The sequence below is a fragment of the Ictidomys tridecemlineatus genome, chromosome 4 (assembly GCF_052094955.1).
Source record: "Ictidomys tridecemlineatus isolate mIctTri1 chromosome 4, mIctTri1.hap1, whole genome shotgun sequence".
In the NCBI taxonomy this organism is placed as follows: Eukaryota; Metazoa; Chordata; class Mammalia; order Rodentia; family Sciuridae; genus Ictidomys; species Ictidomys tridecemlineatus.
The window spans coordinates 117,646,505-117,790,683 of NC_135480.1; the positions used below are offsets into that span (position 1 = coordinate 117,646,505).

General features: G+C 42.0%; 2 protein-coding genes across 13 annotated transcripts; one reads left to right on the forward strand and one right to left on the reverse strand.

The window, feature by feature from the left end:
* The first annotated feature begins 38,663 nt into the window (after positions 1–38,663).
* LOC101976490 (beta-galactosidase-1-like protein 2) lies at positions 38,664–77,168 on the forward strand. Of its 4 annotated transcripts, XM_078047368.1 has the most exons (19): positions 38,664–38,912; positions 50,251–50,448; positions 52,194–52,262; positions 52,907–53,002; positions 55,008–55,116; positions 58,252–58,344; positions 61,605–61,686; positions 65,259–65,329; positions 68,379–68,463; positions 69,724–69,861; positions 70,465–70,545; positions 70,972–71,078; positions 71,704–71,844; positions 72,115–72,186; positions 72,456–72,534; positions 74,499–74,586; positions 74,926–75,037; positions 75,663–75,779; positions 76,026–77,168. In XM_078047368.1, exons 1-19 carry the CDS (start codon positions 38,827–38,829, stop codon positions 76,110–76,112), a joined length of 1,911 nt encoding a protein of 636 aa, XP_077903494.1. In that variant the 5' UTR covers positions 38,664–38,826; the 3' UTR covers positions 76,113–77,168. The 4 variants fall into 4 exon arrangements, 3 of the variants coding, with proteins under 3 accessions (XP_077903494.1, XP_077903492.1, XP_077903493.1); XR_013438005.1 differs by having other exon boundaries at positions 74,926–75,779; positions 76,026–76,057; XM_078047366.1 differs by having other exon boundaries at positions 75,663–77,168.
* Positions 77,169–79,463: 2,295 nt separating this feature from the next.
* B3gat1 (beta-1,3-glucuronyltransferase 1) lies at positions 79,464–108,731 on the reverse strand. 9 transcript variants are annotated; one of them, XM_078047370.1, is made up of 9 exons: positions 108,265–108,728; positions 101,035–101,106; positions 96,699–96,786; positions 89,321–89,433; positions 89,042–89,188; positions 84,529–85,037; positions 83,530–83,826; positions 82,847–82,947; positions 79,464–81,110 (listed from the first exon to the last, which is right to left on the reverse strand). In XM_078047370.1, the coding sequence occupies exons 2-8, from the start codon at positions 101,093–101,095 to the stop codon at positions 82,861–82,863; spliced, it is 1,302 nt and encodes a 433-aa protein (XP_077903496.1). In that variant the 5' UTR covers positions 101,096–101,106; positions 108,265–108,728; the 3' UTR covers positions 79,464–81,110; positions 82,847–82,860. The 9 variants fall into 9 exon arrangements, with proteins under 9 accessions (XP_077903496.1, XP_077903499.1, XP_077903495.1 ...); XM_078047373.1 differs by lacking the exon at positions 101,035–101,106 and adding an exon at positions 95,954–96,078 and having other exon boundaries at positions 79,464–81,687; positions 108,265–108,727; XM_078047369.1 differs by having other exon boundaries at positions 79,464–81,687; positions 108,265–108,727.
* Between the last annotated feature and the right edge of the window lie 35,448 nt (positions 108,732–144,179).

Here is a 144,179-nt window from a genome sequence, read left to right on the forward strand (position 1 = left end):
TTACCCCAAGGACACGTATAGCCCAAATGCCCAGCCTAGTTAAATGGGGGGTATATTTAAACAGATTCTAGAGGTAGTGCTATATGTATCTGAGGAAGCACCAGACAATGCTGATACACGTAAATCAATAGAGCTATCACCATTTAAGGAAGAAGTGGCCCTAGCAAGTGACAGTGCGTGATACACTGATGAGTGCAGTAGAAGGCCTTTGGCCCATTGGACTGCTGTTGCTATACAGCCTTCTACTGACACCTTGTGGTATGATGTGGGAATAGGAGAGAGCAGCCAGTGAGCTGAGATTATGGATGGTATCCTGAATGAACCAGGGCCCTTGATTTTCCAAACAAATAGCTGGGCTGTTTTTAAGGGATTAACTTTGTGAATTACTACATGGAAATTAGAAAATTAGATGGTAGGGCATTGGCCTTGTGGGGTCAAGCCATTTAGTAGGAGTTTTGGGCCACAGACCATGAAAAAGAGATAACTGTAGTGCATGTTATCAGCCATGCCCCCATGATTAGCCCAGGGAATGATGACTCAGATGCTTTGATAGGGTAGAGAGGCTAAAACAGGTGTATTCCACCAACTTGGTGGCTTGACTGCATCGCTGCCTATTGCATTTAGCTGTGAAAATTATGTGGATTGTAGTCAAACAGTGGGGCCTACCTTTAATATGGAATGGCCTGGTAGAGGCCTGTTTGGTTTGTACTCAGGAGTATCCACACCCCCAGAACCTTGGAGCCACAGATGGCCAGGTAATTTAGGGATGCATCCCTTTGACATGATGGCAGGTTGGCTACATGGGGTCTTTACTGAAGTCAGAAGGGGCCATGTTTGCCTTGATGGCAGTTGATATTGCTATAGGCTTGTTGTTTGGCCCAGTGGTCAAATGAATCAGTGTACTACAATACGCACCCTGACAGTATTGACAGCCTTGTGTGGCTGGCCCATCACAATAAAAAGTGACCAAGGTACTCATTTTACAGGTCAGGATACGCAGCAAAAAGCAACTCAGTTACAGATTCAATGGAAGCTTCATGTGCCATATCATCTACAGGCTGTGGGCATGATAGAGAGATATAATGGCCTGCTTAAGCAAGGAATTAGGACTGCAGCCAACCTACCTTCCATTAAGGGAAACTGTGCAGTGGACATGGCCCTGGACAATAAAGCCCCCACTTCATTGGGCAGACTACCTGATGACTAGCCCAGGGAATGATTGCTTCTCTGAAACTCCCAGTTCCTGCAACTAGGTGTTTTTCTGCTCCTGTGTTCAATGAAAGGAGCTCATCCAGGAGAAAAGAAAACTTTCAGCTGACTCTGGGGAAAAAGTTTGGAGCATGATCTCCTTGTGATTCCCTGGGTAACTAGTGAATAGTCCTCTCATACATGTGACTTGGCCAGGTCCCCCAGATGGGACACAGATTTTAAAAGACCAAAAATTTCCCTTTGGCCAATTATGAGCTCCTGGTGCTGGTGCCCATGGAGCCTGCTGAAGTTCAGGATCAAGCTCTTTGAGTGTGGTACCCCCCAGGGAAGCCACCACAGGCAGCCATTGGGTTTTCCTGGGACTCAAAGCTGGAATGAATTCTCCCAGATGGACGTGATTTGCCCGTGTTAGTGCCTATAACTTCTTTGTCCTTTCATCTAAAGGTGGGTCCTCATTAATGCCACTGTGGACCGGGCACACACGAACACCAGAGTAGCAGATATTTCTGCCTGCTTGGTATGCCCTGAAATGCTTATGAGTTCTGTTACTGGACTGCCCTGGCAAATTCAGACTATATCCCTGGACAATTGGAAATGGCTGGGAAAGATTTTTGCTGCCACTCCAATGAGAAAGGAAGGCAACCATTGTGATGGTTGTGGTACTCCATTTGAGACAGAACGGTCTGGGTCTCAGCTGAAACTGTAGAGCTAAGAGGCCAGTATCCCAATCTTTGGAGAAAATGGAAGGTATAGAATCTGTGGGTTGGGTCCCTAGAAGTTTTTGTCAGACTATTCAACCAGATGTCAATAGAACAGGTATAATTATTGTTCTAGTGCCCCATGGTAGCTTGTGAGTTTGTGACACTCGTGGATGGCCATACCTCCCATGGAACTGGACAGGGCATTGCATCCATACCTCCTGATGACCATATACCAAACACTGCCTCGGAGGCCTGTTAACTAGGAGACTGTATGAGCCCATTACAGAATGCACTGGATGTCTGGTGGTATTCTCCTCTGGCTTTGTTCCTCCCACAAGGGGCATCCTCAGTGACTGAAATGCAGATAACTATTTTGCCTGAGCACACAGTCCAAAGCAGGCTCTATTCCTGGTAAATGAAGAAATGTCTCAAATACGTAAAATTGTGCTGCAAAATCATATGGCACTTGATTTGTTGAGAGCAGCACAGGGAAGGGTATGTGCCATGCTTGGCACTGAATGTCATATATACATTCCAGATCACTGCAAGAAATTAGTCTGGCTTTTAGCACATATGACTTCTGAAGTAGCAGTCACACAGCAGCTGATTGTTTGTAGGAGGGGTGACCTGGTTTAAGTACCACCTGGAGGTGCTCCTGGTAATACTAGATGGTAGTCCCTATTTCCTAGTTGTAAATTGTTCCAGTTTATATTGCTGTGACCTATGGATGCAGGTCTCTGCCCTCCTCACTAAGGGATCATTGTGGAAGACTTCAGATGTATAGATTTTATGGCAAGGAATCCTACAGGAGTGAATTGTCGGGGCAGGCCTCAAATGGCTATAGTTAGATTCCCTTTCCAAGACTTCTGGAGGGCTAGGTTATGTTTTATGTTATGTTATTTAGTGTGTAGCCAGGGCTGGGGACCAGTTATGTTATGGTTAGTGTGTAATCAAGGACAGAACCACTGATTCAGCATACATACTCAAGGTCATAAACATTAACTTGTGAACATGAGCTGCCTGTGTAATCTGTGGGCAGTGTGCCTTCTTTGAATTGTACATAGAAAGGCAACATGCCCATGAAAATGACTCAGGGGCTGGCTAAGGGCTATGGCTGCCTCAAAATAAAGGATGACTAATATTTCCACCATGCCTCATATCATCTTTTATCTGTCAGTTCCCCAAACCTTGATTCCTGCACCTGAGCCTTGCTGTCTGCCTGACATCAGTCTCCTTGTTGAGAGAAGAAGGTGAGGGGAGAAGAAATCTCTGATACCTTGTCATCTGTATGGACTCCCTCTATGAGCAGCATCTGCTCTGGATTTTCACTAGAGGGACTGACTCCGTTTGCCTCCATAGGACCTTTGTGTTTATGCTACTGATATTGGGCTGTGGATGATTCTGCATCCAGTCCCATTTAACTGCTCTGAAATTGACCCTGAGGTCTTGTCCAAATGAGTGAAGCCACCAGTCCAGATCTGTAGCTTAGTTGAGTGCTTTGATTCACAAAAAGTAACATTTCAATCTGATAGTAATGAAATTCACCTTCATGGACTGAGCATGTGTTTTTCTTGCACTGTTTTGTATACTTCATGTCCTCTCCTGTGAAGCCTGCAGTGTCATGTGGAGGTGTGAATCCTGCTGTTATTCCATTTCACAGACAAGGTCTCCAGACTTGAGTCCATGTGGCATGTGGCCACAAGATTGATCGGGAGCAGAAGCAGAGACAAGCACCTCCTATGCACCTTGCACACAAAAGAGGACCTGAGGCTACCTGTGACCTCTGATGGGGCCAGAGGCTTTATAGCACCCAAACTCTGAGAACTCCTGGGCTTGTTCTGATCAGAGAAAGGCTTGAATCTCTCTTTATTTATTGAAGGCAGTCCACACTCTATCCATGAATAACTCAGCTCCCCTCCCTCCTTCATCTTCTCCATTTTCCTGCTTTGTTCCCTCATCCTGATGCTGGCCCTCAACTGAGACCACTCAGAGGGAGAATCCAGGGATCCTCTTCTTTTATCCCTCCCAGCTGACAGGTCCCCATCCCATCCAGACTGGGCTTCTGGTCAAGAACAATTACTCCCCAGAGTCAGCTGAAAGCTTTCTTTTCTCCTGGATGAGCTCCTGTCATTGAACACAGGAGCAGAAAAACACCTAGTTGCAGGAACTGGGAGTTTCAGAGAAGCAATCATTCTCTGGGCTAGTCATCAGGTAGTCTGCCTCTCACCACCATCACCAGTCACCTACAGTGGGTTGTTGTGGCCTATGGCTTCCTTTCCTGCTCTTGAAGTTTCTGGTGTTAGAGGATCTGTGACCCTATGCCTGAGGAATAGATGTGGTGCTCAGACAGTGTTCTCAGTGAACTGAAATAGAATGGAGGAGGGGTACTGAAGAGAAGCTCATCAGGATGGGAGTGTGGAAGCCTGGCTAGGCATGGTCTCTCAGTCTGACCAAAGGGGGCAGAAAGCACTAGCAAGGACTTGAGAAAGGGATGGCATGTTTCCTTCTCATCCTCACGAGTCCATGAGAATGATATAAAAAGCTCACAGGATCTCTTGAGGACTCTGAGTGCTCCAGAACCAAGGGCATTAGGTAGATGGGGAGAGGTCCAGCAGCACTATGAGAAGCTCTGAGCAGGGAATGGCTGTGGTGCTCAGTTGACCAGACCCATCCTTCCTCCCACCTTCCTATTTTACCTGACCTGCCCCCTTTCATCCTGGCTCACCTCTGCAAGACCCCAACTTGATACTGAGAACAATGCACAAGGGCTTTGTTGAAGCAAGTGATAGATGTTTTTTATCATCTGATTCCCAGAATGACTCCTCTCCAGATAAAGCCTCCTGATGGTTTTATTCTGATACTCAAGTTGGGGAGTTTTTTTTTTTCTTTTCTGGTTCAGTTACCAACCAAATGTAGTCTTTGTGATGAATGCAAACTCTTTTCATGTAACTTTAACTTAAACTGGACACTATGTCAAGCATAGAAGCTTTGGCATGTCCTGTCCTTGTAGAATTGCTCCAGGGCTTCTAGTCACAGATTGACACAAGACAGGGGCTATACAAAGGGCTGAAATGGTTGTATGTGTAGACTTTATAGCCCATAAGCTCACATATCTGGGTTCTGCCTGTTTCTATTCTTAATTTTTCTCTCTTAAATAGTCAGTACAAGCATTTGGTTAAAAAAATTCTTCCCTCCCACCCTGTCACAAAGCTATTTAGTTCTCTCTTTAGGAGACAATCAATTTTACCACACTTTTTTTTATATCTTCTTGGAGTTTTTTGATATATGTAGAAGCCAATTTTTCACAAACACACACATACAAATACATACACATTTTTGTATTAATACTCATTTTCACATAAAAATATACAATTACCTCTTGGCATTTTTTTTTGTCACTCAAAAATATATCTCTAACTCAATCTTGTTTTTTTTAAATGGCTACCTTGTCTTGATAGATTGGATATATAATAATTCATTTAAATAGTACCCTATTCATGGACATTTGAATTCCTCAAGTTTATGCTGTAATAACATTGTTCAAATCACTTTTTTATTTGTATAAGTATAGCTGCTATTCCCTCTATTCCAGTTTGATTTAATCCTAACAATGAGAAGAACATAGATGTCATATGCCATAAGCCATATGTTTTTCTTCTCCATGGGGGACCCAGACCTGACATAATACATGTCTTTATTTTCGTCATGACAATCTATAGCTCACATATGGTCCCATGACAGAAAAATATATTATTTCCCTCAGTACTAAAGAGCTTTCCCTTGGCTGTTAGGTTATTCTTTAATTTGTAAGTAAAATGTAACTGCCTTTTCCAAGCAATTACATTCACATAGGATTTAGTTAAGTAACAATTGGTATTAGTTTAAGAACATATCTTTTGGTGTAGCCTAAAATGAGATAAACACCCAGGATTGTTAAATAGTAAATTAAAGTTATTTAGATTTATCTGCTTTGAGGAATTTATGACAGAGATACACATCCAGCCCTTTATAATGAATTCTGAATCATGAATTGGTGAGTTATTATTAAGATATTTAAAGAGAGAAGAACCCAGGTACTAGGAAGGAAAGGAGTATGAATGATTCACTGCAGATGAGGTTTCTGCAGTACAGATTTAAAAGAACTGAAGGGAAGAAACCCCATCTTCAGTGTTGAACCTGAGTCTGTTTGGAGTAGTAAAGATGTATTTTTTGTGTGTGTCAAGAATAGAAACCACATGTTTCTCGTTGTGTTTCTGCAATCCAGAGGGCACTTGTTAGGGTTTAGATATTAGGTGTTCCCCAAAAGATCATGTGTGAGACAATACAAGACTTAGAGGTGAAATGATTGGGTTATGAGAACCTCAGCTTGAGTAGTGTATTAATTCCTTGCCATGAATTAACTGAGTGGTAACTGTAGGATGGTAGGGTGCTGATGAAGGGGAATGCCTTTAGGGTTTACATTTGGTGTGCTGAGCTCATTCTCTCTCTGCTACCTAATCAGGTGAGCAGCTTCCCTCTGCCACACTCTTCCACCATGATGTTCTGGAAATCATAAGTGCCAGATAAACTTTTCTTCCTCTATACTTGTTTTTGTCAGGTCATTTAGTAAAGGGAGTGAAAAAAAAAAAAAGCTGAGTAAAAGCTCTCAATTGGTTGGAGTAGAAATCTCTGGACCTTAAAACTAGAAAGATAGGTCATTAGGATAAAAATTCAAGGACAAGTACCAATGCCACTTAGTATATACACCAAGTAAAAAAAATAATATGAATATTGCATTGAAGTTATGAGAGTAGAAAACCTAGGAAATTTTTAACAAGCAAGGAATTATAAATGAAGTCTACAGTCACTTTATTGCTAAATTATTAGTATTTTGAGGGCTTTTGTTTAGTTGTTTTCATTATTGTATGATACTCTTTAGAGTGCATTTACTATCTTGCATAAGAATTTTCTTCTACTACTCCCGTTTATTTAGAAGGTTAATTATGAAATCTCCTGCAATGAAACTTGCAGAAATCTCACCTTCCTGGTTGGGGAGAGAAGATAGCAATCAGTAATGAAATCAATGTTGTATCTCAGAGTATTTATGTCCATTTACCTGTTATTTTTGTTTTTGCAGTATTCAGGATTAAACTCAGGGCTTTCCACTTGCCAGGCAAGTGATGTACCCCTTAACTATACCTTCAGATCAATAATGATTATTGAGCATCAGGCAATTTGTGATTATTTTTCTAGGGTGCCAGACTCTGTTCAGTAGCTAAACTTCCAGTTGTTATAAGGACAGACATAGTCCTTTCCTTATGGAGCTTCTAATCCAACATGGAGACAAACAGACACTATCATAAGGACATTCAAGGCTACAATGGAGGCGGCACAAGGTCCTCTAACAAGCAAGGGGAGGGTACATTCATTAGCCAGGCAAGTACCCTACAGTGGTGAAGCCACAAATATCAGGGATTGAATGAAGTTGCACTGAGTGTTGGTCTTTAAAGGAACCCATTATATGGGTTCATTTACCTCTGATTCCATTGGACGCATCATCCCCTGACCAAAAGGGAGAATCAACTCTATGTAGGTATTTCCTGTGTAGGCAGTGGGGAATGAAAAAAGCAGCCATTTTCTCTCAATGCTCATTCTGCTTTCAGCATTGACAGAATGGAAGAAAAAGCAAATTCACTAGAGTGTGAAAAGACACTGAAAAATTAAACCCTAAAAAGAGCTTTAGTGTAGCACAGTTAATTCTGTGTTTATGGCTTAGGACTGGAAGCTTTACCAAGGTGGTTTGAGGACTGAGATACAAAACAGAATGAATAAAGTTTTTTGTTTTTTTTTTAACAAGGATGAACACTACATGTCTTATGTCACAGAGGTAAGATACTTGATTATTTCTACATTAAAATTTCTCCTTATTCAATCTGACTCTCTCCAGCATGTGTGTCTATCTGATTCCATGCAGTATGGATCATTGCTAGGCTTTGTGCATTATGAGCACGTGTAAGTCCAGGTTCAAATTCTCTATATAACTTCAATATTCTCATATCAATAAAGATGTACTTAAATAACTATGTTAAAACCAAACATGACGTTAAAAAGATAGTCCTTTCTGTTGGTTATCCCTGTGCCTGTCGAAGGTTGAAGGTTAGTGAGCCTATATTCATAGTAAATAAAATTTCATAAACTTGGGGTGATGGCTATCGGCTTGCCACTTTCTGGCCTATGGTATTAATATCCCTTCTGTTCTTTTTGCTTCTTCATTGAGGGATATCTCAGGCCAAAGATGAACTGCAGTTCTGCCTGGTGTCTTTTCTTTCTTCCTCTCTGTTCCTAGTTTTTCATATCTAAAAAATGATTAGGCTCACTCTGAACTAAATCATATCCTCAGGGTACCAAACAGGATGCAGGGTCCCATGATCTGACCTGACCCTTCTGGACTCAGTCCTGCTTGGTAGTTCTATCCGCACAGAGACATTAGTTGAACATACTGGAAAGAATGGGAAGGGGTGGCCAATTGGATAAGGAGAGGCAAGAAGATGGGCACTGGTCTCTGTGGCTGGGGCTGGCTTTTGCCCGGAAGCTGTAGCTGCTGGAGTTGGACAGAGTCTGTAATTCCCTTCCTGACTTGTCTCAGGGGATGATGTGACCCCTCCTCTGAATCATTCTCCTTCAGCTACAATTATTTTTTCTTAATTTTAAAGTTTTATCACTTAACTCCACCCCAGGTTTAAATATAGATCAATGAAACTAATAGATGCACAGGGAGTACTCTCTGGCTCTCTGGCCACCCTTCTGCTTCCCATGCTCTATTGTATAAATACAATTTTAAGAATAGATCTCCCCATTCCCAGTTTTGGCAGGCTTCCTTTTTCCCTTTGAGAATATCTGGGTAGGACCTAAGGTTTGTGAAGCTGATCTTTGCTTTCTCAGGAACTCACAGCCTCAGCCTCTCTTTTCCAGCGTATAGTGATGCGAGTGTGTGTGTGTGTGTGTGTGTGTGTGTGTGTGTTTCCTTGACTTTCACTCTCCCTTATGTCTTTTGATAAACTCAGTCTTCCTTTAGCTTTGAAGCTTTTACCATGGCTGTTAAGGCAAACCTCAACAAACACACCAGCCTGAGACTGAGGTGATGATTCCCTCTGTTTCCTAAGTTGAAGATGGTCGGACTCTGAATTCCAACCTTTCTGTAGTTTATAACCTACCCAGAGAAACTCAGCTGTATTTATTTATTAATTTCCTCCAATCTTCTTCTTTCAGTGGGAATCAGGAAAGTTGGCTCACTTTATTCAATTTTCTCAAAAGGCCCTAGTCACGAGAGGGATTGTGGAACTGCTTGTGACCTCAGCTAATGAGGAAGATGTGGCAATTGGATCCATCAAAGGAGGTACTAATTTAGAATTATTTCAAGGGAGAACTGAGGCTCTTAGCCAGTCAATGTAAATCTTGAACTAGCTTTGGAGCAAGCCATGTGTATCTCTAATGACTCTCTTCCCATTCCATTGAAATAAATCCTAGAGTTTTGATATTATAAAATTTGAGGACTCCAAGTCAAAGCTCAGAGCTTTATCATGTTTTCTTTCTTCTATCCTCTTTAATTCAGACCAGTAAAGGAACTTCTTATCCTCAGTGCACATTTGTGACTTTGATAATTTTTCTGTAGTTAGGATTATTGATGCTGGGCCTGGCTAGGCATCCAGATCATTCCCACTGACATGTGTCCTAGAAGGAAATTCTCCTTCAAAGATTAGCCTGACAGCCCCCTGGGAGACATCCTGCCTGGGAGGCATCCTGCAGCTACCTATCTCCCTGGAACATCCTGCGGTTATCAGGATCATCAAACATCTTGCAGCTGGCAGTTTTACCACCCATATCCAGCAATTGCTGATTAGAGAGCTTCCCCATCCCCAGCATATAAATACCCCTGTGTGAACAATAAAAGTTTGCAGCTTGATCAGAACTTTTGTCTTGCTGTCACCTTTCGTGTCCCTTTATTCCTCCCCATCTAGGTTCGCTGCCCACGTTGATGTGTCCTGCTGGACGGGACAGACATGAAGAACCAGATGGTGAACCATGAAGTAGATGTGTAAGGTCAGACACAATCCCAGTCCTAGGATCCTACAGCGTGAAGTTTAGTCTGGTACTTAGACTCTAGAAAATGAAGTAGCAGGATAATTTAGGAGAGAATTACAAGGTAATGGTAATGAGGGTAATGGCAGAGGTATGACAAGACCGATGGGTCCAGGAAGCATCTGTAGGTGATCTTCAGGGCTGACAAGCAGCTGCTGTGAACTCCTGTCCTTTGCTTTCTTATTGGCTTGTCCCACATTAACATTTTGCCTGGAAAGTGTGCTGAGCCTGTGACCAGTATACCTACATTCAATTCCTAGGTCTAATCAAGTTTTATTGCCTTAGCATGGTTTATAACTCTGGGAAGAAGGTGGTTGTTTTATTGTTAGAACAACAATAAAGATAAGTACAAGTATCAATATTGTAGCAATTGCTATGACAGCCCTTTGTACTTAGCAAAATGGGCTACAAACAGTATCTTGGTTATCCTTACACCACTTCTGTGTGCAGAGTGGACCTCCATTCCTTTCCTTAGGACTCTTGTCACAATACTTCAGTGGTTTCTCCCTTCTCCTATAGTATTGGCCACTGTCAATCTGAGAACACTTAAGAAAGATTTCTTTAAATAGCTTCTTCAAGTGCAGATAAGATAGCCTAGAGATGAAGAGCTTTTTCATTCTCCACTACACCACAAACTCCCTAGCCCATGCAATACTATTCAAAGAACACAGAAGTTTTGACAAAAACATTGCCCACCTTTACCCTGGACTTTTATGATTACAAGTCATGTTAAGAGCATGTTTGCCTTCTGTAGAGAAGAATGAAGAGGAAACCCTCCTTGCATTACCTGCTCATGGATCAAGGAGATGAATGTAGGGAGGATAAGGGGCTCATGTCTGGTAAAACCTAAGAAAAAAATCAGTGTGAGGACAGAGGTTGGAAATGGGCTTTTGTATTATTTATGGGAGTCATACTTCCCTTGGTGAGCTCAGGCTTTTCCAACCAGGCTGGATCCCAAGAGGGATCAATGGTGCTACTCTAGCCTGAGACTGAAGGCTTCTGGAAACTCCCTAGAGAAGCACTGGCAGAATCCACTTTGGGAGAGTGAAGAGGTGAGAGTCTGATATCCTCAGGTGATCACAGAGGTAATCAAGAACCTGTTCAAGAAAAATCAAGCTTGCATCTGCTGCTGCTTCTTTGTTCTTCCAATTTTATTCTGTTTCACCACAATCCTATTGGATAGTGCTGCCCATGCTTAGGGAGGGTCTCCAGTTCACTATCCCACATGCCCATCATTTCTAGACACACCTTCATTGACACACCCAGAAGCCTCTTAATCTAATAAAGTTGACAATTCAAATTAACCATTACAATGGATAATGTAAAAATTTACTCCCTTATTTTTATATCTCCCCACCCATTTCTAATACTTTCATGTTCTTATGTTACTGCTGTTTACCTTGATGAGTCCTTGCTTCCTCAAAGGCTGAAGTATAACACCAGAGAAGCACACGAAGGCAAGTGTAGAGTGGAAAGTGGAAGGCTTTATTAAAGGATAGCAGAAAAGACTTCGCCTGCCCACCCTAGGAAGAAGGGGACTCAAAAGGCAGAATCGGTGGAAAGGGGCGTCTTCCCTCTTTTATGTATAAGGTATTCTTTTGTCCTCCCACATTCCTGTCCTTTATTTCCCTGTATCCTGCATGTGATGGGGGATGCAGGTGGGAAGGCCAAAAGGTGGGAAACAGGTGGACCAATGATCTGGGCAGGAAGGGCCTAGGGTGGTTTGATTAGCATCTCTTGGTTTTGCTGGGAGCTATTTCATTTACAGTTCTGTAGGACAAGGGGTGGGGGTTGGGAACATTAACATTTCAATTCCCCACATGTTGTTCTGGTTTTGGGGGGGGGCAGATGGAACTCCATTTTCTTTAAAGACTCCATTTTTGATATGGTTTCCATTTTTTTATTGGACATGATTTAGACCCGATTTACCTATCTACACTAACTATTTTTAAATGTGGCTTCACTTACATGTATATTTTCTGCTTATCAGCTTTCAAATTTGATTTGAAAACTGATCAGTTTTCATCTGCCTTAAAAACTAACTCCATCATGTCACATTTTAGCTCCTTACATTTTCTTTTTTTTTAAAAAAATATATATATTTATTTTTTAGGTGTAGATGGACACAACACCTTTATTTTTATGTGGTGCTGAGGATCAAACCCATCAGCCCATGCTAGGTGAGTGCTCTACTGCTGAGCCACAATCCCAGCCCTCCTTACATTTTCTTATTATGTCTTCCTTGTTTTGTGCTCTCCACTTACAGAAGTGAAATTGATTCATTAAAATTTTGCCTTTACAACAATATTTTTGAGTAAAAAATAATTTATATTGTAAAGGTAAAAATTCTAAGCTGATTCCAAACTGCAAGAGCTTGAGTTAAAGTGTAAGAGACTAGGGCATTGTAAAGCTTCTAGATTACAAGGCCTGGGCTAAAAAGTAAAAGACAATTGTTACAATCATACAAGTCTATTGTTACAATTCCTCTGCTATCCCCAGAACTTGTAATCCCTGTAAAGTTGTTAGAACAATGAGGGAACTGCCTAGTAAATGTCTCCATTGATTCCCTGGTTGTTTAATAGCTAAGGGCTCTAGGTAGCATGGCACGTACGCATCTAGGCCCCAGAACCAATCAGTTTAAATGTGTACCCCACTTAGAAATGACCAATCATCTCTGCCTAAATTGTTCCCGCCAATGTATGTACTAATCATGTTTCAGAATTGTTGTTCAATTTTCCCGCGCCTCATGATGATTTGTTCTGATGTATGCAAAGCCCCCCACCCTCTCCAAAAAGTGTACTTAAGCTCCACCTGACCTCCGCTCTGGGCTCTGGGCCACTCTCCCTTCTTGAGTGAGCACAGAGTCCCAGCGCGCTGGAACAGGATCCTCAATAAACTTCCCCCCTGCGGTTGCATGAAGTGAGTTTCTTGTGTGGTTTCTCCCCTCCGACGCTCTGCTGCACCCCAACAATATGTGCCATGGATAGTTTTTGTTGCTTGCACTCTATTTTTTTTCCTGTTAAAAGAAAAGGACAAAATTATGTTTTGTCATAATTTTAATAGATTTTATTCTTGTTTTTCTTATTATTGTAAAGGTAAAATTTCCAAGCTGATTCTAAGCCGCAGAGCCTGAGTTAAAGTGTAAAAGACCAGGCATCCTAAAGTTTCCAAAGTGCAGGGATTGGGTTAAAAAGTAAAAGACTAGGTATTGTTAGAGTCCCTCTGCTACCCCCAAAACCTGTAATCCCTGTAGCTGTTAGGACAATACTGGAACTGCCCAGTAAATATTTCCACTGACTTTCTGGTTGTTTAATAGCTAAGGGTTCCGAGTTGCTTGGCACATAGGCATTGCAGGACCTAAACCAATCAGTTTGAATGTGTACCCCACTTAGGAGCACCAATCACCCCTGTCCATTCTGTTCCCGCCAATGAATGTGCTAATCCGGTCTCAGAGATGTTGTTCAATTTTCCCGCACCTCATAATGATTTGTTCTTGTAAGGGTCTGGCGGACCATCGGAGGGAGAGACCACACAAGAGACCAGCTTCATGCAATTGCAGGGGGAAGTTTTATTGAACCAGCATGCTGGGGCTCAAGGCTCACTCAGGAAGGGAGAGCAGCCCAGAGCCTAGAGCAGAGGTCAAGCAGAGCTTAAGTACACTTTTTGGAGAGGGTGGGGGGCTTTGCATACATCAGAACAAATCATCTTGAGGCACGGGAAAATTGAACAACAACCCTGAGCCATGATTAGTACATCTATTGGCGGGAACAGTCTGGGCAGAGGTGATTGGTCACCCCTGAGTGGGGTACACATTTAAACTGATTGGTTTTGTGGCCTGGATGCTTACGTCTGAGCTATTTGGAGCCCTTAGCTAATAAACAACCAGGGAATCAATGGAAATATTTACTGGGCAGTTCAGGTATTGTTCTAACAGCTACAGAGATTACAGGTTCTGGGGGTAGCAGAGGAAACAATACCTGGCCTATTATTATTATTTTTAGCCCAAGCCTTTCAATTTAGAAACCTTACAATCCCCAGTCTTTTACACTTTAACTCAGACTCTTGCAGCTTAGAGTCAGCTTAGAAATTTTACCTTTACATTCTGATGTATACAAAGCCCCCCCACCCTCTCCAAAAAGTGTACTTAAGCTCTGCTTGACCTCTGCTCTGGGCTCTGGGCTGCTCTCCCTTCTTGAGTGAGCACGGAGCCCCAACATGCTGGAATGGATCCCCAATAAACTCCCTTTTGCCAATTGCATGAAGTCAGTCTCTTGTGGGTGGTCTCTTTCTCCGACGCTCCGCCGGACCCTAACAGGCCAACGTTAGGACCTGTGTAGGTGGGGTAGCAGCAGGAAGTATGGTGCTCTCCTCCATGGTCACTCTGTTAGAGCCTGTTTGGGAATAGGAACTTCACCATAGCTGAACAAAATTTCACTTGATCCTGTCCCACCCCCCACCATCTGTGCACACTTGTAGGTTTAGTCAAAGTCACAATCACGGCATTCATTACTCAAGACCCCCTCAGCACATCCTTATGGTAGGGCTTCAACAGAAACTCCAATGTTCCTTCCCTGTCCTGTCAGCAAAGTTGGAAGGGGTAGCTAGAACCAGTAGTTTGCCTTTTTTTCAGTCTTAGTATTGGCATGAGTCCATATATTGGGGTGGGGGGGGTGGTGCTAGATCTCACAGGGCCAGCTTCCTGGCCTACTGGCTCCACTTGTCTTCCACAGCACCCAGCAGACTTACTGGATAAAATTGGATTCATAAAACAGCTACCTATCAAGCCAGTGCTGTGGAATATCTGTGGGCTACTATACATGGGACTATGCAGGGGTTTTAGAGCTCTACAATAGTCTACATTCTGACAATAGCTCCCTTCTTCAGAAGAACCCTGACTGTAGCATTCTGAGGGTTCACTGGGAGATGATGGGAGATCCTTTTCAAAAGAAGCCTTCCATGCAGATTGCAGTTTGCTAAAGTAAGTGGGCTGCAAGTCTGTGAGGGTTATGAAACTTTTCAGTACCTAGGACTGCCAACATCTGCATTGATATTTTTGGGGGGGACTTTATCTTTATTCCTTACCTCTGCAAAGGGAAGATTCTCCTCAGGTATAGAGCTGAGGTGGCAGATGTGGGGTATTTTGTTTCTTTTACTATGCTGTTGTCTCTTGGCTCTGATTAGTATAATGTCTCTCTCTTGCTGATCTTCAGTGCTCTCTCATGGTCACTTACCTCAAAATGAAGATATATACCTGTTACTTTGGTTCTTCTTTTGCAGGGGGGAAGTGAGTGCTGGGTGCTTCTTTCTAGTAATCTTGCCCTTCCTCTTTCTCCACATTTTAAAAGTCCTGATAAAACTTCAATATTATGGCATTCCTCTATTTGTACTTTCATAATTCTGATGTCTCTTATATTCCTGGAAGATATTTTTTGTGTTTCTGTTCCTGTTCCTTGTTCTGAGTTCCAAGAGGAAAATTTCAAGACCACCAAACAGCACATCATTTTAACATCAGAAAACATGAACAGAGAGCCTATAAAATGGGAGAAGATCTTTACCACCTGCACTTCAGATACAGCATTAATCTGTAGGATATACAAAGAACTCAAAAAATGTAACACCAAAAAAATCCAAATAACACAATCAATTAATAAGCGAATGAACAACATAGGCACTTCACAGAATAAATAAGAATGGTCAAAAATATATGAAAATATGCCCAACATCTCTAGCATTGGAGATATGCAAATTGTAATTACACTGAGATTCCATCTTACCCCAGTCTGAATGATAATTATCAAGAATACAAGTAACAATAAATGTTGGTTTGCATGTGGAGGAAAAGGTTCACTGATAGATTGCTGTTGGGACTACAAATTGGTGCAAACACTCTGGAAAGCAGTATGGTTATTCCTTAGAAAACTTGGAATGGAACCACATTTTGACCCAGTAATCCCATTCCTTGGCATATACCCAAAGGACTTCAAATCAGCATACTACAGTGACACAGACACATAAATGTTTATAGACGCTCAATTCACAATAGCCAAGCTATGCAATCAATCTGGGTACCCTATAATAGATGAATGAATAAAGAGAATGTGGTACATATACACAATGAAATATTACTCAGCTATAAAGGAGAATGAAAGTATGACATTTGCCAGTAAATGGATGGAATTGGTGAATATTATGCTAAGAGAAATAAGCCAATCTCAAGAAAACAAAGTTTGAATAATTTCTCTGATATGTGGATGCTAACCCATAACAAGGGAGGGAAGAGAGGGGAGATATACAAGTTCATTGGATTAGATAAAAGGGGATGAAGGGAAGGGAGGAAGGCTGGGAATAGGAAAGACAGCAGAATGAATTGAATGTATCTTTCCTTTGCTCATATATGAATACACGACCAGTGTAAATTCACACCATTTTCAGCCACAGAATGGGATCAAAATTGTAAAGGGTTGCACCCTATGTGTGTATAATTTGTCAAAATATACCCTACTGTCATGTATATCTAAAAACAACGAATTAAAAAAAAAAACAGAAAACAACACTCCCTCATAAATTTAAATGGTAAATCAAGATCTACTTGAGGGGTTAAAGATGAAAGAGAAAGTTACTTTCCAAAATGTTTCATGGTGCAGGACCAGGAAAAAGAAAAAACAGCTGCTTTCTGAGATCAGTTAAAAAAAAAAAAAATCCTACTGGGATTTACTACTAGACACTCAGAGAACTTCCTCCTGACATAAGCTGCGTAAAATATCTGATGTGAATCCACATGGGCAGGTCAGAGACAGCAATTAAGAGAGCCCACATTTCAGGTGGCACCAAGGCGTGTCCTGAAGCAGAGAGGATGTTGATGGGAAACATTGTTGAGCTGATCAGTCGGTGAGCTGCACTTTATTTTATGTGAGAGGGACACTGTGCATCTCCCAGTAACCTGGGGTGAGTAGAGTTAGTCACTGTCTTTTTCTGTTTTGCTATGGTAGCCAGCAGGTGTGGGTTCAAACCCAGGTGCCCAGACCTGTGTAATTCCAGCTGGGTCCAAAAACCTGACCTGGTGGAGAGGTCCGCCATGTGCCCTAGAGTGTGATTTAAAAACCAGGTCAAATTCAGACATGGAAAATGTTGCACCCAGGGATTTCAAGACACTCAAACTGGAGAGATCCTGGTGTCTCTGTCTTTGAATTTCGTAATTGGCAGGACCAGCTGGGAACACTGAAGAACTGATCAGGTGCAGGTCGGGGCGGGGGATGGGTGTGGGTGTATGTAATGTGAGCTTTGGGACTGAGCCCAGGTGACAGAGATATGAGAGCACAGGGAGGCAGGGGCAGGTGGAGGGGCTGGCTTATCTGCCACTCAAGTGGAACCCAGGGGAGATGCCCAGGGCAGATCAAAAGCAGCCAGGCTCTGGAAGTGTGCTAATTTAAAAGCTTCATCAAATAGCATTCCACAAAGACCAGGGTCCAGCTAGACCCAAACCCCACCTCTAGGAGCTCCGCCTCTGGGAACCCCTTTCCCAGAACTTTCAGAATCATCTCTGTGAGTGGAGTAGACAACACCCTCCCACTGGCCCCACTGCATACTGCTGAGAAGGAAAGGTGAGAACAAACAACAATAATGAGTTGGGGGGGGAGGAACTGACAGCCCCTAACTACTACTCTGTGGGTAATACACACCTCAAGAAAAAAAGACAGAAATTGAAGACGGCGTTAGAAGATGGAAAGATCTCCCATGCTCTTGGATAGGCAGGAACTTGGCCATACTACCAAAAGTGGTATACAGATTTAATCAAATTCTTATTAAAATTCCAACGAAGTGAGCAGTTGTGGAGGCTGAGGTAGGAGGATCCTGGGTTCAAAGCTAGCCTCAGTAACTTAGTGGGAACCTGTCTCTAAATAAAAGTAAAAAAAAGGGCTAGGGATATGGTTCGGTGTTTGAGAGTCCCTGGGTTCAATTTCCAGTACCAAAAAAAAAAAAAAAAAAAAAAAAGAAATCCAATGACACTCTTCAAAGAAATAGAAAAAACAAGCAAACATAAAAAACAAAACAAACAAACAAACAAACAAAAAACCCCATGAAATTTATTTGGAAAAATAAGAGGCCCAGAATAGCTAAAGCAATCCTTAGTAAGGAAAGTAAAGCAGGAGGCATCACAATACCAGACTTTAAATAGTACTACAGAGCTATAGTAACAAAAACGGCAGGGTATTGACACAAAAAAAGATCTGAAGTCCAGTGAAATAGAATAGAAGACACAGAAACAAATCCCAGTTATCTCACACTGAACAAAGGGCAATAAACATACATTGGAGAAAAGAAAGACTCTTTAACAAGAGGTGCTGGAAACCCATATGTAGCAAAATGAAATTTAATCCCTGTCTCTCACCCTACATGAAATTCAACTCAAAATAGATGCAAGACCTACCCATTAGACCAGAAACCCTACATCAACTAGAATAAAATATAGGCCCAACACTCCATCATGTTGGCTTAGGAACTCACTTCCTCAAAAATACTCCTAAAGTATAAGAAGTAAAATGGAGAATCAATAAATGGGATGGTGTCAAACTAAAAAGTTTCTTCAATGCAAAGGAAACCATCAAGAGTGCAAAGAAAGAGCCTTCAGAATGAGAGAAAATCGTTGTTGCCTGCATCTTAGATAGAGCATTAATCTCCAGAATATATAAAGAACTCAAAAAACTTAATGCCAAAAAAATCAAATAACCAAATTAATAAATGGGCAAAGGAACTGAACACACACTTCACATATACAAATGATCAAAATACAATAACACAAATGATGAAAAAATATATGAAAAAATCTCCAAAATCTCTAGTAATTAGATAAATGCAAATTAAAACTACACTGAGATTCCATCTCACTCTAGTTAGAATGGCAACAATCAAGAAATACAAGTAACAATAAATGTTGGTGAAGGTGTAGGGAAAAGGGTATACTCATACATTGCTGGTTGGACTGCAAATTAGTGTGTTCACTCTGGAAAGCAGGATGGAGATGCCTCAGAAAACTTGGAATGGAACCACCATTTGACCCAGTTATTCCACTCCTCAGCTTATACCCCCAAACACTTAAAATCAGCTTACTACAGTGATGCAGGCACATCAATGTTTATAGCAGCTCAATTCACAATAGGTAAGCTAAGCTATTGAACCAGTCTGGGTATCCTACAACAGATGAATGGATAAAGAAAATGTTGTATATATACACAATGAAATACTTCTCAGCCATAAAAAAAGAACGACTTTATAACACTTGCAGGGAAATGGATGGATCTGGATCCTATTATGCTAAGCAAAATAAGCAATCCCAAAGGCTGAATTTTTCTCTCCTATATTGGATACTAACACATGGGAGTTGGGGGGCATGTGAGAAGAAAATTTCAATAGACTAGAAAAAGGGGGAATGAAGGGAAGGGAGGGGAAAAGGAATAGAAAAGACAGTGGAATGATTCTGACCTAACTTTGCTATATACATATATGAATATAATGCAGTGAATTTCCACATCATGTATAACCACAAGACTGGGATCCTAATTAGAATAAGGTGTACTCCATATTTGCATAATATATCAAATTATACTCTATTGTCATACACAACTAAAAAGAACAAAAATGAAAATAAAAGCAAATAAAAAAGGTCTGTACTTAATAAAATTTCCTAAGGAGAAATGATCTATAAACAAAGAAAATGCAGACTAATAAATAAACAGAACATGATATCTAAAAGGCTGGTTAATATGCATGGAAATATAAATAAAATCATTTATGTATAAGAATGAAATATTAAGAAAAATAGATAATGACAGAATAAAAAAACCCTGAAATAAATCTAATATTTGAAATTTAAAAATTAGGTATGAGAGTTTGAAGTTTAAGATAACATATGTAGAAACAAGAGAAAGGTCTTGTATTATCACTGTGGGAAGTCCAACATCTTACTTATAGTAGTTGCAAAAGCAACAGACAAACATAGGAAGGAAAAGAAATTACAAATTTCCACATAAGAATTTTCTGTAACTGAAGGATACATACTTCTAAATCGAAGTTGCCCATCAAATGGTCAGCACAGTGAATAATAAAGATTGACCCTGTGAAATTAACTCTTTATCAAGAGATATAACCAGAGAGTTTCACACCAATCAACAAAAAAATAAAATGGTATAAGATTGTAAAACATCAACTTTGGATAATAGGAAGCAATGGGTGTAACTTCAAATTTTGAGATTAAATGAATTCTAATGTAGGATTTTAAAATGAGTTAACCAACTGAAAATCAAGAAATTTTCAGCCATCACTGATGGTTTAAAAATGTGATACATACACAAATGGAGTGCTAGTTGCCATAAAAATAATGAAATTTGTCATTTGTGACAATGTGGATAGAAGTGGAGATTATAAGGTTAAGTGAAAAATAAATCAGGCACAGAAAGACAAATGTCATGTGATCTAACTCATGTGGAATATAAAAGACTTGTATAATAAAAGTTAAGAATAGAACAAGAAGCTCTGGTATTCAATTATACAGTAGGGTGACTACAGATAACAATAATGCACAGTATATTTCAGAACACTGCAAGTAATTATTTTGAATGTTTTCATGATCAAAAAAATGATTAACCTTTAAGGAGATACATATTTTCAATTTGATTTAAATATTATACCATGCATATAGGTATAGAAACATCATGTATTACCCCATAAATATGTACAGTTTTTTTTAGCTTTAGGTATTAAAAACAAATTAAACTTTAAAATAAAAAGGCTTGATAAAGATATTTTCAGACATTTAAGGACATAGCATTTTTTAAAATTTTCTGTTTACTGTTCTGTAGAAGTGTTTGGAGGAAAGGGATTCCAAAAAATTCTATTTCCAACCCCCAAATCAGCTCCTACGTGACAGCTTTTCAGGCTCAGAGTGACTATTGTAGATCACCACAGGATGCAATTGGGAATGCATGCTATTTATTACTCAGAGGAGCTCAGCTAGAATTTTCCAATTTAATACACATGACACAACAATAGCTATCCTGCTGTGGAGACCTTGACATCATCTTTTTAAAAAGAAACTTCACAGTTCAATAGCCTTGAGAATGTCAGGCTAGAGGTGGAGTGCAAGGAGCAAGCAAGAAAGCATCTGGCATCTAACAGGGTACGCACTAATAAAATGAGATTTAAAAGAACTGCTGTTATTTATAGGCAGGAATGAGTTTAAAAGTTTCGAGAAATGTACTGGTTTGGTATTTTTTTCTTCTAGTATTAGATAATAAGTCATTTGAAATCCAGAGACATCATAGTGTAAGGATTAAGAGAATAGATTCTGGAGCTATGTTGGCAAGTTCAAATCCAAACTTTAGTACAGCCTAGCTGAGTGAAGTTGGACAGGTAATGAACCTCAATATCTTCATTTGTAAAATGGGGACTCCATTCTGGGGTTGTTACACAGAATTAATTAAGTAAAGTAGGTGAATTAGTGGTCTGTATGTTGTAAAAGTTCAATAATTATTATTTCATTTTAATAGGATAAAAATTGTTTTATTAAAATAAAAAGCATAATCCATAGGATGTGATGCATTTTATGTATTTTTATTCACCAAATTGTTTATTAATAAAAGTGTACAAAATAAGAACTGTGAGAAACAGAAGAAATGAATAGAAACACAATTACAATGGACACTTCCACATAGAAGAGGTAGAACTAAGAGAAATAAAAACTTCTTTCAATCCTGAGATTTGAACCCAGCTCCTTGTACATGCTTGGTAAGTGCTCTACCACTAATCTATCTTCCCAGCCTATCTTCCTATCTTATGTATTTATTTTCTGTTTCTTTAATTTCTTCCATTGTTTTATTATTTTGTTTGTTCTACTTTTTGTTTTAGGAATAATTTACTATATTACAATTTTTGAGATAGATGCTTAAGTAACTGTTTTTAGTTTTTGTTCTTTTTTAATATATGAATTTAGGCTCTGAATTATTAATGAAGCATGGATTTGATTGAACCTCTTCCTTCTTCTTTCTTTCTCTCATCTTTCCTTCGTTTCTTTATACTTCCTTCCTTCCTATCTGTCTTTCTTCTCTCTCTTTCTTTTCATCTACAAAAGTCTCATGCCTAACTTACTTTTGAAGAACTATTTTGTTGGTATTTGTAAAATTCTTAATTGGCATTTTTCTCTTTTAGTATTTTGAACATAATGTAAAGGTAAAATTTCTAAGCTGACTCTAAGCTGCAAGAGTCTGAGTTAAAGTGTAAAAGACTGGGGATTGTAAGGTTTCTAAATTGAAAGGCTTGGGCTAAAAATAATAATAATAGGCCAGGTATTGTTAAAATTCCTCTGCTACCCCCAGAACCTGTAATCTCTGTAGCTGTTAGAACAATACCTGAACTGCCCAGTAAATATTTCCATTGATTCCCTGGTTGTTTATTAGCTAAGGGCTCCAAATAGCTCAGATGTAAGCATCCAGGCCACAAAACCAATCAGTTTAAATGTGTACCCCGCTCAGGGGTGACCAATCATCTCTACCCAGACTGTTCCCGCCAATAGATGTACTAATCATGGCTCAGGGTTGTTGTTCAATTTTCCAGTGCCTCAAGATGATTTGTTCTGATGTATGCAAAGCCCCATATCCTCTCCAAAAAGTGTACTTAAGCTCTGCTTGACCTCTGTTCTGGGCTCTGGGCTGCTCTCCCTTCCTGAGTGGGCCTTGAGCCCCAGCATGCTGGTTCAATAAAACTTCCCCTTGCAATTGCATGAAGCTGGTCTCTTGTGTGGTCTCTCCCTCCGACGCTCCGCCGGACCCTTACAATAATAGCTCACTTCCTTCTGGTATGAAAGTTTTCTGCCAAGAAATCTGTTGATATTCTTAAATACCATAAAATTTTATATATCTCATTTTCATCATCAATAAAATGAAATATTTTCTAACTTCCTTGTGACTTTTTCTTTGACCTATGGGTAATTTAGGTGTATTTCTTTATTTTCATGTTTTTGGATATTTTGCAGCTTTTTTTCTATCATCAATTTCTTGTTTACTTGCCCATAAACACTTCCTTAAATCAACATGGGTTTCATTTGTACATATTATGAGATATACTTGAAATAATATATGTGTTTTCTATACATGTTAGATCAATGCCCCATAGGTTAGTCATCTTTTTTCAAGTATTTTATATCATTATTGATTTTTATTTGCTTTGTCCATCAACTATTAAAAATTTGTATGTAATGTCACTTGAGTTGTGAATTTGCTTATTATTCTTTCAATTTTATTTATGCATCTATACTTCCAGCTTACCTATTTATGACATATAAATTCACGGTAAATTTAGAATGTTAGTATCTTCAGATGTCCGTCTTATTTTTAACAATGCTTCTTGCCTCAAACTCTCATTTTTTTTTCTGAAATTAACAGAGGTATAGCAACTTCCTTTGGATTAGGATTTACATGTTATAGCTTTGACCATTTTTTTCTTCTATTTTTTTGTCCAGCATTTTTTAAACTGGAGAGTATTTCAGAGACTTCAGTTTTTTATGTAAGGCTATTTTTCTGTAGTCTTCTTGTCTCTTCCTCCATTCTTTTTTAAAAAATATTTTTAGTTGAGGATGAATGCAATACCTTTATTTATTTATCTTTATGTGGTGCTGAGCATCAAACCCAGTACCTCACACGTGCTTGGTGAATGCTGCACCACTAAGTCATAACCCCAGTCACTCTCTTCCTGCATTCTATTTTCTCTGAGCTTAATTTTGGAAAATTTCTTCTCATCGTTTTTTTTAGTCAGCTAATTCTTTCTTTAATTATGTCCAATCTGCTGTTCAAAGCATCAGTTAACTTCTTAATTATAATGATGACTCTTTTGCATTCTATAATTTTTATTTTAGAACTAAAGTTATAGTTTTTGTTTACAGGTTTACTTCTCTTTCAAATTTCTCAATCTTGTTCTTTCTTTCTTTGAATATATTAATGTATTAGGCATCATTATTTTAAAGCCTGTGTTTCACAAGTCTATTATCTTGATCATCTATACATCAACTTCTATTGTCTACTGTTAATCTTGTTTTTGATTATGTTGTCCTTTGTTTTTTTCCCATCCTCTCAAATACTTGTTGACTGAATGACAGACATTATATAAGGAAAATACTTTATAAATATTTCCATGCCTATTTGATGTCATCTGCTTCCAGAGAATATTAACATCCACCTCCAGATGTGACTAGGGACATTAGCAATCACCTAACTCTGGTTGCAACGATTGAAATTATTTGAAGTCAGGCTTTCAATAACTGGGCTATTCTTTTCCCAGGGATTTCAAAGAAGAGAACATTATTTAATTAGACTCAATCATGTCCAATTTTTGTCTCCCTAAACTTGTGTGGGTAGGAAAGCTACCACTCAGCTTCTCGGAATTTTTTTCTGAATGGGCAGATGCCACCTGCAGAAAAAAAACTGCCTGGATGCCCTTGTTTTCTTCTCCCAAATCTTTGTTTTGCAATTTTTCATTGTATGGCAAACAGACTGAAAAGGTTTTGTGACTTTAGTAGCTGTTGTCAGTGGTGGTGGTTTTTTTTTTTTTTTTTTTTTTTTTTTTTTTTTTTAACCTCATAGTTAGTTTTGGAAGCAAAGAACCTGGGCAGGAACAACAGTATCATAAAGGTAAAGGGTTGGTTCCATTTCTGTTTTCCTCTCTTATCCCTAGACATCAGAGTAGAAACTCTAGGACAGATTCCATTCTATACCCACTTTCACTTTCAGTTCCATAGACATTATTGTCTTGCTCTCACTCTCCAAATGCCCTAGGTATCACTTGCTTGTGTACCTCTTCAAAATATCAAGACCCTATCCTTACAGAGTTGAAATTATGGATTCGTGTTCAACAATGGATGCAACCTTGGATGGTATTGAAATGTTGGGCCTGAGGAAATACTTTACTGTTATGATTTCTGGCTTCATGCAGAGGACAATGAGATGAGTTCACCCAAGCCCTGATTTGAAGTGTCATGAACTTTCAGATTGTTATTCATCCTCAAGATACAAAAGGCAGTTTTTAATCTTTCTTACCATCAATTTTCCTTTCACCTCAGATAATCCTCTTTGAAATGATGATGAGTGGATCCTGCATCCAATCTTCAGATAAGCCCAAGTTGTGACACTGTATTAACACATTTCTTGGATTGTTGGAGTTTGTCTCTAAGTATTTTATCCAGGAAATTCATTACTTTACGGCTAATGATACCACAGTACTGCCTGCAATAGGAAAAATGTTAAGATAACTTTAAAAAGTCAAAGGGAAATTGTTATGTTACTTCATAGTATAGTCACATGATGCCTATTTTAAGGCTACAGTTTTCAAAAATTTTAATGACGATTTATCAAGAACAATGCTTAATCCTTAGCAGGTTCTTATTCTTTGATCAAATATGCCAATAGGCAGATATGATTAAAACAAAAACATATTTAATTTTTTTTCCTTATACTCGTTTAGGAGGAAGAAAATTTCTTTAGCCTAGAGGAGAGTGAGGATGATGCTTTTTTCCACATCCGAGAGTATTGCTTTTGTTGATGGGCAAATGCTAGTCTCCATGTGTGCCACATGTATATGTTTAGGAGGAAATGAATAGGGGAGAGGGCAATGATCAATACTACCTTGAAGCTGTCAGTCTCCAGGGTAATCTGTTGAGTCACATCGAACTGGAGATGGAACACAAATTTGGTTCAGACACTTGTGATAGCAAAGTTCAACATAAAGTCCTCTGTTTGGTTCAAACACTTGTGATAGCAAAGTTCAACACAAAGTCCACTTGGGATAGCAAAGTTCAACACAAAGTAACTTAACCAAATATCAATGGTACTGTTGGAAACCAATCACATTCTTAAACTCAAAACATAGCATTTGGCCTAAATTCAAACCAGTTTTCTATTTAAAAAATTCTCACCATATTAAACATAATCAAATGTTTGTTTATTTGTTTTTAATACGAAATGACACTATAGAACTGCAATACTGGTTCTACAGTGTTGTTTTTCTTTTTTTTTTAAAGAAAAAAAACTATGTGAGTAAAAAGAAAGAAAGAAAGAAAGAAAGCACTGTTAGCCATTGATTAATACAAGATACTAACTCCTTAGTCCCAAAATTACTTGTAAACAAATATCATTGGTGAGGCATTTTGGGGAAGAAGGATAGAAACAATTCATAACTGTAATTCCATGAATGAGAATTCTAAATCTTATGGGGCTATTTTTTTTAAATATTCTTTATGGCCAGTTTTTTTCCCCTCAAATACTGTATTTTTTCTTTGGCCTTTTTTCCCCCAAAGTATAGTAGTATAAAATATAAACAAGCTCTTATAAGTACATAATTCAAATATTATATAGTTCTCTACATACTGATAAATCATCAAATCCTGAATAATTTGATAATATACAAAGTATCAAAAGAACTAAAAACTAACTTCTATCAAAAAAAACTAAAACTAACTTCTTTAAACATAAGATTCAAATATTCAATGTAAAGAACAGCATTTGATCATACTGACTCCTCTACATCTGCCTGTTTATATACTTATGACACTATTGCCAGAAATTCATGTTTTTGTCTATTTCAAGCCAGATTTAAAACTTCAAAAAAAGTAATTTAGACAAAATAGATAGTCAAAAGGTTATTTCTTCCCTGCCTCTCTAATCCTAATGACTATGAAGACGATTTATGATATGACTTCAAACACTGGATTTTGACAACAAATGCTAAGTTCAATTTCTATAGTTTCTTTTAGTGTGGCAGAATCTAACATCAATACTCTAAACTACTATGTAAATTCTTACCAAATCAGCAAGAGTAACCATTTTCATATCAGGCAATAGGCTTAAAAGACAAAAGGTATTAATAGGTATAGAGGTGTCATAGTTCATTTTCTGTCACTTGGGATCCTCCTTTCTGTCACTTGGGCTCCTGTGCTGCTGGAATTATAGGTGTGTGCCACTGTGCCCAGCTACATTAATTCCTTCTAAAGCCAACACCTGCAGAAACCTAGTAACCTCTTACTAGGCCCCACCTCTTAAAGGTTCTACCACCTCAACTTTACCACACCAAGGACCAAGCTTTCAGCGCATGAGCCTTTACAGCACAGTGCAACCCATATCCAAACTATAGGAAAAGGATTGCTAATAATGATGGAAACTAGTGAGAAAAATACAAGAGTTTTAGACTTGTATGTTCCTAAAAATTTATGCTTAAGATATATAATGCAAATATTTGCATACTATATGTATAAATAGACAAATAGAAACACTTTGTGCTTGAGAAAAGCTTGTTCTATTTTCAAATATGGAGATATGACTTATATACCATAAAATATATGAATACATTTACATTTGTGAATTGTAAACTCTATTAAATTTAATATTGTGAATTTAATTGTGAATTTAACTCTATTAAAGCTTATTATTTGGTAATTTTTAGTACAACATGTTCACAAAGTTTTACAACCATCATTACTATCTCATTCCAGAATATTTTTATCACTCCAAAAGAAACCCATAATTCTCTAGCAGTCACTTTTTATCCCTTTTTTTCCCCTCAGCCCTGGTAACCACTAGTCTACATTTATCTCTATGGAGTTGCTATTCTAAACTTTTTGTGTACACAAAACTATGTAAGATATGGCTCTTTGGATCTGGCTTCTTGCATGTAGAATAATGTTTTCAAGGTTTATCAGTGTTGTAGCATGCATCAGCACTTCATCCCTTTTTTTAGCTGAATAATATTCCATTGTATGGATATATATTTTGTTTATGCACTCATTGGTTATGGATATTTCAGTTGTTTTACTTTTTGGCTATTATGAATGATGCTACCATGAACATTAATGCACAAGTTTTTGTGTGGACATGTTTTCAATTTTTAAAAAACAATTTCTAATTAATCTATTTAAATTTATTAACATTGCAAAATATGATGTAAGACAAATTGGAACACAAGTTAATGTATTCCTAACAGGACAAAGGAAAATAAAATGTTACATCTCCTTAGAAAATCAAGACCAACTCATATATTTCTTATAGAGACCACATTAATATCTTATACATATGGACATCAGAGTTGAATTTCTCATGTTTTCTATTCTCTTGAGCATATACCTAGAAGAAGAATTGCTGGGTCATATGGCAACTCTATGTTTAACTTTCTGAGGGACGAATCACACTATTTCCAATGTGGCTACACCACTTTCTCTTCCCACCAACAAGGCATGAGTGTTCCAATCCTACATTCTCATTTTTAATCTCTCTATCTCTGTTTTTTATTATAACCATTTCAGTGAATGTGAAATGCTATCTCTATGTGGTTTTTGATTTTTATTCTCCTGAAAAATGTGTTCTCTTGAACACTAAATCTAAAAATATAGTGATGGAGTAATGTAATTGGATTTTAGGATACCAAAAATCATCCTAAGATTTCATGTGCATGTCAGCTTTCATTTCCACAAAAGAATGGAAGTGAAGGATAGTTTTTCATCTCAAGGCATATAAATGTATTTTTTTCTCCAGACGGTTCAAGCAAATAAACCATTAGTAGCTTCTCAGTCCTTCATGTTGTTATTATTATCTGAAAAGTATGGTATTAGACTTTCTTTTTCTGAAGCTTTTTAAAAATATGTATTAGTTTTCCTTCAATATTTAAGAACATCTTAGAAAAATTTGAAGGGACAGGAGAATTTAAAAATATCTTATATGTCATAGAATTTTTTTAAGTGAAAGTGTAATGCTGGGATGAAACTGCTTTCAAATACAAAATGAAAAGTACCAAGTATAGCATTCTATACTTGTAATTAGTATACCATTTTATGGCTTTAGCCATTGTTATTCTTCACCAATGCAAATTGTTTTAAATTAAATTGTTTGATTATTCTAATTTGTTATATATGAAAGCAGAATGCATTTCAATTCATATTACACATTTAGAGCATGATTTTTCAAGTCTCTGGTTGTACACAAAGTAGTTTCACACTATTCGTGTCTTCATGTACTTAGGGTAATGATGTCGATCTCATTCTACCATCTTTCCTACCCGCATACCCCCTCCCTTTCCCTCTCTCCCTTTTGCCTGTCTAAAATTTCTCCATACCGTCCATGCTCCCCCACCATCCCCATTTTGAGTCAGCATCCTCGTATCAAAGAAAACATTTGGCCTTTGTTTTTTGGGATTGGCTAACTTCACTTAGCATAACATTCTCCAACTCCATCCATTTATCTGCAAATGCCATGATTTTATTCTCTTTTAATGCTGAGTAATATTCCATTGTGTATATATGCCACATATTTTTATCCATTCATTCACTGAAGGGCATCTAGTTTGGTTCCATAGATAAGCTATTGTGAATTGTGCTGCTATAAACATTGATGTGGCTGTGTCCCTGTAGTATGCTGTTTTTAAGTCCTTTGGATATAGACCAACAAGTGGGATAGGTGGGTCAAATGGTGGTTTCATTTCAAGTTTCCAAGGAATCTCATACTGCTTTCCATATTGGCTGTACCAATTTGAAGTCCCACCAGAAATGTATGAGTGTGACTTTCCTCCTGCCTCCTCTCCAACACTCATTGTTGTTTATATTATTAATAGCTGCCATTCTGACTGGAGTGAGATGAAATCTTTTTATTAATTTTTTAATTGATTTTATTTTTTAAATACATGACAGTGGAATGCATTAAAATTCTTATTACACATATAAAGCACAATTTTTCATATCTCTGTTTATATATAAAGTATGTTCACACCAATTTATGTCTTCATACATGTACTTTGGATAATGATGTTGATCACATTCCACCATTATTGCTAACCCCTTGCCCCATCTCTTCCCCTTCCACCCCTATGCCCTATCAAGAATTCGTCTATTCTTCCCATGATCCTCTTCCCTATCCCACGATGAGTCAGTCACCTTATATTAAAGAAAACATTCAGCATTTGTCTTTTTGAGATTGGCTAATTCACTTAACATTATCTTCTCCAACTTCATCTATTTACCTGCAAATGCCATGATTTTATTCTCTTTTATTGCTGAGTTATTACCATTGTGTGTGTATATATATATGTCACATTTTTACCATTGTTTATATATGCCACATTTTTTTTATCCATTCGTCCACTGAAGGGCATCTAGTTTGTTTCCACAGTTTAGCTATTGTGAATTGTGCTGCTATAAACATTGATGTGGCTGTGTCCCTGTAGTATGCTGTTTTTAAGTCCTTTGGGTATAGAACGAGGAGAGGGATAGCTGGGTCCAATGGTGGTTCTATTCCCAGTTTTCCAAGGAATCTCCATACTGCTTTCCATATTGGCTGCACCAATTTGCAGTCCCACCAGCAATGTATGAGTGTTCCTTTTTCCCCACATCTTCTCCAACACTTGTTGTTGTTTGTCTTCATAATAACTGCCATTCTGAATGGAGTGAGATAAAATCTTAGAGTAGTTTTGATTTGCATTTCTCTGATTGCTAAAGATGTTGAACATTTTTTTATATATTTGTTGATTGGTTATATATCTTCTTCTGAGAAGTGTCTGTTTAGTTCCTTGGCCCATTTATTGATTGGGCTATTTGTTTTTTTGGTGATGAGACTTTTGAGTGCTTTATATGTGCTCTAATCTGATGTGCTTGTGGTAAAGATTTGTTTCCATTCTGTTAGCTCTCTATTCATCTCACAGATTGTTTCTATTGCTGAGGAGAAGCTTTTTAGTTTAAATCCATCCCATTTATTGATTGTTGGTTTTAATTCTTGAGCTATAGGAGTCTTATTAATGAAGTTGGGGCCTAATCCAATATGATGGAGATTTGGGCCTACTTTTTTTTCATTAGGTGCAGGATCTCTGGTTTAAATCCTAGGTCCTTGATCCACTTTGAGTTGAGTTTTGTGTATGGTGAGAGATAGAAGTTTAATTTCATTTTGTTACATATGGATTTCCAGTTTTCCCAGGATTATTATCATCTTTTCTCCAATATATGTTTTTGGTGTCTTTGTCTAATATGAGATAACTGTAATTATGTGGGTTAGTTTCTGTGTCCTCTATTATGTACCATTGGTCTACAGGTCTATTTTGATGCCAATACCATGCCATTTTTGTTATTATTGCTCTGTAGTATAGTTTAAGGTCTGGTATAATGATGCTACTTGCTTCACTCTTCTTGTTAAGGATTGCTTTGGCTATTCTGTGTCTCTTGTTTTCCAGATGAATTTCATGATTGCTTTTTTTAAATGTCTATGAGGAATATCCTTGGGATTTTGACTGGGATTGCATTGAATCTATATAGTGCTTTTGGGAGTATGTTCATTTTGACAGTATTAATTCTGCTTATCAAAGAACAAAGGAGATATTTCCATCTTCTAAGATTTTCTTTAATTTCTTTCTTTAGCATTCTGTAGTTTTCATTATAGAGGTCTTTCACCTTTTTTGTTGACTCCCAAGTATTTTATTTATTTATTTTTTGAGGCTATTTGTAAATGGGGTGTTTTTCTAGTTTCTCTTTACCAATGCAAATTTGATGGCATCTTTATTTCCTAAGTTGTTGTTTTATAAATGTTCCTAAATTTTCTGTATTCAACCAAAAAATCATGGCAACAAAGTAGTGGAAAAGCAGCATAGTTAAATTCATCACTAACCCGCCATTTGCCATACCAACAATCTTTAAGCTAACTTTTGTTTCCTTCTGCATGTTCATACATCTGATATATATATATATATATATATATATATATATATATATATATATAAGATAGGTAGATAGATAGATAGATATTGACCCACTGATAAGCCCAAAAGAAAAACAATTTTAGTGATGTGTCTTATAGAAGAAACTTTGCACTGGAATACATAACTTTGGAAGATTTTAAAAATCCTTTCAACTGCCACCACCCCCCCTGCAAAAAAAACAAAAAACAAAAAAACACACAACTACCATAAATGGGATATAGTGATTATGATTACTTGGTTAAACTTTTTAGTTAGTTTTCACAGACTCAATGTTATATTGTCTTCTCAAAGTGTTGTTATGTCTGCTCTTTAACATTTAATTTGTGAGAATACAGTGTGTTTAATTTCTGTCTATCCTTTATTCTATCTGGATAGATAATAAATAACATAAAGATATTGTGTCCAATTACAACTAAAAAATAAATATTAAAAAATTACATTCAGTTTATAAAAATATGCTGTTTACTATTATGAATGGTATGAGACAGTTTTCCGTCACCACAGTGAAATATTTGAGGTAACTAACTTCATGAAGAGAATGGTTTATTTGGTTCACAGAATTTTAAAGATTCAAAGTCCAAATAGCCTAGCATATGCTCAGCAGCCCCCCTTGGCTGCCTCATCTCATACCACAGATGCCATGGTGAGAATGTGTGTTGGGAGCAAACAAGTGATTACATCTCAGAGCTAAGCAGAGAGAGCTGGGCAGGGCCAAACTTGGATGTATAACAACCCTCTTTTGAGAACTACCTTCTGAGGACATACCCCCACAGACTAAAGCCCCCGCCATGGAGCCCCAGGGATTGAACTTGGGGGCACTCAATCACTGAGCCACATCCTCAGCCATTTTTTTGTATTTTTAAATGTAGAGACAGGTCTCTCACTGAGTTGTTTAGTGCCTTGCCGTTGCTAAGGCTGACATTTTTAACTGGCAATCCTCCTGCCTCACCCTCCGGAGACTCTGGTATTACAGGCCTGGGCCATCACACCTGGCCAACTTCTTAAAGTTCCAATAGCATCTCTTAACAGTTCCACTCTGGGGAGCAAGTCTTAAACATATGGACTTTAGGGGCATTAGCTATATTCAAACCATAGCAAATGGTATACATCAAATAATTCTAAAATAATAAAAAAGTGACATAACACAATTTTTATTGAGATACTTTAATTAGCGTTTACATTTTAAAATGTATGGATCATACAATGTATAACTTCTACATATTTTTATACTTTTATGTGTGTTTGTGTGTGTGTGTGTGGGGGGGTACTGGGGATTGAACCCAGGGCCTTGCACGTGGTAGGCAGTTGCTCTACCCTCGAGCTACATTCCCAGCCCTTTTCATTTTTTACCTTGAGACAAAGTCTTACCAACTTGTCCAGGCTGACCTCCAATCTGACTGCCTTAGTCAGAAGAGAAGCTAGGATTATAGGCATATTCTACCATACTCAGCCTATAGTATACATTTTATATTTTAAAAATTACATATTTTCTATCCATTGGTTTGTTCAAAGAGGATATAGTAGTCTTCCTAAAGCTATAAAACTATTGTACTCTCCTATTTATCATATAAACTGTCTTGTTTAAGCATTTGGAAATTTTTAGTAATTGTTTTTGGAAATTACATTGACAGTTTTCATAATCATCATAGTCTAACAATAAAATCAGCATATTTTGCTGGGTGTGGTGGTGCATGCCTGTAATCCCAGCAGCTTTGGAGGCTGAGGCAGGAGGATGGTAAGTTCAAAGCCAGTCTCAGAAAGGGCAAGGTGCTAAGCAACTCAGTGAGACCAGGTCTCTAAATAAAATACAAAATAGGGCTGGGGATATGGCTCAGTAGTTGAGTGCCCCTGAGTTCAACTCCCCATACCAGAAAAAAATTAGCATATTACTTATAATCACATCCCAAATTCATGTCTGTTTGAAAGTGAACATACAGGTAATAAAAACAAATTCCAATGACATGTGTACTTTTCATTTCTGAATTACTCTATCACTTAGAATGCAGGAAGGCCCTAAATGATCCCATGTGCTTTCCCTAGAGCCCATTGCTTTGCTTATCACCAGATTGCCTCCATTTCTTCTTAATAGTGTCTGGAAGTTCTCCACCATCTCTCCTACCTTACTCATTTTCACTCCCAGCATGCAAGCATGGCATAACTCCTCCCCTATAAACAAAAATGAAAATAGAACACTGTTCTTGACTCAGTTTCCTCTTCCACCTCCACCTACCATCCTACTTTTTTGTTTTCCTTTCTGGAATACATCCTTGATGAATAATCTATATTTGTCATTTTAGTTTCCTCTTCATCCTTTGTTTCTAACCCATTCCACTCTCTGCTTTCCTAACTCCGTGAACCCAATTTCATAAAAATTGCCAATGTCCAATTCACCAGCATCTGCTCCATGTTACATCCATTGGTCCATTCTCATTCTTCTTTTAACTTGGCCTTCCAGTGGCGTTAACAGTGGAATGCTGTTTCTTCCTTCCTGTAACTTTTCTCTCTTGATGTTCAGGTTATCCCAATTTCTGAATGTTCTTCTCTCACTTGCTGTCCCATCCAGCCCATTCACTGGTCCCTCCTCTTTTCTCACTAGGTGTGCCAGGGCTTATGCTTGGTGCTCACTCTCTATCACACTGAGTTCATGAGTAATCTCATTCAGGGTATTGCCTTATATATCAAGTCTCTGTCAAATCCTGAATTGATATCTCCATCCCAGACTCTTTTCTGATCATCAGGCTTATATATGGGATAGCCTACATGATAGCTCCACTTGAATGTCCCATGCACATTTGAATTTCAGCAAATCCATAAACCCAGTCCTGATACTTCCATACAAACCCTTTCCGCTCACAGCCTTCCCACTTCAATTAATGACAACTCCAGTTCTTTTGTTTTTTTTTTTAAGTCCAATATTATACATTCACTTTTGAGACCTCTTTATTTCTTTTACCCCACAAACAATGTATGAATTGTAACAATCCTCTTGTCTCTGCTTTTCAAATACTTCTAGGAATGTAACAGTTCACACTACCTCACCATCTCCTCTTTGTCTTAGTCAGCATCATTTCTCACATGGTTATATCAGCTGTATATTATTGTCCCCCAAGGGTCCATGTGTTTAAAGGCTTGGTCCTTAGGATGGTTCTATTGGGAGGTGGTGTAACTTCCCAATATTGTGTCCTAGTAGAATGCCTTCAAGTCACAGGAAGCATGTCTTCAAAGTGGGTTGGGGGATCCTGGCCCTTCCTCATTCTTTGTTTTACTTTGGGGTCATGAGATGAGTGGTTTTGCCCTGCCACACACTCCATATAATGAATGTTTCTTCTTCATATACTTAAAAGAAACTATCATGGTCTGCTACCTCCAAAACTGTGAACCAAAATACTTTTTTTTTGTCTTATAAGTTGATTATTGTATTTGGTCATAGTATCAGGCAACTGGATTACCACAATTGTTTCCTAAGTGGTCTTTTTTCCACTCTCACCCACTCCTGGGAAAACACAGCAGTTGGAGTGATCCTTCAAAGTCATACTAATGTTATAATCAAAGCCTGCAGTGATTCCCATTTCATTCTGAATCAAAGCCCTACTCTTAAAGATCCCACATGACTAGGCCCCTATATTTCTCTGATCTCATCTCCTCCCTCTGGCCATCATTCTTCTGTTCCCACACTGACCTCTTTCCCTTTTCTGGAACACCTGTTCCTATTCCTCTCTGAGCACCTTTGTACTAGCTGTTCTTTCTGCTTGGGCAGCCTGTCTTCCAAGTGACAGCATGTGTAGCTAAATGCCACCACTTTCAGATTTTTGCTGAGTTGGTATTTTTCCCTGGGAGAACTCTCTGTGTCCCTTCTGCCACACCCCCAATCTTCCTTCCCTTATCTACTTTTCATTTTTGCTATGGAGTTTATTATCATTGAATATATTCTACAGTTTACTTATTCATTATTTTAATTTTGGTTGTTTTTCTTCCCCAGCTAGAATAACTTTCAAAGGGTAGAGATATTTGCCGGTTTTGTTTACCAATATATCTCAACACCTAAGACAGTGTTTGGCACATTATACAAGGTCATTTCTTAATGAATAAGATGGTGTTGAATTGGATCTTTGATTATATGGCCATACAAAGGCTGAGGCTACCAAGTGTTACTTTTGGAGTACCCAAAGTATTTCAGACTATCTCTACAGAATGTATGCTGGCCCTTCCAATCCCACAAAGACATCCTTTGAACATTGAAGCCTTGTCTACCTGTCTTAACTTAAATCTGTCCTCCCTTTTCTCTTTCCAAGGTCAAAATCTGGATCCTGGAATTTTCTATTTCCTTTTTGAAATGGTCTTCACTTATTCACAGAAATTCCCCAGTGTTCTTAATTTCTTTACTCAAGACCCTCACAACTTAATCTCATAACTGGACTTTGTTCCCCTGTGCAATGGAGCTAACAGGAAGGGTGGGAAGGATTGAACAGAGGTATCTGTTTACAGGACAAGGGTGTTTTATCTTGGTCAAGGATCCAAGTGACCATGCATACAAGCCATATTTTGCATCTTACCTTTATACCTGTAAGAGAGACCTTGTCAAGGGTTTTCCTTAAGTTTAGATATACTATATTTAAAGCATTATTGAAGTATTCTGAAAAAGTAGTTATGTGAATGGCTGGATAACTGATACATACACTTTGTTACTTACTAAATATCTAAAATGAAACAGTAAATGAAATAGTTTGATGTTTCTTTCTCTTGTGTGACCCCATGGTTCTATCCTGTGTTATCATAGTTTTTATTCTCCTATGTGCTGCTCTATGTACATTTTTTCCCATGGACTATGTGGGACATGGTGATTCTCAATAACAGGGCTGTGCTCCTTGGGTCTGAGATCTGTTGAAGCAATGACTTAGAAAAGTGAACTGAGGATACCAATAAGCCTTCATTTTTAAAAAGTATTTCTTATATTTTCTCAATACTGGACACCAGAAGGATGGCCTGGAAGATTGTGATTTCTGTGTATTGAGGATTCATTACAACCCAAGCACCTTACCGACCTCTTGTTTATATCACTTTCATGCCAATTCATTGTTAATGTACACTTTATTTCTAGAGATTTAAATTTAACTATTTTCATTGTCAGCTTTGAGCTAAGATCATTAGACATTTTGGAAAGGGGAAACTAAAGCAGTTACCTTATTAATATTTTATAAAATAAAGGTCTTGTCCTCTCAGCAAAACACTTCTTAGGTTAGTGCTATTTTTGTAGCATTCTGTGTTATAATTAAATATAGGTAAAATTGTTCTTAAATTGTATGGAGGGTATGTCTATAGTCCTGAACTTGGGACTTCCCATAAGGTTAAGGGGTGATATTGTTTAACAATGAGTTATGCACTTTTTTTTTCCTTACACAAATAAAAACCAGACAAACAGGTGTAGGCTGGGAAATTGAGGTTTTTTTTTTTTTTTCATTGCTGGGATCAAACCCAGGGCCTTGCACAAGTGCTCTACCATTGAGCTATACCCCTAGCCTGAGTTTGAGGTTTCTGTAGCTCATGGTAACAATATTTTACTAATATCTGAAAAAAATAGAGACGATGGTATTGTTTAAACAATTTGAGAATATCCCAATGTTTAATAGGTTCTGCCACTGCTCAGTAACATGAGAGAATGAATGTGGGGTGGGCATCTTTGGGAAGGTTTTCTGTAGTTAAAAGGGGCTAATCTTGGACATTTTCTCCATGTACTATTATCCCAGTTAAACCAAAATTTTTCATTATAGTCTTAACAACCATCAAGAATTGTATTTCTTAAAAATGGAGAAAATGGACTGATTAAGGAGTGTTTTAGGGAATCTCCTGTCCATCTTGCATGCTTGTAGGGACATTCCTGGTCCTGTTGTCATAACTGTAGTATTCAAAGCTCAATCTACTCTAATTCTGGCAGCTCCCCCACCTTTTTTATTGGTTTGTTTTTGCCTTTCCTCTGTTTAACTTTTGTTACTAGACTAAAATATTTTCCTAATGCTTGAAAACAATTTCACTCCAAACTGTATGTTTTTGTAATAAGAACTGAAATTTCATTTAATTCCTATTATCTTTACAAGTTACAATATGTGATATGTACAGGAAATGGATTTAAAACAACCAACAGGGGAAGACATTCTATAATACTTGATCCAGTGAAAAATCATTTGCCTTCCTGGAATTTTGTACAATAAAATCTGAATTTTGTTTCTGGGAAGTGTTGGTTTATGATTGTCAAAGCAAAAATTTCACCCAAATATTACATAATATGCTTTGGAACATGATTTTGTGCCATGATAATTATATTGTTCTTTCTTAAAATGTGAGGATTTTATCTGTAAAATTTAAAAAATTTAAAATTTAAATTTTTTTTAAAAATTGGAGGGCTGGAAGTTAGGTCCAGAATAAACCTGTGGAAACCAATGCTAGAATAATTTTCTCTCTCTGGCCACCTCACAGCTATTCCAACATGAAACACACTAAACCATAAAATATGTACTAAAAACATTCTACAATGTTCTAGCTTTTCACATGAATGGAATTATTACTTTTTTTTTTCTTCGAAGTTTGAATTGTTGGTTGCTCCTGCTTGACAGGCGCCTTTAATACCTGCTTTGTAGTGTAGGCTGTGGATACAAAGGTATTCAAGAACCCGACAACACTTGCCCAATATTTCGGCTCCTGCATTTCAAGTGCAGGCAAAGACCTTTTGAAACTTGAACTGCTTTTCGGTAACAGTGAGAGACCAGAGCTTGTCACCTGAATCTCTGGGGAATAGGGGATAACCCGGGCCCCGCCCCCGCCCCACCGGAGCCCCGCCGGAGCCCCGCCTCTACTTACGAGCTTCCCGGCCGCACGGGGGCGGGGCCGCGGACCGCAGCCAACAGGCAGCAATGGGCCTGGCGGGTCGCGGCTGGGTTGCCCAGGCTACCAGCGCGCGGCTCCGCCCTCACTTCCAAGGCTCTTGCTTGCCACCGAGGGCTGGCTGGAGTGGGACCTGGTCTTTGCGCGCAGCAAGAGAGCAATGACCACGTGGAGCCTCCGGCGGAGGCCAGGCCGCACACTCGGACTCCTGCTGCTGGTCATCTTGAGCTTCCTGGTGATCCGCAGGTGAGAGAGAGTCCCGCCCAGCACCTGCGGGACTGCGTTCACCCCAGCCCTCCACACCTCAGGTTCTCGCCTCCTGCAGTCCACGAATCTCGACTTCCCACGGAAGCGTGCCTAGACTCCTCTTTCTTGGAGCTCAGCACCCCAGAGTCCCTCTGCTTCTCCAAGTACTCTGATTCAGGAGTCTGGGCGACACCAGGCACTACCCTCCTAGTCGCCTGTGCATTGGAACTTCTCACTCCCTATCCCTATTTTCGAGGTTCTGCTCCGCGTTCTCAGCACTCTGGGAATGTCAGCAGAACTAACCTTCACATATTCCACCTAACCCCCTTCAGCTGTTCTCCCAGGCCCTCAAGCCTTTCCTTCCAAGCCTTCTGGGACTCTCCTCTTCCCAGAGGTCAGCGCCTCAATGCCTACAGCTATGGCGGATTTAGCCCACTCAGCAAGGTCATAAGGACGTTGTCCATTGCCTTCCTGGATCTTCAGATCTGATGTATTTGCATGATGCTAGTATTGATAAGTGGCTCTCTCCACTTTCCCTCATTCACCAGCTGACTCCTCCATCCCTGCCCATCTGCCCATTTAGAAAATGTTTTTTTTTTTTTTTTTTTTACCCAGTACCTTTGTAAAAATTTTCTGGGTTCTCTACCCTAGAATTTTTCTGAACTGTATTTGTTTTTGGGCTTGGTCATCTTTCAGGTCATGCCTGGCACTTTTCATATTCAAAACCATCCGTGTTGCTGGGGAAGCCAGCAGTAGCATGCAATGATTTGGCACTGGAGGTTGGTGAGAAGCTGAAGGGGAGGAGCCACTGGAACTGGTAGCAGGGATATCACCTCTCAGCTTTGTCATTGGCATCTTCTCTATCCCTTTACTTCATTTCTCTGAACTTCCCATGTGAGATAGGGATGATTTTGAAGGAGATAAAGATCTAAATGTTTTTGCTGTCAGAAGAACAATTGGAAACTTTATATTTACCATTTACACCTTCTTTGTTTTTTGTTTCTAAGATGAGGGGATGTCATAACGATGTTTGAAATAAGAAAATGGCTCTACTCTGGGGTGCAGAACACTTACAAGGCATTTCATTTCAACATTTGTTCTCAAGACTTTTCCCATCTTGGCCATGATCACTCAGTCATCCTCTTTGAAGACTGGCCCTGGCTTTTGTAGGGCGTTGAGCTTTCCTACAGGTGCTGAGGCTGATGCAACTCCCAGAAGAATTGCTCAGAGCAGTGGCAGCAGGAGTGTCTTATATACAGCATGATGTCAAGGATCCTGGGCTCCAGAGAGAATGGGTTAGCTGTGTGCATATAGCCTGTTGTTGATCAGGAATACAGTAGTTTTGCATCAGACCCAAACTGAGGGCCAGCACTAAAGGGCTTGAGATAGCATACTAATAGCCCCAGGAAAGTGTATGAGAAGGAGAGTGGGTGTTTGTTGTTGTTGGGCTAAATAGAGAGGAGGTGTCAGGCAGCTGAATGGGCTGTGAGTAGGTCTGACCTTCTCACAGGTGAGCTAATCATGTTCCTGCCCATGTGGGATAGCAAAAGAAGAAGTCAGGCTGGGCCTACGGAGTTGCCTGGGAATGGCATTAGAGAATAAATACCTGTGACTCAAGCCTGGGAATAGTTTGAAATGCTTAGGAAAGATGTTGTTTCTTCTACCCCTCTTACTTAGCAGGTAAGACAGACACCAGAGATGCTCTGAACCAGGTTCAAGAACATCTCTTAGGATCCTTTAGAATACACTTCTTGTTTATATTTTTGATTGTCTCACCCTCCTAGCCACTTTCTGCCCAATTCCTTCTGTTCCACTTGGGCTGGATATCAGTGATTGTGAATTACTCTAGTAGCCTGGAGGCTGGAGGAGAATAGATTCTTTGTCTTTCTCTCTTCTTGCCTTACCCCAGCTTTGATTGGGTCATTAACTAAGTGGGAGGTGGGGGCCTCTCCCAGCTGTTAGTGGGGAATGTTGGCGTGGCCCATGGAATATAGGTCACATGGAAACTGGCTTCTCAGTTCACAGCATTGTGAAGCCCAGTTGTCAGGATTCTCCCTTCTTCTGTACCCCAGAAGGCAGGTATGTGGATGGCAGAGGTGGTGATGGTAGCAGAAATAATTTAATAGTAATATTTCTTTCTTTTATTTCCCTCGAAGACTTTTCCTTGGTTTGGTTCTTGGATAAACATAGTTTTATTGATTACATGATATCTAAGAAATAGGAGGACTGGATTGACTTGAGGAGGATTTGAACCTTAAGTTTTTTTTTAGCTTGAACAATGGTCTTTCTTAAAAACTATCTTTTTTGAAGTATAATTTTCATGAAACAAGATGGACATAGTTAACATATAAAGTTTGATAAACTTTGATATGTATATATGTATATCTCCATTTTTCTCTGTGTGTGTGTGTATGTATGTATGTATATATGTATGTATGTATGTATATATATATATATATATATATATATATATATAGAGAGAGAGAGAGAGAGAGAGAGAGAGAGAGAGAGAGAGGGAGGAGAGAGAGGTATGTATGTTCACTCATCTGGGAAAATACCATAACAATTAAGAAAGTGAAAATATCCTTCAGCCACCCCAAATATCCTTGTACCCTTTTGTCATCCTTCCTTCCCACAGTTTCCTTCTCCCCAGCCCCAAGCACTGTATATTAGTTTGTATTTTCTAGAGTTTTATAGAAATGTAATGTAAAATGAATACCCCCCTCTTTTTTTTTGCTTAGTTCCTTTTACTTAGCTTATTATCTTGAGATCTATGATGCCTGTATCAGTGTGAGTCAGACCATTGAGCCAATTGCCTTCCTCTTTCTTCCACTCAATCTGTAAACAAAGAATGCCTGCTGGGGATGTAGCTAAGTTGGTAGAGTGCTTGCCTCACATGCTCGGTTCAATCTTTAGCACCACCAAAAAAAAAAAAGAATGCCTCCTTGATATGATCAAGGCAGTATGATTGTATTTTCCTTAATATAAATGCATCACTGCACAATAATTCAATCAGCTCTGCATCTCTTACAACTGAAATTTTAGCTAGCAAATACTGAGAGAAAGGAAAGCCTCCAGTAGGCAGCCAGCATTAGGCTCCTGAAAGATATGTTGATTTCTCCTTTCATCCCTGTCATTCTCTGTTCCTGCACTGCCATTATCTGGATTCTGGACACCAAGCACTTCCTGTAAAAAAGAAAAGGGGTAGGGGAATTCCATTAACTCTTTCCCCTTGTTAAAGGTGGATAATAGCTACACTGGTCACTTTATCACTTTATTTGATCCAAATCGTAGTCTGTCTTCCAAAGGTATGTGAATGGATGGTGTTTCTTCCTGTGAGGTCATTGATTTTATGAGCTTTGCCTAGATGGACTCAACTCTGCTTGGAGGCCTGAGTCACAGTCCTTGGAATGTTCAAACCCTTTGAATTCTGTCCTTTCATCCTCTAGAGGTGAACCTTTCAGCATTTGGGAAGTGCCTCTCAGCAGGTAATCACCTGTTTGACATCAGAGGTGAAGCAAAGCTCCCTGTGCAGTGCCTTGTCATGCAGGAAAGGTGGGATGTTTGATTCACTTTGTGCTGGTAAGATAGCACCTGGACTCTTGCAGGACCATGCTAGCCAATAACTGAAGGAGACCAGAGTTTTCTTGGAGAATTGACATTATCCATGAGTTTACAATTTAGGAGTTGGGAATACCCAGAAAGGTGGGGGCAAGGAGCTGCACAGACTAGGCAGCAGAAATATCAAAATACCAAAAGGTTCTTCCCATTTTAGATCAAGGAAGTAGCAAATGAAATAAAAGCACTTAGTCTTTGAAGCAATGATACATCGTGTCACCTCAAATGGTTCTCTGGAAAAGAATTCTGGAGATTCTGGAATGTGAAGACAAAAGCTTTGAGAACATCTTGTATCTGGGAAGGACTCTGGAGCCCTCCCACCCTTCTAACCTGCCACCTCCAGCAGAGGCAGTATTCTTTTGTATGGGGCTATTTGCTTCTTTGTCTCCACTCAGTTTTTTTCTTTTTCTTTTTTATTTATATATGACAGCAGAATGCATTATAATTCTTATTACATATATAGAACACAATTTTTCATATCTCTGGTTGTATACATAGTATATGTGCACCAATTCATGTCTTCATACATGTAGTTTGGATAGTAATGATCATTACATTCCACCATCATTAATTAACCCATGCCCCCCCCCTTTTCCCCTTTAACCTATCTGCCCTATCTAGAGTTCGTCTATTCCTCCCATGCTGTCTTTCCCTATCTCAGTATGAATCAGCCTCCTTATATCAAAGAAAACATTGAAATTTGATTTTTTGGGATTGGCTAACTCCATCCACTTACTTGCAAATGCCATGATTTTATTCTCTTTTATTTCTGATTAATATTCCATGGTGTATATACGCCACATATTTTTTTAATCCATTCATCTATTGAAGGGTGTCTAGGTTATTTCCACAGTTTAGCTATTGTGAATTGTGCTGCTATAACCATTGATGTGGCTATGTCCCTGTTGTATGCTATTTTTAAGTCCTGTTGGTATAGGCTGAGAAGAGGGATATGGAGATTTCTTGGAAAATTGGGAATGGAACCACCATTTGACCTAGTTATCCACTCAGTTTTAACTTTTCTTAAATCAATTGCTCTGGATATTAAAGATCATTTTAAAAAACTGCTCCTTGTTAGGAACTTCTGGGATAAAAGAGAAGGGATTGTTTTTAGAGACTTACGGTAAGGAAGCAGATATTTTTTGACTGATGTCTGTTCATTGGACTCTTGGTGGATACTCATTCTTCTGTACTCTGACACTCAATAGAACAGTGGGGTTGCTCTTTCTAATAACAGATTGTGTTTATCTGAAAATTTCAATTCATAGGTAGGTAATAAATAAATATGATGACTATTCGAGGATGAAGGGGCATCTAATTAAGTGAAACTCCCACTCTTGTCTCCTAGGGACCTTCTCTCTTCCCTCCCACCAGAGACTATTTATGAAAATGTTTTCTCTTAGAGGTATTGTATGCATCCACTTGTTCATTGGACAACAGTTCTCTATTGATGGGTATTGATTTTTAAAATATTTTGGCTACTAAAGTAAACCAAGTGAAATGAATATCTGTTAGATATATTTCTATAAGTAGAACTGCTGACCAAAACATTCATTTTAAATCTTCATAGTCATTTTCAAAATAGTACATGTCATTTCTGTTGGATTAGTATAAAGGAGATTTTAAGCTCAACTCCACAGCCTAACAGGAAGAAATCCTGTTTAATATGTGTGGAAGACAATGTGGATTCCTTGGGTCTTACAAGAACTAACCCATCTTTTATGTACCCTTTTCAGTAAGTCCCATGTGATAGATTTTAAAATATATGTAACACATTTATGTTGTTTTTTATTTCATGAGGTCATTGCATTCGGATTTTTAGTACATCTCTAAGATCAGTCTTATTAACTGTAGAGTCCTTTTGAGTTATCTAATAGGATTTTCACTTCTCTCTAGACTGAGATAATTGTTCTATTTTAGTTTACCTATTTTATCTATGAGGCTATTAATGAAAAATTTCACATAGTGAATGTACAGTGACTAATAGTGGGACACCTTGTTGCTGTTGTATGTGGTAGGTTACTGATGAAAGTTTTTGTTATTTTGCATCTTAAGGTGTTGGCCTAGCACACTCTTCTTTTAGAAAGTCTTGCTCTCTAAACCACAGTATTATTTCTGGTCAGGTCAGTCACCTGGTCTGATTTGCAGGAGCCTGGGTATCAGCCAATTCTGGCTTCCTGAACCTCATCAGGCAGAAGAACAGAGGTAATGGGATGCATTCATGCCTTAGACCTTGTGTCTCTGCAAAATGCATATACTTGCTTTGGGCTTGACATCATCCAAGTCTTATGGAGTATTTGATTCTTCTAGCAAAAGAACCCAAAGTATTGAGCTCAGATTAAGAGGCACATCTAAGCTGGGCCAGGTACCCGGAGTGAATACTATTTCCCTATGGCTACCATTCTTCACATCTCAAGGATTGATCCAAGAGGCAATATTTTGAAGTATAGGTGTTAAGAGAATGGCCTGGGCCAAGTACTTCCTTTCTTACACCCTTAAGTTTCACTGCTAAGGGCAGAGAGAACAGAATTGACAGTTGTTGGGGGCAAATGGACATACCATCTAAAATCATGGTCTCCAGTTTGAGTGAATGAAAAAGTGTTTTCTTGGTTAGTATGTTAATATGATGCCTGAATTCAGTTTCAGTTGAATTTGTTTCTGGAAGCCCAATTAGGAGCACTGTGTACCTGGAAATTGAACTTATAAGCTGTTATCTCGGGTAACCAAGTGTATAATTTGTATAAAGTACTTGGGATCAGCAAGGACTTGTGTTTTGGGACTTGAAGGACTGTAATTGCAGACACCTGCTGCAGGTGTCTAGCTTAGCCATGCCCTTGGCCAACCTCATACTGCATGAATGTCTCCTGATCTCTGCCTTAGGCTGTCCAATTCCAGCTTCTCATGACTCTGTCTCTGTTGTGTCCAATTGTATGGATCCTGGCTCATTCATGTGAGATCAGACTCTGCATGCTGAACAAATGCCTAAAGGAGTTGACCATGATCCAAGTGACGCCTCCCAACCCCATCACTAGCCAGGGTTCTGATCAGATTTTGCAGGATTTATTGGTGACTTGGGAATGTGCAGTGCACATTCAAGATTGTCCTCATTAGCATGCCTTATTCAAAGAGATTTTTCAAGGAGGTGACTGGATCTGATGTCCTACAGCCATCCTGTAAGACCTGCTTTGAAACTTGAGAATCCATTCATGGTTCCATTCAGAGTGAAAGATGTGGAAACCTGTCACCTGTTTCTTTGTCCTCTTCCATTCAAACACATCCACCCAGAACTTCTCATGCCCAGGAACACCTTGCCTGCTAGAATCTGCACTGTACCTTTTGTCCTCATGACTCACTTCAATGATTAAGAATGGAGTATCAGAAGACTACACCCTCTACTCTACTTTCTCATCAGGAACAGTCTGATGAGCATTCTGTTCCCTAGGTTGTGGTAGAGCTCAGTCTACTTTATGTGCTGCTCTTCACATCTCGTGGCCCCATCAAGAATCCTGACACATTATGCCTTCTTCCAGGCACCTGGCCTTAGACTATGAACATGGCCACCTCATTTCCTAGGTGGAGAAACAGAATGTACTGAGCAGTGAAAATCCAAGGACAGATTGTCGGGTGGCAGCTAAAGCCTACTATGTGATGTCTGGTTCCCTACAATGACTAAAACGTGGCTTCTCTAAAATGAAGCCAAATACTAAAGCAATAGAAATTCCAGAAGAAAGTGTTACTATAAGCTCTAGCTGCAAAGAATGCAAGTTGCCCTTGGTTTTGTTACTGGCGGCCAAGCCAGGGAGCCTGCCTGGATCCCAGCTGGCCCAATTCAGCTGCCTACTCACATAAGCAAATGATGTAAAAAGAAACATGAAGGTAATGCAATTTGATTGAACTCGGGAGAAGCAGCTAGATTGTTTCTCTGTAGGTCTTACAGAGGCGTTATAATTTATAGAAACAAAAGCCAGGTAATATATACACCTATATCTAGGTAAGCTGTGTTAGCCAGAGAACATGTCAGTTTCAGCTTCATTGGTGCCAGCCTAGCCAGATGATAGTTGTTTAGTTTCCAATATCAGCACAAGGATGTTCTCTGTTTCAGTTTCAGCCAAGACATTTTTATCATGAGTGAACAACTCACTAGGAAAAGCAATAGAAACAGGGCTTCCTCAGGATTTGGTTAGCTCCTGGGTAATAAGCCTAAATTTAAAGTCTCTCTGACCTTTAAACCAGCCAGACATAACCACACAGTTGATATTTCCTTTATTTTATTATCATTGAGTTAATTGCTCAGGAAATTATGGGGCTATTCTTAATATGATAATCATTAGTATTAATGATCATGATTAGTGTTAATAACCATTTTCATGGTGCTTTCTCATTTGATACATGAAGCTGTGAATTGCATCATTTCATTTTCTCATAGTGAATTCCTTTGAGAAACCCAACATTTATCATTCTCATTTTCTCACTGAATATATCTTTTTTAGCAAGGCTTTGAGGACATGCTATTAACCTACCAGAAAATTTCCAGAAAAGAAATAGTTGAATTCTCTGGAATTTGGAATTTGATAACAGCTAACATATTTTTGTATGTGACGTTTATTTCCTGCCTTTTAATAAGACTGAGAAGAAATATTTTTTAATAAAATCTAGAAAATGGCAGAACATAAATACAGTAGCAAGGAGAAATTCTAACTAGAGAGAAACTATATGTATATGTGTATGTGTGTATATATGTATGTGTGTATATATGTGTGTGTGTATATATGTGTGTATATATATGTGTGTGTATATATGTGTGTATATATATGTGTGTGTATATATATTGTGTGTATATATAAATATATATATATGTAAATATATATCTATATATATATAATATATATGGTTGCTTCTCAAGCTTTAACTGTAGGATTAGGTTAAAATGCAGGTTTTGATTCAGCAGGTTTAAATTAAGCACAGTTTTGGGCTTTTCTAACAAGCTGTAGATGAAGATACTCTGCTGTCTACAACCACACATGGAGAAGTCAGCTGATTGGTCATCCACAAAGGAATAGATTTGGGATATTTGGTAGTGGCAGGGACTATGTTAGCATAAAGTTCAAAAAGAGCCCATCTCCATCCTTATTGACTTCTCTGCACTTAGTAGGGTGGGGAAACAATCATTAGAATCAGTGATGTGATGTGTACTAAGTCAAGAATTGGAGATTGTGGTTTCTAAGTTCTGGCCAGGGAATAAATTTTGCTCCCTGCTGGAGTGATTGTTGAATTGTGTCATCTTTATCTTTGAAAACAATGAGATTGCATGTGTAAAGCCATTTTCTTTATCAGACTATCAAAATGCCTCTGTTTTGAAGAATCTGTCCATCCATTTTTTGCTCCAATTAGCTTGGGGTGGGTCCAGCAGGTGCCTGGGGAAGGGGCCTGATGAATACTTCAAGCAGGGAGGGCTGAACAGAAAGAAAAGTGTGTTCTTTGGAGTAGGTATGGTCAAAATCAAGGGAAATTGTCTGGGGTGTGGGAGGCTTGAGATAGCCAATATGGTCATGAGCTTATAGCCAGCTGAGAACAAGGGGTTGTAAAGGAGGATCTAGATGGGGCCCTGGGGAAACACTGAGGCCTCTGTTGAGTAATCTAGTGCTTTATCTGCTAGGATAGAGGTCAGTAGGATTTTTTGAAAAGGGCCAGATATGAAATTTTTTCAGCTTTGCAGCTTTATAGACATATTTCTATAAAAACTGTTTATCTGTTCCCCAGAGCAGCCATATGTAGATGGTAGATGTGGCAGTTTACCAATACAACAATTTATGAATGCTGAAATATGAATTTCATGTAATTTTTTATGTGTCCCAATATATTATTATTATGATTTTTTTCTCAGCTGCTTAAAAATGTAAAACTATTCTCAGCTTACAAGCCTTACAAAGACAGGTGGCAAGTAGGATTTGTCCTCTGGCTAGAATTGGTTAACCCCTGTCAAAGGGGTTGGATTGGTCTGATAGAATTTCAGGATACAGATCCATTATAAAATTTTAGAAATTATTACACAACTTGGCACAAAGTCTAATACATAAAATATTATACACTAAAATGGGAGGGGGAAGGATTATATCATATTAGCAACATAAAACCAACTGAGGCTAGTCTTTGCAATATGATTGTGAAAGCAAATGCTAACATAAATTTCTTTTGTATAGTGATAATACTTCTTCATTGCACATTATAGGGTATTTAATTTCTACCTGATCCTCATAGTAGCCTTTCTGAAAAGTTGGAATGGGCATTAGCCGTATTTTAGAGGATCAAACTCATGTCCACAGTGTCATTAATCAGAGGTGACGGTACTACTCAAGGATTCATGACCAGATCATCCACTTCCAAATATTCTGTCTTTATTCCCCCATTTAGTTGGTCCTTTGGAAAAAGTAAGTCCTAAAATATCATTTGCAAGTCACTTGTTGGAACAAGAAACTTTTCCCTTTAGAGAAAAAAAAATGGTGATTAGGTCTTAGGTGACAGAGAACATAGCCTATATGTAGTCCTGTAACTTCAGTGTAAGTTTCAAAGCTGTGGGCTTGCAAAGCAGGAAGAGGTAGGTTAAAAAATATATATATATATGTATTATATATATATATAATATATATATATATATATTTTTTTCCATATTCCATGAGTGGCCCAGAAAACAAAAGGTCAGTAATGACCATTGTTGCATCCTGTTCCCTTGTCTGTGGCCATCAGCCTCCTCAAACTTGGGCCTCTTCCTCCTGTAAACTCAAGGAACTATTTTTTGCAGAGGAGCATAAAATATGCCCAGCAATATGCCCTCTGGTGTCAAGAACTGTACTGAGAAGAGAAAAGGCACCAGTTAAAATTTGCTTTTGCCTCAAACTTACTTTTCATTTTTTCTTGTCTTCAACTTTTCTAAAATTTACGGCCATACATTTCCAGTTTCCCAGGTATTCTGGCCAGCTTTCTCTCCTGGTCTTTAGGAGCCTAGGTGGAGAAGAGGGGGAATCCTAGGAACTCTGGGGTCATTGGGAACAATTAAAAGAAGTCCTTTTTGCCAACCCCAGAGATACTTTTTCATGGATTATAACTGTCAAACAGTCTTCCAGTCTGAGTTATGCTGGATTATCTCTTGATTGGTGCTTGATCTTCAAAAAATAACTTAATACCTGAAGTATGACCAATGAATAGATGCTGTTTAACATGGATGCCTCTTTCCAGGTATCTGTAACTCAAGTCAGGTGAGAAGGCTCAGAAGTACTATTCCTAGTAGCTGCCGCTTTAATGTTTAGCCAGGTGGCCTAGAACACCTGGCCATATTAGGAGCCTGTGAACTATAGCTGCTCTCCAGACCCTAATGCTAGAGAGCAGCCCCTTCCCATGTAGCATGACCCTGCTTCATCCTCTTTCCTTCTAGCACATACACATCTTCATGTTGAACATTGTGTTTGTCTTGTTCCTGACTGCAGCGTCACCTTGCTCTCCTCCTGCAGTGGGGCCCAGCCCTGTGAGTGTTGCTGAAGAAAGATACCTTCCAAGGTTTGACCAAGTTGGAGGGTGGGAGCTGGGCCTGACTGCCTGGGAGCAAGACCTTTTCAGAGATGCTGAGGGCCTGTGAAGAAGGCAAGGGAGCCAGTTGCCTCTCTGCTCCCCTGCTCGCTGCTGCCAGTGAGCTCCAAGGCTCCATCAGGGCATTTTCTCTTTCTAGGTTGGAGTGGAGTACTCTGATCCCTGCATGGCTCCGACATCGGCAGTTAGGGTTGCACACGAAAGGCCAACACTTTATGCTAGAGGATTCCATCTTCTGGATCTTTGGGGGCTCCATACACTATTTCCGTGTGCCCCGGGAATACTGGAGGGATCGCTTGCTCAAGATGAGAGCCTGTGGCTTGAATACCCTTACCACGTGAGTGCTGTGCCCCATCCCCTGCCACCAAACCCCTGTTACCAAATAGGGGTTCCTGGTGTCTGCAGGAGGAAAAATATAAGAGGAGGATACAGCCTAAGCTTTCTGCTTAGGTCTATGGGGTAAGAGTCTCCCTTCTTCCTAATCTCTACAGAACTCCCTATTAATAAGCACAAAAAGTTGTGAAATGACTACAGAGTCTAGAATGACCAGGTAACAATGTTGAACAAAAGAATAGAGTGAGAAAGGTAGGTAAGTGTACATGTAGGAGGGTTTTTCTTTTTTTCGTTTTTATTTTTCTTATGTATGTTGTGGGGCAGCTGGTGGGGGTGGGGCAGGGAGAGGGGACAGTTGAACAACTGAATTTTGTTTTCTCACAATTTTGGATGCTAGAAGTCCAAGATCAAGTTGTGAACATGTTTGGCCTATCCTGTGGCCTTCTGCTTGGCTTATAGAGAGCTATCCTCTTCCTATGTCCTTGCATGTCCTTTCCTCTCTGGATCCATAGTCTGGGTATCTCTTCCTCTTCTTATAATGACCCAATAAATAAATTTTTAACAAGCAACCTGCCCAACCTCAGTTTGTACAGCAAATGAACAGAGTCTTCTTCAGGGAACAATCTGAGAAGCAATGTCCCACATTCCTTTTTTGTCATGATCCTGATTGCTGTGGTTACCATTTCAGTACCTAGTGTGATTTTGGCACATGATGGGTATGCAATACGATGTTGAATATGCAAATCATTTTTAAAATAGATTCCTTTGTGAATAATATTGATCTTTTTTTTTTAATATTGGTCTTTTCATGGATTTTTTCCCCCAATTTCCAACAGATACTTGGATGTATGTCTATAAAATAAAGTGGGTTATCAGGCTGGATTGTTCCATTTTTGAGAAAAAATACATTATTATAAATCAAAAAGATGGATTTTCTTTGCTGGTTTATGAACTGGCTTTGAGGAGTTATAGGAGTGTTCTGAGATGTGACTGCATTTTGAAAGAAATGTGGATAGCATCTCAGAACTCCTGAAGATTATGGGAATACTGCAGGATAAACATTTTGCTTTGGTAACAAAGCAGAACAATCTACATTTGCTGAAACATGAAACTCTTGAGAATGAATTAGAAGCCATAAAGTCTCCCTTCATCTGTGAATATTCTTTGCAGTTGGAGAAGGTTCTGTTAGGCCCATGATGTGGTGGTCAGGGAGGAGAGCAACTTTCTTAACTATTATAGTGTTATCTCCCATCTCTTGAGTTGGCCTCCTTTAACAGCTTACTGAGTGCCATTATCTTTCCATTAGAAGCCCCATTCTATTGCAAGTTTTGGAAATATGGATGCTTTAGTAAAATAGGATTAATAACTGAAGTTTCTTTCTGCCCTACTTTTATCTCTTTTTCCAACATACTTACTTCTTTCTCACTGACAAGGGGTAGGGATGGCAAGCTGACCTGTGCTCATTGGGCCTGATTTTTTACTCTGCATATCTCATGCTTTACCTAAATCTTGTTGAGCTTCTTCTTCTCCTAAGGAGATGCGATGTTAGTCCCCTGGGGGTTGCCTTGCATTCTCTTCTGTCCCAGATCTGTTCAGTTAGTTCTTGGTTCTGGTCCTGAACCCATTAAGAAGCATATCTTCAGCCATCATAAAAGAAACATATCTTCTTTTAGGGACAAGAAAGGTAATCTAGGAGGTGAAGTGGAATAATTGACAAAGTCTTGCCTATAATTGTATTTTCTATTACAGCTATGTCCCATGGAACCTCCATGAGCCAGAAAGAGGCAAATTCAACTTCTCTGGGAATCTGGACTTAGAGTATGTGGTACTGCTGCTTCTGTGACCAGGCCCAGAGTGGGTGACAGACACATGGCCGCTTAGTTTAGACTAAGAACCCTAGTGGTATCTGGGCTGTGGTTTGAGAACCAGACAGGAACCAAGATCTGGAGCCTTGTTCTGAGGATGCTCTGAGTGGCTCTGTACCCAGAACTCAGTTGTTCTCCAGCAATGATGTGTTACCCAGGGGTGCTGGGCTGCAGCCTTTGACCCAGCCTCTCTATTGCAGCCTAGAGGGGCCAAGATCCTTGGTGCTACTTGACTCTAAGTGGGATCCAGCCACTTGGCTGGGGTCAGAGATATTCTGTGAGCTCTCACGGGTATTGCTGGGTAAGAGGCTCTGCACCCTGATGCCTTTATTCCTTATGCTGCCAGTAGGGCTGAGCTGATCCTGATTCTGGGAGCCAGTACAAATGCAGCTCCCAGGGCCACTGGCCTCTGACCAGAAGGATTCCCTTTTCTGGTAGGCTGGGCTGACCCCCCCCCCCCCCAAGTCTTCCTGGTTAAGAGAAGAAAGGGAATGAGAAGCTAGGTAACTCTGACACACTGTCAGGTATGAGGCTCCCTCTTCATGCCACCTCCCTGTGGACTCTCATGAGAGGGCCTGACTTTGTTTATCTCCCCAGGGCCTTTGTCCTGATGGCTGCAGAAATTGGGCTGTGGGTGATTCTGCGTCCAGGCCCTTACATCTGCAGTGAGATTGACCTTGGAGGCTTACCCAGGTAAGCCTGGCTGAGAGAGGCCAGTGTGGCTTAAGGGATCTCTGTGCTAATACAAAATATTCAAAGAATATTGATTTAGTTTGGTTTTCAAGGTATAGTTTCTATTCTGTGCTAAATTTCCTTTTCAGAATAAGTAGCATCCAAAAGGGGTAATTTTGAATGATGTTGCAGTTATTGGCCTTGTAAAATTCCATTGGATTGTGTTAAGTGGCAAACAGCAGCAAGAGGATTGGACATTCTGGAGCTTTTTATTCTTCTGGGCCCAACTGTGAAGTTGAAACTCAGACAGATCATTTGTCTGCCCTTGGCTTAACTTTCCCTCACTACAAATGGAAAAATCAAACCTGCCCTATTTTTTAAGGATATTACCAATCATTTTTTTTTTTAAAGTTCAGTATTTTGGTAAAGTATAAGAGAAGCTTTTGTTTCTGTTTTGTCTTCAATTTTTCTAATGTCTGATCTTTCTAAATGTAATTTGTTGAACTACAAATCTGGGCAAGGATCAGCCGGGATCCCATTCATTTCCTTATCCTAGTCATTACTACCGTTATTTTCCAGTAAAAAAAAAAAAAAAAGATTTTCTTTGTTATAATAGGTATAATCTTTCCTAGCCTCATACTGTACCAGATGGTTAGACCCAGGCTCCCCACCCTATGCTGCCCCAAGAGAAAAGACTGATTTCGTTCTCCCGGGGAACTTTCTTCCCACAGCACAAGCTCCAAGGTCCTGCTTTGTTTTCTCTCTCAGTTTCCAGCTCTATCAGCCCTTCCCTCAGGGGCTCAGCCTCTCTCTGAGTTGGCATTGTGTTTGGAACAAGGCTGTGAACACAGCCAGAGTAGATTCCCAAGTCCCTATGGATTACAGGGCCAGTGATTTCCTGGAGCTCAGCTAGAGGAAGATAGGATTTAACAATCTTAGAAGCAGCAAGAAGCTCTGGACCTCAGATCTTCTGCCAGGCTCTATGTGGCACCTTTGCATTTACTAGGGTGTCCCTTGAGGCACAGCAGGGGAGGGTGAAGCCACAGTGCAAGTGATAAACTATACCTTTGATGTGACGGGGAATGTGGAGGTTAAGCACTAAGAAGCCCAGGTCTCCTCCATTTAAAAAAAAATTATTCTACTTTGTTATATATCATAGCAGAATGCATTACAGTTCATATTACACATATAGAGTACAATTTTTCATATCTCTGGTTGTATACAAAGTACAGTCATACCATTCATGTCTTCTCTGACCTTGTTCAGGGCTTTGGAATCAGGACAAGGGATGCCCCAGAGCCTTTTGTTAGAAAATATGTTTTTTTTTTTTAGAATTTCAAGTGGGAAGGAAGTACTTGGACTCCTGTTTTAGAACCAAGCCATAGTGCTGTGTTTCTTTGGGGGAAATTGTCATCACAGCAGTCAGGGTAGAGAAAGAAATTGAATCTACTGCTGCCGCCACTGGCCAAGCTCTGCAGGGCTGATGTGGCTCATGCAAAGAAGTATGTGGTCAGCAGGGACACAGCTAGACTGCAGTCACCTTTCACGGGCTGTGCTGGCTCATTTTTCTGGATGACCCTGGAAGATTGTGACTGTGTCCTTCTCCATCCCCAGTGATGATTCCTAACCCTTTGGCTTCACCATTTTGTTGGGGAATAGTGATGGAAATGCTTGCAACCTTGGTCTTGGGTCCCATGAGAAGCTTTTCTTACTGTGTGGCAGTGATAGGTAGAGTTCTATAGCTGGAAAGCTGGAAATGACCTTCCCCCAGAGTTGTGCTAGTGGGTAGGGAAGCAGTGGAGAGTGCAGGCTGACTCTGTTGCTTGCCCTTGAATCTGTCTGTACTTCACCCAACATCCTGGTTGAGTGGAGGTAGTGAGATAGGAATGACTCTCAGCTCATCCTGGTCTCCAGAGTCATCCCTGAGTTCTCTGGAACTACTACCTTCTCGGCACCGTGAGCCTGCCCCAGGAAAACCCACAGATCCTGATTCTAATGATCCTGTCCTCTCCCTTTTCTTTCTAAGCTGGCTACTCCAGGACTCTGGCATGAAACTGAGAACAACTTACAAGGGCTTCACTGAGGCAGTGGACCTTTACTTTGATCACCTAATGTCCAGGGTGGTGCCCCTCCAGGTAAAAGCAAACGGACTCTTTGATATTTTACTTATCTTTCTTCTGGGTAGTAGGTAATCCAAATAAGTTCTCAGACCAAGGGGTCCACAGTTCTTTTCAACACAGGAACACACTCTTCCTGACTGCCTGAGTTTTAGAATCAGAGGGACTCGTGATAGTGATCTTTTCAAAGAGCTGTGTATTTCATTGTGGTATCAGCCAAAGTTAAATGGACAGACAGGTGTCAGGACTCACATTTCTCTGTATAGTTCCAGATTCATGACTCATGATGGGTAAGTAGGGATGTCTTAATAACTGAAAACACCATGTGTCAATGTCCCAATAGCACCGTGGCTCAGTTCTGCAGAGAGAACATGGTTAGGCCTTATGTACTAAACAGATGATTTTTTTAAAATTAAATTTTAAGTACTTTTCAAGGTACTTCCCTCTGCTAACCAAAAAGGTACTGTTTGGTATGCATTTGCTATTTAAACAAATATGTTAAAATGAGTCTTGGAGGGAGTATTTAATATTTTATGTAATAATTAGAAGCAATAAAAAAGGAGAATGGGAATAATTAAAGTTGCTTAAGGAAACCATGAAGAATGGCATTGAGGAATTAGTACATCAAAATTAATGTATCAATAAAAAATTGCTCTTGAGTTAATTCTTTGGAATGTTCATAGCATACATAAATCAAAGAGAACAGCCAGCTAAAGAACAGATGTCAATTAAATATGAATTTCAGGTAAGCAAGGAATTTTTTCTTAGTGAAATATTGCCCAAATAGCATGTAAGTTTTTACATTTAGAAAACTTATTCATTGTTAATATAAAAATGTCTTCATTATAAAATGCAAATGTAACTGGGCATCTTATATTTTTATTTACTAAATTTGGCAGACCTAATCATGAAAGAAGCAAGAAGCTTGGAAGTTATTGGCCTAGATCTTTGTACGGAAAATGGAGTTACTGAGGAGATTCAGCAGGTGGTGCTGATAGGTTGGGTGGTGGAAGAGAGGTGGGAGCACTATCAAGGCCATTATGGGAACAGAGTTCAGAGGCATTCTTGGGCATGGAAGTGGCATAACCAAGGGTTTTTTTCCTAGTTATAATTATTTTATTCATTTCTTAAGGATTATATATAATATCCTAAATTTATGATATCTGATCTTAAAATGATAACAACTTAACTTTGATTACATAAAAAACTACTTCTTTATATTTCTATTTCCCTACTTAATTGATATAACAAATTATATATTTTTATATGTTGTACTCAATAATCTTTATTCTGGTTTTTATGTTTTAAATCTTGTAGAAAATAAAGTGTCATTGTACATTAAAATTACAATAATATTGCTTTACATTTTTTTCACATTTTTAGTTTTACTGGAGAACATTATATTTTTATACAACTTCAAGTTACAGTCTAGTATTCTTTTATTTCAATTTGTTGCATTTATCACAGAGAAAGTTCAGGGGTAATGATCTCCCTCAACTTTTCTTTGTCTGGAAATGTCTTAATTTCTCTCTCATTTTTGAAAAAGTTATCTCAAATACAAAATTTTTAGTTGAGACATTTTTTCCTTACAATGTTGAATATGTCATTCCAGATACTTTCTGGCCTTCAAGATTTCTGCTGAGATATACCTGATAGTATTACTGAGGATCCCTTCTATGTGACAAGTCATTTTTCTCTTTCTGCATTTTAAGAATCTTTGTCTTTATATTTCAACAATTTTGTTTGTTATATAAAATGTCTCTGTGTAGGTTTCTGGGTTATCCTGTTTGGAATTTTTTGGCTTCCTGAATGTACATATTCATGTCTCTTCCCAGATTTGAGAAATTTTCAGCCATTATTTCTTCCAAATGATCTGTTTTCAAGCTCACTTATTATTTCTATTTCCTGTGTGAATCTGCTGTTGAACTTCTCTAGTGGATTTTTTTTTGTTTATATACTGAATTCTTTCAGCACCAGAATTTCTGTTTTGTTTCTTTTTAAAAATTTCCATGTCTTCATTTATATTCTTATTTGTTCATATGTCATTTTGTTGATTTCCTTTAATTTTTGTCTTATTTTTTCTTTTGCTCTTTAAATGTATTTTTGACAGTTATAACATCTTTGTCTAATATGTCTGGTTATGTGTATGTGTGTATGTTTTTAGAGACTATTCTGGATTTATTTTGTTCTTTTGAACAAACTATGTTTCTCTGTTATTCTTTTTATAAGCCTTGTGGTTTTTTTTTTTTTTTTTTTTTTTTGTGAATCTTTGGGCATTTGGGGGGAAAAAACTTATCTCACCCTGTCTTTTATGCAGACCACTTAGGAAGATCTTTCTCAATTAATGGGCTTCTGAACCTAGAGATCAGGCCAGAGTAAAGACACAAGATTACAGATATTTTCTGAGAATATCTTCTGTTTGCACCTGTCTATACACTTTTTTCACACCCTAACTGTTTGCTTTTACATATCTTCATTTCACAAAGACTCTTATCAGAGTTTTTGGGTGTTCTGTCATATTCTTCTGCTCATAATTTCTTGCCCACAGCCATCCACAAGTCTGTAGTCTTCTGCAGTTCCACATGCTATAATATCTCTCACTGAATTCTGAAGCTTCCAAACTTGATGTTTCCTGTTGATGTTTCAAGTCAGATGAGACAGAAACAAGTTCTCTGGGCAGCTCACAGTCAAACTAGAGAATTGCAAACAAGTGCCCTTCTGCCCCTTCCATCCTGGTGGAGGGAACTGGAAATTTGGAACACTTTATCCCAACCACACCATGTTACACTGAGGAGAGATGGGAGGGGTAGGGATGTGTAGCAAGATTTTAGTAAAAACATAAAGAAATTTCCTATTCTCTTGCATGTGATTATATTGATTGTGTAGTCATTTTCTTGCTTTGATATTTGACTGGTTTCCAGAGCCCCTATAAGCTTATTTAGTCAGTTTGTAGTTATTTGGTGTTTCCATGGAGAACAAAGGCCTGATGCTTCCTATTCCACCATCTTGATTATAGTATTCTCAATTACATTCCAAACCTTTTGAGACTTGTTTTTGGATACATTGATAGTAATTAGAGATAAGTATGATGAATTTAGATAATATGGCTCTTACTACAAACTCAGCTTCTGATTATTTATCTCTTTTCCCCAGTATAAGCATGGAGGGCCCATCATTGCTGTGCAAGTAGAGAATGAATATGGTTCCTATGACAGAGATCCTGCTTACATGCCTTACATCAGGAAGGTAAGAGTCAGCTTGGTTCATTTCTTCATATTCATTCCTCTAGAATGTCTTAAAAGTTGTGATGTATGGATCTAATATTTTCCTCATATTAATACCATGTCTCCCAACTTCATTTATCAATTAATGAATTTGTCTCCAAATTTTATTTTAACAGGGTTTTCACTTATTTTCCCTTTATTGAGTGGGATTAATTTGGGGATTGCAGTACATATGTGTGTTGCAGGAGCTAAGAATATGGAATTGATTTAATTGTGTGGCAGTGATTAGGGAAGGTTTCCTCAAGAGTCTGCCTTCATTACAGTGCCTAAAGCCATGGCTCCGATCTTTAGCTACAGGTTGGCTTTCCCTTGAGAGTTTTTAAAAATTTGAATGCCCCAGTCATATATATAAGAATCTCTGGGGTGGTTCTCAGACGTCCAATCCCATTGTATGGGGGATGTTGAGAACTACTGATTTAATATACAGCAAATCATGGAGGGAAAGGACTAAGGTAACATATAAAAGAATAGGCTAATATTAAAATCTGGTTTCTGTCAAATTGTAGCTGAAACCTTGAACAAATGCCTTCATTTTTCTAAACCTCTTATTTTTCTTCTATACAATAGGATTACAAAGAGTCTCTGCCTCTTAACTGTATTATGTGAGATCATACAGATCAACGCTATTCTAGACAAATAGTAAATTTTTCAGTAAATAAGACTTTGATGGAATCTTTGGCATTTGTTTCAGAGTACTTTGAAGGGTCAGCCGTGGTGTGACTTGAAATGATAAATGGCCTCTGTGAATGCATCTAATTGGAATCTGGATGGCTTTGGATTTTGATGGCCTATGCAGTATCTCTTCTGCTGTCACACACAGATTCATTTTTTTATCTGGGTCCTCTGTAGAGTGAGGACCAAGGCTCAAGCACTTCAGCTTGTAGATTCTTATAGACTTTCACTTCTTGTGTGCAGAAAACTGTCTTAGTAGAGTCTAAGCCTGTGTTCAGGAATGATGACATTCCTTAAGCTGGAAAGGGGCAAGTTCAGACCTGATAGTCAAGGCCAACCACAGCCTGAAATAGAGTCACATCTAGCTTCCTTGTCACCTTTGAATTACCTAGAATAATCCTACTGCAAACACAGGACTTGAGAGCTTCGTCTTCTATATCTTATTCCCTCAGACTATCTCTTATAACCTGTGGCTTCTCCAGTAATTTTTTACTTGATTCAGCTGCAGAGAAGGAATGTTTCATGAGCTGCAAGAGATGAGAATATAGCTTTCTCAGAAACCTCTCCTGTTCATTCATGCTTTACTGGTGCATGGCACCCAGCCTCTTGTCATCCTAAAGCTCTTGGGAAAATCCCCTTATGAATTGCCATGCAACTTTCCCTGGGGGGGCAGTGTGGGAGGCAGTAGCTGAGTTGTGGACATTGCCAGCATTGCTTGACGGTGGGCAAGACCCCTTTCTCCTTTCTGAGTCTTAGTTTCATCATGTGCAAAATGGAGACATGAATGGCTGTTGTGCGGGGGCTCTGACCCAGGAAACAGACTTGGGCTTCGGCAGGTGGAAGATCCAAGACATAGTTAGGATAGTAGACATGCTTTATCAAGTGGTGGCCACAGCCATTAGCCAGCCCCCAGCCTCAGCTTCAGCCCCCAGCCAGTTCCATTTTAGCTCCTTCCTTCTTAGTCATATATACTTAAGTTATATATACTTATATATAGTTAAGATATTAATTCTGAAGGATCTTTTGATATGCAGGCCAAACAAAGAAGGCACAATGCCAACAAATTATATAAAGGGAGGGCACATGCTCATACTTAATATTTATGACCTTGAATCTATATGCTGAATCACAGTGTTTCTGGCCTTGACTAATCATAATGTAGCCAGGTGCCAGCCCTGGCTACATACTAAAAACATAACATAGCCCGCCAGAAGTCTCGCTGAGGGAGTTTAACTATAGTCATTTTGGGGCCTGGCTTTTTCTAAGGCTGAGTCGTTTCTCTAAGAATATGAGATAAGACACAAAGCACTTAACTGTTCATGGCCTGTGACTGGTGTCAGGAAATTGATGATCATCTTTTACCGGGTAGAGTCAATGAATTAATGACCATGAAAATTTAAGCATGTGCATATTGTAGGACTTTAAGTAAATGTTTGTTATATATAGTGAATGACTGGGTGGATAGTTCAAGGGGGTTGATCCAGGGTTGCTGATAAAGATCTTATCTGGCTTCATGGATTGAACTCTTCAGCGTCTGTCATCCCTGGGAACTATAACCCCATTCTGCTCTTTTCTTATCAACCTATGGGATTTGTTCTTGGAGGTCAGATCCACTTTATTCACTGACTAGATAATCTCTCTGCCTCCCCTATTTCCAAAAAAAAATTCAGTTGAAATATGCAGTCTTATTTTCATAATATCTGCAGTGAAAATGATAGGAAGATCACCTTTGCAGTGGTTTCTGTTCCCAGTGAACCCAGAGTCCCAGAAGAGAACCTTTGAAAGTGGGTAGATTCTGGGTTTAGCACATACTCTCTCATCATACTTTATTCAGCCTTACTGAAGCTCTTGGTCTCTACTGTTAAGATATTAATTCTGAAGATGCAGTGGGACAGTCTACAAAGTGCTTAACAGAAGGCCTGGTGTGATAGTAAATACTGTATAAATGTTAGCTATTATCTGAGTAGTAACAATCCTTATTGCCCCTCAACTATAGCTTCTTCCTTTTACTTATTCATTCTCTGGTTTACAAACTCCAGGAGTGCTTTCTGCTCTGCTCAGTCTGGGTAGTGCACCATAGTCACATCACTGAGGCACTGCTGGGCATCATGCTCTTGCTTTTGATCACACTCACACTGGCTCAATGTGGGGAAAAAGACAGTGAGCTTGTTCATGGTGTGGGTGAAGTGAAAGATGTGGTGCTGTCCTGGAGGTCTGATCTACTTGCTGGAGCCCAGCAGACTCCTGAGCCATAGCTGGCCACTGAGAGGTCCATCTGAGAACAACAAACTGACCAGACCTTCAGAAACATCCATGGGCTGCCAAAGATCAACAGCCCTGTCCTCTACTACAACTAGAAATCAAGTTTATTGGAGCTTTGCTGAATCTGACAGGTGCAGACAAAATGGGCTTTCCTCTGTTTTCTGTAGATATATGTTTCCTTTTAATTTTTTCCTCTTGCTCTTCAGGCTACCTCATTCTCAGCAGTATTACACTGCAGAAGCTTTGGAGAATGGGGATAGACTTTGACTTTTCCTTTATTCCCAACAGGCCTTAGAGGACCGTGGTATCATAGAACTGCTCTTGACTTCAGACAACAAGGATGGCCTAAAGAAGGGAATGGTCCATGGAGGTACTTGCAAGGAGCCTGTGTGAGGGGCCCTACTATTCATATTCTTCCAGGCAGGACTGAGGCACAAGCAGGAGTCTTTCTGATTTGTTCCGCATGGCACCAGCCTGGGAGTTCTGAGCTGCAGTGGGTGGCAGGCCCATATCAGAGATAGATATACTATGACCAGCTCTATGTCTGGTCTACCATTCCTGCTGTACTCTCTGGTCAGTAAAAGCTTTTGGTACATGCTTCCCCACATGAAGGCTTCCTTTAAGTAGAAAATTGCAGCTCCATTTTCCCTCTATTGCACATGCCCCAAACCTTGTCCTCATTCTTAGCTTCTCTTCTGTATGCCTGATACACAAGCCATGGGCACATTCTTTTTATTTTTAGCTTTATCTTCAAAATACCTAAAGAATCCAAACATGTTTTACTCTCTCAGCTGTCACCATCATTTCTTATGTGCATTACTGCAGTAGCATTTTGACTGACCTCCCTTTTTCCCCGCCTTACTTCTCCAGCAACATTTTCTCAACGTAGCAGCCAACATTTTCAACATTTCCTCAACATAGTAGTGTGCCTTATAAGTATAACCCAGGTTACCTTACTCTTCTGCTTATGCTCTAGGTGCCCCAGAGGAAAGCCCAAGTTTTGAGACTGACCTTGTAGGACTTTCCAACACAGCCTGCAGGACTGGCTGGCCTCATCCTCTGCTGAGCTCCCCTCACCCATTCTGTTCTACCCTTTTGGCCTTATTGCTCTTCCTCAAACACACTGGACATGCCCAATCTCACAGACTTCATATATCTTTCAGAGACCTGCATGGCTATTCTCCAGGGTCACCTTTGCAGCAAGTACCTTAGTACCTGGTGGAAATTGCACCTCCTCCCAAGGATCACCCATTCCTCTCCCTTGCTCTATTTTGTCTTCTAACATTAGGGGAAATCTCTGTTTCACCACAGCACTAAGCTCTGTAGAGGTTGGGTTTTTTGTGTCTTATTCCAGCTGTGCTTTCCTGTACAGATATGGTGTATCTCTCCTTTCAGATGTAGTGGGACTCTTTTTCTAGGCTCCTATAACTGTGCTTGCCTTTGCTATATATACTTGTACTCCACTTTGTTTCTTTTGCATTTCCTTCCATAGGCTGATCTGTAGGTAGGGAATTTTATCTTTAATAGCACCCAACAGAACCAGGAAGGTCGTGAGCTCAGGGAATTACTGCTTGGGTGCATGGAGAGGATAGTGAGTTAACAGGATCCTGAGCCTTGGGGGTGTGACCAGGGCCAGCAGCGATTCCCATTGTTTCCACGAGGTGATGCTGTCTCCTCATGGCTGCTACAAGGATGTCCAGAGCTTTTTGTGACCCAATCACCATCCTTGGGAGGAGCTCTGGTTCCTCTGATGCTGGCGTACATTTTTAGTGCTGGTTAGTCTACTAATTAAAGGCCTTGGGAAGACGATAGGGAGTCACTGCTCTTTCCATTTCCTCCCCTCCTCTGTAGGCTCCACCCGTCAATCCCCTAGTGACTCCTGCTACTGGGAAAGATGCTTTTTAGTTTACAAAATGAATTAAAGCAATTCATTCACACAGGCTAAAAGTAAAAACAATAGAAAATATTTATCTAAAAATACAGCATTGCCTGCCTTCTCATCCTGTTCCCTAGAATGACCATTTTAAATTCTTAAGTTTTTTCTTCCTGTACTTTTCTTACTGTATCTAAATAACGTGTATATAAAACTCTACATTAATTGATTTAAGATTCTCTTACTTCAACTGGCTTTTCAGTGTGCTTAGTTTTCACTTGCAAGGTAGTAGTTTCTTATTTATTTGTCTTTTCATTTTAATTTTTCTCTTTTATTCCTTCTGCCATCTCCAACCTTTGCACCCTTTTTATTTTTTTTAACACAGTCTTTTCTAAAATCTTCTAGACACCCATCATTGGTATTTTTCAAATGCCTGTGCATATCAGATCCCATATCAGGTCCTATCTGGCTATCTGGAGGCCTATTTCTGATCTGCTGGTGACCAATTAGAGGAACATCCTGAGACTGACCTGTGTGTTTCTCTTGTATTGGATCCCGCTTACTGGAGTTCTGGACATTGTTCTATCATTTTCTAGCAACCACTGCTGCACTGAAGCCCAGAGACATTCTGGCTAATAATCTTTTAGTATATCCTATTTTCTCTCTCACCCCCATTTGTAAAACATTTTAGAATTTTCTTTTTATTCTTGATATTCTGGTGTTTCATAATGATGCGCTTTGTTATGATACATCTTATTTTTGTGGCATTTCGGAGATGTATTTGATTAGCATAGTTATGTCCATCAAGGCTGGGACATTCATTTGGGCCTTGGGTTTCTTTCATAATGCTTTATCATCTTTTTTCCTGATCTTTTGTTCATTCCTGTTATTTGTATATGAACTCTCATTTTGATTCTCTCTGTCTTTGGTTTTTCCATTTCTTGTCTCTTTATTTAGTTCTACTTCTTTCTGCTTATAGGTATTTCCTCAACTTTTTTTTCTAATCCTTCTATTACTTCCTAGATTATATTTTTCTTAAATAAGTTTCTTTTCTCTTAGCATACTTTAAAAATGTGTACTGTCTTTCTTAACTCTTTCTGAGAATATTTTCATCTTTTTTATTTTTAACATTTTATTTGTTCCTTTCATTGGTTCTGCTTACCTGGTTTTCCTTTTTCCTGCTCTGCCCAGTCTTCCAGGTGAGGGGATATTTTCAATTGTCTGGCTCTTACAGAGCAGTAAAAAAGAAAAAAAAGGGGGGGGCACTAAACAACCTCTTGGAGCTCAGAGAGTGGGGTAAGACTGCAGAAAGGCATCCTTCCCTGTAGTGGTCTGGTCAAAATGGCCTGTTTATGGCCCTTCTTTTGTACTCTTGGTATTTCTACAAAGTAGTCTTTGGTCTTCTCTCCCACCTCTCACTCCACACTCCTTGAGAACAATTTTCTAAGAGTACACGAACCCCACTGAGCCAATGGGCATGGGTGCTGAAGAAACTCAAGGACCCGGACATGATGTTGCTATGTTGCAGACGGGTATTCTCCCCCTGCATGGAGCACAAAGCTTGGGGCTCAGTGGGGTGAGGCCTGAGGAGATGGTGGAAACTCCTTTCACTCTCTTGGGCCATTTACTATTCCTCTGTTCTTTTTCAGTTTTCCAAGATTTTCTTGGCACTTTTTATCTACTAATATTTCTGCATTTTTTTTAAGTCCTGGGGATTGATGGGAATTGAACTAGGGGTTCTCTACCACCAAGCTATACCTCCAAGCCCTTTTTACATTTTTATTGTTTCAAGGCACAGTGGTGCACATCTGTATGTAATTCCAGTGACTCCATAGGCTGAGGCAAGAGGATCGCTAGTTTGAGGCCAGCCTTGGCAACTTAACTTTGCCAGCTTGTGCTGAGTGGAGGAACTTTCAAGATAAAAGAGCTAGGTCTCCTGCCATCAGAGGTGGGAAACAATGTCAAGACTAGTTAATTTATTATGCTGGTAGATGAAGAAGGGTCTAAGGTAATTCAGAAAGTCTTCCTGACTTTAAGAATGTTTTCTCTCTCTTCTTTTGTCTTCATAGTACTGGCCACCATCAACTTACAGACACGAGAGGAGCTGCAGTTAATGAACACCTTTCTCATGAGTGTCCAGGTAAGGCTGGCACAGGGAAAGCTGTACAGATTGTTCAGCAAGTTCAGAGATTCTATGCCTGCCACTTTGCTCAGCATCCCCCCTCCCCCCCCCCCCCCCCCCGTAGGGGAGAAGGATCTGAGCTTTCTCAGTCTTTCAGCTCATGGTTCTGTTGCTGCACACCTCAAAGGAAGCAGCTCATAAACTACTCCAAAGGATTGCTGTGCAGGTGGATAAAGCATGAGTGAGATCTGCTACCTTCTGAGAAAGGGACCTTTGTGTAGTCCTTGAATTTGTGAACTCTGCGAGCCCCAGACTGCTTCAGATTAAGGGGGAAGAGAAACTCTTCCCTGTGCTGTACCATATGAGGTATCTGACCTTAACCTAGAAAGATTATTATCATTTGCAAGGCAAGAAGCCTGATCCATTCCAGGTAAGGAGGAGAGAGAAGAGTTCCTATCTGTATCCGAGCATCATCAGATTGATGGTCATGTACAACTCAATATGCTACAATTGATCTCTTGGGTTTGTATCTCCCCTAAGGAGGTTGATGTGATCTGGTCCAAACTGTGGCCTGTCCCCAGAATTGAGAAGCTGCTTCTTTCACTCTGACTTATTAGAAGTTGTGAATACCCCCATCTGTTGCATATTCACATTGATCCCCAGATAATAGTGGAGCTATTAGAATGTCTGTATCAACACTGGGGAGATGCAAAGTTTTTTCAGTTCCAGCTATTCAAGCATGGTGCTGGCAGAATGAGGCCCTGTAGGATGAGGGCCATATGTATGTGTGTGTGGTACGGCTACTCCTGGAGCATAGATAATAGCCAGAATGGGTGGAAAGGTTCCTTGGAGGAGATGGATAGGGCCTAACCCAAGGTGGACTTCTGTTGGAAGAGATAATGGATACAGATGGATTGAGGTTGAATTCCTTTCTCCTCTAGTATTTCCTGAGTGCCAGCTCTGTGCTTGGAATGTTGTTAGAATCTATTACATTCTACGACAGACAACAGGGTCTGTTCTCATGGAGTTTGTACTTGGGAGGAGAGAGACATATGGAATATGCAGTCTCATGATGGCTAAATAGAAGTGTTCTTGAGTGCATTATACTGTGAACTACCCCCGCACCCATTTGGCCACTCTAATATGTGACCATGGGCAAGTCACTTAACTTCTATGTTTCTCTTTCTTCTTTGGTTAAGTAGGGTTAATGAGAGTCTCAACTCATAGAATTGTTTGTGGATTCAGCGAGATTTTTTTTTTTAAGTACCTCATGGCAGCTGATAGAAGTATGCACCTTCTGCTGGTCATCCTGGAAAGGTAGCCATGCCTGTGCCATCCATGCCAAGTTGCCCTGTCAACAGAATGGCACTGCTAATGGACTTTCTTCTGTACAGTTTAAGAATGTTTGCTTTCCTTAAGGAAGTAGCCTTGGGTATTTTCTTGTTTAAGTCAAGGGCTCACTTGAATGAACACTATAAGCTCCAGCTCTGGCTAACTGGGGCATACAGTAGCACTTCACTCATCCTTATGTTCATGCCCAATGATGAAGGTATTTAAAATGTTTCTTTAACACTTCCTGTATGCCAGGCACTATGTACTAAGGGATTTATGTGTGCTGTCTCTTTCAGCTCTCCCACTAGTCATAGGCACCAATTATTGTTATTACTATTTCATGGTTAAGAGATAGACCTGGAATGGATAAAATACCCATTAAGTGATTGGTTAGGAGTTATAGGTCTGATGAAGATCTCCAGGTCTTCACGTTTACAGTGCAGTGACCTGGGTCATGATGGAACCCTCTTTCCTTGCTCCTGGCACTTGTGAATCAAGGAGTCTACACTTGGCACTGGAGAATCCTGAGATGTGGGACTTAGTATCTGCTTATTCCTTTTGGGTGATTTAAATATAGTACAGTATATGTTCATTCTCTCTCTTTCTCTCTCTCTCTCTCTTTTTTAAAATATTTTTTAGTTGTCAATGGATCTTTATTTATTTATATACAATGCTTAGGATTGAACCTAGAGCCTCACACATGCCAGGCAAATGCTCCACCACTGAGCTACAACTCCAGCCCCCAGTATATGTTCTTTTGGGGGGAGGTAGATGACTTGTGCCATCCATGCCAAGTCACCAATCTTGCTTTTAAAAATGAATAAATAAATATTGTTACTACTTTGGCTTTTATCTGGGAATGGCTGTTATGTTATATACAGTGGATTATAAGTTTTCTTTATCACTCTGCATCAGATTTCATTGCTCTAAATGACAGAGGGGATATTTGATCAATTGTCACTGAAGGAGTAATGAGGACTCCTTAGTACAGAGCCTGAAATTCTAGCAAATCAGTCCTTATATTTCCCCTGGTCCTGCAAATGATCTCTGCATGCTTGAGGCAGTCATGCATCCAAATCATTATTCTAAAATAATATTTAAGACTTGCTGAATGTCCCACCCAAAGTATGAATATACACCGTGACTTGAACTATGACTAGCTAAGCTGTAAGGCTCTGATTTTCTGATCTAGTTTTGCCAACTACTGTTTAAACTAAGCTAAGCCTTAAAAAAGTACCCAGTCTGCAGCTGCCTGAATTTCCTGGCTAAAAAGAAGCAGCAACTCAGAGGGGTCTGGATCTATGGTACCTCTCAGGTATGAAGTCATAATGGATACAACATTCTCCTTTCCTGGAAGGGGATAAGGCAAAGGTTGGCATGATCCAGAAAGCAATCGAAGCTAGGAAAAGTCTTTCAAAACAGACGCTGAATGCTAGTGAGACCTAATTTTAATACATTAGCATCCACTGTAAGCATCATTAAGAGCATATTAAGCATCAGAATGTACTATGTCAACTTTGGTTGTCTATTCCACTCTACACCTCGAGGTGTGGAGGCCAAACATGGTGGGTGAACCATCCTCGTCTGTGCTCTGCTCCCACTGGCATCTCAGGCAAGGGGTGTAAAGCCAGGGAAGACAAGGGAGAAGAGAGGTCCTGGGCTTCCCTCCAGGAATGATGTTTCTGTTTTCCCTTTGGCCAGCTTGCCTGTCTAACTCTCATTTTGTGGTACCCAGGGGATTCAGCCTAAGATGGTGATGGAGTACTGGACAGGGTGGTTTGACTCATGGGGAGGCCCACACAATATCCTGGATTCCTCTGGTGAGTACTTGGCATTGGCTATGTCCAGCATGTTTGTTAACCTAAGAAGGAAGAATGAGTTTTAAATAATCTGCTAGTTGATATATGGAGCTGTAGTGTGCAAGACTTTTAGGATCATTTGTGTTAATAGTCAGCTATTGCTATTTCAGAGTCATTTGTTTGACACTTGAAATAAACAGTAGGACTTTCCACATTGCTTTTGTATGTTTTATGTTTTTGTAATTAGAAAAATAATGCATACCTATTTCAAACACAGAAACTATAGAAAAGTATAATGAAGTAAAAATCTCAGAGCCCAGAGAAAACATTGCAGTTGTTTTTTAGTTGATTAGGGTTTAGACAGTGTAGTCAGATCCTGATGACCCTGTCACCTACTTATGCCAGTTAATGACACAAATTGACAGCTTTCTATAATATTGTACGTAGATTTATATCACCAGCTTAAAGAATGCAAAGAACCTCTTTGGATTAATAACTGTACAACCATTTATTGACCTAGTCTCTTATTGATACATGCTTAGGTTGTTTTCAGTGGCTTTGGTTAATTGAACACCATATCACTGATCATCCTTGAATGTTCAGTTTTGTATACTTGGTATATTATTTTTTATGGATAATCAATAGAATTATTATATTAATGCAATTTTAATGTGTATTTGTCAAAATGACCTCCAGAAAGATAGTAGCAGTTTTTACTCACCATTATTAATTGATAGTACTTATATCCTACAGATTCATCAACATCCAGTATTAAAATAATTTTTAATATTTACCAGTCTGACAGGTTATTGTTTAGTTTGCATTTCTTTGACTTATATTAATAAAATACATACTAACCATTTATTTTTTTCTTCAATATTATCTCTTTATGTCACTGGTTCATTTCTTAATTAAGGTAGGACTGTTGGAGGCAGTCAGAATGGTATCTCTGATAATAAGCACTATCTTTTTGCATTTTTACCAAAAGAATAACTTCTGGGACTCACACTGGCTGGCAGGGGATGCAGGCCTATGTTGTAGGTTGTTCTTATGGTGGTTAATAGAATCAACTAGAATTTAAATGCAACTAGAGGCCCAAGCTCCAGACCATGAATTCAGGCCCACTTCTCTTCCTTGTTTCCTAATCTTCTGTAGTTGGAGCATTAAAACTGAAGGGCAGAGAGATGAAGTGGACCTTGAGGAGGTTTAAGAATAAGAGTATCAAAGGGAGTATTTAGGACTTAGACTCTCACACATCCCTCCTTCTCCCTCCTTTTGTAGAAGTTCTGGAAACAGTGACTGCCATCGTTGATGCTGGCTCATCCATCAACCTCTACATGTTCCATGGAGGAACCAATTTTGGCTTTATAAATGGAGCTATGCATTTTCATGAATATAAGTCTGATGTCACTAGCTATGGCAAGTATTCTCTAATACTGGTTCTTCCCAGCATCTTCAGGGCTGGGGCTTTTTGGAGAGTCCTTTAGGGACAATATCTGGCACCTTTAATGATTTTGATTATAAAGTGCTTGGGGAAGGTAGAGGCATAGTTCAAATTGTCACTTTTAAAGTTCCAGAGCAGCACTAGACTCAAGATGCTTGGTGCTTGTGAGCCAGTTACTCTGTGAGACAGCTCTTTGGAGGAAGTGTACTAGAGAAAGGGAAGGGAAGGGTCTGTGGTGATGGGCAGCTTCTCCTCACTGCTCAGGCTTTTGAGAATGTGTTGCTGAAGTGTCCCCCCTTCAGATTGAGAGTCCCCAAAGGGTAGGAAAGATGCCTCATTTTATCTACCTGCAATTAGAAATTTAGGTTCATGTTGTGATTATGGGTAACTTTTATATTATTTTATAGGGTCTAGAATTTATAGTATTTTGACTGAGTGGTTCATACTATTGGTGATTTGCCTTCAAAATGGCTGGGCCAAGAAGCCTACTACCCTACCCCAGCTTCTCTCTTCTTTGCTGCTGTGTTTATTATTCCAGGGATAGGAATGACTATGACCAGTTCATGGATATCTTTCAGACTATGATGCTGTGCTGACAGAAGCTGGAGATTATACAGCCAAATATTCAAAGCTTCGAGAATTTTTCGGCTCCTTCTCAGGTACCAGCTAGCAGTTTAATACCAGCAAGAAGAGGAATGAAGCTACCACTTGGCAAATTGCTTTTTTTCTCAGCCCTTTAAAGAGTTACCTTCTCATAATCTCATCTCAATCCTAGTTGACCTGTATGCAGGAACGTTCTAGACAAGGAGGATTTGAAAGGCTGTTTTCATATAGTGTGCATCTTGCCAGTTTCACCTTTCTATTATAGAGGCATTAAGACTCCTTATCTCATATGGAAGACGTGAGAAAGCTCCACACTTCCCCTAGGCATTGTCTCCTAGAACCATCTAAGCATATGCTGAAATTAGTCTGTTGTTACTACTGGTACCAGGATAAAGGAGCATATGGGACACATGGATAAAATATTATTGGATGCAGTGATATTTGGGTCCTTTAGGGATATCTGTGTTGTCTGTCTGTTGTAGATGCCCCTCTACCTCCCCCTCCTAAACCTCTTCCCAAGATGACCTATGAGCCATTGATACCAGTTGTCTACCTATCACTGTGGGATGTCCTCAGTTTCATAGGGGAGGTGAGTACTGTGGGCCAGGGAAGCAAAGACAGTCATTGGGAGGGTGAGCAGGGCCCAGAAACTCTCCAAATTGATTGGGAGGTACTGGGAAGAGCAAGGCCAATTCTAGAAGGCTTAGAGATCTCCTTTCCAACTTAAGAACTGAGTGAAGAAAACAAACTGGTGCTAGAGTGTGCAGTGGGAAGGAACAAGAGAAATCGAAAACAATGGGAGTCTTCCTCCAGCTTGGAGCTAGAGCTATATTTCTCTAGGGGCAGAAGCAGGGGAAGAGGCCAAGGAATGCACTGAATCCTCCTCTGTGAAGAGGGGGCACCTCCTGCAGCTCACTAAGGGATGTTGTAATGCAAAAATGACAGTGTCTTAAGGAGTTAGATATCTACTAGATTGCAAGGCTTTCTTCTCTCATGGCATTCCCCTTTCCTTGTTTTCTCATCCCTCTAACTCTGGAGAGCCATAGGTTTAATGCAGTAAGTCATAATAGAAAAAGGAGGTTAGAGCTTCTCTTACAGCTTCTCCTCCAGTGTGCTCCCTTCCAGGCCAGACCTGTTTGCTACTTCATGTGCCAGTGGTTCAGGGCAAGGCAGCAAGCCTGGCCCCTATGCTTTTATGCTATCTTCTATTGCAGCCAATCAAGTCTGAAAAGCCCATCAACATGGAGAACCTGCCAGTAAATGATGGGAATGGACAGGCCTTTGGGTACATTCTGTATGAGACCGTCATCACCTCATCTGGCACCCTTAGTGGTGTTGTACGTGATCGGGGACAGGTAGGAGCATCTCTTCTTGATTCCTGGACCTTTTAGTGACCAGCCTCTGTATTATACATCTTATTCTCTCTGCCCTCAGAATCAGCTATTGCCAGTATGTAAAGTTGCCCATCCCTGTCATCTCGGTGACACTTTCCAGCTGTGACCATGTACATTTCTTCCTCCATGCCTGGCTAAGCCTCCTCCTAAGCATGCACACACATGGTATAACCTATTTGTTTCATCCTCCATCCTGTTGACCATGGATGCTTTCCATCTTCTCTTTGCCAGGTATTTGTGGACACAGTATCCATAGGATTCATGGACTATAAAACAACGAAGATTGTTATCCCCTTGATTCAGGTTTGTTATCCTAGGGAGCAGGGTGATGGCTAGCCCCCAGCTGCTTCCAAGGAAGTTTGGTGGGAGTCAAAGAGGAAGGCCTGGAAGACAGGAGCCTCCTAACCACAAGCTGTGGATGGAGAGGAACGAGCATGCTTTCTTACCAGCGGGGCTCTTACTCCCATCCTCAGAGCATAGGGAAGAACTGGGGTCCACAAACCAACTCCCAGGTGCAGCAGTGACCTCATAGTTGGGTATCAGGCGATCATCAGCCACTATGTTCCTGGCAGGGTTACACCTTTCTGAGGATCTTGGTGGAGAATCGTGGGCGAGTCAACTACGGGAATAATATTGATGATCAGCGCAAAGGTAGGTCCTAGCACAAGTGAGAAGAGGTGCCACTGCTTCTCAGACAGGGTTTCCCCCTTTCCATATAGCACATCAACAGGCCATAGAGGTCCATCACAGGGAGATGGGCCATGGAGGCACACTGCAGGGAGGTGAGCCAGGGAGGCACATTGTAAGGAAGTGGGCCAGGGAGGCACAGTGCAGGGAAATGGGTCTTGGAAGCCCACTGGAGGGAAGTGGATCATGAAGGCACACTGCAGGAGGTGGAAGCTGAGTTGACCTATATGTGAGACAAGGCTAGTGGGTCAGAAAAGCCTAGCTGACCTTTTCCCCTATAACACCCCATGCTTGTATTTTCTGTGTGCTCATGAGGAAACCCCATGAACAGTGAGCTAACCTTAGTCCCTCTCTGGGCTGAAGTCTGCTTTTCTGGGTAGTGGGTAAGGATCAAGGAAAGAGATTTCTAGAAATCCAAAGGAGGTCATAGCACCAGTGCCTTCTTAGGTCTCCACACTGAAATTCTTTTCTTCATCCATTTCAGGGAAATCCATAAATCATTTTTCAGTGGTGAGGAGGAGGAAGCAGGATATAGAATAAACCAAATGCCTTTTGTCCACATGCTCTTCCAGGAATATCCCACCAATTCACTCTCTTTTTCTGGCCTTCTAATCTTTTATGCCTTAATTTAGATCTTTCTTTCTTTTATCTGTCTGTCTAAATGTTGGTGTTTTAAGTAAGTCATAGAAAAAAGAAAAGAACTCAGATGAAATAAATCCTGCTGTGTTGAGGAGGACTGATGACCTTCCAATTCTGTCACAGCCGTTTGTGTTTGTAGTGGAGGAAATTTGCGCATCTCTCCCTTGGTCAGATTTTCAGCAGAGAGCCTTCTGGTACCCTGCCAAGGATATAATGTGATGAGACATTGGGGCTTCTCCTCTGGAAGGGCCTCAGAATAGGTTCTAGCACTATCCAGGCCCACTTTGTCTTCCTTTTCCTGAAATAGTTCCCCAACATTCCTCTTGGTGCCTTTTCTGGCATTTCATCTCTGGGCACATGGTGCTTCCTTTGTTCTCCTAGGGGTTGGAAGGACCTTCCACTCTGACCCTTGTTGCCAGTCTTTGCTTCTCCAAGACGCTCATCAAGTGTGTCCTGACCCTCATTGTGGAGTTCTAGCCTCTGGACCATATACAATATGTATAAGTCACAGACTTCCACTCTAGAAATGTGCGCGCGCGCGCGCACACACACACACACACACACTCCTTTGTGGGCCATTTAAGTGTATCTACAGTCCCTGTGAAGCCTATTTACCTTTTCCAGATTCTCAAAATTCCTAGCCTAGCAGCTCAGCAGCTCCACTATACAGAGTCCTTGGGGGCTGCTGCACAATCTATAGAGCTGACGCAAACCCGAAGGTGCTGATCCGTAACTATTTGGGTGTATACAGTTCTTCAGTGTTGGATACCCAAATGATATTGCCATTTTCTCACAATTTCAAGAAAAACCTGTCTTTAGTTCAAGGTTGGGTAGAAAATTTCTGACTAAATTGTTAGGTTTGTTAGTCTGAGATCCTATTTGACACTACCTTAAAGCTAGGCCCAAACCTTTGGCACCTCTTGTTCATGTAGAGTTTCTCTCAGAGAGAGGTCAGAGTTTGTTTTCACCCCTGTGAGAGCTCAGCTTTGTCACTATCATCACATGTATTATTCTTCCATGGTAAATTCTAGGGCCTGGCATATAATATTCTTGTTTATTATTATGTCCCTTGGCATCTCTGGCGGGGGCAGGGGGGGGCTTATACTACGATTGCTGAGCTCCTTAGGTAGTATATGTTTCAGGAGAAATCTTCCTTGCTTTGAGCTCCCTCTTCCTGGGAAAAAATCTTCCTGGAAAAATCTTTCTAGAAACTTTCCATGCATGGCCCTGGTCATAGCTAGGTCCTCTTCCTTTGGACTTGCTCATGTTTCTTTGCCTCCTTCCCACAGGCATAATTGGAAATCTCTATCTGAATGATTCTCCCTTGAAAAAATTCAGAATCTACAGCTTAGACATGAAAAAGAGCTTCTTTCAGAGGTAGGTCCTTGGCCCCACACCAGTTATGTGAGCTCATAATAATTTGCAGCAAGAGCGAGCACAGCCCTAGCCTCACCCCACCAGGATCCTGCAGATTCTAAGACTCAGAGGCCAAGGTGGCTTGTCCAAGGTAAGGGACAGTACCACCATTAGAACCTGCATTTGCAGACTAGGAGAATGCTCATTATACTACCTTGCTGCCCTTCTTGTATTTTGGTTAAGAAGTAGGGAACTTGGGAGCTTTAAACAAAGAAGGGACATTTCTTAGGAATTAGGTACAGAACTGAACAGATCTAAGAAAGTCCCCTTTCTCCCTTTCCTGCCCTGTTCCATCTTTAGGTTCAGCATTGACAAATGGACTCATATCCCTGATGTACCTACATTCCCTGCTTTCTTCTTCTGTGGCTTTGTAATTGGCTCTTCCCCTTCTGACACGTTTCTGAAACTGGAGGTTTGTAAGCCCCCTTTACCTTTCCGTGGTTCTTTCTTCTGTTTTCTCAGAGGGCTGATTCAAATACCATTGTGCTTGGCCTTGATGGAGTACTATATAACACCTGCCTTCCAGGGCAGCAGAGGGAGCTCAAAGCAGAACCACCTGATGACACTTATCAGGGCCCAGGCTCCTAATCCAGCCTGGGATTGTGTGTTCTGCCTAGAAGGCTCAGAGCTAGTGGAGATGAGGTGGAACAGGCCACCTGTTAGTCTCCGTGGCTGTTGAACATTGGCTTACTTTGGTCTTTTGGAAACTGAGTGAAGAACACATCTTTTTTGGCAGTGGGTGAGTATCAGGGATTGAGCTCAGGGGCACTCGACCACTGAGCCACATCCCTAGCCCTATTTTTGTATTTTCTTTTAGAGACAGGGTATCACAGAGTTGCTTAGCACCTCACTTTTGCTGAGGCTGGCTTTGAACTCGCGATCCTCCTGCCTTAGCCTCCCAAGCCACTGGGATTACAAGCCTGCACCACTGTGCCCTGCGTGAAGAACACAGCTGATATGTCTTCTCTGCCTTCTAGTGTGACTTTGTCATCAGTGGCTCTCATAGTAGACTAACACACTCTCTACTCTGTTTGAAGGGCTGGGAGAAGGGAGTTATATTCGTCAATGGCCAAAACCTTGGACGTTACTGGAACATTGGACCCCAGGAGACCCTCTACCTACCAGGTCCTTGGCTGTTCAGAGGAAACAACCAGGTGGGCACACTTCTAGCCTCCTCCTGTTTTACTCATAACTTCCTTCCCATCCTTGCACCTGGCATCAGATTGCCTCCCTGGGAGCCCTTTGGGAGAGGGCAGAAGTTTCAGGTAGCCTATTCCTTCCAGAGTTATTGTTCCAGTTCCTCCCAGTCTGGTTCCCAAACCCATCCTTTCCATCCCTCCTGGCTTCCTTATCTGGCTCCAGGACAGACCTCATAACTCAGCCCTTCTTTTCCCCCACAGATCATCATTTTTGAGGAGGTGATGGCAGGCTCTGTGATACAGTTTACTGACACCCCTTACCTGGGCAGAAACCAGTACATTCACTAAGCAGCAGCCCTGGCACCTCCTGCCTGGTGAGCTGCTGCCTCCTCCACTCCCCTACAGGAGTGTCTCTGTAGTAGCAACCTCAGGGAGCCCAAAACTAATTTATTCCGTGCTTCAGTCTGAAACTCTAGTCCTGGGAATACTGAAAAGAAAGATGGAATGACCCTGGGGCCCTCAGACCTGGATGGCTTCTCAGCCTGGTTCCGTGGATGGAGCCTTTCCCTGCTCTTCTGGAAGAGGCCAGAGCGATGTCTCTGAGGGGATAGGCATGTTTAGTTAGATCACAAAGTGATGAAACCCTGAGCCCTCAGAAAAGGTGCTGATGATAGGAGGGCATCCTCCCCTGTACTAGTCATCACAGCCCTGCTGCTTAGTCTTCTGGACATAGGGTATGCTCTTCAAATATTCTCTGTGGAGCTTGGCCACATCCTGCATGGCCCCTTTCTGTTCCTGAAATCATGGGTTTGTCGCTATTAGTAGATGAGAAAGAAGAAGGGGCATTTCACCTAAGTCAGTTTTATTTTTCTTTACCACTTTGAGCTGCCTCTGGGATTCTGGAAGGAACTGTTTGAGAAATAACCTGTGTTTTTCTCCTTTCCATTCCCACTCACTGCATATGATAGGATGACAAATTGAGTTTAAGAGAAATGGAAATACTTATCCACTAATTTTCCTGAATTAGACAGCATTTCCAGTTATACTCAATGGGAGATGCATCAGTTGAGGTGGAAATGTAGATCCTACCGGAAATCACAGCCCATATCTGAACTTCCAAGGAGGGAAAGGACAGAAGGCCCAGTTAAATGTCATAGGGCAGGTGACCCACACTCCCTGGGAATTTGGGGATAGTCACAAAACCTCCAGGCCTAACCCAGGCCTTACCTCCAACTTGGTAAACTCTCTTCCACTGTAACTAACTAGCAGGGGGGGAGAGGCAACCTTCCTCCACAGTTGTCTCCATGTCCAAATTGGAGGTTCTTATTTTAGAGATTCTAGAGTCCAGTTGTTTAACTCAGGTTCACTCTCCTGGATTGCAATAAAGCAATAGATTTGAATCAAGTTCTCTTTGCCAATGTCTCTGGTCTCATCTCTGCCACTCTGAGCCAGTGGAGAAGGCAGTCTGGGATCAGGAATATAGTTAGCCTCCTGGCCCTCAGGGATCCAGACTATGACCACACCAACTGTTTGTTGGTCCACACCCCTGTCTTCTCACCACTTCATCTGACCTTGATTCTGCTTGAAATGTGGCTGGATTGGAAGTGCCCCTCGAGAGGAGAGATCAAATACAAATCCATTCTCATGCTGGTGGGCAGGGATAAGAATTTTCTGGATGGCCAAGAGTATTGCATATGAATTAGCTGGAGGGTGGGTTGGGGCAAGGCAGTTTTTCTTTGTGAACCACATCTGGCATGTACTGCACCAAACTAATTATCTTCACTAATAGTTAAAAGTCAAATAGCACATACCTTCTGAGCACAGCACCCACACAGGAGTTCAGTAAAAGTGGGTTATGACAGGGCAAAAAGGCTTACAGGGTGACCAGTTGCATCCTGTGTGTGGGTGAGCACAAGGTCTGCATTGAGAGGGGCACTGATACTATAATGCAACCATGGAGCAAAGAGCCCAGCAAGATCAGTGGCAGTCAGTATGGCCTGCATGTGCCATTAAGAGGAGGGAAGTGGAGTTTATTAACATGATGGTTGCAGACAGTGACTGGAGAGAAAGACAGGGCCAGAGTCCCTAATTTTGTCCAAGCTTACCAGTTCTTTATGTGATTCCTTGAAATAGCAAGCTTTGAAGTGAGATGTGGACAGTCTGAGGGCTACTTGAGTATGGCCTGAGGCATGGGGCAATGTCACAGTGTCACTTTGTCTTGTATTACATAAGAGTGGATTTCTGCAAAGCTGGACACTTGGAATTGTGACAGCAGATTGGAATTTAAGGAACTCTTACAGAAAATCTCTTTGGAAAGTGAACAGTTCCCTAAATTACACTTTTATGTACACCTATGCATTAGCCCTTTCTTAAAAAGAGATCTTACTGTAGCAACTTCTTATTCTTGACTTTATCTGTTTCCCTATCAAAGCACCTCTTGGCCGAACTTATTCTCCAAAATTCACTAAAAGTTTTTTCTAGATCTCTTTATGGTCTCATTTTATTTTCTTTGGAAGACCTCATCTCTTACCCCAGCCTAAATTCCAGGGGTCTCTGGGCTCACTCATTGGGCTCCATCTTTCTTTCATCCACACTCACTGCATGGGGTCTCAACTGTGAGACTTATGTCATGAACAACTTTGACACCAATAGCCCCTGATGTCCATCCATACCCACACTCCAGGTACACAGGCAGCTGTCCTCTCATGATCTTCTGTATATGTATAAGCATCTGCAACAGAATTCTGATTTACCCCATGTGGCCCTTCCTGCATTCTTTCCTATATCAAGAAATATCCATTCTATTCTATGGCTTAGATTATTTTTGGCTCCTTTTTATGTCCCACATCCAGTCCCTCAGCAAATACTGTTGGCTCTGCATCCTAAAACAAATCCAAAATTTAGTCAATTCTCTTTGCCCCCAAGCTTGAACCCTTATCCAACCCACCATCATCTCATACCTGAATTGTTGCAGAAGCTACCTCCCTGGCCAGCCACTGCCCTTTCCATTTGTCATCAGCACAAAAGCAGAAAGGTTCTTGAAGAAGTTTGGTTAGATCATGTAGGTTCTCTGCTCCAAACCCTCCAATGCATTCTTGTTTCACTCAGTAGAAACTGAAAGCTTTGCCCTGGATCTTGGAGCTAACATGTTCTGGGCACCCTCCTCACATACCTGTCACACCTACTCCACCCATTTCCCTTGCCCAATCTGTTGCAGCCACATGATGTGCTTAGCTATGAACATTTTGTGCTCATGTTCATAGCTAAGCACTCTTCCACCTAGGGAGAGTTCTTTCTTCTTAGAACACTACATGTTGGGGTATTGCTGCTTTACTCAAAATTGCCTTATCAGGAACAAATTATATTCCATGCATGTCAAAAGAGTTATTATGTATAACTATAGTTATTAACTATAAGATATACTAATAAGAGCAGAAATAAATAAATAGGGAAAACAAGTCCCTTTTCAGAGGCCTTCTGACTGCCCTCTAAAGAATCTGAGCCTCTCTTCTTACTGTTCTCCATCTCTCCCAACTGGCTTTGTTCTTCTTTCAGCAGATCCCATCTGAAATAATTCCCCCCCCCACTGCCATTTTCTGGCTTCTAGAATAATGCTGGCTCATGGTAGGCACCTGACAAATAATTGTTGGATAGTTACGTTAATAAATGAGAATAAAAATAAGGCAGGGCTGAAAAGAATTAGGACTGTTAAAAACCATATTTGACTTTTAATTTTGAAAACAAATTAAATACAGTTAAATTAAAAGAGATCAGATGGTGCAGCTGCCTGGGCTCCCCCTCACCCCAGCCACTGCCCTGGAAACTCCTAACCCCTGGCTTCAGTTCTTTATGGTGGGGCTCACCAGCAATGGAGCAGGGAACAGACTGGGTTTGAAAAACAAGTCGTCATTGTGGACCCAATTCTGACTTATAACAAACTCATTCCCAACAAAGATGAAGGCTGCAGTCCACCAGGGTTATAATTATAAATAAATATACATGCAGCTAAGAGAGGATATTAGGTGAAAACAACTGAACTAGCAATCTGCCAATAAAATAAAATAAAATAAAAATCCTCATTTTGTTGTTCATTATTAATTTCCTGAAAATAAGCCCTAGGTTTTTGGCTAAGAAGGTGTTCTCATACCAGCCAATTTGACCTTGGTATTCAGGGCTAGTTTTCATGAGGCAGTAGAATGCCCAGACATAAATTCACTCATCTATGGATGCCCTATGCCCACCTCCTTCCTCTGTCCCATGCCATCACACTTGATGCCAAGGGGTCAGTTTCCAAAGCAATATCCAAAGTATAAGAGGTTGGGGAAAACATCCTGCAAGGTGATTCAGGGATCTGATTTAATCAGATGGTTTCATGAATACAGTGGGAAGTTATATTCATTTCAGAATAGGCAGCCAATGCTATACTCTGAATGTTAGGTGTCTGGACTGAATCCTAAGCACACATCCAGGAGTGGTTTCTGCATGGCCCTCAGACCTGTCCTATAAATTTTAATGGAGTAAGGGAAGGGGCTGTTAGCAATTAAAAAATAAACACCTCTGCAGTAGGCACAGGCCCTTTACTTTTCCTTCACGTGGGAGGAAAATTGTGCTTCCAACTTTCAGGAGCATGTGATCACCACCAGAGGGGCTGTCCTGGTCAGAGAGCCAGGGACCTCTCTAGGGCCCTGGGAGAACCAGGGAGCCACTACTCCCTGGGTAGAGGCAGCAGTTTGCAACTCTGTTCTCTCTCTGGAGTGGAGAGGGGACAGCTGGATATGAGGTGGGCCGGCTCTGCATGCTCCCAGCTTCAGGAGAAGTGAGATTTTATTTCCCCTTTTATATTTTAAATTAGAATGAGCAGTTTGTGCTCAAGTCTCCTTTCCTTAGTGTCCAACTGATCCCTGCCCCCTTTCCCTAAATCTCTCCAGTCTAATTTCTCATCCCTCAAAATAGGAGCAGAAAAAAAGTTGGGGACTCTCCTAGCCCCTTCTACTCTCAAGGCTGGAGGAGCTGTCTGCCTCACCTACCATTGCTTACTGTAGCCGTGAGGCCTGCAGTTTTCAGTAGCCACAGGAAGAAGGTTTCTTCCCTCCCCACCCTGGGCCAGGCAAGGGGCTATAGCCCAGGGCAGGGTGGGGAGGTAGTGTATGGATAGTGGGGGTCATGTTGTTCTTGGTCCAGGTCATTCAGTGACCTGTGTGGCTCTAGGCCCACCTCCTTTGCCAGTGTTGGAGAAGAAGGCTTGGGGAAAGTGGGCAAGAGAAAGGGAGTCCATTCCCACCACAGCCTGAGGTACAGGAGGAATCCACTGACAGGCTTAGGCTCCCCCCATGCAGGGCCGGGCACCTGTTGAGATAGAAGACAGCCTTATTATATGCTCTGTAAACATGAACCAGAGGAGAGCCAGAGGTATGTCTGATTTGGGAGCAGTGCTCAGGAGGAGTGGATGCCAAGGAGTAGGGCATTCACAATGCCTGGAGTTGCTCTCTATCTTCGGAATTCCCTGCTGAGCATCCTGTGCGGTCATGCTTGGCCAAGGAGCAGGGAGCAAGGGAGGACCATGCTCCACTGGACTGCAGGGTCTTCTCACCTCCCTCCCAGCCCCAGCAACATTACAGGGCAGGCATGGATGCCCATGGCACTTGCTTATATAGAGGTGAGCTGAGCACTGGCTTTGCTGGCAACCAGACCCCCTTGCCCTCAGGTCTTTCAGGCTCCCTGGTCACATTGGATGGAGAGAACAATAAGTCTGGAATTTCTGTGCTTAAATTTTGTCCTTTGTCCTGTCATCAAGCTGGGTTCTCTTTGAAAGCCCCCAGAATAGAAAGGAGGTGATGGTAGTTCCTTAGGACTCTGCCTTGGAGGGCCCATCAGCTGTGGAGAGAGGATGGAAGGCCAAGAACAGTGTCAAAGAAGGAGGCTCCTGTGAAGGGAGAGGGGGAACAAAAGAGGTGTCAGCTCAGGGTGGAATCAGACAGGGAACAGCCAGTGTAGTAAACTGCTCAGTGTTGAGCCCCTAATGGAGATCTTCCTGAGGAGGTTCTTCCACTAACAAATAGGGAATTAACCCTATACCAAGCTCTATACTGATTTGTTCTAAGTGACACTAGCCAAGGTAACTTAAGATCAAGGGACAAAACAGGCAGAGTGACACCCTGTAGACCCTTTGGGCAGGGAGTCTACAAATGTTCTGGGGCCAGAGAATAGATGTCTGTCCACTGCCTGAGCTCTCACCTCTGTGTGGCATGACCTAAATAGGGAGTCCCAAGTAAGAGGTGTTTTCAAGAAGCAAAGTAGGATCATAAAAAAAAGTCCCTCAAAATTCTTGGCATGGCCAAGTACAATTCACTTGTGCCAGTATGTCACCTTGGATAAGTTACTTTGCTTTTCTGAAATAATTTCTGAACCTCTAAATTGTAGGTAGATCATGTAGACTACCTCAATAGAGGGATTTTAAAGAATCAGATCAACATAGGTGACACTTATATTGTATTTATTATATGCCACAGATTGTTCTTAGTATTCTGGGCAACTAATTTCACAGATGAAGAAAGAGACAGAGAAGCAAAGTTAGGTCAAACAGAAAAGGGTAAGCCTGGGTGCTAAAGTGAGCTCTGGGATATATGCTTTCACTGTGTGCTACACTCTGGCTACAGAACCATGGTGCCTTTGACATGGAGCAATGCATGGATCTTGACACAGCCAGTTGACAGAGGGGGAACCAAAAGAAGAAAATATAACCTTTGGATGACGGAATGCATTGAACATGTCTAAATAGCAGTCCTTGCTGAGGTTATGTGGCCAGCATAACCATAACAAGTTGTCATGAGGAAGTATCTCAGTGGACATTTTTTGGAGTGTCTGGTGGCAGAAGGACCCAGCTATGTGGGTGAAGGCTGACACCTGTTAACCATAAGGTGGCCAAAAGGAAGGAGACTTGGCCACACCTCTTCCTCTCTTGTCTACATCTGCCCTGTCTTTCCATGATGAAAGACTGAGAGCAAACCCCTTAGAGACTGATGCTGCACCCAAACCTGGTGTTGTGCTGTGCAGTTCAGTGCCCTCCCTGGTCTCCCTCCTACCTTCATCCTGAGGCTCAGATCTCCACTGAGGGGTCAGTGAAGCCCTTCTTCCCCTCATTCACCAACACCGGTTTCTCTGTTCGTGTGTGCCAGACCAGGATCTGTGTGTCCAGAGACACAAAACAAAGTAGGGCAGGTTTTCAACCTCACTCTGCCACCTCCCTGATGCCTCCTATATCCTGCAAGTAGTCCTCCTGCCCCCTCCCTTGCCACCCTTGTTCCATCAAGACTTTCTCAGCTGTTATTTATTTCTACCTAACCCCTCATTCTTGCTGTTTGTACATGTGATGTATTCAAAATATCTGTTGGAAATGAGATGTATAGAATAGAAAATAGACAAGTCCCAAGATTTCACAAGTGTGTATGTATGAGTGCACATGTATGTATGTGTGCATACACAGGTGTGTGTGCATCTGCCATGATGTGTGCATGTTTGTGTGTGTGGGGGTGCAAAGAGCACATTTATTTAGATGCACGGCTAATAATTCTTGGTTATGACCCTATGGCCACGCCTCCCATGTCCCTGCCTACTTTCATTGTGGAAGATAAACTATCTTCCTGAGTGGGGGTTTCAAACAGGCAAGATCATTTTGAGGTGTTTCCTTGCCCCTGATCTGTAGAGAGGCTCTTAATGGTCATAGGAACACTTGCATTACAGTTATTAATTCTGTCGAGATTCCTACCTTGGTACAGTTGGATGCCTTGGGCTCCAAATCATTGAGGGTAACAAGTTCTCGAAGGAGGCTACTTTCCTGGTAGCCTCCTTTCACGCCACGCAGCTTGAAGTAAGCCTGGCTTCGCTGTAGAATGAGCCTCAGGTTCACAGCAAATCCAGCCATGTCTATGGCAAATGGTCGATGGGGATCGAACACTGTCTTCCAGCCAACCACCTTCCCTGCCCCGTTCACCCGTGGGGCCTCATATCGAAGTCCACCAACAAAGGCCACAGGCCACACGGACACCCTTCTGGTGCTGCGCATCTACAAGGGGAAGCCAGAGTCAGAACACCTGAGTCTACTGAATGGCACCCATCCCCAAGGGAGGTGAAATCAATTAATTATATGTGTGGGGTCCATTTAAAGTCATGGGGAAGGGAAATACAGTCCCACCCTACCTCTATATGCCATCCTGTAGATGGCAACTGATGGGCTCCTGCAAAGGGAATCTCCTCTAGGCTGCAGGCAGGACCCAACTCCCAATCCAGCTGACCACCTTCTCATTGTGACCCAATTGCTGTTTTCTCCCTTGCACAAAACATTTCATTGTTGCCATTTATCTGTCTGAAATGATGACTCCTCCTCCCCTAGGCTTGCATGACCCAGGACTCCAAAGAAACTCAAACTGTTCCACTGAAAAGGTTTCTGGTTGTCATATAAAATGGCCCTACTCAAAGACCTCAAACCACTCCTCTAAGGCCAGAGCCATTTAGGAGTGCCACCACCACTCTTGCCTTTAACCAGTGGAGGATACTTTTGCCAACATATGGTATTTTCTATGCCCTTCCCTGGTCCTCTTGTGTCTTCACCCACCCTAGTCTGGCGACCCCCTTTCCTGGGTTTCCTTATGTGTATGTACCCACACCCAAAATTCCCCAGCGTCTTTCTTTTTGCTAGAGGCCCTGCATCCATCAGCATCTCCAATCCCTGCCTGCCAACTCTCCTTCCTCTTCATCCCTCCCGCACCTCCTCAAAGAGCTCCAGACTGTAGGTATTGTCATCATCAGCAAAGTACACCACGCCAGGCTGGGTGGAGTTACGTGGGAAAGTCTCTCGCAGCCAGCGCAGGGCCAGGTTGCGCTGCATGGTGCCCCGTGGGATGCGTGGGTCACGGGCATCTCCTCGCAACTTGTAGTTGCGGGGCGTCTCTACATGCAGGTGAGTGTAATTGAGACCGGTGTCGCGCAGCAGGCGCGCAGTCAGTGGCGTACGACGAGGTGCGTCCTCCACCACTAGCCAGTGCAGGTTGGGAACATGCAGCAGCGTGTTGGCCATGCGCGTCAGCTCGGCCTTTTGAACTGGGCGGCTGTAGGTGGGCGTCACGACGTGGATGGTGGGTAGTGTGTCGGACCAAGGCGGGGGCCTAGTGTATACGTATTCGGTGCGCACGACCTCCACGATGTCACGGTCGGACATGCAGTACTCCCTTGAGTCTGCGCCTGGCACCGCATCCCGCCGTGGGTCGCTGCCCTCATCTGCAGAGATGAGAGACAGGCGGTGTGGGGACAAATGCTGGCCTGACTCTGGCCCCATTACTGGACACTGATTCCAACTACCCTACTAAGATAGCCCTCTCTACCCTTCTGCAGGAACATCATCAGGATACTGCTTTATCTGCGGGACCTGTTAGAATTAAAGTTGAAATCTGCACCCCTGGAATTCTCACAGGGATTTCCCTAACTCCCTAGATGACATGGAAATAATCTCTCCCTTATCTTCACATTAGACAGTCCTGTAATTATTTGAGTACAGCTGGCCATAGTCCAAGCTTGTACTCTCAGTTCCTAAACACATTGGATTTTATATGATGGTGTCCTGACCCTCCCTTCCCTAGTGCCCTCCCTATCTGGTGCAACTAACTACATAGCACATTGACACTGACACATTCTCTGGTGGGGATGTCACAAAACTCAAGGGTAGCATTAATCTCATGGCTGCAGCACACTGTGGATCCTGAAGGATCCCAATATTAACTTGCCCCAGATTTTTTTTTTTCAAATCTTTCAGTTAAGTGGGGCCTCTTTCCCCTTGGCCATATATAATCAATTCTTAGAATCTTGGTGCAGAACCTAATATTTAATTATTGCATTGGGTTTTAGTGAGTTTTACCCATAATTGTAAAAATAATTTTGAAACCTGAATATTATTCCTGATTGCATATATTCCTCCATTTTGGTATACAAAAAAAAAAAAAGGGGGGGGGGGAAGGACAAACAGACCTGTTTAACTTCTTCCAAGGGTTTGGTGTCAATCTCCTAATCTGCACCTTCTTGGCACACTCACTGAGCTATCTGAGACATTAACTGCACACCACTGTACTACCACCCTATTAGTGTTATTGTCTCCACCTCAAGGATCTCACCAGGGACACTGAAACTTGCAAATCCTGCTCTCTGAGTAAACAGTCCCAGACATGGGGATATTACTTCCTGCAGGCAACTTGCTTCAAGTGCAGGAAGCTCTAATGACCTAGGTATTTCTTACATGCTGGACATCCTCTTCCATGGAGAATTGAACAGTCTTATAGAAGGAAAATCAAGAGCAATGGCATTCTTGTTTTCAATGAGTTTCTACTTTCCAAATTATGTCATTCTGTTTGAAAAACTCATGTAGCAATGATAGTGTGGCTCACATACTCTCAGTGGAGGGATCATGGCCAGAGGACAGACCTAGAAACCTGTCTTTCTGTCTTTATTAACTATATGTCCTTGAACAAGTTACTTAGCTTTTGGTGCCTTGATTTCAGTGACTGTAAAATGGAACTAATAATAGCATCTACTTTATTGAGTTATTATGTAGATTAATGAGTCGAGACACTTGAAGGACTCAGAGCACTGCAAGGCATATTTGCTGTCATTTCCTGGTGTGTAGAAGGACATTAGCTGTCCTACTTCCTCATGGCTCCATACAGTTTCAGTAAAGATGAAATGAAAGGGCTGGAGCGAGGTCAAAGAGAGGATGCTAGGCATCAACCATTTTGTTCCCTCCCTCTGTTCAACTTCCACCATCGTTAGCAGCATGCAAGCTGTGTGGGTGCTGGTGTGGAATCTAATGTGGATCAACCCAGAAGAGGACCTGCTCCAGCTCTTAGTGCTCACAGGCCAGTGGCACAAGACACATAACAGGAGCTGTGAGTCTATTACCCATGCTACAGAGAAGATATTGTGGCAGGGGGAGACTAGCACAAGTACAGGTCTTCAAAAGTGGTTTTTTGGGAGAAGTTTTGGGTAGAACTGAGAAAAGAAAACTAGGTTGAACTAAGAGGGATGGGTGTTCAAGATTCTGACAAAGATATTAGGTTTAATTCATCCTATGGTCAATAAAGTCTTAGAAGTCATGGTTTGGAAAGGAGATTTAGGACCATTTTGCCAAGTGCTCTGCTGTCCAGATTATCCCAAATATTTGCCCTGGGAAAGTTCTGTATGAATTGGGATTCTGTACCTGTACTCTGCCCTTCCCACTGGCTTTCGGGCTTCTGCACTTCTGAGACATAAAGGCCTCCTTGAGACCCTAACGTCATTTAACTGCAGATTTCACCCAATCCCTCTTGGAATGTTCAGAGAAGACAATGTCAAGTTACCATCCTTGGGAAGTAAAACAGCCTAATGTCTCCAACCCTAGCTCTGCCAGCAATGAACATACTATCATCATTTTTCTAGATGGTAGTTTGAACCCCTCTGGGATGATGTATTGGCAGGATAACAACAGTTCTAAACTAACAAGCATCAGAGGCATTGGGGTCAGCAGAAGACGACATCAGAGAAGCCCAAAGTGTCCAGCACAGGCAGTGAGGCTACAGCAATCTTAAGCTTAGCTCTTTCTCCTGAAAGCTTCAGGAAACTCTAGAGGTTTGCAAGATGTTTATCTGTGTGAAGCAGCACAGTGTAGGCTGTGATTTGTGGATATGGCCTGCATCTGAGTCACTTAAGGTACAGGCTACAGTGGAAACCCAGATCCTACTTCAGTACCACTATCTTCATCCCTGGGATAGGCTTGGGTGCCTTCCTGTTTTATCATGATCACAAGTAAGATAGTTCACATTGGGCTGGGGGGAGGGGGTAGTTCAATACTAGTAGAGTGCCTGCCTAGCATGTGAACACGTGGGAAGCCCTGGAGTCCCTTCTTAGCACCATGGGCGGGAAAAGAAGACACTTTGCTTTGGTAGAATTGCTGCTTCCCCCAAGTGTTGCATATGTGTGTGTGTATTGGGGGATGGAGTGGGAGGGGACATGAAAACATGAGACTGAAGGCTAAGCAATGAGGGCAGATGTGGAGCACATAGAAGCCTTGGGGTATAAAGTGTTTAGGTGTGAGAGGGAAAGGCAACCCTGGGACTCAGCTGGGAGAAGGTAGTTCAAATCCCAATTCTTCCACTAGCTCCTAATATGATTCTTCCTCTTTCCAGGCCTACTGCCACTAGATACTAGGGTTTTCTTAGTAAGAAAAGGGGACAAGTTATATACTCTTCTTAAAGGTGCTATAACACAATACAGGATAAGGTTGTTGGTCCAGTGGTAGAGTGCTTGCCTAGTATACACAAGATGCTGGATTTGATCTTCAGCAACCCAAAATAAAACAAATAAACACACACACACAAATAATACAGGCCAGAAATCCTATCCTTTCCTCCTCACTCCCCACTAAGTGATCCTGTTCTTTGCACATGGGATCAGGAGGTAAAACTGTATATGTAGTTGTCTCTGCATGTGAGTATTAATCATGTTTGTTTGTTTTAAAATTTTCTGTATTTGATTTTGTGTGTGTGTGTGTGTGTGTGTGTGTGTGTGTGTGTGTGTGTGTAGGGTTTCTGTTTGTTGTACTATGGATTGAACCCAGAGGCGCTCTTCTGAGCTACATCCCCAGCCCTTTTTATTTTATATTTTGAGACAGGCTCTCATTAAATTGTGAAGACCAGCCTTGAACTTGCAATCCTCCTACCTCAGTCTCCCAAGTAGCTGGGATTGCAGGTGTGTGCTATGGCACCTGGTTGTTGCTTTGGCTTCTTGGGGACTTAACAGACCTGAGAAGGGGCTACCTCTCCCAGGACTAGCTAGAAATAATAAACAATCGTCTGCAAACCACTTTTCATATGCCAACGAACCAACTCAGAGGCACACTCCCACCCACCTCCTTTATCAAAAACTGCAAGCCAATCTTACCCTATCCTAAATCACCAAGTACCAGTACCAGACAATTAAAAGCTACCTGTCATATCTTGGAACACACTGAAATTATTCAAACTGTCAAAATTCCAAGCCTGTTCAGAGGTTTTGCTCAGCTCTTTCTTTCCTGCAAAATCACAATAGAGGCATATCCACAGGCTTGCTTCTCACCCTTTTACTTCCTGAACAATCCCAGTGGCCCTGTGTAGCATGATATGGCCCCTCCTCTAGGGAACTGAGAGTAACAAGCTCTTTCAAGGAGCTCTCACTAAGGAAACTGGGCTGGGAACTAGGCAGGGAGGGTAGGCAGGGCTCACCCTTGTGCACAGCAAGTAGAGGTGCAAGAGTGCTCTGGTGCCAGACAGTGATGAGAAGAGTCCAGGGCAGCACAATGAGGACGATTGCAAGGATGTCCCGTCTCTTCGGCATCTCCAAGGCTGGCTGCGCCCACAGCTCCTCATTACCTGAGTGGCGGTAAGGTCAGGAGAGGGGTGGCCACAGGGCAGCGGCAGCACAGGGGAAAAAAGAAAAGGCATGGGCCGGCCGGCCAGGCATGGAGAGAACAGAGAAGCTGAACGCTGGCTAGTAGGTCTTACCAGCATTCACAACCCACCCATTGCGGAAGCAGGTTTGCAGAGTCCAGCCTGATAGGAGTCTGAGAAGGGGAAGTTGTCCAGGGGCAAGGTCAGGAACCCTCAGAGATGGACACCTGTAAGAGAGAGCAGAAGAGGATGGCCAGAGACCGAAGCATGGGTGTGGACCCCCAGCAAGAGTCAAGCCCCATTCTGGGACATATAGAATCAAGTTTCTCAATGAAGTCTTCCTTGATCTTCTCTCTGAAGACCTCATCTCTGCTGAGGGTCCATTAATAGGGTATAGGCATTACAGCCACAGCTTCAGAGATACCTGCCTTAGTTTAAGTCCCAAGTGTTTCATCCACAAGCTGTGATCTTTGCACAGTTACATCAACCCTGCACTGCACTTTAGTATTTCTCTTCTAGAAAATTGTGTATCTACTTCTCAAGGCTTAGAATTAAATGAGTTGATGTTCATAAAGCTCTTAGGGTTGTCTCCCATGTAAGAGTACAAGAAACGTTTGCTTTTGTGATATCCAAATTTGTGGGCCCAGATTCCTCCCCCCCCCATAGCCTGGGTACTGCAATAGAGTTAGGAGGCTTCCTTCAAAAACAAGGAAGAGATCTTTTAGGGTTAGGTTTTGGGAAGAAATGTGGCAAATGCATTCCTCTATTATTGTCCATAGGAAATTCTTTGGGGGCACTGCTCCATGCAGGATGAGTGCCAGGTTCTGTACTTGGACATGATGACCAGGATTTTGTTGTCCCCAGTTTTGGAAGTAGTGTGCTTTTATTCTTCTCAGGTCTTCTCTTCTCTTCTGATGCCCTTTGGAATACCAAACTTTGCTTTCCATTCTGGTTTCCTGGGTCAACCTCTGCTCACCTCTTCCCACCAAAGGTCCACTGCCTCCAGAATCTGTCTGCAAGGGCAGATACAAACATCAGCCTTACCTTAAGTGACAGAACATTAGGGTTAAAGGAAACAGAGGCCAATGCAGGAGGAACCATCATTCTGAGCTGTTGTGCTCTACAGCACTCCTTAGCTGACCCTATAAATGACAGAGCCTAGTGGCACATAAGAATGCTATGGGTCTTGTGTGAGAAGCAGAGTGACCTTATGCCACACCCTCTGGATCAGAGTGCAGGCTACTGGCAGGGCTCTATAGGGTTCCACATAAATGCCATATTCTGGCTGATGTGACCTTATGTTACATCTAAAGAAGGATGGGGAGTGCTATGCTTTAATATGGTTTGTCCTCTCTGAAATGTGTTGAAATTTGCTTGTTGTTGTGGCACTATACAGAGGTGGGCCCATTAAGAGGTGATGATATTATTAGGAGGGATTATTGCCTTTCTCACAAGAGTGGGTTCATCCTTGCAAGAACAAGTTGTTATAAAGCAAGGCTATCCATCATGTTTTATCTCTTCCATTTGTGCTTGCTTGGCCTTCTGCTTTATCATGAGTTGAAGCAGCATGAGGCCCTCACTAGCACCATAATCTTAGACTTCTCAACCTCTAGAGAATCATGTGCTAAATAAACTACTTTCCTTTTGTATCACCCAGACTCAGGTATTCTGTTATAGTAACAGAAAATGGACCTAAACGGGGAGGCTAGGCCTGACTTAGGCTACCAAAACATCTGAGAAGATTTATTCTATGTTCTTAGAGATTCACATATAAGCTTTCTTAAACATCCTGGTTTTCCTGAAGCTTTTAATTCCAGGATGGAGTGTGAAAGAAAGTGAGTACCACACCCACTCAGTTGATATGGGGCTAGCTTCCATGTCAGTACTTTCCTGCTTTTAATAGGCTTTACCCTTTGGGAAATCACTTTATCCCACAGCTTCCACCTCTGACACCTGCTCAACCTCCCACTGGTCTGCTTGGGCTCTTGTTAATGACAACAAGGTTTCCCATAGTGTTCAGGATGTATAAGGACTAAGCTCAACAGTTAACACACATCTGCTCCCTGAAGTACTCACAACCACCCTGTGAGGCAGGTATTATCATGATCCCGATTTTATAGTTGGATCCATGGAAATCAGAGAAAGTAATTTGCCCCTGGTCAATAATTAGAAAATGGTGCAGTTAGTTTTAAATCAGGGCTATGTGGCTATATGCTATCATCAGGAGCACGCCTGAACCCCTCAGAACTGAGTCAGGCATGGGGACACATACAGGCCACAGGCTTTCTCTGGCCTGGAGAAACACCTGTTCAAGAGCCACTGTCCTCCATCCCAACTGCTTGTGTTGTAGGTCCCAGAATCTGACTGGACAATGAAGCAAAAATAAAAGGGAAAAGATAGGGACATGGTACAAGAAGCCACAGCAGCATCTGAACTCATTTAGTTTTTGGTCAAAATATCTATGAGAGGAAAGGGAGGGGATTGAGGGAGAAAAGCTCTAAAAATAAACTTGCAATAAACCCAGTTGTGCATTAATTACTTTGGAAGCCATTACGGCTTGAAAACCCCATAACTTTAATGGAGGCTATTATAAGCATAGTGGCAAAATTGTGGAGCTAATTACCAGGCGGTTATTAAGTAGAACCAAGAGAGTCCTCAGTCTTGGAGAAAGCCATCTGGCCAGCAGGGGGTGGAATCATGGGAAATGATGCCTGAGTGTGTGTAGGGAGTGGGGTTGGGGGAGGGTGCACCTATGCCTGAATCCAAGACAGGGCTGCAGGGATATCCAATGTGGGTTACTGCTCCACAGCCTATAGCTTCTGCTTGAGGAAGGATGGTAGTTGTCTGTGGTTGCACGTTGTATCCACTGTGGAACTCAGAATGGCTTCTGGGCCCTTGGTTGGGATGGGCAGAAGAATAAACACAAAGGTGGTAAGAGAAGCCTGGTCTAGCGCGCCCAGGAAAGAAGAGGGGGCAATGGTGGGGAGAGCAAGGTGAAGGAGGAATGGGGGGTTACAGTGAGAGAGGAAATGTAGTGTGAGCAAGTGTGAAGATCCAGGCTCTGCTGTGGCCATGTCTCCCCACCCCTACACTCATACCCATGCCTGTGACAGACTCTGACTATCACCACTGTCTCTCCCTTAGCAAGTGAGGAAATGAGGAGGCTCCCTTCTCCTGAGATTTCTCAAAGCATCCACTGGGCAGAGACAAAGCCTACATTGTAGCTACCAGGGGTGAGGCCCAGTGGGGGACAGTCACTGGAGGAGGAGCAGCAGCAGCTGGTGGCAACAGTATCCTGGTCGGCTCCACATGGGACTATGGTTATGCTGCTTGCCCCTCTTGATTTCTGCTTTCATCCTTAAAACTCTGAGATTGGTCAGAAGGGTTTTACAGAATTTTCAGTTCTGCCATTTTAGTTTATTGAAGCTAAGATAGTTGGGGCTCTGTGAGAATGAAGAAATGTCCTATGTTACGGTTTGGATGTGAGATATCCCCCCAAAAGCTCATGTGTGAGACAACGTAACAGAGTTCAGAGGGGAAATGATTGAGCTGTGAGAGCCTTAAACTAATCATCGAATGAATCCCCTGATAAGTATTAACTGGTACCTGAAGCAAAACTGGGGTGTGGCTTTGGGGTATATATTTGTATCTGGCAAGTGGAGTCTCTCTCTCTGCTTCCTGACCACCATGTGAGCTACTTCCCTCTGCCATACTCTTCTGCCATGATGTTCTGCCTCATCTTGAGCCCCAAGGAATGAAGTCGGCCTTCTATGGACTAAGACCTCTGAAACCATGAGCCCTCAAATTAATGTTTCCTCCTCTAAAATTGTTCTGGTCAGATCCTTTAGACACAGCAGCAAAAAAAAAAAAAAGCTGACTAAAACATCCTGCTTGAAGCAGATGGTATCCAGGTGGGTATCTAGGCCAGAGACAAAGCCAGAAGGACAAAATAACTGCTGTCCATTGGGACATCATGAAAGCACATAAACTTATGGAGATGGATCATATCTGGAAACAACTATCTATAGGAATTCATTAGTTTTAGAGTGCCCTGGGCTGTGGATGAGACCTAGGGCGTGCCTGAGACTCAGAGAGAAAGGTTCTGATCATTTAAAATTTGGGCAAATCAGGCTGGACAGCCAGGAATGGCTGGGTCTGAGAGTGTGCAAGGTTGGTTCAAGGCTGACCAATTCTACAGTCTGGAAAGGCTTTTTTTCTGAACATGTGTTTGTTAAAAAATAATAATAAAAAAAGCCTCAGTAATGCCCAGCATCCCTGAAGGGATTCATTGAATTCCATTTGTCAAAAATTATGCACATCCAAAGTGAGCAAGGCACTGTTAGATCTATGGGTGTCAAAGAAAACAGGGACTTCCCTCAAGGGTCTCCTAGTCCAAATCAGAGGAGATTTTACACAGGTCACTCCAAGGCAAGTGATGTGTGAGGTGCACATATTGTTTGAGAGATGTGTGTGCATGTGCATATGTGTGTCCACATATATTTCAGGCTAGTTACAAACAAACTCAGAACTCATCTACACCACTCATCTCTGGAGGATAATCAAAGAATTTTTACCTAATAACATTAGAAGCAGTAGTTAGTTGGTTAATCAAGAAAACCATGAAAGTAAGGATCTTTCAGATGATACATACATACATGCCATACACATTTCAAGATAAGTAACTTTTGAAGATCCAGATGTTGCTGCTTCCCCTGAATACAAATCTGTGATCATTTTTCCAAAATTCAAGTTGCCCATTGCTGGATGGCTTTTAATGTTTCCACTTTTTCAGCACAGAGCCAGGACTTCTCCTATGCCAAGAAGTAGCCAATGGGACATTTGCGCTGAACTGGCATCAACCTCATCTTAGCAAGTGCTCATTGTGGTTAAAGAAGTGGTTAGAGAACTGAAAAACCCTTGGTGAGCAGTTTGAGTGCAATACCCATTAGAATGCTTATAACTTATAACATCAATCTTCAGTTAATTTGGAGACTGTTTTTCCCACATTCTCCATACGAGGTCTTTTGAGAGATACTATTTAGTTTTCATGGAAAGAACACACTTATTTCAACACATCATTTCAATGGTATCTCTAATGTTCTGTGATGATAACAAGCACTGCCATCATAAACAGGTTGGGGACAAATGTTTTGACTCTCAGTAAGCATGTGCTCAGTAGCTTATGAGCCCAGGAGACCCCCCATCCCTGCATTGCTCTGGCACACTGGCATGGTTCAGTGTGCTTTATGAACTAAATGGAGTACACAGGTAATTTGCTGAGTTAGTTGACAAAAGAAACGTTAGTTCAGAAAGTTGGGCTGGCAATGTGGCTCAGTGGTAGAATCTAGCATAAGTGAAGCACTGAGTTCCATCCCCAGCACTGCAAAACAAACAAACAAAAAACCCTCTATTCATGCACAGAAGTACATTAATATCACATCATTCAGGAGCCTGGGTTTTCCAGACAGAGGCAGAGGCTGAAGGCTCCTTGCATGGGATCATAACCAGCATCACAGAAGTTGCTGGGGGAGCTGGTGTGGTTGGAGAAGGTCCCCATTCCTCTGGGCATGAGAGTGGGGTTATGACAACAGGAGGAAGGAGGAATGGAGATTTTAAAGAAAGATAAGGGGAGGGATGCTGGCCAAGGTTCCAGCATCTCCCTCCAGTCCTACTCAGGTCTTTCCCAAACAGAGGGAGACACAAACTTTGTCCCAGAAATTTGCAGGAGCCCCTAATGGGATCAAGGGATTAGTATTGATTCTGCAGGCACTGCTCAGAAAAAGCCCGATGCCAGAGCTAATCAGCTCCCAGCACAGTCAATCCATACTTCATTAACCTGGCCCTAGCACTCTAGCCACCAGCAGTTGCCCTGGGGCCCACACAGCCCTGCTATGGGGCAGGACACAGGAATCGACAGAAGCTTAGAAAGGCTGCATGACCCAAAGACCCAATGTTTAGGGTGAGCAGAGGTCTGAAACTCTGGATGCAGCTGTCTCCTTTGCTGCCTTCTTCTGCAGACACATCTAGATCTGGCTTCCTGGATGTCCTGGCCCACACTTGGGCCCACCCTTTGGGGACTTCTGCCCCAGGGTTTGATTGATATGACCTTGCTGAGTCTGTCCCCCCTGCTGGCTGGCACCTGTGGATCGTATTCCTGATCTTCTGCCATGTTCTTTTCTAACTGGGAAAAACCAAGCCAAGTAATCAAACAGAAAGGAAGTATTACGTCAATTCAGACTTGGTGTAAAGAATAGTTTTATGTTTTGGTTCTCTTCTAGGCCAACAATGTCAAAAAAAAAAAATATAATCCACTGAGTTTTTTTTTTAAAGAAATTCCTTTGTTGTTCTTTTTCTTTTCTAGCAATAGCTTTCAGATTAGATCTGGATTATGATTCTGTGAAAAATGAAAATTGGGTTTTAGTTTAGTGTGGTTCTCTGCAAGTAAAAGTCCATTCTAGTTCATGGGAGGAATTTGAACATAATAAATATTGACCCCAGATGATTTTGCTGATGTTCCCTTAGTTGTGCAACTAATGGTCTCCAGGCAGAAGTACATCCACTTTCCCTAGAGTCTTCCAAGTGTGAGGACTTGAAAGCAAAAATCAAGTGTTTTGTCCTGTGAGGACAGCTCAGGTTCTTGTCCTCTTTGGGATCACTGGAGCTGGGGTACAAGCAAACAAATGATTTACTGCTTAGTTCTTCAAGAGTAAGAGAGTCAGGGAGAAAGTGGCAGCTAATAAGACAAACCTGATAGAGAACTGGACACAGAGGATAATGGTTAGCAGAATCATGGAGGACTCCCAGTGAAAAGCCACCATGTAGAGAGCCATCGTGGGTGACAGCCCATGTCTCAGGAATCGGGTACCCTGTGGCTGAGAGGATGAAGGTATCTAACATTAACTTGGACAGTGATCAGAACAGCACAGACCATTCAGCCCTTGCCTGCATGATGTAGAAACAGTGAATATCTTTGGGGTTTGCAAGACTGGGGAGCAGTCCCTACAAAAAAAACCTGCTGCAGCCCAACCTGGGTCAGAGGAGAGGTTTGATGTTGGAATGTAGTGGCCTCTCCCACCTTCTTTACCCTCCTTCATTACTATCCTATCCTCCCCTCTCCTTGCCCTAGGCCCATTCTGGTAGCCATGTCAGCTCTTGGAAGGGGATGCCACTATTCCCATGACAAGCACATCACATTCACTTTCTATTGATTGTCAAACAAATGATCATATTCTTAGGAGCTTAAAATAGCACCCACTTGCTCTCTTCAATTTACATGGGTTAGGAATCCAGGCCTGGCTTCACAAGGTCTCACGAGGCTGCAAAGGAAAAACTGGGCTGTGTTCTCATCTAGAGAGTTGACTGGGGAAAGATCTGTTTTTAAGCTCACTCACATCACCGGCAGATTCCACTGCAATGGGGTGGTAAGGTTAAGGACAATATCTGCTTGCTGGCTGTTGGCTGTGAGTGTACTCTGCTAGTAGGGGCTGCTCACCTCATAGTACCTTGCCACATGGCTCCTTCCCACATGGCCTTTTTCTTTATTAAGCCAGCAATGACAGAATCCAGAGGAGACTGTAGTCCTACAAACACAAAGTAATCACACGTGAGTGAGAGCTCCCATTTTTGCCATGTTCTACTGGTTAGAGGCTCATAGTGAGGGCTTTTCTCACCTATAGGGAGGGGATTACACAGAAGCATGACCACCAGAAGAAACTACAAGGAATGCTTTAGAATATGCCCACCACAACCAGGCAAACAGGCCACTTTCACCTTTGATTCCTCAGCTCCTGCCCAGCTCCCACCCTCCTGAGGGTCACAGCAGGGCACAATTGTACTCATGGCCTCCACCACCTCTCTTCCATCTTCCCTTTACTCTCCTATGCCAAGAAAGAGTGATCCATGCAGGGACAGTACTATTGAGAAGAGCCTGGGCCCTGGACACCCTATGAACCTCTCTTCTCTGTGTGACTTTGGCAAGGGAACCTCTCTGTGCCTGGTTTTCCCATCTATAAAATGGGAATAAGATAGTGTTTCCGCCTCTAGGTTGTTAGGACAATTGGAAAAAGTATCGTCCTAAACTACCTGGCATGTGGTTGGTGCCAATAAACAGACACTCCTGTTGCTCTTACTCTCAGAGCTTGGAAGGGCCTGGCATGGGATTCTTGGACTTGCTTTCCTCTCCTTCCAGCTAAACTCTGGCTGCTGGAAGAAAGAAGGAAGCTGCAGATGCTGGGGCTCCCATATCAACCTCAAAAGGAGAAGTAAGAAGAAAGAGAATGGCTGGGATAGTCAGAGATAATTTCACATCTCAAGAGCTAGCCTTGGCCCTACCACCATGGGGTGAAGCCACTGATAAGTCCCTTTGAATTTTCTTGGCTTCACTCTCCCCATATCCTGAAGCAGTGCTGTTCCTGGCATGCTTCATTGTGACATGCCTAAGATCCAACCACTATCTTTCTTCCTAGGGTACCCCCATCTAGGGATCTTTTTGTCATTCTTTTGGAGGCCAACATGAGATTCTCAGGGCTGTCCTTGATTCCCCTGTCATGGCTGGACCTCAGCTTCTAGGTGCTGCCTGAGTCCTGAAGCTACACCCCTCTGATATGGGAACAGGACAGTTCCTTGTGTGTAGTTGTCTTCCATTGTGATCTGACTCCTGTCTTTCCTCTTCAATTGAAAATGTACCCCAGCTGCCTGATTCACCATACAGATTTGTTAATGCTCAGTATCATTTGTAAATTTCCTGGGCAACAACTTACTTAGCCTGGTGTTCAAGGTTCTCGTTCCTCTGCCCAGAGTCCCACTGTTCCAACTCCACCCCCTCCTATTCTGTAGACACCTTTGCTCCTCACCCCAGAATCTATCCCTATATTCCAACCCTGTTCTTCTTCATGAGGCATTTGTGAGAACTCTGGCAACAGGTGGACCCATCACGGTCCACATCAGATGTTAATGCCCCACTACCATTCAAAGTAAGGTTGGGGGGCAACCCCAGGGAAAGAATCTTAAATGGAGTTAAGATGCTCAAAGAACAGCCAGGACTGGCTTTCAAAGACCAGTTTCCATCCAATGTCCTTCCATCTGCAAGCCTGCCTCCTTGCCTTGGCTTCCAACCTGCCTTCTATTAGCCTCTGCCATTACTCAGTGTGCCTGTGGTACCTGGACCTGAGTGGCTATCACAGGTCCTTGTCTAGAAGTCACAGTATTAGTTTGACTATTGTGCCCTTTTCTTTTCTTACCTAACCTTCCTCTTGAGCCAATGATGTGGCTCAAGAGGAAGGTTAGGTAAGTCTGGCAAAGGTGACAGGTGCCTGCCTTTCTACCCAGCCTCCTGGATGTGGTATTTGTAATTCTACAGAGCTCAGGAAAATGGCTAAGGTTGAATTTTTTCATTCTGACAATTCATACAGCTGTCCAGGAAAACCACAGAGCCTCTCTATTGAGTGATTTTGTGGAGTAGGTAGCTCTCGACACACATGCACAAACATACATGTATGTTAATGGGCATGTGTATGCATCCTCTTGGCTGTTTCAATTATGGCTTTTGAGCTTCGTCAGAGAATCCTATGGTTGCATCCCTGTTCAAATAAAAGACTATCTCATGTGCTGTTGGCACACAACAGCCTCAGGTCCTGGAATATAGATGGGATGATGCCAAGATGTCAATTCAGTTTCTCTGCAGTGCTAGGGTGAGCAGACGGTCCCCACTGAAATCTACCATTAACACAACCGCTCATGCTTAATGGTGATGTGTGGCTTCCAAAATGATTTCCCATTTGTTATCTCAACTAATCATTAAACCCTTATAATACTAAAGCTTTGTTTCTGTTTTATAATTGTAGAAATTAAGACATTAGAGAATTTCATGAATGTTCCAGGCAATGACCCTGTTGCATCCCTCCTGGGCTGAAGTCCCCTGCTGGCTTCCTCCAGGGAGTCTCTTACCTGTGGCCAGCCGGCTCTGTGCCTTCAGCTCAGTAAGAATGTGGGGTCCCTTTTGGCTGTGTGCCGAAGCTGCATTCTCAACTGGCCACTTAGACTTCCCTGCCCTTTGTTGGTTACAGCTACTGAGACCTTATACTATTTTATGCAAACTAGGACATTTTTGAAGATGTAATGAGGTGATAAAACAATTAACAAGAGCCAATGGGTCAACAACTGTTATGGTCTGGAATTGTTCTAGTGCAGTGGGCATCGGGTCCCCCTAAACAGGGCCCATTGCCACCCCATGTGCAGGCGCCAGCTATGGGAATGAGTGCCAAGTGAAGACTGGGCACTTTTTCTCTCTGCTCCCTCCAAGGGGAAGTCTCCAATCCTGCATGCAGTCTTCACTGAACAACCTTTATGAACTACAAACCTGAATGGCTCCTTTCTCCTTCTGCATTATGAGCTCTGGGAGCAAGTGGTTCTGACTTGCTGCTGGCAGGAACATCCCCCACATCCTCTGCCTGCCTAGCCTTCTCAGGTCCCTCTGGAGGCAGGCAGAGAACTGGCAATGTATTTCACCCTGCTCTAGGAAGAGGCCATGCCAGGATTCAGGTCCTGCCCTCAGGTTCCACATATGGTTACAGCAAAATGCTCTTTATTTAACCCACAAAGCTTCTCCTGTTTTTGGAGACTCTCTCCAGCTTGCTGAAATGCTCAAGGCACTGTGAGAGGCCTGTGAGCCACTCAGGACATCTCTAGACACAGCTTTACCTCCTACTTACACCTACTGGGTCAGCACCTGCTTAGTGGAGGAGGGGTTCATCCTATCCTGCTACCAAAGAGCAGGGATTAGTGGAGCAAGACAGAGTCTACAACTACTTACAAAACAGCAGCAGCAAGGGCCACAGGGGCAGCTCGTCAGAAGGCCCAACCCCTCCCTCTACCAGACTATCATGCACTAGCAGTGGCAGAGAACAGTCTAGAACCCAGAAAGACTGCAATATTCAGTGAATTCTGGGCTTGAGAAGGTGGGAGGAGTGCTACCCTCATTTCAGCAGACTCTAGAAGTAGTACCCACCCAAGACTGGGCTGCTCAGGTACTAAGCACTGATTGCAACAAAGGTCTCTTAAAGCCAGATGATGGAGGTGCACACCTGCAGTATGGAACCTAGTACAGACATACCTGCAAAATTCCTGTGAGACCTAGGTACCAGAACTAAGCAGACCAGGAAATCTATGTGGATTTGGCCCAGACCAAGTATCTGAGCATTGAGTTGGCCAAGATAGTGCCATGGTAGGACTGAATGTCCTGTATACCAGCTGGGGTCTCAGGCTTGGCACCCCGAACACTATCATTGTCACCACCTTCAACCTGAGGTTTCTTCCTCCCTCTGTTACAACTGTTCTGCCCCTGAGGTCCCTTCTCTGAGGCATCAGTTAAGCCTACTATCTGAATGAGAAAGAGTTAAAATAAGGGGCTAAAGGGAGTTGTGAGGAGCACAGCCTACAAATACTTGTGAGCCAGAGTGGGCAGTGCAAGCACAGCAGGTATGAATGTAATGAATGGAGGGGTCCTTAAATCTCAGTCTGCAGATGGTAGATTATGCTGACACTATCTGTATGTTCTACAGCCATATATTATACAGCAAGCTTCAGGGTGGCTATGGATCATCGATCACTGAGATGGAGCCTGAACCCACATCACAAAGGCACGTGCTCAAGGCAGGCTTGCTACATACACAGGGGGGCTCTCTAGGATCTCCTAGGCACTTGACCTCTGGCAAGGATTCTGGAACTATCAGGACAGATTTCTCTCTCAAGGTCCCAGGAAGGTGGCGGGGTAGAGAGGGTTTGGTACAGGATCCAAGCATCCCTCCACTGGTCAGTGTGTCATGTCTTACCTCCTTCATTGTCCTCTACCTTCTGAGGCAGGATACACTCATTCTGAGGGCTGTCATACATGGACCTGGTACCTGAGGACATTTAGGCAGCATAGGACAGATTAAGGGAGCAACCAGAGGTACCAATCAGACAACAAATAAAAATGAGTTCCTTTCTGCTCCCATGACTTTGGTTGCAGAGCTTCACTCTAAGCACAGAAGTCTCCTCTGATTCACCTCTGTATAGACATCCCCCAACTGGGAAGGATAAGAGAGACCAAAGATTGAGCAGTTCTTGCTCCATAACTTATCATCAAAGAAACTGTCAACTGTCTGAGTGGATAAACAAAATGTGGTACATACACACAATTAAAATGGAGGGAATTCTGACACCTGCTGCAAAATGGATGAACCTTGAGGGCATATGCTAAGTAAAACAAGCTAGCCATTTAGGACAAATATCACATGATTCTGAAAATATGAGCTAAATGGAGTTATCATGCTCATAGAGAGAGAAACTAGAGCAGTGGTTGCCAGGGGCCAGGGAAAGGAGGAGTTGGGAAGCGGTTTAAAAAGTACAGAGTTTCCAATTTGAAAGATGAAAAAGTTCTGGACATTTGTTTCACAACAATGTGAATATAGCTAATACTACAGAACTGTACACTTACAATGATTAGGATGGTAAATTTTATGTTATATATTTTTTGACCACAATTAAAAACAAAAAAACGGAAGATCTTAGACAGGGTCAACAACACCTCTCAGGGCCTGGATTCTGGAGGGGAGATACTTTCCCTGCACAGAGCTGGGCTGAATGCCTGTGTTTGGTCACAGGTAGATTGCCTGTGTACCTTCTTGAGTTGTCATTTGGAAAAATCTTCATGAAAAATCAGGCACAAGGCATGCCTGTAGGAAGCACCCTTCAGAGGATTCAGATGTGCCGCTAGGAGGAATGTGCACCCACGCAAGGCAGCCTTTGGTTGTCTGCCTGGGCAGTAGCAGAGACAACAAGCAGTGGGCTTACTTGCTCTCAGAGAGAGAGAGAGAGAGAGAGAGAGAGGAGGAGATTTATGAGTAGAAAAAAAATTAATATCGACAAGTGAAGAGTTAGGAGAGTAATACTTCATCTAGGTTCAGAAACTCTCTGATAGTGGGAGAGAATCATACACCCAGAGGCTCTATGTCACCCCAAGCTGCCAGCAGAGCGAAGGGTCCTGGGCCTGTAATGTAGATCACAATGTGGGTGCCAATTGGCCCCATCCTTTGGCTTCTGTAGACTCAGTGTTCTCTCTGGAACAAGCAATGTCTCTTCTACTTTGTGGTCCGTGGATAATGGGAAGGTGAAGGACAGGGAGAGAACTGAGGAGGAAAGGGCAAAGGGCATTGAGTCAGGACAATGAAATACACACCCAGAATAGCCACTAGAAGGTGGCATCTCCGAGATGACAATGTCCCTGTTCCTAATAAGGCCCTGTTATTCTATTCACTGTGCCTCCCAGGGGGCATAATACTGACAGCTCTGCAAGGGTGTCAGGACAGTGATCATGGTGGAGGTGGCTGAGGATTGTCCCCAGATTTCCTTAGGCTCAGGAAGACACCACCCCCAATCAGGGGACTTTGGGTCTAGGCTAAGCGGGAGCCAAGTGGCCCCAAATCCAAGTCTTAAACCACTGAGGGACCCCAACAGCTCATCCAACCTGACTCTTTCAGGCCGACCTTATTGCCTCGGTCATAGTGTGCATGGCTATTTCATAGCAGGCTGGTGATTCACTGACTCAGTTAAAGTTTTGTATGTATTTTTGATTCATTGTTTGTGGCCTACAGGAGCTGACCTTCCCTAGGGGCCTGTCAGATAGAGTTTACACCATATCCTGATCCACTCTTGTCCCTAACCTACCCCTGGACAAAAGGGGCCCCTGACCATGGCAGAAGATAAAAGGGTGCCTGTTAGAGAGGGAGAAGCAGGGAGTCAGGAAACTCAGGGCACAGGCTGGGTGCTCTGTGGACCACTCTAAGCATCTGTTCCCTTATCTATGAAAATAAGGGAACAACTTTGAGTCAAAGATTTTTACTTCTGGGAAAAGTCTGACAGACCAGTTACTCTGGGGTGTCCATTCCACAGTCCGTGGCCCCCCATGACCAGTACCTGCTCCTTACATCCATTTTTTTCCCTCCCTTTCACCTCTGGCAGCTTGTCTCTTGCTTCTTGCTCCTGTGGTGTTTTATGAAGAAGCTCAGTGGTATAATTTACTTGGGTGTGGAAATATTCACTGGTCCATGCCTTTCATATTTTAGATGAAAAAACCAAAGCTTCATAGGTTCTGTCACACAATGAGCTGCTGACACAGCAGGGACCATAACCTGGGGCTCCAGCTGCACAGTCAGCTGGGCCTGTGACAGCTCTAAGTTCTGTCCAGTCGAGGGCCTCCCCCTGCAGCTTCCCACTGCTGAGCTCAGGGCCATAGCCTCCTGGTTTTCTTCTCCTCAAGACCAGAAGGGATGAGCCTAAACAGTGCCCTCAAATCCATTCCTTCACCTCTACTCAGCAAGAAGTCATGGCATCTGATTGGCACTTACCTTGCTTCTTTCAACTCTGGGACTTAAGAAATACTTTTTGATGACTACATTTCCAATAAAATACAGTTTCCATAGTGTCTACCTTCCAATGACCAACCCTTTTAATTTACAAATGAGGACACATTCCTAGTCTCATTTTATTTGTCACATTCTTGTCATGGGTGGGGGAAACTGAGGTTCAGAAATGGGCAGAGTTATAAGAAGCAAGGTCACATGCTAATGGAGGAAAGCCTGGCACAGAGTAGACTGTTCAGTAAGTCAATGAATTGTTAAATAAATGAATAATACAAATTGCTTTCTATTTTCAAATAAAAAATTAAAAAGTACCTGCTATTATATGTTCTGAGCGATGAGCATGATTAACTGTAATGACTCATTCCCTCCTCATCAACATCCTATTATTATCCCCATTTTAGAGATGAGAAATTGGAGGCAGAGTTTAAGCAAGTCCCAAAGCCACACAGCTAGTAAGCAGCAGAGTGGGGATTTGAGTCCAGTCAGTATGGCTCCAATAGCTACACTCTTAGCCACCGTGGTAAACCATCTATGAAGACAAAGGGCTACAGCAGCTCCATGCACTAGAACTTTCTGCACTATTGAGAATGTTTCAAAATGGACACTGGAGTGGCTGGGGACTGCTTAGAGTGCGGGATTTAACCTAGTGTTAATCTAACAGATTCATGGTCAAATGAATAGCCCAGAGCCCAAAGCCCAGAGCCTAAAGTATGACTCCTGGCTAGAAAGAAGGAAGCAAGATGGGAAGAGGTGAAGGAGCTCACCCTGTGCCATATAGCAAGCCAGTGGGGAAAGCATAGCCTAGTCTCTCACCATGGTCACACTCATCCCATCACCATAGCTTCTTGTCTCTGCTCTCTCTTTTCTGCCATCCCTTTCTCCTCTTTTTCATGTGCACAGATGAAGGCTCATATTAGAAACTCATATCCTGCCATGGTTCTGTACACTGAGCTGTGGGACCCACAAGCCCCTTGGGCAAGGTGAGTCCTCAAATCTAGTCAACTCTTGATCCAGACTTAGACTCTGCACTCTGGGCTTATCAGTGGTGGCAAAGCCTTAATCCCTGCCAGGCACTTGGCGCAGAGGCTGCCTTCTGCCTTGCTGTCAGCTGGTGTGTACGCAAGGAGCACAGACTCATTTTAATATTGGCTGGAGCCAAACCTCATTAGAAAAGTATATTTGCTGTAGCTGCAGAGGGAGGGAGGGGGTGGGAAAGAGAGGGAAAGAAACTCATATAACCCTCCAAAGCTAAATAGAAAACACTAATTTTGGATGGTTTGATGCTTTATGTCCCCAGAACTGGGCGTGGAAGCCAGAACACAGTAGATGTTCAATCAGTGTCAATGAAAGTGGAGAGTTTTGAGTGATCTCTGACCATCCTTTCATGTTTAAGCATAGATGATAAGCAGTCACAGATTTGGAGTTTTTGTAAATTTTCTTAGTTTTTTTTTTTTTTAAGATAAGCATTGGCTTATCTTAAAAGTAGGATGACTATACTTAATAATTAGTAGACATGAAAATAATATTATTGTTGTTATTTACCTAAGAAATGTTTGGGGTTCTTTGGTCCTAGATAATGAAGGGCTGGAGGTATGGCCAGTCAAATGTGGTGAGGGCTGGATGTGGGACAGAATGTATCTTCCCAGGGCTGGTTTGGACATAGAATTGCTACTCTAAATTCTAGAGCTATCCAGATCCTGGGAGAATGGGGAAAAAGAAAGAGTGTAAAATGAATAAATATTTGTCTAGCACTTCCCCTAAAAAAAAAATCTGGTGGGAAAGAGGTTCCCCAATTTATAGATATTCAGAAACCAGGACTTAGAGGGCTCAGTTTTTTTTTCCGAAGTCCACTCAACTGGTCAGTGGTCAGAGATGAACTGAGTGGGATGTCGGATAGCCTGGCTTTGGTCTGACCCTTCTGCTCATGTCCCCTTGCTGGCCTTCAAAAGAATCTCCAGAGATCTTCTTTCCTGGAGGTCTGGGTGGGAAAAGTGATACATAAAGGAGGCTTCTCTTTCTCCTCCTCAGGCTTGCCCAGACCCACATCCTTCCCCCCATCATCCTGTATTCTAGGACCAGAAGAGGTGGGCAGGGACAGAAGGTAGAGAAGAGCACTCAGCACTAGGAGAAGGCACAGCTGCAGGGTCTCCTTGAGGGTTTGTATACATTCTCAATGCTCTTGGCCTGTTTTCTCTCTGCCTTTAAACCTCCCTCTGAACCCCTGTATTCATCAGAGCCTTCCTCAGTAGAATATCCCTGGGTCTACTCTGAGGGACCTTCTACAGGGGAGGATGACTGCCAATGTCCAGATGTTGGGGGCTTGGGAAGGAGAGACCCTACCTGGCCCAACCCACTTCCCACTTTGCCTGCCCTGCCTTCTGCCTGTGTGCCTCCCTCTATAATCTTTATCTGTGGTCTCACTCTGTCTCCTTCTCTCTGCCTGTCTCAGACTCTCAGATTTCTTCTCCAGGCAGTTCTCAAAAAACAGGAGTGCTCAGACATCGGTGTGCCAGCTCATTCCTCTCTTCCAGCCACACTGGACCACCAGGCTCCCTCAGAGACTGGGCTTCCCACTCAGGAAAGCAAATCTCCTGACTTGCCTCATCAGCCTGTGCCCCAGAACTATGAAAACATAGTTGACTTGGTTTCTTCTCCCTTAAAAACGACTACGGGAAAATCTAAGTCTATCCAGAAGGCTGAGAGGAAGAAATGGGCTTCTCTTCTGGAGCCCTTGGTCTCTGCCATGGACTTTCATTCTTCACTGGAGCTGTTCCTCCTCAGTGATTTACCTGTCCCAGAATTCAGGTGAAACAGTCCCGCTCACCCAGGAACATACATGTGCATATTCAATCCAGAACACAGGAGCTTCTAACATGTTTGAACACAACTGATTCCCAAGCACCTAGGGTTTAACTACAGAAATGCAAACAGGAAGGCATTGGCTCCAGTGCTGAATGGGGCAGAAATACATTAACTTTCCCTCTTTATTTAATACTAGCAAGCATTTTTCTTCCATCAAAAAGGAACAGAGGGACATGGCATTGCAGCTCCATAACATTTGGGAGTGCTGGGCATGGACTGGGAAGAAAGGGAAATCTTCCTGTGGGGGATGGTCTTTATTCCATAAGAAGGAAGGGTTTGATGTTTGGTCTAATAAGGTCAATAATGGTCACCAACTACACAACTACACAGGTTCAGGGAGAAAATGTGTCAACTCTGTAGTGGCTTTCGACAGAAGCAGGGATATATAAGAGCAGAAAACAACTATTAGAAAATCCTAGGGTTAAAGTCTTACACAGTCACTGGCTTCCTTGAGCCCAGTAACTTATGAAGCTGTGTGCCTGCCATTTTCATACAGTAATGTCACACTGCTATGCACTTGTATATCCGCCTCCAATTATTTTAACAGTGGATATTATATACCCCAGGTTAAAGTAACTGGGTACTGCAACCAGAGTGGCATCCATGCAGACTGGGTTATGGGTAGCCACTGTCAGCAAAAGGCCCTTTCTAGGCTACTGTGCAATAGATACCTCAAGAGTCATTCAGCTCCAATTTCTACAACAAACCATTTAGCTAGTGTATGGCTGAGATTAGATCTGGGGGAGAGGGGGCTGGAGTAAGTGGAAGGGGAAGATGGTCAAGAGCAGGTTTATGTATGGGGGGGGGGTTGGTCTCTTGACCTTAGCTGCTTGGTAGAAAGCTGTCACTCCCTTTCCTTGGCACTGTTGGATCTGGTGTCTTCTTTCTTTCTTTTTTCCTGCCTTAACTCTCAGCTTCGTTTTTTGAAGTTATATGTTCTGGCTCTGGAGGATCAGGACATCAGGCCTGAGCCCAGGTGCAGAGAACTAGAGATGAACTAGTCCTGCCTCCTTCCTGCTTGCTAAAGAGAGGGTCTTAAGGACCCTTTGCTACCCTTGCCATCTCTTAGCCCCTCAATATCCCCAGCAGAGCTGCCAGCTCTGATCCTCTGAAAAGAGTTAACTTGTCAATGCCCTGAGCTGCAGAGCGGTTGAGAGTGACTGTTGGAGAGCAGGGGTGGAGTGGAGGGTGGGGGTGTTGGCCCCTGACTCTCGGGTCAGCTGGAACCACCTGCTGAGATGGCAAGGGATTGATGGGCTAAAAGCCGGTTCAATTGTTAGAAGCTGTTGAAAACCTGCTCTTCCTTTTATCCAGGTCCGAAGAGGGCAAGCAGTGCTCAGATTTTGTTTCGCAGCCTTTGGAGCGCAGGGCCTTCCAGTCCCGGTCCCCTTTCCAGCAGCCCACCTGGGCGCATGCAAATCTCTCTCTGTCTCTCTCTGTCTCTCTCTCTCTCTCTCTCTCTCTCTCTCTCTCTCGGTCTCTCTCTCTCTCTCTCTCTCTCTCTCTCTCTCTCGGTCTCTCTCGGTCTCTCTCTCTCTCTCTCTCTCTCTCTCTCTCTCTCTCGGTCTCTCTCGGTCTCTCTCTCTCTCTCTCTCTCTCTCTCTCTCTCTCTCTCTCTCTCTCTCTCTCTCTCACACACACACACACACACACACACACACACACACACACACACACACATTCACACCACGCGCGCACCCGGGAGGACATGGCGTGGGTACAAATGGGAACGCATAAAGGGGCTCTGTGAGTGGCAGCGGCTCCCGCAGGAACGCAGGGCTTGAGGGGGACACTGACCTGCGGCGACGAGTCGGGATCGTCCCCGGCGCGTTCCATCCCGGGCGGCGGCTCCCTACGCCCCGGCCCCGGCGCCCCCAGGCTGCTGCCTTGGGCCGCGAGCGCCTCCCTCTCCGGGAGCTCTCGCGCTTCGGGCCCCCGGGGGCCACTTCATAGCCTCAGGGTCCTTGCGCCTGCCTGCAGCCCCGGTCCGGTCCAGCTGCCCCGGCCCGGCTCCTTCTGGGCTCAACGAGGCGGCGGCCAGAGCCTGGGAGCGCGCGGGAGGGCGCAGGCAGGGAGGCGCGGTGGGGGGCGGGGAGCCGGAGACAGAGGTGGGGAGGGGAGTGGAGGGGAGCGAAGCGGAGGCCCAGGGGACGGAGGGGGAAGCGCGAGGTGGCCGGGCGCGCGGCCGGAGCCGAGCCGACCGGGCCGGCGCGCAGTCCCCTCGGCAGCGGTGGTGGCAGCTATGCGCCGGTGCAGCCACGGTTCTGACAGCGCCTCCCGCCCCGCCCCCACCCCTGCTCCCCACCCCCACTCCCCCCCACCCCCAGTGAGCCGGCGGGACCCGCGCCACTAATGGTCGGTACCAACCTCGCCAGCTGAAGTGGGGGCGCGAGGAGGGAGGCGAACGAGGAGACCCCCACCCCGCGAGATTGGTATCACCTACCCCCATCCCCTACCCGCAACACACACACACCCTCGCCAGCGGAGGCGGCTCCAGCTTTAGGCTCTGGAGCAGGGGCTGCGGGCGGGGCCCAATGTACTCGGGGCCTTGGCTCTCTAGAGTTAAATCGCGCTGGGTCCCCTGCTTGCACCCCCATCCCACCCCGCCTCCATCCTGGCTGCTCCTGGCGCCCAGCTTGGCAGCCTTTCTCAAAGGGTGATTGTTTCCGGGCTGGTCTGTTGGGGGGCGGTTCTCTGGGACCAAGAGATGAGCTGGAGAGCCGGGAGCGTGAGGCCCCCTCCTTAGCTTCGGGTGCCCAGGAGTGGAAGGAGGCTAGTGGGGCAGGTGATATTTTGCCAGGACACAGGGTCGCTTGTATGAGACATTAGTGGGGGGTCCTCAGGCGCTGGTCAGTGGGGCGACCCCACCTGCTGTCTAGTTGAAGGGCATGTCAAACAACTGTCAGTGTCCCCCACTCTGGTCCAGAATAGTGCATTGGAAATTACAAAGAGTACTGCAGGGGTGCAAGGAACCAAGAATTGTGGAGGAGGTGGAGAGGCGGGGAGGGCAGTCCATCTAGGAATTTCCCAGGCTGTCCTGCTGGTGTGAGCTGGTGGGCTGGGGGGATTGTGTGGCCGATGAGATGAGTCAGCGTGTATGTGTGCAAAAGTGTGCAAGTACAGAGGAAGCAGCATGCAGCTGTGGAGAGGTTTCTAAACGATCTTTCCTCTACTTGCCAGAGACTTAGGAGCTATCCTTGGACTTGAAAGATTTATATTCCCTGCTGGTCCTCCAGAACACCTGTAGTCAGGGCTGGTTTCTCCCCCCAGATGACCGGCTTCTGTAGGAAGTCAGTGCTTGCCCTTAGGATCTGCCACCTCCTTTACTGATCCAGTGACCTACAGCTAGGCTTTACTGAATCCACGTTGTACTGCCAATGACTGTGGACCCAGGTTGAGATCACAGGCATCCTTTCCATTCACATTCACAGACCTTGGCCCTTCCATTGGGTATGTGTGGTAGGAGTGGAAGGATACTGGCTCCAGAAGCACTCACTTTGGTCAAGACCTGGATGGAAAGAAGGGGTCCCACCATCCACACCATACTACAAACTTTAAAATATAATCAATTACTGTCTCTAGGAACAGCTGACCATTCCTCTCACTCTTTTGTCCATTACCATACACAACTGTCCTCCTTGCACAACTGCCTTCCTTACCAGCAAGGAAGTTCCATTAAATCTAACCTGAGTACCTCTTGCTGTAGTGCAGGATCATTACCACAAATCCTGCTGTGCTTTTCTTTTCTCTATTGGAATAACCCTTGCTCCCATGAACTAGAGGGAGGGCACCCTGCAGAACACCTGCAGAAAGCATCCAACTTAGACTCTATCAAGCTTTTAAAAGATGATATTTTCTTTCTAATATTTTCATCCCTTTACACTCTGCTTCTCCCCTGACTCCACATCTACTGGAGGACAGTTACAGAAGCAGGAAAGAGGAGCACAGGCAAGTGCAGGATATACCTTTCAGTCTTCCTCCCAGAGCCAACTGGAACCAGCCACAGAATCACCAAATAGCAGGAGAAATGACCTTGGAGATTATCTAGCTCCAGCCCTGCATTTTACCAATGGGGAAATTAGAATCTCCTCAGTGTGTGGGTTCATACCCACTTCTTTTCTCTTTTCCCAGGATGGGTCCCAGCCCCCAAGTGCTGAGCTCGGGGCAATGGCAATGAGGAGGCCTGAGTTTCAGGCCAGTTCAAAAGGCACTTAGGCAAAGGACTTTCCTCTCTCTTTTGGTAATAAAACAGGGAGTTGTATTAAGTGGTCAGGAGTTCCATTTGATCCTGAGACCCTGTGGCCTGTTGGATGCCTTCTGCAGGTGTTCTGCAGGGTGCCCTCCCTCTAGTTCATGGGAACTCAACCAGCGGGAACAAGAAGGATGACAAGCTTTATCTTACCATTCTTGTAAGAACAATAGTGATCATAAAACCCCTTTCTAGGGACCTGTCTTGCAATTTAGCCCTAGGCTATGCTTATGGAATTTTAATATTAATTTTTAAAGCCAACTTAAGGCAATAACATGAGATTAAAATTAGCACAAGAAGACTTGGCAAAGAGACAACAGCCTGCCATTTTTTTTCAGTGGGAAGTTTGGGCAACACCTAAGTGTATGGCCATACACATACACAAACATCTATGTAGATACAAAACATGCACAGAGGCATATGAATGTGCCAAAATAAATAGACAAATATCCTCTCATTTCTCATGTGTACATATAAGTACCTACACTTGCCCAGACACCAGTCTCCACCAATTAGCATGAACCCTAGCTGCCACCTTTCTACAACTGTTCTCTGTCTTCCTGCTTGGCCTCTGAGGGTTTATGAAAATCCTCCCAATCTACTTCTGAATTTAGTGCATCCCTGCATCTTGGCCCTTGCTCCAAACATCTGGAGCAGCCTCCAGGTCTTTCTCAATGACTTATCTTTTCCTCTTTTTTCATTCTCTGCCAGGAGTGAGCCTCTCTTCTCAGAAGACCCCAAAGCTTACCATGAGAATGCTTAGTATGCAAAGCTCCGATCTGTCCTCTGGGACAAGCCTTTATGTGTTTATTGTGTAGTTAAGCAGGACAAGAGTCCTGCCCCTGCTCTGTCCTGGACCAGTTCCCATAATCTGAATCCCTGAAGGGTCCCATAAAAGCATCATCTGCAATGCAAAACCTTCAAACATCTGGAAGGGTCTGTAGGTTTTCTTCAAATCACCTGTGCCCTAATTTAATATGAATAACAATTAGTTTACTCTTATCAGTTAATTGTTCCCCTAGTGGGCTCTCTCAGCCTACTCCTCTCTTTCATCCAGTGCTTTGGTCTGCTTCAGACTTGTCACCAAAGCTTTCTTTTCAGGCCAGTCTTTCCTTTTCAGCTAAGAGCTCCAGAGAGCTCACACAGCTGAGCTGTTTTTTGCCCTTACAGCAGCCCCAGGTCCTGGCTCTGCCATCTTGGTTGTCTAATTGCTGGGACTCCAGTTTCAGAGAGTCATACAATATCCCCTCTTTTTCACTGGTAATCTACAGCAGTGATTTCGCTGATCTGAGTGGTAAAGCCCAATAAGGAGTCCCATATCCCACGGTATACACACTCACCTGTCATTGCCCAGACAAGGGGCACAGTGCACATGCACTTGCATGTGAATATCCAGGTTCCACAGGGAGTGACAGCAGTGAGAGGCAGAAAAGCTGCCCTTTGCTTCAGCAGGCAGGGTGAATTCCCTGGGGACCTCCTCATCCCTTACAAAGTGTGGCAGGCTCATGAAATGTTCCTTCAGTGGCTCCATGCTGGTTGTGAATTCGTGCTCTTTGGAGTAGTTGAGTTCATGGTTCAGAGAAGGGGGGGGGAGAGAGAGAGAGAGAGAGAGAGAGAGAGAGAGAGAGAGAGAGAGAGGAGTAGCCCTTTTAACTTTTCCATTTTATTAAAAGTTCTTAGGTCCCATCTTTAGATCTTGGGTATCCTTATTTCCCCATAGCAAATTGGAAATGATCTTTGCCACAAGGACTCTCAGGTTCCCCCTTTTCTTCTTCCCTGGCTGCTGCCTCTCATATTCCTGTACCCACAGCAAGGATGCCATGCCATGACTTTGAAATGCTTCTGCTATTCAAAATTTGTTGTGCTTTGGTTTCTTCCGTGGCTGAGGGAAGCCTGAGAGGCAATGTGAGCAGAGGCCTGCGTCTTGTGGGAGCATCTTTCTAAAGTAAGGATGGGATAGTTCTCTGTCCTCTTGGGGAAACAAGAAGAACCTGACTGTTATGCAGAGACCACTCTTTCTCTCCCTTGAAACTCCTCCCAATGTGGACACTGAGGCTATCACTTTTTCTCTGCAGCCTGTCCTGATTCTGATGGACTTCAGGCTGTCAACTGCCTTTCGTCTGAGTCCCGGAGCACTTTTCCAGGACTTCTCTGGAGACTCTTATTTGTGTGTGCATCTTTTGTCTATTCCTTAAATATTTATTGAGTTACTATCATATGTCAGAAAACAGAATTAGCATGGTGAATGATAGCCACTAGAAAATAAATAAATACACACACACACACACACACACACACACACACACACACATACACACACACCAGGTAAGGTTCTAAGTCTTCATGTGCCTTAACTAATTTCATGACATTAGGTGTTATTTATGAGGTGCCATTTATGATGAGGTACTATTAGAGTTTACACTTTATAGGCCAGCAAACTGGAGCATATTTAGGTAATTTAATCAAATATCATAAGCTTGGTAAGTGACAAAATTGGCCTTTGATCAGGTGGTTAAGTTGCAGGACTGTGTTAGTCTGCTTTTTGTCACAATGACCAAATTACCTGACAAGAACAACTTAAAAGAGAAAACATTTATTTTAGGCTCACAGTTTCAAGAGTTTCACTACCTGGTTGGTCAATTCCATTGCTCTGGTCCTGAGGTAAGGCAGAACATCATGGCAGAAGGCTGTAGCTGAAGAAAACACCTCATCTCATGGTATCCAGGAAGTAGAAGCAGAAGGAGCTGAGGATTAAAGTATAAACTCTGAAGTCATGTTCCCAGTGACCTACCTCCTCCAGCAACCCCCACCGGCCTACAGTTATCACCCAGTAGCCTGTTCAAATTATTAATTCATCAAATGGATCAATTCAATGATTGGGTTATGGCTTTCATAATCTTATCTTTTCACCTCTTACCTTACGTAGAGCTTTGGAGGAACTCTTCCTATCCGAAACAAAACTAAGACTCAACTCTTCATCATGAAAGGGTTTATCAAGAATGTATATTTATATACAGGATGTCCAGATATTGCCAGGATCACTGGCTAGAGAGGATCCTGGGAGGGGAGGATCAGGGAAAGGCTCCTTACAGAGATTGGAGAAGGGCCATCTATGTGCAGCACTGGAAGAATGGGGAATCCAGCCAGAGGAACAGTGATAATCCAAACCAGGTTTTTGAAGAGGTTTGGTGTATTTAGGGAACAAACCAAGCAAGGCAAGCAAAGCTGAAGCATGGCGAGCAAGGAAAGAGAGAACCTTGTGAGGCGAGAAGGATACTCTTTTTGGAGTTTGAGGATTCAAGTGCATGACTGACCTCCCACACTGTTGTCTTCCAGAAAGAAGCTGTTCAATAAATATGATGGATGTAGTTGTTTAATTTCCTGCCTAAGCTCCTCTTCATAGCTGGGGTGATGGGAAAACATCCTAGACCTTTGGGTGTTAGCAGAGCTTCTGCAGAAATTACTCCTCATACTGTCATTTTGGAATTTGGAAGACACAAAGAAGGAACTAGGAGTCTCTTAAGGGTGCTTTGATTTCATTAATACATCCCAATACTTGAAAGCTATTTACTCAGCCTCAAGCTTTACTGGGTGCTGAAAACACAGAAATTAAAAGACCAGCTCCTGTTTCCAGTCTTGCAAGCCTGAGGTTTCTCTATTTCAGGTTCGCCATCTGCCTTTCCCCATGTGCTGTACCACTGAGAGAGAAGAAGAGGGCAGAGCACAGGGATTTTCTTTGGGGGGGAGTGTGGAGGTGTGATGGTGACTTGGGCAGGGGCTGTGCAGGAAGTAGTGGGAAGCTTTCTCCAAATTCTTCTTGTGATTTTCAGGGCACAATGACTTTGGGGAGGTTAGAGGAGAAAGAGAAACCTATAATAGTTGTACATAAGGTTCAGAAATTAATAATGATTTTTTTGATACTAGGGATCAAACCCAGAAAGCTTCATGCGTGCTAGGCAAGCATTCTACCAACTGAATTATATCCTCAGCCTCCCCAGGAGTGATTTTTGACTAGGCATATTCTGAAAACAAAGCAAAACAAAACCAAATGAACAAACAAAAAAGGTACCAAATGGTTTGAGGAAAAAACAGTGTCATGGAAGCAAATCTCTCTTCTCCTTCTCAAGGTTCACTAGGCCCATAATTTCTTTTTTTTCCTGGGTATGAGGCAGGGTAAGAAGTTGGGGAGAAGAATACTCAGAATAAGTGGGCCTTACAATTCTTAGTGCAAATTGCATGCAGCCTGACCTATGTGTTATGCCAGATAGGAAGAGAGAACTCACACCAAATACTCCCTTATGGACTCTACGATCATGGAAAACTGACAGAGCCAAAGAATATTTATTTCTCTGTCAACTTTATAAGACAAACATGAGTCTGTCGGGATTTCTGAGAAATAAGAAAGAGGAGATATGGACCCATGAAGGAAAAACATGTTGAATACTGGGGGCAAAGCTGTTTTTTTTCCCCCTCAGATATCAGGAAGATATGATGGGACAAGGACACTTGATAGTCTGGGTACTTCTCAACAAATTATGTAGCTATTGGCTGTCATTGGGATTCCAAAGATAGTAGTCTTGGGTCAACGGCCAGACCTCCTCTGCAGCTATACCTATGCCTGGAGCTGGGAAAACTGCATTTTTGTCTGATGGCTATTTCCTGGCCAAAAGGATTTAGAGTCTCAGAAGGGAAACTGGTGATCTATCCTCACATGGCCTAGTGAGAAAGTGTCTGTGAAGTTAGGGATAACTTTAAAAGGGCCCCCTGAGTTTGAGCACACATCTGACAGTTCATGTTCTCTAGCTCTGTTTTCAGCAAACGGATGGTCATTTTGGGCTTTCTGGTCTCTAATCCCTCATTCAGCAAAGCAAACACCCTAAATCCTCAATCATGTAGGTTTTACAGTCTCATATATACATGTCTGTTTCAGCACCGAGGCCAGCACCACTCATGAGAGGCATATGTTCTTACATCTGGATAGAAGCAGTGTCAGGACTCTGGAAACCCTGCTTGGGTTTGGCAGGAGGGCATCACATTATGGAAGCCAGGCTGACACCCACACGGTGGAGCCTATTTCCAGGGTGGGAGGTGCTTTTATTTGAAAAAGACAGAATCTTCTTTAAAGTGACAGCTAGACAAGACATATGAGCAAAAAAGGGATATTCAGGGGAGGATTGGAGAAGGCTGAGAGTGCCTATATTTCAAATGAGGGGACTGAACTAGATCAGGAATAGCAAATCAATTTTGTCTTGCATGCCAATTTCAGGAAATTGTTTGTGGATGTGTGAAGTGCTGTGAAATGTTCTGAAGCTACATCTGTGGTAAATGGGACAGAGCACCATGACCAGTTAGTGATGTCTGCCTTGAATGGGTGGTAGACTAGTAGGATATTTTGTGTGTGTGTGTTTATGTGTATATGTGTGTGTGTGTGTGTGTGTGTGTGTGTATGTGTGAGTGTGTGTGTGTTCAGAGAGAGATTAAGCCATTTCTGGTAACTATATGATACTAAATATCTAAGATCTCTTTAATTTCTAGAATTACATGTCTTTAAAAATCAACTGTTCTATGTAGTCTCTCAATTCTTCCTTCTTTTGTTCACTTATTCATTTAATTAGCATTTACTAAGTGCTTGATTTACTGGCCAGTAAATTTTACTTATGTTCAGGAAACTTAAAGTTTAATAGGCAAAAGGAACAATTAGAGAGATGTAAAACAGTGGCATAAAGACAATATTCTGTGGGATTGATGATATATCTTTGCAGGTAGAGAAGGTATGATAAAGTCCTGGCCCAATGTGTTCCCCATATCACATTATGATGATCTCTACATAATGGCAACCCAATTGTCAGAACTTGAAAATGGGATTTTCAAGAGTTAAACTCTGGTGTCCAGAAAGAAGAACTTGGGCTCTGGGTAACCAATGTTTTGATAAGGACTTTGTTAAATGTCATTTGCCAACTAGTGCAGCCTGGGTGATCATGAAGCCCTCTCCTAGACCTGCCTAGATGAGGACACAAACAGACACACCTCCTCAGTAGAGCTCCATAGTTGCTGTATGGGAAGGCCCAGCATGTCCCCAGTTTGAACCCAACTTTGAGCTGCAAATATCTGGGGGATGAAAAGGGGAACTGGAATATCCACATTCTAAACTAAGACTTAGGGGGAAGCACTGGAATGTCCTGACACGTGAGCGCGGGTAAGATTATTGGAAATGCTTCTAGAAAGCCATCATGGTGTCTCTAGGACATCCTTGGTGTCCCTAGGATAGCTATTTCCAATAACTTTCTCTTCATTCTCTGGTCCTAAACCATTATCTTTGTAGACCTTGGCAAAGTTATCTCTAACAAAGCAGTCACAAGAAGTTTTAAGCAGTGGGAAAGTGGACACTTTGAGCTCCACAGTTAGACACACTGGGGCCCAGAGAGGAAAGTAAGCTGCCAGAGTCACATTACGCAGTCAATGTGCCAGAAGACTGCAGGCACTGACTGCAGTAGGCCTGGAACCAGGACGTGGCAGTGGTCAGGAGCCTCCCAGGACTGAGACTGAAGCCCTGTTCATTTATCCCAATGGTGAATGGTGAATCTCCCTGCCTCTTGAAGATTCCACAATTAAACAGGCAGAGAAATGCATTTCATAAAATATGCATATTGTTTGCTTCATGCAAAAGCATTTTAATCTTTCTTAGCTCATAGCCCAGATGAGCAAAGAGAGGAACAATCTTTCACTGCACATTAAAAACAATTGCCAGCCGACAGTGGTGCATGCCTACCACTATCATCATTATTATTACCATCCTCATCACAACCAATAGCATCCTCATCATTTCTAATAGTGGTAGTCAGTGTATAATTTCAGATAAATTTTGTGGAGGTTTAGACACCTTTTTCAGCAAAGCAGCTCTTTCACCTATCACAAAGTTGGGTACACGTCTGATGTCTAATGAATATCAGATATTGTACATATTTATTGAAAATAATGAGAAATGAATGGGGTTGCATGTAAGTTGTATTGTTTCTTTGTTCATAAGTATAACCTCTTTGAAATGGGCAGGAAGGTATCAATACCACCTGGTTCTACCTAAGGAATCAGAAGCACAGATAGATGCATTTTTAAGTCATGGATCCCATCTTGTGACTTAACCTGATTAAACTTTCCTTCGTAGGCAGAACTGAATCACCATTTTCTCTTCCCTCCTCCCTCCTGGTCCTAGTCTTGGTGCTTGTCCTAGGGTTGAAAACAGCCCTCCACCCATTTGTCCCCTGTGTTCTATCAGACAAATCTCACTCCCATGAATAATGGCTCCTTGTCATACTAGAGCCTGAGGAGCAAATTCTTCATTATTGGATGGAGCTGACATGCAAGAACAATTGGACTAAATTGATTGTATTTTCCAAATCATTGCCCAGCTTCTAATTCTATCTGCGAGATGGACTAATTTGAACGAGAATTAGCTTCTAAATTGAGAATTCAGGCCCTTGACCAGGAAAGGAAAAAGGGCCCTTGTGAAGTTGAGTGGGAGAGGAGGGTTCCAAGACTGCAATAAGCTCAATGATCTTCTCAGAAACAACCTCTGGAGAAGGAGAAAGCAATATAACACATCGGGCCATTATGCCTCACTTTGCCCACTCCCACCATTACATCTGTACTTGGCAACATTCTCTCAAAACCAGCCATGTATAGTAGTGACCATGTATTTTGGCTTCAGTGGCACCCTGGATGAAACCAAGGCAACAGTCATAGAATTAAAGAAACTTCATGTCTCAGAGTTAGAAGGGTAGCACAGGTCATTGTTTCTAAATCCCTATAGTCTGTTCAATCCTCTAGCACAGCATCCCTGAGAAATGCCAGTTCCAGTTCTGTTTGAGCCCCATGACAGAAGCACCATTGCCTTACCTACACCACATTCCATCAATCTGCTCCCTAAAATTGAAACTGAAACCTGCCTCCCTTGGGGGATTCGTTTTCTCAGGCAGATGCCCCTCAAACTTTAAAGCACTTAGGAGTCTATTGATTCTGACCAGAATCTAATTGGAGTATAGATTCTGGTCCTGTAGTCCTGAATGTTGCATTTCTAAGAAGTGCTCAGAACATGTGGCCTATGAGGCTCACTTTGAATAGCAAAGATTCTTGGCTATAGTCAGGACATACTTGACAGCAGTAATGATGTTCATCTTTTGATTCCTCTTTATCACAATAAAACTTCTACATTCCATTAAGTGCAGAGTAAATCAGTTTTATAAGTTCAAGAATATCCAGTCTATATGACCTCTTCTCCTTCCAAAGGGAAGTTGTCAAATTTTATTTATTTTACACAAGAAGAAACTGAGAGTTCTCGAGAGTTGCTTACAATCATACAGCTGGAAAAGCTGAGAATATACAAAATTAAGGTATGCCAAGCTAGGATCTTTTCCTCTTAAACTGTTTTGCCTTTAGATATCACAAGTAGGAAGAGCAGATAAGATATTGTGATAAAATGTCCCCTCGCTGCTATGGGAGGCAGGAGCAGAGGGATAGTCCTTCCAGTGATGTTCCATAGGGTTAAGTAGAGGATGGTTTCATAGTTCTTGACACAAATGGAGCTGGACAGACATGTTAGAGGAAGGAGGCTGCTATCAGGAGAGATGGAGAGTGGAGACAGAATGAATGCAATACAACAAGGACTCCTGTTAAAGAGGCAGAGATAATGAAAGTGGAGGGAAGAAAAGAGAAATTGGACACCTTCATATGTGTTAGAGAAAATGGACAGCCATCTTTCCTCTTCACACAGTATTTGACCCTTATACCCTCATGGTACTTAGCCCTCTGTGAAACCTTTCCTGTTCACTTGTTTTCTCTATGTAATAACCACAAGCATCTTGGGGGAAAGAAGCACAATCTGTTCACCATTACTTCCCAAATATCCTATCCCAGGACCTGGCATACTGTAGATACTTAATACATGTTTGTTGCATGCAGGAATTCCCGAATGAATAATTAGAAGCAGGAAGTCAAAATCCAGGATATATCCTAAAGAAGAAAATCTGATTTCTGTATACACAAGCACTTATCTTAGTGGAGAGTGTGGCAATTAGACCCAAGATGACCAAAAAGACAGGATAGATTTAGGGTGGGCACAATGAAGGAATTTGAGTCAAGGATAACTCCTAGGTTTGTGGATTGCAGAAGGACTGGAATAGTGGAGGTAAGAAACATTTTTCTTTGGAAAAACTGAGTTCTGTTTTGGACATTAGGTTTGAGTTCAGGAAAAGAAGAGATCAGTTAGTTGTAGACACCTGACCTCCCTGGGTCCAGAGAAGTTGCTGGAGGATGTAGAAAAGAGCTGAGTCAGTCGCTCCCACCCCTGAAGCTGAGAGCATACTAGCTCCATTGGCAAGGAGGTAGAAGCAGAGTGGCTTCCTGCTGTAGTCTGGTGTAGGGCTGGCATTTACCACCAGGACTCATGAGCATCAAGGTTTCCCATTGCTCATGGAAACCCAGCGGCTTCTAAGGGCTTGCAAGGTAAATATGAGGCAGCAATGGAGAATTAAGACGCACCTAAGGGAACCCTTCAGCAGGAGAGAAGCACATTCAGAACACCCAGAATCACTGGCTCTACTCAAAGACACATCTTTTCAACTACAGTAGCTATAAAACTAGAGATCTGGTAAAAAAAAAAAAATTAAACCACAGCATAATGAATACTTTCTGAAACTAAGTCCTACTTTCCAGGTTGGAAAACTCAATAACTGAATTAAGGAGATAGCAACTATTGAAAAGTAAAATAGTGGCTTAAAAATAAAAGAGAGAGAGAGAGACTTGGAAATTATAAGGAGAAATGAGATATTTGGAGGACATATTATGCAGACTTCGCTTGTAAATAATAGGAGAAAAGTGAACAGATGGAGACATAACAAATAAAGACATGAGACAGGAAATTTTTCTTGATTTTCCAAATTCTTGAAGTCTGGAGATTGAAAAAACTCTTGAAGTTCTAGATGGCACTGGCAAAAACATTCCACCTAGGCATATATTGGAAAAGCTCCCAAAGTATGTCATTTTTGTTACACCTCCCTCAGTCACAGAGATGAGTATCCTTAAGCATGCCAATACCTTTAATACCTATCCTAAAGGGGAAATTGGGAGGGGTTCAACAGGTCTTAATCTTATGGATGCTAGGGAGAAGGACTCTACAGATGCAGCACTGGGGCCTGATAATGTATCCACCCTAACACAAGAGGAGTCAAATCTCAAGTGCATGTTGGGGAAGAAGTAGGCTTGGAGCCAGATTCTGAGTTAAATCACAAGTGAGTTGAACTGAGATATATGGGTATATTTCAGATATATGGGTATATTTCTCTTCGTCAGAGCATGCACACCCTTTCAGGTGCATGGGAGCCAGTGTCCCTGAGTGGCCCTGTAACATCTCATAGTGCTGTGAACAAGGGATGGTTAAGAGCTGAGCTGTGATTTCTCACTGCTGGCCTATCATGGTTCAGGTATTGGGACAGAAACAACACAGCATCCATTTGTGTCTTCCCTGTTATTAAGGCACCAGGAAGAGCTTTTGGAGCAACAACAAATTTATCAAACACAATAGGGTTTTACCAAGAACATTAGTCTTTTGGATATCCTGAGAGGGATGTTACCCCTAGTTAGTAAGGATCCATATACTCCTCCAGCCCAAAATGATTGAAAGTATCTAGGATCAGGGTGAAATGGGGATAGGTGAGCCACAAGTACACATAACATTGGACCTTTTTTTTTTTTTTTGCTACAGTGAAAGGATCACTTATCTGGGCCATTAAGAAATTTCACTGTGGTCTCTCTAACAGGAAGACTTGGGTGACCACCTGTTGTGTTCTGTACTTATGCTGAGAACATGGGAGCAGGGAGGGAGATTTGGTGAATAACAATATGCAGTGTAATACAGTCTGGCCTCACTACAAAGATTTGGAGAAACTGGCAGAATATAGAGATCACCTGGCTTGCCACACTATTCCACCTTTCAGGACTTATGTTATAGGAATGAGAATCATGTCAGCTAATGGATACATCACTCATACTGTTTAGAAATTATTATCAAATACATAAACCTGTTATATGCTTAGAATACTTCCACAGATAGGGGCAGGGCTTAGTCTGCACCCACTTTGCAGTGAAGCTCTTTTGTTGACGAAGAAAATAACAACTGTGAAGATCAGTTGGCCCCTCCATGAATCTGTACCCTTGTCACAGAATTGTTGTAGATGGTATGCTATTGCTCATCCTTTGACTCTGGGCCTATGTAACTTCTTTGGTTGCTGGAATGGGGTAGAAGTGACCATGAGCCAGATCCAATGGTGTATCTCAAGAGACCTCATGGTTTCCTATTGCCTTCTTCCAGTTTTGCCATGGCTATAAGAATCGATGTATCCTCAACCTGAGTCCCAGAATAAGTATGTGTGGAACAGACCCCCAACCTCTCCCTAACCCTAGCACTCCTAGATCTACAGGTGGAAGCAGAGTTGTCTCTAGTAACCCACTGATCTGTGAGAACAAATGGCTGTTGTTTCACACCACTGAGATTTTGTGAGTTTATCCTTGTCATACAGAATTACAGTTTTTATGGTGTTTATTGGTGCATTGTAATTATGCATAATAATGGGATTCATTGTGACATATTTGTACATGCACATAACATAATTTGATCAACTTCTTTCCCTAGAATCTCCCTTTTATCTCCTCTCCTCCTTCCTCCTGATCCCCTTCCTCTACTCTACTGGTTTCATTATGCAAAATTATCAGGGCAAAATCTAATATATCAAATAATATATTTGAGGCAATGCTACCAATACTTCAACTTTCATGTGCAGAAGAATCAACTGAGGTTCCTGTTAAGATCAGACTCATAGGGCCCTCAGAGATTCTGCTCTAATAACTGTGGAGAGGGATCTAGGAACCCTTATTGGTTCTTTTTATTATTGGTTCTTTGTGGTTCTGTGTAACATTGTTTGCCCACTACACACTGAATAGGAAAAGTTCTATTTGTCTTGCATTTACCTGAGGCTTGTGGGTGTGTGGTGCATTTTCAATCCCAGGACTTGTGATTCTCAGAGCACAAATATTTCCCTCTAGAGTCCAGCTATGACAGGTGGAATGTGAGTGTTAAGGGGGCATGGGCGTGGGTGCAGCCTATTAGCATTGAAACTTGGCCCAAGTCCGTGTGCTGTGAGTGGTGTAGTTTTAATCTAGCAAATTGTTCCGGGAACTTAGTTAATGCTGTGCTCTAAACTGCTCACAGCTGCAGCTTCTTGAAGCAAGCTACCCCTCCCAACACCTAGGCACGCGCAGGCGCAAACACACACATGCAAGATGGCACTTTTCTTTCTGTGACGATCAAATTGGCCTCCTTGTTGCCTGCTCAAAGCAGCTGTTTATTTGTTGTTTTCGTGTTTTCAACTGTTGTGATGAGGTTTGCTTCCTTCTCCTTTAACTGAATTACATGCCATTTAGCTTTTCAGCACAAGCTGCAGATTGAGCTGAATCCTTCTGTCGTGTGGGGCTCCAGATTCCTCCTCATTCTACAACCCAACTAGACCAGCACAGTGTCAGGTGTTTATGATCCGAAGCCCCTCACAAGGAAAAAGCCAGAGACACAAGGTATTTCTTGGGCTATGCCTGTCATTTCCTCTCATCTTAAAATGGAGAAGGCAGGCAACTCCATTGCTGAGAGAATGTTCTCTCTCCCCAACTTGTCTTCAGGCCCACATTCTAAGTGTCTTCAGGAGTTCAAAACCCCAGATCTGGTTTCCTTTATTTATGGGTCTGATGGTGACAATTAGTTCACCCATGGTAGTTGAGTTGAGTGCATGGGAAAGAGGTTAAAACAGAATTGCAAGAAACTGTAAGGATACAGGGATGGTTGGAGAAAGTGACATGGATCAAATATTCAGAATCTTCCTTTTATCTCTTGGGCCTTAAGTTCCAGGAACACAGACTTCAGAGGGGCCAGAGAAGCTGACATCAGCCAAGTGTTCCTTTCATTTTCCTGCTGCAGAGTCCTGGCTTTTTTTTTTTTTTTTTTTTTGAGGTGGGGTATGGTGTAACCTGGGATTGAACTCAGGGACACTCGGCTGCTGAACCACATTCCCAGCCCTATTTTGTATTTTATTTAGAGACAGGGTCTCACCGAGTTGCTGAGGCTGGCTTTGAACTCAGCCTCCCAAGCCACTGGGATTACAGGCATGCTCCACCATACCTGGCAGAGCACTTGGTGGTTTAATTTCATTCCAGTCTCCCTATAGGACAAAACCAAGACCACCTCCATCCCGCTGTTGAGTACAGAGAAATCAATAATACTTTTAGGTCAGATACAGTGACACATGCCTATAATCCAGTGACCTGGGAGGCTGAGGCAGGAGGATCACAATTCAAAGCTAGCCTTAGCAACTTAGGCCCAAACAAATTAGCAAGATCCTGTCTCAAAATAAAAAATAAAAAGGGATGGGGATGTGACTCAGTGGTTAAGCACCCCTGGGTTCAATCCCTTATACCAATAATAATAATAATAATAATAATAATAATAATAATAATAATAATAATAATGGTTTCATAAGTGATTGATTTGCTGTGTGACCACTAGCAACCATTTCCCGTCTCTGAGCCCTGCTCTATGGACTGAAGTTTCCTAGTCTGTGAAAAAGAGATGAGGACAAGTGGAAGGGTGTCAATTCTTGTTGAAAGCAAATGCTGAACTGGGAACAGAGGCAGGGAATCACACAGGTTGGATGATACTCATATAAACCCTTCCCAAGCCTCACATGAGGCATGAGCATCTTTAGCTTTGTGCATCTAAGACACTTTAAGTCAAACCTTGTGAGTCAGACAGGTCCCTTCCCTTTGCTGGGTTAGAATGGGAATCCCTCTGCATGAGGCAGGCTGGTGCTCATCTAGGATGAGAACCAGGGTCTGCAGGGGGCTGTGGATGTTCTCCTCCCTGCCCTCCCTGTACCAAGCATGTCAGCAGGACAGCGAAGTGTCCTGCTAGGAGCCAGGAGGCATGATTTTACTCCTCCTGAAACCCTCCCAAGTAAATTGCAGTTCTTCACAGCAGGATTAACTAATGCTTTTAATAATAATGCAAGAAGATTATATACTTCTTTTCTCCAATCAAGTCTCTATGAAGAAATAAATTCCAAACAGAATTCTAAACAAAGAAATGCTATTTCTCAAAGCAGCAAGCTAATATTCTCTTATTTGTTGGAAAGGAAGTAAGTTTTCAGAGCAGTTCACCTATGTGTCTGCTGATCCCATGGATTCTACCTCACACACTCAGAGCAACCTTTCAGGAAGATCTTTCAGTTAGGGAAACAGTTTGGCTAATTAGGGTGGGATCTGAGGAACAGGAAAGACATTTCCTCTCTCTGCAGAACCTCTGGGGAGTTTTAAAGGGCTCCTGATAAATCTGTAACCTTTAAAGCCCCCACTGCCATTGGGCCAGGCTGCAGTGTTGCACAAAACCCCACCCCAGTTGTTTTCCAGCCACTGCGTAGTAGATGAAACTTCAAAGCACTTTGTCAGCTTTGTTTAGGAGTGGCATGACTTGACCCAAAGCACCATGTAATTAATTGACTGCCCCCACACTTATATATGGTGAAGTTATAGATGTTGGATTTTATGAAGTTCTGTTGACTTCTCATGATTGCATTCATTCCAATAAAAGGTTTCTTTCAATAGGACACTATTTTTCAATTTTCTTAAAAGAGAGAGAGGAGAGAGAGAGAGAAACTTTTTAAATATTTATTTTTCAGTTTTCGGTGCTGAGAATCAAACCCAGCGCCCCGCGCATGCCAAGTGAGCGCGATACCGCTTGAGCCACATCCCCAGCCTCATTTTTCAAATTTTGATTTAGAAAATACAGTCCCTGTAGGTGGCAGAGCTCAGGAGTGTCCTGACCCAAGCAGAGCCTCTGCTCCCACAGGGGTTGCACCTCCAGGAAAGGCCAGATACCGGCAGCTTTGCTCTCTTGTACTACCCTCCTCACCCCTCAGGTCGGTCCTCAGGCTGCTCTGGACCCTCAGCCCATGAACATTTGATGAAGATCAGGTCTGTTTGAATTTGTTTTTAACTAAGAATCTACTATGTAACTGGCACTGGAGTTATAGAAAGAAACAAGGTATGGTGCTTGACCTCAGAAGTTTAGAATCATGTATGTGAGGAATAGTAGGCAGAGACCTGGTAAATTCTGAGGAAGAGGATTCTAGGCTCTTAGACTGAGACTTACAGGAGGACAGAAAGCTACATGGAGAAGAAAGACACAAAGATCCAGAGTCCTAATGGCCATGTCACCTACACAGAATCTTTTTTTTTTTTTCTTTTTAAGAGTCAGGGAGTGTCTGTGCAACCTCTGATCTTATTTTCCTGGAAAATAGCAATGCAGTGAAAGAAAATAACCCTAAAACAGTCCCCTGGCTTCTACCCAGAGGCAGCTGCCCAGCTGTGCAGGCAAAGCCAAGCCAGGAAATCGCTCATCTTCTGGCTGCCGGGTGATAGAGAACACCCTGGGGGAAGGTTAACACACGAACATCATCATTAGCATCAGCAGACAGAAGGCTCCTCTCCAGACCCAGGCAGCCTACAGGATCAGCTTTAATGATGGGAATTGGGCATTAATTACCATGGAGTGACCCTACACACTGTCATGCTGCAATAGCAGGCTCCATGGGATCACCAGACAGGTTCTCTTTCCTCTATTTAAAAACCGGAGTCTTACCTTCTTGTGATATTTTCATTTGATGAAGAATGATCAAGTCCACCCATGTCTTATTTGCTGTGGGTATTATTCTTCCCATTTCACTTGTAAGAGGAAGGTTTGAGAGAGGATCACATTTACCTTGCTAATAGGTGAGGGAGCTGGAATTTGAAATTGTGGTTTATCTCTGCTTCTGAGAGGGAGAAAGAAAATAACCCTTCCTTTTTACTTTCTACGTATGAGACACTTTACTTACACAAAGACACTTACCTAAGAATACTCATTTTATAGGTGAAGAAACAGAGAAGTCAAATAACATGCCCAATGTGGCATAGTTGGTTATTGGTGAGCTGAGATTTGGCTTCAGAGCTGACTTAGTACATTTTTTCCTCTTCATATCATGTCCTCAGATCCTTCTGGCCTTGGTACAAGGCTGGGTTCCTTAGCAATCATATCCTCTATAACATTATGTAGCTCCATTAATTCTGTTCACCTGGGCTTTGTAGGGAAGTTGGTGACTATTTTAGCCAATGCTGAGTTTCTACCTGCTGATTTTAGTGGATCCTCTGCAAAACCTAGTCTACTTGGGTTGGTGGGTGTTAGGTCGGTGGCAGCGACTTGGTGGCGACTTAGTGGCAACTTAGAACAAAGCAGCCCGTGCGGGAAAAGAACATCAATCAGATGCCAGCGGAAACGCCTGTCAATCATCCAGACCTCCTGACTAATGCCTGTCAATCAACAGGACCCCCCTGGCCAATCCTGGAGTTCAGCCAACTCCCCTGACAAACTCCAAGGGGGCAAAGGGACTCTAAGAACACCTTTTCCAGTCCCAAGCCCTTCCCTTCCTGCTGGAAGCCCCATAAAAGTCCAGTCCGGTCGAGCTTCCGCGGTTTCTCCTCAGACCCTTCCCCTGTCCCCTCTGTGGGTCTGATCGAGTTCCCCCAGGGAGTGATATCTCAATAAAGCCTGTTAAGCGGCCCTTTTAAATCTGCCTCCTTTGGCCATTGCCTGCCCCGACTGATCTGACAGTGGGTATCTCAGAATTGGAACTTACCCCCTGCAGCAGAGAGGACATGGAAATGGCCCTTCCCCCACCAGTCATTGTGGACCTGACTATAGAATTTGTAGGGTGTACAGGTTACCTCCAAAGGCCATGAAAATCCCTGCAGGGTACAGGTCAGGGCCATTGTTGTCCAGCCTTGATCTCAAAGTCCAGTAGCCAACAGGGAGGAATGCCTGCCTCCACCTTTGTCCATTTGTCCTGCTTTAGCATTGAAGGGAAACCGTAAGAATTCAATTCAGCATCCTGTAGGATCTTATCTTCCAGATGTCTAGAATTTTGACTATCCTTAAAGTCACAGATAGTAATGCAGAATTTCAATTATAGTTTATATAACTTGAAGTCAGGGCTGGTAAATGAGATCTTCCAGAATCAGAAAGCAAATGTAGGCATGAACAGTTTATAAATTGTCCATTAGAAACTCAAAGAACAAAAGAAATTTCAGGACTATCAGGTTCAACCTATTCACTCCCTAGATGCAAAAACTGGGACCAAGAGAGAGGATTCGATATCTCTGCTTAACAGCTGCTAGGAGGGCCAGCTGAGCAGAGGACTCATGTTTACAGAGCCTTCTTTTTTCTTTCTTTTCCTTCTTCTCCCTCTTCCTTTTCTTCTTCTTCTTCTTCTTCTTCTTCCTCCTCCTCCTCCTCCTCCTCCTTCTCCTCCTCCTCCTCTTCTTCTTTGTAATTATGCCATGATATTGCTACTTTCTATATCCTATTCTCATCTTAATTTTGGCCCAATTTGCTAAATGAATTCAGATCAAAATGTTCAATTTAGGCTGTAAATTAGCTGAATAATTGTTGTAGAATTTCACACAAGCAGCTCTCTCAGAGAGACACAGCTTAAAGAGAACCCTAAACCCAGCCTGGACATAACTCTGCTTATGAGAGAGCTCTGCTGAGAAGGCAGAGAACTTGCTGGGAGATGAAGCACTGCTGTCCCCCGTGTCCCATCCAAACAATACCCCAAACTTGCAGAAAGAGTCTTATGAAAGGCCAAGAAGAAAACTGGGTGTCATAAAGACACCAGTTCTTTCCATATTAATATATAAGTTTACTTTTTCCTCAAACTCTGATTCTTTTCATGAGAGGGGAAGACTTGACAAATAATTTTTAAACTTATCTGAAAAAAAGCATATAGGTGAAAGTAGCTGAAAATTATGACAGAGAAGTTGAATGAGAGGGTTTGTTTTATTATTTATTAGAACATATCATAAACTATTACTGAACAAAACAAAAGAAAGTATCAGTTAAAGAAGAGTAGACAGACCTATTGCACAGGATAACCCAAATAAAGATCCTTAATATATGTAGGATAGCAACTCAGAGAGGGAGAGATCAGGCACTGAATAAATACCACTGGAATAAATGGCTTGTTCTTTGGGAAAAAGATAAAGTTTGGAACCTCATTTTTTACCATACAGCAAAAGGGATACATATTAATGAAAGAAAATCAAGCTATATTAAAATTAGAAGAAAATTTAAGTCAGTGCTGTAATTGAAAAATGCTATTCTAGACATACATTGATAGAATAAATAACAATAGATTTGACTGTTATTAATAAAAACACTTTCACTACATCAAAAGGCATGTACAATGAAAAAGCAAATGTTAGCAACTATCAAAGGCAAAGAATTAATTATGTGAAGAACTACTCATATTTATATTAATTAGAAATATATTAAGACCCCACTAGGAAAATGGGCACAGTTCATAAACAGACAATTTGAAATATCAACAACAAAGAAACATATTAAAATCTTGATTCTCCCCAGAAACCAAATAAACACAAATTAACAAAAAGTAGATTCTATTTTTCACCTACCTTATTGGCAAAGATTGAAAAGATATTTTTTAATGTGTTTCAATGTGTAAAGAATGCAGAAATATTCTTCTTATGGTGGTAGTTGGTGGAAGGATAAATTGATATTTTCCTTAACTAAGAATATATGCACATTTATATTAAAAGTTTTTATATATGCTCAAATAACATGATTAAATAATTTTCTTTGTGTTTGAGATTCATACACAATAATGTTTATCATAGAGTTATTGATACTGGCAGTACACTGGAAATAATACACAAGTTCATTCATTCTTTAAATCATTTGTTCAATAAATATTAAGATGAGTTAAATCTTTCAGATGTTCTAAATTTTGAGGACACATCAGTGAATGGAAAGTACATGGTTTCTGCTCTCTGCAGAACTTAAATCAGTTCCCACTTTCCAGTTTAGTGTGTAGGAGGTGATAAGGAATAAACAAGCAACAACTAGCAAGTGTTCAATAGTTATGATTGAGCAATGGTATTATTCAGTATGTTAATTTATGGTATATCCTTGTAATAGAATATTATGTGATCATTAAAATAAATGTATAAAAAGAATTATGTCCCTCTCTATTTTTCTCCTAATCTACCTCCATCCATTTTCAAAATAGATGCAATTCTTACACTTGTAAACCTCACACAATGAAGAAATTATGACACTGTTGATTACTGTGATAGAGGTATAGGATGAAGGCAGCCTGTAAGAGATGACTGGGTGACTTGGTGCTCAAGAACATCAAGAAGAGCATCTCTTCCTGGAAGAGATATTGTTGATGTGAAGCTATTTCTGTTACTATAACAATAATTGAAACTGGTACTTATGAAGGAAGGAGGTTTATTTAGCTCAAAATTTTGAAGTCTGAAAGTTCACGATTGAGCAGTTACCTTGGTTTGGCTTCTGGGAGAAGCCTAATGATGGGTGGCATCATGATGGGAGCAACTTCCAGAAGCAGAGATCGCATGATAAGACAGGAAGGCTGAGAGACTGGAGAGGGGCTAGCTAGTCTTGTGCTTTTGTAAAATCCCCCTACAAGAACTCCTTCCCTGCAAAACCAGCATTAATTCCTTCTGAAAGCATGCCTGCCCATGAAGAGCTGATAATCTTTCTCTAGGCCCCTCCTCTTAAAGGTCCCATCACCTTCCAACACAGCCATCCTGGGGATCATGCTTCCAATGCATGAACCTATGGGGGACAAACCACACCCAAACCTTAGTATAGTCTAAGGTGAGATCCCAGGAATAAGCAGGCATGAGCCACATAGAAAAAAGGAGGAAGAAAAAAGAAGGATGGTGATGTGGCTCAGTGGCAAAGCAGTTGTTGGCATGCATAGGCCCATGGTTTGATTTCCAGTGTGGTATCAAACAAAGAAAAAAATAGGGAGATAGAAAGAGAATAGTACTAAAATGAAACACCAAGCAGTGTGTACGAAGGGCATGACACACAACTGTAAGTACACTGGAATATCAATGGCATAAAAACTGAAAAACCTACAAGAAGACAATACATGAAAACATTGTCAGTGGCTGGTGGGGTTATATATGATCTTCATTTCCTGCTTTATTTCTTTTTGTGTAGTCAGGTCACTGATTTTTTGAATGTTGCTTTCTTCCCTCAGCTACTACTGTTGAGCTCTGCCACTGGCAGCCCTGTTGCAGAAACACAGAGCACAGGAGGTGGTCATCCGGGTTCCAAGCCCTCAAGTGAAACCACATATCTTGTTAGGAAAGTGCCCAGAGCAATGAGGGAATAAGAAGGAAGCCCTTGCCACCCACAGAGACAAAGTAGAAAATGGTATTTTCAAGATAAGCTGTATGCAGGAGACCTTGAAGTTTCTATTTTGTTTTTGATAGAAAAAGCTCTCTCTGAATAAAGAGCAGGAAATAAATAAAGAGCAGGAAGTGTCCTCCAAGTGGTGTGAGTGATGTTGGAATGCTCTGGGCAGGGAGGGGGTGTCTAAGACAATGAAGGGAGATGAGAGCATCTGTCATCCTAAGCCTGGGGCAGGTACACCTGACCTGATTTCCCTCCCACCCTCCTGAACTTTCCCCAGACATAGAATGACTCTGGGAACTTCTTCTACATAGAGAAAACACTCCTTTCTTTGGTCCTGCCCTAGGACCTAACATCTCAATGCCATCTGTTCCCAGAGTAAATGCCTAAGTCTGTGGCCACAGGTTCCAAATATCCTAAAATTTGGATTTTGTTGACCTGGTCCTTTATCTGGAATAAATTCCCTTTTCTATAACTGCTCAAGTAAAGCCAACCCATTCTGATAAAAATCTTCCCTTCTCTGTGTATCTCTCTTGATCACCCCAAATGAAATAGGCATCTTTCTCTAACTTGTCTGGCATTTACTCTCAGAAACACTCGTTACATTCATCATATTCTTTCCTTTATTGCTAGTTGTTTGGTACTGTGTTTGCAGCTCCTCTCCATGTGTTTATGATATTGTTCTCTTTACTTAGAAGGTTATCCATTCCCTTTTCCATCTGTTGAACTTCTGCTGAATACTCTGAAGCCCAGCTCAAAAGTCACCTCTTGCCTGGGGCCTCCACTATGTCTTTTTAAGAATCACAATTCTTGTTTATTCACCAGAATGTATTCCTTATAAGGGAAGAAGCTATATTTAACTTGTTTCAGCATCTCTTAGTGCTACAGCTGAATAGTTGATGCAATTCAATGCTGTCAGTGAGAAAATGAATGAAAATGACTGGAGAGTTTTTGGAGGTCTGTTTGGATGTGTTACAGTTTATAGTTAGTCTCTATTGTGTTTTTATTACATAATTGTTAAGCACCTACTATGTGCACAGTAGGTGCTTAACAATTATGAACTGCTTTATGAGTTATAAAATATGTGTTGATAACTTTGTTACTAACAATCTTATTCTATACTACTATCTCTAGGCAAAACCTGTCAGATTGGTAGGTGCTTGAGTCATTACTCTCTCATCCTTGAGTAGAAGAACTTCCTTCTGGAGCTAGTTTGATCCATAGAGGAAAATCCTTGTGCTCAGTACATGAGGCATCCAGATTTCAGGGTGAGATCTCTTGACTGTGCCCAGCTTCTGTCTCCAGGCATGGAGGACTTCCATCCATGTGTCACATTGTGCCATGTGAGGGTTCCAAGTGGAAGCAGCAGATGCCTGGGTTTCTTCCAGTCTGGCTACCTCTATGAGACATCCATCTGTGGCCTGTGGAGATGTGATTAGAACAGCAGTCAAAAGACCTGTATGGCAATGAAATTCATCTGGAAAAATAATAGACCCAGAATAGCCAAAGCAATCCTTAGCAAGAAGAGTGAAACAGATGGCGTCACTATACCAGACTTAAACTGTACTACAAAGCAATAGTAACAAAAGCAGCATGGTATTGGCATTAAAATAGACTTGTAGACCAATGGTACAGAATAGAGGACATAGAGACAAACCCACATAAATATAGTTATCCCATATTAGACAAAGGTGCCAAAATCATATATTGAAGAAAGATAACAAATGGTGCTGGGAAAACTGAAAATCCATATGCAACAAAATGAAATTAAACCCCTATCTCGCATCATGCACAAAACTCAACTCAAAGTGGAGCAAGGACCTAGGAATTAAACAAGAGACCCTGCTCTTAACAGAAGAAAAAGTAGGCCCAAATCTTCATGTCAGGTTAGGCCCTGACTTCCTTAATAAGACTCCTATAGTGCAAGAAATAAAATTAAGAATAAATAAATGGGATAGATTCAAACTAAAAAGTTTCTTCTCAGCAAAAGAAACAATCAGTGAGATGAATTGAGAGCCTACAGAATGGGAGCAAATTTTTATCACATGCACATCAGATATGGCACTAATCTCTATGACATATAAAGAACTAAAAAATCTTAACATCAAGAAAATGAATAACCCAATCAATAAATTGGCCAGGGAACTGAACAGACACTTCTCTGAAGATGATATACAATCAATCCACAAATATATAAAAAGATGTTCAACATCTCTAGCAATCAGAGAAATGAAAATCAAAACTACTCTAAGATTTTATCATACTCCAGTCAGAATGCCAGCTATTAAGAATACAAACAACAATTCATGTTGGTTGGTGAGGTTGTGTGTGTGGGGGGGAGGCACACTTATACATTGCTGGTGGGACTGAATATTGATGTAACCAATCTGGAAAATAGTATGGAGATTCCTTGGAAAACTTGGAATGGGATCACCATTTGACCAGCTATCCTATCCCTTAGTTTACACCCAAAGGACTTAAAAACAGCATAGTATAGCAATGCATCCACATCAATGTTTGTAGCAGCACAATTCACAATAGCTAAATTGTGGAACCAACCTAGATGCCCTTCAGTAGATGAATGGATAAAGAAACTGTGGTATATATACATGATAGAATATATATTTTCAGCATTAAAAGAGAATAAAATCATGGCATTTGCAGGTAATTGGATGGAGTTGGAGAATATTATGCTAAATGAAGTTAGCCAATCCCCCCAAACCAAATGCTGAATGTTTTCTCTGATATGAGGATGCTGATCCATAATGGGAACAGGGTCGGGGAGAGCATGGGAGGAAATTTTAGATAGGGCAAAGGGAAGGGAGAGGAAGGAAGAAGGTGGTGGGATAGGAAAGATGGTGGAATGAGATGGACATTATTATCTTAAGTACATGTATGAAGACATGAATCGTGTGACTCTACTTTGTGTATAACCAGACATGAAAAACTGTGCTCTATATGTGTACTATGAATTGAAATGCATTCTGTTGTCCTATATGACAAATTAGAATAAATAAATAAATAAAAGATATGTGAGATTATAATAGTTTTAAAGAAAAATAAAATTTGTAAAGGCTCAAAAAATAAAAAAGAAATACTTTTATACTTTCAAAAAAGCTGCATGAACAGTACAAAAAACATTTCCTATACTCTTTATTTAGATTGTCCATTGTTAACATTTTGCCCCATTTTCTTTATCTGTTTTTCCCATTTTCTTTGAGTGTGTATGTAATTTTTTTTTGAAAAAAGACCTATAAGACCAGGCATGGTGGTGCCTATAATCCCAGTGGCTTGGGAGGCTGAGGCAGGAGGATTGCGAGTTCAAAGCCAACCTCAGCAACGGTAAGGCACTAAGAAACTCAGTGAGACCCTGTCTCTAAATAAAATAAAAATAGAGCTGGAATGTGGCTCAGTGATTGAGTGTCCCTGAGTTCAATCCCAAGTATCCACCTAAAAAAATACCTGCATGATCCCAGGGGTGTAGATCCTTTTAACAATTGGCAGTGTACATTTACCCTCTGATTTACCTGTTGATACAGGGACTCTGAGCTCTGGGCTCAGTTTCAATTTACGTGGTTTTACTGACATCCATTTAGCAGGAAGCCAGTGGTTCTTCTTTCCTTTCTTCTACAGAGAGCTGACTATGCCCTACAGTTGTTTCACTAAGCATCTTAGGAAAAGAGAAAAGAACAAAACTCCAAAAACTCCAGCTCAGCAGAGACATGCTGTCTAACCGCTGGATTTATCTTGACAATTTCTGTCCCTTGTTTTTCCCCCTGAGTAAAGCTATTCTTTTGATCCCAATGACTCTCTGAGAGAAGCACTGCACAGAGATAATTATTTTTTAAAGTTGCTGAGACATCACAGCTTTGGAGAACTCTCCACATCTTGGAGAGAGCAGATTCTGCTGAAAGAAAGTCTTCAGGATTTTGCCTCCATCCTTGGGGCATGGACTTATGGCTGTGTACCTGATGGTACCTATATGGGCATAGATATCACAGAGTGGTCCCAGCCCCCAGACTGCCCCGGTCCTTAGATAAGCATGACACAATGGATTTGAATCAGTCTTTTCCTGACTTGTAAAGAACCAAGAGATAGATCTAGGGCCACTCTGAGAAGGGGATTAGGTGGGGTTGGTGGGATGAAGCTGGCATCTTTTGTTCTTATATTAAATCTACAATCCTGAACATTTAAGTGCATGACAAAGTTCATTTGGTGTCAGGGAAGATTCTTAGCCATCCAAATAGAGCATGGATCCCCTTCTTTCTTGGGTGTTCCAGGCTGATTCTGGAACCAGGCTAATGGTGGTGATGGAAGGTTTAAAGGTTTTAGCTCTAAAGGGATATCATTGCCAGGAACTGTCCCTGAGTGGTCAGAATTCTGTACCTTCCATATTTCTGAGACCATACTAATTCTTTGGGGTTCCTCTGTCTGGGGTGCCCCCTTTATTTATGTCCAAGTGTCCCCTCTCTATGCAGGTTTCAATGGAACACAGATCTAGAGTAGAATAGGCTCTACCCCTTATGTAGTGGGCTGTCTCTCTGAGCTTTGGGTAATCCAAGCAGGTAACTAGTTAAGCCTCTTACACTTTGTTTCTCATAGTGGGTCATTGTACCTGTAAAGTATTGGGACCACTGACTCCTCCCTAAGTGCTGCCATCCCTACTGGCCAGTTAATGAGCATGGTACTCCTTGGTTGTAGGGAAGCAAAGGTTGTATTTGAAGTGATTTTTTCATCTCATGCTTTCTGAATCACCTCTGTGGTTCTGAGAATGGGAAACACAGCCTTGGCTTGCTGGTCTGGAATGTGGGTGGAAAAACTCGCACTATAGTCACTCTTCAGTTCAATAATCAGAGAATTTCCCAGGGAATCCAACCCCTAAAGTCCCAGGGGTTCCAAGTTGCACCCACAAGCTAGCAGCAGCCTTCTTCAATCACCAGAGATAATCTCCTTCTGAATTTTTCCAAGACTTTTGCTGCCCTTTACTGTAGTACCAAAGCCACATTAGTGAGAGCCAAAGCTCATTTTAAAATGGTCTATGACTTTAGAGGTCTGCTCCCTGATGCAGCCATCTATTTGGAGGACTGAGGGTGGAGGAGACATTTTAGAAACTTCTGGAAAACTGATGATGTAATTGTGTATGTCCTATCTCTACGCCCCCATCAATAGATTAGACAGGTCATAATCAGGGGCCAAGAAACAACTGAAGGATGCGGTTTTCTGATGGTTCATTCAATTATCCAATTCAGTCTTTTCCTGACTTGTAAAGAACCAAGAGATAGATCTAGGGCCACTCTGAGAAAGGGATTAGGTGGAGTTGGTGGGATGAAGCTGGCATCTTTTGTTCTTATATTAAATCTACAATCCTGAACATTTAAGTTCTAACATTTAAGCCTTTCTGTCCTATATGTGTTCACAAACCTGGATGGACCTCAAGAACCAACTCAGGGGGCACAATGAGGAAATCTTTAGGTCTTCAGCAACTGTTCATGGACTCCACCTCCACTTTTCTTTCTTTCTTTCTCTCTCCCTTCCCACCCTTCCCTCCCTCCCTTTCTTCCTCCTTCCCCCTCCCCACTCTTCTTTTTCTTTTGGTACTGGGGGGATTAAACCCAGGGCCACTCTATCACTGATCTATATTCCTAGTTCTTTTTATTTTATTTTATTTTTTATTTTGAGACAGGCTCTTGCTAAGTTGCTGAGGCTGGCCTTGAACTTGCAATCCTTCTACCTCAACCTTGTGGGTCCTTGGGATTATAGGTATGTGCCATTATGCCCAATCTTCACTTGATTTTGAAAAAAATGGTGCTCCATGCCTATTGTTACCACTGCCTCCTCAGCCCTCTTTGCTGTTTGCCTCAGGAATGATTCTTATTTCCCTTTCTGAGTGATGAGAGGGTTGATGGTAGATTTGACTGCTTTGAAGAATTTTAGGAAAGAATAAAAAAAATCAGAGATCACATATGCTTCAAAGGCAGACCCTATTTTTAGAAGACCAAATAAACAGGGGCCTATGAATAGGTTTTAAAGCTGCCCAGAGGGAGGACAGACAACAATCAGAGGCCCACACCTGTCCCCACCCTGTGTGGATAGGAACACAGTGAATCAGAGAGGAGGAATGAATTCAAGCATTTCCATCTGATCCACTGAAAAAGAGCTGATGGGTAAGCCAACAGCCATGATCAGTGGGTTAGACTGGGCTGGCTCTGTCTATCTTGAGAAGCTCATGGCAGGTGACTTGCAGCAGACAGTAATTCTTGATTCTCTTTTTCCTCCCCTGACACATGTTCCTTTGGTCCCCTTTGCCTTTTTGTCTTTTAGGAGTGAGCAGCCTCAAAGACCTCTTCTGATCACCCTTGTCTTTTCTATGGGTGTTCCCATAGAATGCTCATTCCTCTTCCTGAAATTTCAGACTTTTTTCAGTACCAGGAAGTTTCATGCCTCTCGAATAGTACAATGAACCATACCCTCAAACTAAATCACAAGTACTGGCTCTTCCTTTTCCTCTAAGAGCCAGGTTGACCTCTGCCTTCAATCCACATATTCAAAATAAAGCCCATTTTTTTTTCCCATTTCCCTGCCACTTTTCTTCCCCCAAGTCCATTTAGTCTCATAAACAGCTGCTGCCTCCTCATCTTCTGCCAGGACCACTGCTGCCCTGACTCAGGGCCCCAGCCATACCTCTGGACCTGGGCAATAATTCTTGCCTGGGCTCCTTGAAGATAGAAGTCTGATTAATCATCCCAAGGCTTTGCTTTCATGATATCATTTTTATAGACACATAAAAAGAAGCATTTAGGCAGTCAGTCATATTAAATCTTAACCATCTTTACAGATTTTTTAGTGTATCCCATCAAAATTGTCACCATCCCTGAAGGTCCCACATTTACTGTGTCTATGATATTCACTCCTAGGAAGGAGTTAGCAGACATGTGGAAATGTAGGGTGTTGAGAGTGTACTGCAGGAGATACCTTGCCCAGATTAACTCTCATGTGGCCAGGGCCAACTCTGACTTACAGTCTGGGTTCCTCCTTTCCTCTGGGTGCTGTCTGGAGCCTGAAGTTGCCTCCTGTTTATTCCACTCAGGAGGCATTAGCAACCACTCCCTCTGGGCACCATCAGAACTCATATGCCACTGGATCACAGCAGTTAGAGATGTGGGCTGTCAGGTATCAACTTGTTAGTTGCTAGAGGAGAGGAGGCCCAGGGTCTTAGACAGGAGTTAGGTTGGATGGAGTCAGCAGCCTTAAACAACATGCATGGACAAATAAAGCAGGAGCAATTATGCCAACTCAGTGTCTGTGGGGAGCCACTCTGAATGACTATGCCTTCCAGTCCTGATGCACGAGGCTCTGACCAACCACTACATTCATTGTGGCTTGGGCATTGACCCAACTTGGATAGCAAGGCTGTCTTCTTTGTGGGTGTACCCCTGGGGTTGAGTTACATTCACCTGTTCCCTTGAAATCCTACCCCTCTGCCCTTTTATGGATAGAACTTTCTAAGAGCAGTGTCCCCCCAATAAAAGCTGACTTCCAAACGTTTCTTCTCTCCCCCCTGCCCCCTTCTTGTCAACCTCTCATGACTTTCTCTTGCTCTTCATTTTGGGGAACCTGAGGTCAAGAGCCACGGAAGCCGTCCTGAACCTTGTGTAAAGGGAAATTGTGTCTGTGTTTTATTTTGTGTCCCTACAAATTTACATGAGCTACCTTCAGCTAGCTGAACTAGCTACCTGTATTGGTCGGGGGGCCTCGAGGGACAGTAGCTCCAGACTCTCCCTCACTTCTTATTATTCATTCACCTTATGATGTTTCAGCTTTCAAATGGTGTGAAAGCCATATCTACTCAATAGAAACCTTTTGAATTGCATCTTTCCCAGGCTAGCATGTGTAAGATAGGGATTCTCACAACATTAAACAGCAGTAACAAGTGGCAACCCCCATTAGCCTTGCAATCATAAGGGGAAACAGTGTACTGTGTGGCTAAGCTAAATGTATATAATGGCTAAGCTAATGTATATTATATACATTTTGTCTTAATAATATTTTGAATTTATGATGGGTTTATCAGGATGTAACCCCAAATGCTTCCTGGCTGTATGATCTTGGCCCACTCAACCTCTTTGGGTCAGTTTTCTCATGTATAAAATGGTATCAAGTACATGGGATTGTTGGCTTGAATAAGTAACATAGAAACTGAAAAATTCTTAGACAGTAATTGAAGCTTGATAATTGTTCCAGATTGGTTATTCCCTAGGCTTCCTGGCCTGAAAGCATAGAGGCACATAGAGGTGTGGTGGTGAAAACCATGATGTGGTGTGGATGGAATGGATAGGGTTGCTGACCCTCTGACCCTTCAGTGTATCTTGATGTGAATCTGCCTCTTGCCCTTGGTTTGCCATCCTGCCATTCCCTGCTGGTTGTCCACCTGGCTTACTCTATCCATACCTTTCTTGGGCATGCATCACTTCTATCCTTGCACTCACAGGAATGCCTTGCAAACTCCTGATTATCCAGGAAGCTTGACCTCATCTATACATCTCCCAGGAATTCCTTATCTGATTGCATCAGCACACCATCACCTCTGTGTCCTCAGGTCCCCAAGAACTTACTTGTAGAATTGCTATACTCAGTGCTTTGTATATGATCCTTCTAAAATTATTGCCAGACATAACAGTAACATCAATTGTATTACGTGCGTATTCACATATGTGCAAAATGTGCTTTCCCAACTGGTCTAAAATTTCTTGAGTACATGAACTCCATTTAAATTCCTTCTTGACCCTGAAGTGTGTGTTGTGATTGTAATTATCCAGGAATTCTGTCTAATTTGTGCAAATTGACTCACCTGGCCCATGCATGCCACCCGGCAGCTGTTATGGTTTGGATGTGAGGTGTCCCCCAAAAGTTCACATGTGAGACAATGCAAGAAGATTCAGAGGAGAAGTGATTGGGTTGTAAGACTCAATCAAATCAGTGAATTAATCCCCTCATAGAGATTAACTGAGTGGTAACTGAAGGGTATGGTTGGAGGGAGTGGAAATTGGGGGCATGACTTTTGGGTATATATTTCTATCTGGCAAGTGGAGACCTCTCTTCCTGATCACCACGTGAGCTGCTTTCCTTTGCTATACTCTTCCATCATGATGGAGCTGGCTGTATTTGGACCAAGACCTCTGAAACCATGAGGATTTAAATAAACTTTTCTTCCTTTATAATTGTTCTGGTTGGGTCTTTAAGTCACAGCATCAAAAAAACTGACTAAAACAATAGCTGATGGGATCTGGGATGATGCTGGTGCACTTGAGGCACTGACCACCAACTTGACAGTAGCCCTACCTTTGTTATCCAATTAGTCCCACTAAAAGCACTCTATTTGTGGCAGGATCCAAGTAATTAGAGTCCAGCAGGGCTCTTCTGTCCTTACCCTCCTGAATTATGGAGGAAGAATGGCTCCCTGACTTATTTATATCATGGGGAAACCAAGTTGGGCAGTTAATCTGAGCAGAGATTGACCTCTCTGATTGCACAGGGGCAAGATACTCACCACAGGAGCCATGAACTTCTGTAGGTATGCACTTGGCCTCCATGTTTCCAAAGGCAATGGCAGTGTGATCTGTAGCCATTCACCTTTAAGGGTGAGTTGAGAGGGGACTGGTTCTGCCATTCACTTTAGCTTCAGCCTGAACATGCAGCTGGCATTTCTCTGCTATTAAGAAATTAACTTGGTGCTATGTGAAGTAAAACATGCATTGGTTTTGGTAAAAGTCCTCAATTAATTTCATTTCAGCTGTATACTGCATCTCTAGGAGGAGATAAGAGAGAAGGAATGTGGCTTTTGAAGCCAACCTGAAAGACATTCTCATAAAAGGTGACATCAAGTTGAATATGCTGAATTGCACAGCACAGGAAGTGGGGGCTACAACCCCGTCCTGGGCTTAAGTCACCTGCTAACTCTGGTTAACTGGGCAGGGGACAGGGGGCATCTAACTCCTTGCTGCTTCTGATGGGCTGACCCAATTCTGTGACAGAATAGGCAGCAACATTGGGCTGCTTTTTTAATGCTGTGACTGGAAAAAACTGATCACAACCTGCTTTGTGGGCATTGAGGAAGAGCCTTGGTGTTTACTGCATGAGACCGTCAAGCCCTGGGACATTCATACATAAGATAATGAGGTTTGGGGGACGTAGTCTCATAGAATTTTGTGCTGTGCCATTTAGGACATACCTGACCTCACAGCTCTTATTTGCTGTTGCATTAGCTTCCTCAATGGACTGCCTACTCCTTGAGGATGGAGACTGTCCTTTTTCTTGCACAAACCATGAGGTAACAGAGCCTCCTGGAGTTGTGGCCCTGATAGTATCTATTTAAAGAATTATTTTAAGTGAATGATGACAATAGAGAAAGTCATGAGGGGACTTATTAATTACTGGAGATATTAATTACTGGAGGTTAGACCAAGGATAGATGAACCTCTAACGCGGTGAGATTCATATGGCCTGGGGGAAGTGGGGGATCACTCAGAATCCATAAGGCCTGGACTTACCTGTTCAGTAGTCTCAACTCCATGACCAGTGACTTTTTTAATATAAACTGCATGTTCTTTTCTGCCGTCCAATACTGAGTTTTATCTTCCAAATAGTTTTTCAAATCTTCCTTCCTAAAAGGCTTTCAAGACTGATGGAGTGAGAATTAATAGCTTTTCTGGCTCCATTGTCTTTTGGGCATGTGCTTAAAACCCTCCTCATTAAGTATGTTTTTCCCAGTGTGGTTTTAATATTAAATGAGCCACTATTAAGTTACTTTGGCATAGTAGACTGGTCCCTCTTCCCCATGGACTACTGATTTTTTTTTTCAAATAAGTAAGCTTTATGATGTATTTAATAGAGACTTTGACTTTAATGTGTCCCTAGAAGTCCATCTACCCATCCATCTACTTATTCACCTTCCACCAATCCACCCATTCATTTTTCCATCACCAATCTATCCATCCATCTAATACTTATTGATCTCCCACTACATATCAGAATCTGTTCTCAACAGGAGGGATATAACTGTGAGCAATGTGGGCATGGCTCCAGTCTTCAGGGTAATTGCATTTTAGAGATTTTGAGCCAGTGAGGAACCAGTGGGATGCTGGCTACCTCAGAAATGAAAACTGTCAGGGCCGAGAAGACTTAAGGTCATATAAGAAAATGCTCTCAATTTGCTTTTCTTGAACCAGGAAAGAAACATGGTAACAAGAGATCCGCAGCCAGACAGTGGTCAAAACAAGATGCAGCCCAAGCCTCTGTTTAGAGTACTTTCCATTGCATATAGGGTCCTCCCACCCTGTGATTTCTGGGTTTAGGTCTAATATCTGTGGGTTTTATGAGGCTGATATCTACACACCGTGGTTGTGATTGTAATAGGGCCTACAGCAGTAATCCAGGTAACTGAAATCTGGTATAAAAGAGCACTTTTGAAATGGAAGCACTTTATATCTGGGAGATGCAGGGTCGTGGCTCAGAGGAGAATGTCTCTGCAAAAACCTGGGAGGCCTGTCCAGATAGGAAAGAAGAGACAGATAAATCCACGTCATACAGATGTTCACTGAGATTGTATTTAACCCCAGTCCAGGTCCCCAGCCAGGGTAAATGAACTCCAATCTAGCCAGGCTGTGAGCTGTAACTGCCCCTCCTGGTCTGTGCCCTGCAGGCCTTTTTTTGGGACTGGGACACACCATGCTATTCCCACTTGGAGGTCTGTTCCTTAGACACAGAGCTTTGCTGGGTATGGCTGCTGAATTGTGGCTGGCCTGGTCCACCACAGCTACATCATCTTCTATTAATTTCTCCCTGATTCCTTTTCCACATTGCTTTCTGAACTTGATCCTTTTTGATGTCATAATATACATAGAAAATAGTACTTAAATGGTGTGCTGGAGCAAACTGGAGGGGATTTGGGGGCATCTATGTGGGGCATATATTTTTTTTTTTGCATCACTTAAGGTTAATGAGAAATGTTGAAATACACAATTAGATAATAAATGATATTAGGTAAATAAAAATTTAAAAGATCTATGAAGTAATAAATTGGTATAAAATTTATGTAAATCCATAAAATCTGTTAAATGAGAAAATTGAGCTGGCTTTCCTGAGCATAACTTGATGTATATAGATCAATGTTGATTCTTAAAAGAACTACAATGTAATTTAAACCTCAGACTTAATGATCATTTGTTCAAATTTCTGATAGGCACCATTGACTAAAGGCTTTGTTCATTTAAATAGGTGATAAAAGTTTTAAAATCAGTTTTTTACAATCATTCAGAAATTTACAACAGTTGAAATTATATTTCAAGCTTCAAACAGTCCTTCCTTTTCTTTCAATGACAAAAGTAGTATTGGAATTTTTTGTAATAATATAAATGGAATTCCTATTGGACTTTTTCACAACAAGTATTTTGAAAGAACAAGTATGCATGTACTGTTAAAGAAGTGAGCACATTCCTGGCAGCTGGCTTGAACACTGCTAAAGGTCACATCCAAAAGACACAAACATAGAGATAATCTCAGGACAGATATTTAGACATCTGCCTGCAGTTTCACCTGTAAGAAGATCCTTTCCAGCCCCTCATGAAGGCCATACCCTTTGGTGAGGGGGCTCAGGATTCTCCTGCATCAGCCAAGAACACTGACTGATAGAGCAGAGGTTCAAAGGTAGGGACAAATTCCTTTCTTGGCCTTACTTCAAAGATCACGCTTAGCCTGTACTCCTGCTATGCTTGAGCCACCCAGGGGAAGCCAAGAAAATGCAGGAGGTTGTTTGGAACTGCAGCAACTGACCTGCTTTAGTGTTGGTGCCTTACAGTGTCCTGGCTCACTGACCTGTCCCAGGTCCTTGTTGGGAAGCTCTGTTAAGCATATTGTATATCCACACCCTCTCCATGTCACTTAACCCTCTAGCACTTCTCCCATCTGCTACATTTTGAGCAGATGACATTGTTCTCCTATTCCACTGAGAACATTGAGATTATTCAGCAGAAGCCCTGTTCCTTCTCTTCTTCCATTTCTTTCTTTCTTCCTTTCTCTCTTTCATACTATCCTTAT

Bases quoted from the DNA above. Each gene is read 5' to 3' on its own strand.
- LOC101976490 (XM_078047366.1), top strand. From the start codon at position 38,827: ATGACCACGTGGAGCCTCCGGCGGAGGCCAGGCCGCACACTCGGACTC. The intron at 61,687-65,258 runs GTACTTGCAAGG...TTGTCTTCATAG, and splicing joins GAAGGGAATGGTCCATGGAG to TACTGGCCACCATCAACTTA. The intron at 69,862-70,464 runs GCAAGTATTCTC...GATATCTTTCAG, and splicing joins GTCTGATGTCACTAGCTATG to ACTATGATGCTGTGCTGACA.
- B3gat1 (XM_078047370.1), bottom strand. From the start codon at position 101,095: ATGTATGACAGCCCTCAGAATGAGTGTATCCTGCCTCAGAAGGTAGAG. The intron at 89,434-96,698 runs GTGAGCAGCCCC...TCTCTCTTACAG, and splicing joins ATGTGGCAAGGTACTATGAG to GTGTCCATCTCTGAGGGTTC. The intron at 83,827-84,528 runs GTGCGGGAGGGA...TTCCCCTTGTAG, and splicing joins GTCTGGAGCTCTTTGAGGAG to ATGCGCAGCACCAGAAGGGT.